Source organism: Sceloporus occidentalis, unplaced genomic scaffold, assembly GCF_023333645.1.
Source record: "Sceloporus occidentalis isolate IW3139 unplaced genomic scaffold, rSceOcc1.0.p SCAF_191, whole genome shotgun sequence".
In the NCBI taxonomy this organism is placed as follows: domain Eukaryota; kingdom Metazoa; phylum Chordata; class Lepidosauria; order Squamata; family Phrynosomatidae; genus Sceloporus; species Sceloporus occidentalis.
Window position 1 is genome coordinate 1032832 of NW_028317171.1, and position 141060 is coordinate 1173891.

At 42.3% G+C, this 141060-nt stretch overlaps 1 protein-coding gene across 1 annotated transcript; it reads left to right on the forward strand.

The window, feature by feature from the left end:
- Positions 1-68106: 68106 nt before the first annotated feature.
- Positions 68107-121459, forward strand: TFPI (tissue factor pathway inhibitor). The gene is made up of 11 exons (XM_089502044.1): positions 68107-68134; positions 87690-87812; positions 93262-93372; positions 100163-100363; positions 103971-104009; positions 105510-105686; positions 107866-107949; positions 109213-109296; positions 110615-110707; positions 119636-119818; positions 120143-121459. Exons 2-11 carry the CDS (start codon positions 87695-87697, stop codon positions 120241-120243), a joined length of 1191 nt encoding a protein of 396 aa, XP_089358170.1. The 5' UTR covers positions 68107-68134; positions 87690-87694; the 3' UTR covers positions 120244-121459.
- Positions 121460-141060: the final 19601 nt, after the last annotated feature.

Sequence of the window (141060 nt, forward strand, 5' to 3'; positions counted from 1 at the left end):
CTCGAGTTGAGTCCTGGACCACACCCAGTCTGGAAAATGGAGATTTCAGAGGGAGTGTAACCCCATCCAACATGGTCAATAAAATAAATAAATAAATAAATAAATAAATAAATAAAATTTTGCATAGAAATATCCTGTGTGTGTGTGTGTGTGTGTGTGTGTGCAGATAATGCTGCCAATTTTGCACAGAATACGTTCTGGACTGTGAAGATTTTCATCGGTCTAGGATTCGTCATCAATCCAAAGCAACTGTTGTTTGATTTTTTAAAAAATTGATATTTTTAAACATTCTTTCCATCCCCTCTCTGGGGCTTATAGAAAGCTTAACCCCAGTCCACTTGGAGATTGTTGTTTTTTTTTGTCCCCAAGTCTCACACCTCTGCTGCCAGGGCACATGCCACAAACAGGCTCATGAGAAACAATCCTGGTGCTGAAAATGGCATAATAAACCCAAGTGCTTGCACACACAAGCAGCCCTCTCAGTCTCTTTCCTCACTTGTTCATGCTTTTTATGGAGTCATGAAAAAAATAAAAGTGGATATTTGTCCAGTCTTCAGGCTCTTCTGGGAACATACCTGTCCTGGGAAAAGGTCTAGTTTCAAAACCAACATCAAAATAAGGAATGCCAGGAAAGCTCACAGGCATTTCTGGCATTCCATGATATGTAATAATTCCTCTGCTTTCTTGGGATGGTGGTTTTTCTATTGCTAGTGTACCTTTATACCATTGGTCTAAAGCCCTGTGCTTCCATGTACTTGGAAATAGAAGGTGGGAAAGCCTTGATGGGCCAAGCTACTGTACATGATCCTTATGCTTCCCAGTCTTGCTTTCAACAAACTATAGTATAAACTAGCAATAGCAAGTACATTTCTATACCGCTTACTGAGGTACTATATGGGCTAAAGCAGATGGGCAGGAAGGAGCAACTAGAAGCCACTCCCAGCCCAGTTGCTCTGGGGCTGTGGTGAACACACAATGCATCCCTGAGGATGCTCCTACTGTGACCTCAAATAGGAGTGGAAAAGATCTGCTCCTTTTGCAGTTGATTTTGGGCCAACTTACGTGGCCCCGGGGCAAAGTCCAGGCATTCTGGAGGCATACGTCATGTAAACACCACATTCCCAGAATGGCTATAAGCAGCCCTCATCTGCCCCTCTGTTTCAGGCCTATGAAATAATTAGATTAGATCCTCAACTGTAAAGGTATATTATTAAATACAAATGTCAGAATCATCCATGGCATTTTACATTTTTATGTATGTTTGTGATAGCTGGACAGTGAAGAAAGCCAACAGGAAATGCCTTCAACTCATTTGAAATGTAGCATCCAAATAGGCTATTGAGCAAATCAAGCTTGAACTCTCACTAGAAGCCAAGATCATTAAACTCAGACTGTTACTTTGGACATGTCATGAGATAGCAAATGAGATAGCATCACTCCCACTAATCAAAAAGTCCCAGAGCTTAGATTTTGCTATCAAAGTTGTGCCATACCACTGATGTACAGAGAAATGTTTCCTTTGGATTGTAAACCACTAATCTCTTTCTGCTCCATGTATCCTCAGTTTCAAATGTTGTTTATTCACAGGGAGGGAATTATTGTGTGAGAATCACAAGCTTAACATCTCTTTGGGCATGCAGAAACAGCTCCGTGCATCTTTGAATCCCAGTTATAGTTCTTAATGGGTGATCCAACGTCCCCATGTTTTTACTGTAAAATTTTACTGATTCCAGTCTTATACTGGAGCTCCACCTTTAGGCCATCAGTGACATAACTATTCACCCATTTACCTGAACATTGATTAAAATGGGAATTCTAGTGCATACCAGTGGTCATGACTGAACATTTACCTTTTTACTACTCAAAGCATCCAAGTTCTCTCCTCTTAGAGCTGGGTCAAAGAGCATGTGCAGTAAGTAATCTTTGGAATAAAATGCAGCTTGGGAATGGTTTAATGCACGTATTTCTAAACTTTAACCTGGCAAGTTGTGAAATGATACAATTGTACTGAAATTATCTTTGCTTACTGGAAATTTACACACATGTAGACACACACACACACACACACACACACACACACACACACCTTGAAGAAATGTGACCAACTCAAATTATAAACTCCACTATAGAAATCCACAGCTTCAAATGCCAAATATCAATTTAATTCAGTGTTTCAGGCTAATATTGGAGTGTTCTATCTGTACTGAGAATCTGCAAAGGCAATTATAGCTCTTTTTTCACCATAGCATACAACATTTTATCCACTACAGTCTCAGGAGCCCTGTAATAATGAGTTCACTGCTCAAGGAGTGTGTTGTATAAGAGTGAAGATTTTGAAAAGAGAAAAATAAATATAAATATAAATATATATTTTGCTGAGTGTAATTGAAAAGCATTTTGCAAGTCCATTGTTAATTTAGGTCAAACAAAACTATGCAAAAATATTTGCTATTTAAAATTGAAACATCATAAAATTGGATAATTGCTGATAAGGAAATAAGGGCCAATTGCATTGGTGGAATGTCACCCTCACCTATAAAATATCAAATATTTTGCCTGGAGAATAATCTTCATATCTGCCTGGAATTTCATGTTGTTCCTGAATATCACCTGATTTCAGGATTGCCATTCCACACACCCTTGCCACATTTTTCTAGGCCTCTCTGAACACTTCAAATGTTCTTTCAGAATCCCTCAGATGAAAAGCAAAAACTGGGGATGAAAGCTGGTGGCAAGTGAAGATAACGGTGTGCTTATATGAGCATTTTCTTTGATCAAGCATCAGACGAAACAGTCATGTGCTGAACCAACCTGTGATCAGAGAATGGGGCTGTCCCAGTGTGCCCCTCTATTTATGCACACACACATTGCACACACTGGTATGCCCATCCAGGCGGACAGTGAAGTCTGCAGTGAGAAGACCTTTTTGTATATACCTGTATATGCAAAGCAGTGATGGCTAGCAGCGTCCACATTTTTACCCAAAAAAGTGAGTGATGTTGGGGTCCCCACCCAAATGCCAGCATCTCCTTGAAATCTGGGGAAATTTTAACTCAGAGGAGGCCTGTGACAGGGGAGTAACTGCAGAAATCTTTTCACCTATGTATACAAGTAATAACTGCAAAAAGAGCTCCAGTTTTCAGTAAATAAAGTGTTTTATTTCAAATTGTGTAAGAATGTTTACAGAGTTGCAAGAACCAAGACAACCCTAGGCATCATACCAGGCTATTAGAAAGAAAGGATTGAAATATTGGATAGAAAGAATTCATGGTTTGAAGGGGGCAATAATTACCACTCCTGAAAAGAAGTCTGTGGAATACACAGAGTGGCTCAGACCAAATCTAAGGGTTACACAGAGTGGGACCTGGTCTGTAAACAAAGTGATTAGGGTTATGGTGAATGTATACCCAATTTCATATCCTAGAGGAGAGTGTTGTTTGATATTTGGTGTGACAAAGGCTTCAATGTCTGTCCCAAGGGACTGACAAAAGGGTCGGAAATGGCTAATGGTTTTCATTCTGGAGTGACAATGACATTAGATTAGATTTGAAACAATCATTTGTGATCAGGAAGGAAGGTGGATATAGAAACATCAGCAGAAGGTGAGATAAAGAGTATGGTCACTGATTGCTTTACAATTGCCTCTTTTGCTTTTATTGCAAGAGAAAATGTTCTACGACCAGCTTGTCTCATTGTTTGTGAATATTTGCCAACAGTTGGATATATACTTGTTAGAGGAATGATTTCAATATTATTGAAGAGTCAGAAGTGACAGAGAGGATTTGTATCTGGTCTCCTGCAGCACCACAAGTAGCAGGACTAGTGTTGTCACATCTCAGAGTGCCATGTTTTAAAATATTCATTTAGAAATATTTAATTTAATTTATATTAATTTATATTCCACCTTTCTCTCAGCACATGATTCAAAGTGATGTACAATGTATTTACAAACACAATACATTTTTTCAAAACCTTAGTGGAAGAGCTGAAACACTATTAAATTAAAATTCAGTTTAAAAAAAAGAAGTTAAAATGGCATTCTGAAGACATTTAAACCATAATAAAATAACAACACTATGCCATTCCCTTAAAAGTTCTGTCTGCTGCAACATATAAAAATGCCAAATGCTTCCTTAAAGAGAAAGATCTGTACCAGCTGGGGGAAAGACAGCAAGGAGGGGGACATATTTAGATTGTTATATCGCTACAAATGTCATATTCACTAGAAATATGAAAGAAAAGGCAAATTTTTCCTCTATACCCCTGATATACATTAACACAATGGATTTATGGTTTTCTGGATCTCCAAGCAGGAAGACACATCTCAGGATGAGTAATGCTGGAAGATAACATTTTTAGTGCTAGTATACTTCTTTACTTAACTACTTAATAAGTAGTATTAATACATTTGAATGAAAATACACTGTTTATTACTATTTTTTTCACTATTCATCCCCACAGAGAATTTGACTTCCCTACACATCTGCACTCCAGCAGGGATGTAGCCAGGATTTTGGGAAGGGGGGAGTCCAGACTAAGTGCCACCATTTTACATGCTTCAGTGAACCTTTGCCTTACATGAGGGATCCATTAATAGCCCCACTGCTCCCTCTTTTCAGCCTTGCCCCATCTAAGCATCCAAGTAAAAATCCATAGAGGCCCAAACCAAAGATGTTTGTAACGGGAGGATGAAAATCCCTCAAGTCTTCTTCTTGTTTCCTGTAGTAAAATACAGTATTAACAGATAAAATAACCAACAATTTGCTGCCCTCTCATAATACTTATGCTGCCTGAGACCAAATGGTAATTCTAGCCCTGCTTAAACCAACCACTCCTCTCCCAGGGTGCATGGGTGCATGCTTTGGGGATGAGCAAATCCATCAGTTTTGCTTTCTCTCACATTTAGGTGTTATAAATTCTGACCAAACATCAATAGAAACTAAATGATCAATCATACATAATATGCTCATGCATGGACATGCCAGAATAGTGAGAATTCAATACTGGGTTCTTCATATGACTAAAGTTAAAAGATTTTGAATCTATGAAATATACAGTGGGTTCTTGGAATCCATTGGCATTTGATTCCAGGACCCCCTGTAATACCAAAATCTATAGATGCTCAAATCCCATTAAATAAAATGACAAAGTAAAATGCTATCTCATATAAAATGGTAAAATCAATGGAGGGCCAACTGTACTATATCATTCCTAACACAAATATGAAACAAATATGGCAGCTTATTGGGAAAAATATTGTTCTAGTTCTTGTGATTCCTTTCTAAAATTTCTTCAATAATTGAGCCCTACAAATAAATATCAATTCCAGAGCTTAGGCTAACCAAAAAGAAATACAAGGCAGAGATGGATGTGATGCTATGCATTAGGTAATAAGTGAATTGTGACACCATTCTGGCAGGTTCTTATATGAACCCTGCTATTGTAATGATTAATTTTCTGGCTGATGCTTATGGTGGTGCTTGGAACAGTAGCATAAATCCTTCCTTCTCTTGTTCTTGCCTGCAAGAATGAAAAGCTGGCTCAATTTTCTGTCAATCTTGAGAGAATTTTGGCAAATGCCAAAAAGATTGGGGGAATGACAAATATGCAAATTGCACACATTGAACAGCTCAACAACAATAGCTGCTGTTTTGTTGCATGGACTTTCTAAAATTAGAAACATTGGGTGGGCTGGTTGCATTTTTCAACCAGTTTGTCTCTACTTGGTGTGGGTGGGTATGTGCAGATGCACATGTGTGCACTTTGTTTCAGGAGGGGGAGGATACATCAGTCAGGTTCTCCCTGGTCAACAGGCTAACAGATCAATTTTCCTCTCCCATGGCATCATTGGGGTGGTGCAGTAGTGCTGATAGAGAATTCCAGACATTGTTTCATTCTTGTGCTGCAGGGGAGAGACATTATGTGAGGTTTACCTTAAAAAAAGTAAAGGGGGACCTTTGACAAGGTTGTCAAGCCATGTCCAACTGTAGGGGGTGGTGTTCATCTCAGTTACTAAGCCAAAGCATTGTCAAAAAATGACTCCGTGATCATGTGGTCAGCATGACTGCATGGAACACTGTTACCTCCCCAGCAAAGTGGTACCTTTTTATCTACTTGTACTTTTACATTTTTTTTTTTTAAGTGCTAGGTTATCAGAAGCTGGGGCTAGTGACAGGTGCTCACACCATCACATGACACTTGGGCCTTGAACGGCCAACTTTCCAAACTTGCAGTCATCAGAGTCAGCGTCTTAACCACTCAGCCACCACTTTCTTTTAGGGCTTACCTAACCCATCAAGTATTCATTTCATTTCACTTCATTCAAGCTGCTTATTTACCACCTCTTGACCAACCAGGATTCCCAATACAATGCACAATTGAGAAAAAAGCCCTTTAAAAAGAAAAGAATAACTAAAAACCCATTGAAAATTGTCTCATTTTTTTAAACAACAGTTTTAAAACCAGAAAACAGATTGAAAAACAGCCAAAGCAGGGATGTCTGGTTTCAAGAGTTGAAGGCCATGTGAAGCAGTACACTACAGACTGCTATAAACTCAGAAGGGATGGAGCCAGCTTTACTTCCTTTGGGTTGGAGCTCCACCGCTAGAGTGCTGCTACAGAGAATGCCTTGTCTTGTGAACCCACTGGACTAGGCTCACAGGGTCTCTGCTGCTGATCTTACATGTCAAGCTGGATCATTTGGGAGAAAGCAGATATTCCAACTCAAAATCATTGTATTTTTATTATTTTTACTCACATCCATTACTTGAAAGCATAACTGTATTGTGTGATATACTCAGATTAGAAATCATGCTATGGAACAGTTTTTCTATTTTGTGACTGTCTGACACACACACACACACACCAGTGCTTTTCACACTGAAATGTGCAATGCCAGAAGAATGTGAAGAACTGGTTCTTTTACTTTGGTTCTTGTGTACAGGAAAACGTAAAATTACCTTAGTGGGCATTTGCTAAAAACTCACAAAATGAAAGGACAAGACCCATTAAAAAGAAGCTGGGGTTTATTCTCATCCCATCATTTCTACCTCTATTTCCTTGACTGGTGTGAAAACTCTAAGTTTTCCATGTGCTGCATCTGGTGGAAAGAAGTGTGTGTGATTGGTTTGGAAAGTTTACTGTCACTATTTTCCAGAGCACCATTTTAAATCTTTTGTTGCCTCTTGCCCTCTGTCTCTCCTAATTCATTAACAGTGCTGACCCTGGATAATCTCACACCTGGAGGACAATGTCAAAATGACAGCCAGTCTTTTGCTTATTTTATTTATCATATTCTGGGAATACAAAGGGCAGGATAGCATTGACTCTTTAGAATCTGTTGCCAAAGACAACTGTTCCACATCACTTCATGAAGAGGTCAGGCTGCTCTTTAATTAGGAAGTTAAGCTGCCAATTCATTTTCCTGTGTGATCATTTTCAACTATTCGCACAGGCAGTTTTGACATTTGTTAGATGTTTTGTGATCCTGCTCAGATTTAGTAGTGACCATTGTGACTCAAAGTGACCTAAGGGGAGCTTAAAAATAAGCAACTGGGCTCTCCCAGCCACACCAGGCCCTCTGAGGAGGTATCATCTACCCTGCTCTCAGATGGCAATGGGAAGAAGTGGTCTTGTGGCAGCAGCAACTTGGAAATGTGATTCACTACCATTGCAGTTTTCATTACTCATTGCTCAATGTCAAAGTTTTGATTGCAGTGTTTCCCAAACTTTTGTCCTCCATGTGTTTTGGACTTCCGTTCCCAGAAACTCCAGCCAGCTAAACCAATAGTCAGGAATTCTGGGGGCTGAAGACCATGACATATGGAAAACCATAATTTGGGAATCACTGGTTTAGGGGTTTGGATTATATTTCCCAGAATTTCAGGCTGGAGGATTCTGCAGGTTAGAGGGTTTTGGGGTTTTGTTTTTGTTTTGTTTGTTTTTTTAAAAAGAAGGATGCTATCTATTTTTCTTATTTCTTTTCTCCTTCTTTCCTTTCTTTTTGTAGAAATATTTGGCGGAAAAGGCTTGCTTCCCCCCATAAGTCATGATATCAAAACATAAGAAAATTCGTAGCATTTTGGGTTCAATTCAGACACCTAACACTTGTCTTCAGATATAACTAAGACCTGTGTCTACAACTGCAATAGGGATGAACTAATTAAAATCAGTTACATTAGAAACTGATTTAGACATTTTCTAAAAAGGGCAGATTCATTAAGTTTATTTTCAGTTTGATTGAATTAAGTTAGACTTTCTGTATTCATTGCTTAATACTGAAATTAATTAATCAGTTGATATTGATAGTACATTATTAATGAAATGAAATAAATACTTTGTCACATATGACTGAAATGAAATAAATTAAGTGATATACCCCCACATTTTATGTGTTCTAACTGATATTTTAATAGCTGCAAATGGCTTTAGGGATCTTTGTTTATTTTTTATCAGGATTAGAGAATGATCCTTCAGTTAATTCCAAGGTTAAATGCATTAATCAGTAACAAGAATAGCTTGAAAGATGGTGATCTTTTTTGCAGCCAGGTAGTCCTCCTGTGTTCTACACATGGTACTACACAAGGGCAGCTTGTCTATATCAGGAAACTGAATTTGGCAGCTCTTAACCAAGGAACTTTTAGGAGATCCAACTGGGAATAAATAAACTAAAAAATAGGGAGAGTAACAGGATGAAATTATAAGAAACGAGTGTAGGAAGAAAGCAAAGGAAGCATCTTTGGTGGGGTGGGTAGGAAAAGGCATTTCAAAAATTCATTTAGTTGTTGTGGTGGTTATTAGCTGCCCTCGAGTCAGTTCCAACTCATGGTGATTCTGTCAATGAAACATCTCCAAGAATCCCCATCTTCCACTGCCTTGCCCAGAACCAATGCCTTGTCCATAACAACCCTGATTGAATCTATCCGTCTGGTTTGTGGTTTTCCTCTCTTTCTTCTACCCTCTACATTTCCTAGCATTATTGTTTTTTCTAGTGATCCATGCCTTCTCATGATGTGGCCAAAGTACGATAGGCTCAACTTGATCATCTTAGCTTCCAAGGGGAATCCTGGTCTGATCTGTTCAAGAACCAATTTGTTTGTTTTCTTGGCTGTCCATGGTACCCTTCTCCAGCAGCACATTTCAAATGTTTGATTTTCTTTCTGTCTGCTTCTTTCAGTATCCACCTCTCACATCCGTACATGGTAACTGGGAATGCAATGGCCTGAATGATTCTGACTTTAGCACTCAGTTGTATGTCTTAACTTTTCAGTAGCTTTTCCAGTTCTTTCACAGCTGCCCTTCCCATTACTAGTTTTCTTCTTATTTCTTGACTGCAGTCTCCATTCTGGTCAATGATTGATCCTAGATATGGGAATTCTTTAACTATTTCAATTTCCTCATTGTCTAGACTGAATTTGTGAATTCTTTCTGTGGTCATTATTTTTGTTTTCTTTGGCCTGGGACAGACTGCCCAAAAAGGGCGGCCTGACAGTGGCCATTTTTCCTCAGGAGGGAATCTGCAGCCACCAAACTGCATAGCTTCACTCCGGAGGAAAAAGAACCCGCAAAAAGCAGGTTCTTTTTCTGCCGCGCCAGTTATGTCCGAGTGCACCAATGGCTCACTTGTGACGTAAGTAGTGCGGCGCGACATGTGGATGCTATGCGCCCATTATGTCATAATGGCAGGACCCGTGTACGCAGGGTGCCGCCATTATGGCACCACCAGTATGTGCTACGGTTAGGGACCGTGAGGTTGCTGCATGGTCCCTAACCCTAGCTACGCTGCCGCCACGCCACAAAAGGCCTGTCTGTTCCACGCCTTTATATTCCACATCAGACCTGCCTTTGCATTTTCACCTTTGACCCTTCTTATTAACTGTTCCAATTCTTGAATGTCTTCTGCTAATATTATGGCATCGTCCACATATCGTAGGTTGTTAATGTTGCTTCCTCATATTTTAATTCCTCTTTTTTCTGATTCTACTTCTGCTTTCCTTAAGATGTTTTCAACATTTAAGTTAAACAATATAATTGTTACCTTCTCCCAAAACCTCAAAAGTGGGATGGGATGTATATGGAAGGAGAAATCATGAGTGGCATTTTTCAGCATCCTCCAGGCAAAGCGGTCAGTAAAGTCTTCTAACTTAAACCTAAAAAGAAAATCAGAATCAATTTATTTGTTATTTCCCCCTTCAAATTTAAATGTATTTTATTTTTATTTTTTTAAAAACTATTCAGTAAACTCATTTCCCATTAATTTTCCTACCTCTGGTCTGCTGTCATTTTAATGATCCCTGCCATCTAGGTTTTCCAAAACACCACATCACAGCACAGTTTCTACAAGGCCACAAGAACAGTGACATTTAATTAACAAACACTGATCCAGTGCTAACAAGTTCTGATACCTACATTTTCTCTGGAGTTACAAACAGAAATCTCTGTGTACTCATTCTGTGAACATTGCAGTTTCCTAATGTCATTGAGGGCTAATGAAATGAAATTCTGCCAGGTCGCTTCTTCTTCACATCAGACTGTAATTGACTTCTGATTAACATTTTACCTGCCCTTTCAAGATCCCGGAAATTCAATGAGTTTTGTGAATTTTAATGGAGAGAATGTTGTTGTTGTTGCTTTTCCTTTGTTTTCCTAGAATAATGTAGGTGATAGGAAAACAAAGAATATGTTTTATAAAACACAACAGAGTGCAGGATGATAATGATAAGATAGATGAAGGTATGATGATGGTATTGGGGGGGGGGCGTGATTATGATGAACTTAGTTCTATTAGCAATCCTTCTTGCAAGGTGATTTTGTGAAGCCATGGCATTTCATAAGAATAAAAAAATCATAGACGTGATCACCTTTGTGTATATTAACAAAGTCATCATTACAGGGGAGGAAGAGTTTTGGCAGCAACTCAACCGCCTCCTTGCTGTGCTCACCTTGACTGCAGGCTGCCTTCACATCCTTTCTTTAGCAAAGAAGGATACAGTCCAGATAAAATAGACAAGAGGAGCTGATACGATTGCAGATGTGAAAAGCCTCCCTTCTAAACTGAGATTTAAAAGATATGACTGCTTAGCCCAGAGAGGAGATGAATAAGAGATAATCTGACAGTGGCAGATGAAATAACTAATAATATAGAGAAGGTTATTTGGGAGTACTTATCCTTTCCTTTAGCCCAAGAGATGTACAGAAATACGCAAAAGCAGAGAAGAGAAACATCTTTTAATGACTTCGAAGGCAGCAGAAATGGCCATCTTTCACAGGCCAACAACAAAGGCTTGTTTCTTTATTCTGTCAGGTGATTTTTAATCACAGATATTGCATTTCAAGAGTTAGCAGTCCTAAAATCTGGGAAAGAGTGCACAAAAGGAGGTCTGGTCCTATCAGTCAGCAGAATGGAGCACCTGCCACTGGTAACATGTGGTTGCCATAAAAGGCCAGGAAATGGCAAGTTTGGCCCAATACAGACGAGCAAAAAGCGCCATCCTGGGGCCGAAATTAGGGCTTGGGAGAACAGAACAACCTCACACTCTTGAGCCCTACTGTGCCATAATGGCTCGCCCCCATCTACATGGGGGCCGCCATGATGACATACGCATGGCGTAGCATCCAAATGGTACAGCGTGGCACAGATGTCTTCATTGCATGCAAGGATGCCAATGGCACCGCGCACATATCCTAAGAAGAACTCACCAGGACCAGGATCTTTTTAGGGCTCTCAGAGGCCATGGCATTTGGTTGCTACGGCTTCTGTGTGGGGCAGAAAGTGGCGGTGTCTTGGCATTCCTTTCTGCCCATCTGTATTCCCCCCTACTTACTTTGTGTTGGGTTATGTTCTAACTGTCAGGGTTGGGAACTGATGCTTGTAGGATTTTCAGCCATGTGAGACAAAAGGCTCAGGCCAATTTGAAAAGAGGCTATGCAGCAGCAAGAAGCAAAGTTGGAACACAGTACCAGTCCAGTGTCCAATAGAGCAGAGTCAGGGGGCAAGCAAAAGGTCCAGGATTCCAGAGAGCAGGTCAGCCAGTCAATTCCAGGGTCAAGGGTTCCAGGTCAGTTCATAGTTCAGGAGACAAGGTTTCAGGCAATGAAGTAAAGAGAGCCAGGGCAAGATGCTTCCACCAGGGAACGCAGGCTCTGACAAGGAAGCTCGGCGTCTCACAGCTGTTTATATTGGCCCAGTGCTTAATCACACCTGCATAATGATTACTGAGAGTTTCTTATATAACCTCTGGAATTGGTTATACTGTAACCGATAGTTTACAATTGTAAGCAAATTGCCCCCCATCAAGCTAGGTACTCATTTTAGTGACCTCAGAAGGTTACAAGGCTGAGCTGACCCTGAGCCCCTGGCTGGGATTGAACTCACAGCTTTGTGGTTTGTAAATGAGTGGCTGCAGTACTTGCATTTAACCACTGTGCCACAGGGGCTCCTTCTCATGGACCCTATAGCTAGGTTGACAAAGTGAACTAAGCTAACAAGATTCTTGGCCAAATCTCAGATTCTGGGGAGTCTGAAAAAGTGATTTCAGCTCACCAGGCAGCTGCTAGGAGGAGGCAGGCAACTCAAGTTCTTGGTTCCAGTAGATCTCAGCCCAGAATGGATTGTTATGAATCCTCTAAAACAAGGAACAACTTCTATAAAACAAAGGAATTTTGTTTTCTACAGCAAAGGAACATTTTCAAACAAAAGATGGTCAACCTGGACCTGAAAAATATTGAGTTAACCAAATGGCTCAGACAAGCAACCACATTACAGAAGTGTTAGCTTACTTGCTAATTAGCTTACTTGCTGTTCACCGCTATGATCTTTGGAATAGCGGTATATAAATAAAACAAATTATTAATTATTATTATTAAGTCAATCACCCTTGCCTTAAAGATGACATTTCCTATCAGTGTCATCTCTTGTCTGTAATGCATTGTTTGTTCTATGATAGCTTATGCTACAACTTCTTTTGCATAGCTAGTCTCAAAGGTGCTACAAAATCACTTTGTATGCTCGTTTTTAATACAGGCCGAGTATCGCTTATCCAAGATGCTTCAGACCAGACGTGTTCTGTATTTTAGATATTTTTCAGACTTTGGAATACCTGTATTTATATATACATACATAATGAGATACCTTGGCAATGGCACCCAAATCTAAACACAAAATTCATTTATGAAATTCTCCTGCATCTGAACTCAGCAATAGCTATAGTGACTGCCCTTTTGCTAACCTGGAGAGGATTGTTTCATACCTGCCTGTTATAGAAATGTTAATGATGGGGAGCCTCTCAGGAAAAAAAAAATGGTGGTAATCCTAATTCAGCACTAGAATATTTGAATTCAAAGGGCTTAAAACATAAACTTGTAAGAGTTAAACTAGCCACATTATCATACTATACTGTTATAGTACTATATTACACTTTAACAGCCATGACAAGATCGTCCAGACTCCTGGGATTTGAAGTTTGGGGGGGGGGGCATTTAGAATCTTCAGCCAGCGAGTACTTGGGCCTCACCAAACTACACACCCCAGAATGCCATTGCAGTTAAAGGAGAATATAGTGAAGTGTTTCTTACTCTTCTTAATAATAATAATAATAATAATAATAATAATAATAATAATGTTTATTTATATACCTCTTTTCCAAATTAGATCAAAGCGGTATATTAATTTCAGATTCATAGCCAAGCAAAAGCTCAGCTTCAGATAGGGGGTCATGTTTCACTCAAGCCCTATGCAGACCAGCCATTAAGGATGGCTGGGGGCAGAGTTGGGGCATGGTGTCCACATGACACATGCCCTGACTCCTCCCCTAGGGCACCATGATGCTGCACACTGCTTCACACAGCATATGGCATCACGATGCCTCTCTGGCACTATGTCCACATGATGCATTGCCAAACGAGTGCCTTAAAGCCGCGGCGCCACAGCTATTGTGACCTTTCCAGGGCATAAAAAGGAGCCACTAGAAAGACCAAATCGGAGCCATGGCATGCAGTTGCCATGGCCCCTATCTGGCTGTAAAAGGTTTTAGCTTTCTCTTCGAAAGGATGCTGGTGCCTCACAAACCTACAAAGCCCAAGATTCTGTAGGATGGAATCATGAGAGTTAAAGTGGTGTCAAACTCTATTATTTCTACAGTGTAGATGCACCCTTATTTCATGAGGAAAGACAATGGAGGTACAGGCAAACAATAGCACCTTTCTCATGCCTTACTATATGACATCATAGTTCTTCAGTTCTCATCCCACAGGAGATGGTAATAAAAGCAAACCTTTTTTTCCCTTACCTGGAAAAATCCATTTTACAAAAGACTTGCTTTTACAACAGTCTCCCATGAGAAGATAAGTTCCTAACAATACAATGAGAAAAGAAAAACACACACACCTGTGTCCAGCAGAGAGCTGTCATCAAGCCAAAGCAATGCTCCCCCTCCATCCAGTCTGAAGCTCGCAACCCTTAGATTTCGGTCCCCAGAGGCTTAGCAACTTTGCATGTGAGAATGTATTTTCATTTAAGTCACAAAAAAGTGTTCTTTCCCTCCAGCCTTAGTTGGCCCATTCTCATTTAATGGCCTCTTCTCTAGACTACACTTCAGTTTGTTGAGTCTTACCTGTCTCCTATCATATCTGTGCTCAGGAATTAATTTACTGACTGAAGTGATGTGCCTGAATTTGATGGGGGGGGGGGGGGGGATAGAGATGCTTTTCATCATTATATTGATTTGGGCTGCAAATTGCCCTGTTTAGGATTTTAAAAGGTTGATGATTGTAAAAACTGAACATTTATCTTAATTGCATTGCTATCATTCATACACTATTATCCATCAGTGAAAATTGCAGATGAGTTTTTAATGCAATAAAAAAGCCGCAAATCCATTTTTATTTGTTCTGTCTATTATGGTGCTATTTTTCAAGCTTTCTCCATGCATATATTTTCTTAATCTATTGGAAAAAATAGGATACGTTCACTAAGCCATTGCATAAACCTACCAGTGCTGATGTGCTCATGATATAATGGGCCATGCTAAATGGCTAGCAATTTTGATTGTAATACAATACCTAAATTACTAATAAGCTGTTAAATGAACTCATAACTATAGCACTATTCTGACATTATCTCCCTCCTTTGTGCAAGTAGAAATATGTGAAGAAGACAGCAGAGGCAAGGCCCACTCCATCACCATGTCCTTATTGCTTGTACCCACGACAGTCCACAAGAGAGGATTTCTCCTAACCAAGATTATAAATTGCAGAGCTTGGAGACTCAGCTTGGTGGGATGGTTTGAACACTGTACTAAGACCTGGGGGTTCACGTTCTTGCTGGATTCAAGCCCTCACTGAACCATGAATATCACCAGATGATTTTTCTTTTTGGATTTTATCACACAAGCCCTATTGAGGCAAATTAGTGAAAACCCAAATATACCAGTTTGGTGAGCAGCCATTATCAGACATTTTCACAATTATGCAACTGGGGCTGCTTCTGCCATTCCAACTCCCCCTTAAACTCACCTTCCTGCCCTGTGCCCTACCTAGCATGTCCTTCGTTTTATTTTATTTCTTCTTTCTTTCTTTCTTTTCTTTTCTTTTCTTTTCTTTTCTTTTCTTTTCTTTTTTTTACTGTTTTGTACACAATTCTAGCAATGTGATTTAAGTTGAAAAGAAAAGAAGTGAATCAGGCTTCTTGGGAATAGCAAGCGGAAAGGGGGGACTGTGGGAGAGGAGGAAACTGTGACACCATGTGACTACCAATCCCGCAACTGCCACACCAGCAGTATTTCACACTTGAGAAGTCCAATGACTGCCATGCAGCTGGAAGCTATTGATGGGTTTTCCCCATCAGTGAAAAGAGATGCCCTAAGTTAACCACACTTGGCAATCACAGCAGTTATGTGTCAGAGGTGATGTCATGTGATAAATATTGCCAAAGGGGGTATTTTGTAGCTATAATCGTGATATAAAAACCATATGTAGTAATCTATTTTCTTTCCACCTGATCTGTCTCGCAGGAAGAGAAGAGTCTTCAACAGATTAGAGAAAATGCATGAAATGTAACTAGTAAATAAATAAATAAATAAAATAGGCAAGATTCCCTATCAATTCAGTGCTTAACCTCTCCATGTAGTGGAGAACAACTGGAGAAATGGGTATCAACATTCTCACCTCAAAGAGAGGTGTATAGAATAGTATAGAAAAACAAAAACCAGTTAACCTTCTGGTATAGTGAGCTCATGAATGTGTTTAGTGCAGCTTCATATGAATGGATTTTATACTTCAATATATATGCACAGGCAAAAGAAAGGAACCTCAGAACTTTTAATACAGTTCTGCATCATACGTGGGTGTGATATGCTGAAAGCCACACTGGAAAAAGCGGTGCTATGTGCAGGAAAGAGCAATGGCACGTGTACCGCATGCTGCCATGCACCACCACGGGCACGGGCCCCATTATTTAATAAATGGCTGTTGAAGTTACCTGCTGTGTAGACCTGTTTCCCATATTCAAAATTGGTGGGTCTCTGAATTTAAAAAGACAATCAAATACACTGTGAGATAAGAACCAAAAACAATAAAATAACTGTAGATTTATTACCAAACAAATTTAAAGTAACAGAAGAGAAATTCACAGAATCTATTGTCTTAATTTAAAAGTAATGCGAAATATGTTTACATTCAGAGTTCTGTGAAATCCACTCAAGATCAGCCTTGGTGTGATGAGAATCTTGACTTTAGCCTAAGAAGAGTAAGAGCTTCTTCCTTAAAAAAAAGTCTGCCAGACAATTGCTATTAAGTTCATATAATTTCCTGTCTGACCAAAATATCTTTAACATCTGCCAGTAATATTGTTGCATACATTCCATGCTTTCATCCAGATACCTTCCCTTGAAGTTTAATAAGCCTGCATTTTCAAGAAGGTGGGTATGTCCTATGGTCAGTGGCCCACTGCCTTTAATATTGAGAGGTTCATACGCATTGCTGTCTTCTAGAGGCATTATCTTTGGCATCATTTTCATATGCGTCGGCCCTCTGCTTTTCTTTCTTCTTTGATAACCTTCTCACATTTTATATATAACAAACACAATAATACTCCAAAGTTTCACTTACTTTCTCTGGGATCTGTTGCCCTGAATCTGCTAAGTATTATTCTGTTTCTTCTTTATATGTGCATGACTCCCTGGCTTTCTTCCTATTCACATCCGTCGATATATATTTTCTTTTCCTTGGCTTGTTGAATTTTAGTACTGTACTCGTTGTGAAGGGATGGACTGGGCCAGTCTGGGTAAAACAAGTCAATAGCAGCTCATAGAATGCTGTGAAAGAGGACCCATGCAGGAAAAGGTTATAACCTAGAGCCTTGGCTGTAAAAGACTTGGGTCCAAAACAGACTGCAGACATAAAGAGACCGCTTTAACTGCCCTGGCTCAGTACTAGGGAACTGTGGTTTTGTAAGACATCCCACAAGCAGCTCTCTACCATTATCAGGAAAAGGCAGCAGTGAGATTTACTGCACAATCACCTGCAGCCCCTTTAGATTCTACCTTACTTTCACCACAACAGAGAGATTTTCAGCCATCCCCCATCTTAAATGAAATGGTTTCTGGGCCCTTCCAAAACTGTACTTATTGCTGGTGCCTTGTCACCACCACCCAGCTCCACCAGGGCTAGCCTGGAAGAAGAGACTCCTCCCTCCATAACTGTCATCTTCCGGCCTATGAGGGAGTTGACCAAGCAGGCTCAGCTCCACCAGGGCTAGCTTGGAAGAAGAGACTCCTCCCTCCATAACTGCCATCTTCCGGCCTATGAGGGAGTTGACCAGGCAGGCCCCCAGCTCCATCAGGGCTAGCCTGGAAGAAGCGACTCCTCCCTCCACAACTGTCATCTTCCGGCCTATGAAGGAGTTGACCAAGCAGGCTCAGCTCCACCAGGGCTAGCTTGGAAGAAGAGACTCCTCCCTCCATAACTGTCATCTTCCGGCCTATGAGGGAGTTGAGCAGGCAGGCCCCAGCTCCATCAGGGCTAGTCTGGAAGAAGAGACTCCTCTCTCCATAACTGTCATCTTCCGGCTTATGAGGGAGTTGACCAGGCAGGCCCCAGCTCCACCAGGGCTAGCCTGCAGAAGAGCTCTCCCTCCAGTCCATCTGCCTTGGTCCAGGCCTCAGAGGGAGAGAAGAATGCTGGACCTGATCTCCTCTCCCCTCACCATTCCCTTCTCCTTTGGTGTCGTGTCTTTTTAGATTGTAAGCCTGAGGGCAGGGAACCATCTATTATCCCCTCTGTTGTAAACCGCTCGGATTCCCAGTGATTGGGCGGTATATAAATAAATCCTATTGTTGTTGTTGTTGTTGTTGTTGTTGTTCTTTCTGCCATAGGGAAAGAATGAGCTAGAGTTTTGCTCCTTCACAACCAGCCTTAATTAGATTTCTTAGAGCAATGTCTCAGCCCTCCCTACAAATGACAAATCCTGCCACCTGAAAAGTAACAAAATAATTCCTGGGCCCCGAGAACTAAAAATGCACACCAGGCATGGCAGTGTTCATATTTTCTTGCCTCCATATTCTGTCAAAGCAGTAAGATCACACTCCTAATCATAATTTCCACCCTAACTATCCTAGCCCCAGAAAACCATCATTATCCTCTAAAGCAATGCTTCTTAGGAAACCTGATGTGGGTAGCTGGCATATTTTTTTTCTAGTGTGACAAGGACTAGTATTCTGTTTGCACCCATTGGCTGCAAGTGTTTGGTTTTTTCCTGGAAACTTGTCAGGAACCAGCACTGATTCAGAAGACCATCACAGGACTAGCACTGGTGTGAGAGGATTCATCTCCTCTTCAAATGATGCCCAAGATCCCAGTGCATAGCAACATCTTCCATCTGAGCCCCCCACCAACATGGCCATTTCCTAAGGAGATGGGAGATAAGCATTCAGCTATCTTCCTGTAGCTGGGAGCACAGCAACAGGCATCCACAGAGATCTCTGGTTTTCCTCCTTAGGTCTCTGTGGATGGTGTCAGTGCTGTGCATCAAACTATACAAAGATAGCTGAGCATTTGTTTGTGCCACACACACCCCTGCTTCTCACCTACTAGGGAATGGACTGCAGTTGTGAAAAGGTATTAGAGTTTGGTCATTGCCGGCTGTTAGATAATTCTGATCTCCACAACCATTAATGTTAATTTACTAATTAATGGTAAAACCAATCAATGTGTATTATAACAACATTTGCCTCATTTGTTCTCAGATGAGTTGATTAAAGTTACAAGGACATGAAAAGTTGCACCCATCAATCTTCAGACAAAGAGAGGTAAGAATTAGTTCTGCAGCATTCCTCAAAACCAATCTAGTTTAATCTTCCTAATCGAGCTTTGTATTTGTTCCACTTGCTAAACGCTCAATTATTTAAAGGCAGAGTTCTTGTTTAGCGGGAGAAAATGATTTCCCTGCATTTTTCTTTGGATGATTTTAATCATCTCTACCAATATATAATTTTGCCCTAGGCAAAATTTGTGTGTACATTGAAATGGAAAAGAATGGCAACCATTTTATCTGAGGATAACTTGGTTATTTGAATGATGGTGGTTTCAAGTAGACTAAATGCCTATCCAGTTATTATATACTCAGGTAAGATATTCGTGTATAGTTGGGGGACCAAGTTCATTGCTTATGCAAACAATTCTGTGTGAAAAGCTGTAGGTGTATGAGCTCTGTTTAGGAATTCTGTTGAATATAAATGGAGGGACTTTTAATTCTTTACAAATCCTGAAAAGGGTTGTAAACTTTTCTGTGAACAGAAGAACATGAGAGACACCAGTACTCTGAAGGTGTCTAGAACGACCACATTACAAGCCAGATTGCAACTTGCTCAAATTCCCTCTTCCACAAAACTATCAAGGATACAAGTACCATGCCCTCTTCCCCACCCCCACCCCATGATCACATTAAGAGTGCCCTGAGGAGATATCTGTCCAGTGCCCATGTTTCAAGGAGTCTAAGATTGTATCCATATAGTTGGGAATATGTGTGCGTGCCCTTTTAAGTCACTTGTTGACTTATGGTGACCCCATGTCTTTCATAGGTTTTCTTAAGCAAGGAATACTCAGAGCTGGTTTTGCCAATTCCTTCCCCTGAAATATAGTTTACTTGGCATCCCTTGGTAGTCTCTCATCCAAATACTAACCAGGACTGATTCTGCTTAGTTTCCAATATCAGATGAGATGATGCCTTTACTTGGCAGTAAGTACCATTTAAGTCAATGAAGGTTAGTTCTAAACAGACATATTATAGCTTATGTCACAGATTATCTGGCCCTTTTATGCTCTTATAAGGAATGATGGGTGGAAGAAAAGAGTTTCAGATTTATAACATGAGGCATTAAAAATACCATTGTAAGTCATGACCTTTAGTACTAAAGTGTTACAGAAATATTTTAAATTGGATGTTGTTATTTCCTAATCAAAATCTTTGGGGCTTGTCTTGTCTGGAAGTGGCAGTCATGATTCTTGTTTGATCCATGCTACCTTTCAGGTGAGCTGACCTGCTGAGGCTCTTGTGCACCTGTCAGTCCCAGGCATTGATCAATACTTTTTGTAGAGCTAATCCTTTCTGTTTGATGTTGTTTTGACACACTCTTTTCTCTTTTACATTTTCTCAACTTCTTGAGAAACACAGACAAAATATCAAACCTTCTTCATCCATCTGACATTCTAAAGTATTTAGCATCTTTGACAACTTTATTACCTGGCCACAGATACCTTTTAGAATTTCCTGAGGGCACATGTGAAACTCATGCTGCCTATGGTAGAAACAGGTTATTCTTCATGAATGAGTATTGACTGCAATGGAGTAGATCTAAAAATTGGGAAGATTATCATTGTTATTGTTGTTGCTGTTGCCATCATCATCATCTCTCAAGGATGTTTTCTTTCTGGAGACCAAACAAGGAACAGATAAATTGAATAAACTGGGCTCCGCATCTCTACACAAATTCAAATTGCTCTTCTGCTTCCTTCCCTTGTGTAAAGGGTCTTTATGAATCAGTTGCATATGAAACCAAAATTCAACAAGCAGAGCATTCCTATTATTCTTTTAGCTCTTCTCTTCCTCTGAAGGTCAGCACAGTAAAACAAGTTTAGTGTTGGATTTGGATTCTGGGAATCCATGGATAATCTTGGGCAAGTCACATCCCCTCAACTTTAGAAGAAGGCAGTAAAATAACTTTGGTGTTGTTAACTGCCTTCAGGTCAACCTGAATCCATGGCAGCTCTATAAATAAGAGACCTCTAAGTCAATCTGTCTTCAACTGCCCTGCTCACCTCTTCCAAATTTATGGCTGTGGCTTCTCTGATTGAATCCATCCATCTGGCATGCAGTCTTCCTCTTTTCCTATTGCCCTCAGTGTCACCAAGCATCATCATATGTTCTAGTGAGTCCTTCTTTCTCACGATACGCCCAAAACATGACTATCTCAGTTTAGTCATATTTTTCCCTAGGGAGAGTTCAGGCCTGATGTGTTCTAGGATCTGTTTTTTAATTGCTGAAGTATCTTATTTTGTTTTGTTTTTGTTTGTTTGTTTGTTTACAGCCCACATTATTCACAGAATTCTTCTCCAGCACCACATCTCAACTAAGTTGATTTTCTTCCTCTCAGTTTTCTTCACTGCCCAGATTTAATATCAGTGATATATTTTTACATTACAGGATCTTACCTAGTTCCTTCATAGTTGCCCTTCCAAGTCCAAGTCTTCACATGAATAAATATTGCCAAGAAAACCCCAGCATGGGGTTGAAGGAACATAACAATAAGAACTTTCTCTCTATGTGTGTGCATGCCTAGAATAGACAGGGTATTTCTTTTTTAAAGGAAGTGAAGCTTTCTCTTTTTGCATTTCTGGGTGAAATTCTGGGTGGCAAGATTTTTTTTAATAATGGAAAAGGTACTAGAGATCAAAAGTTGCAAAATTTGCTATTTGGATCCAATGAAAGGACATCCTGTTCATGCTCTTATATTGTGTGCATACAACATATGATATGGGGGAAGTAAAGTACATTGCTTCTGAACAAATGCAGAATACAGTTCCTTCCTAGCCGTAGTCATCACAACCCCAAGACATTAAATGTTCAGAAATCTGATATCCTAGGCTTGTCTCATAATAGCACCTTCTTTGAGTTTGTGTGCTTTTCTGCTTCAAAAGTAATGAACAGTAGCACAGCCAGGAGTTAGGCAGAAAGAAAAAGAAAAAGCCTCTGGTTGTGTCTTTGTGGAACAGTTTCTTAGAATTTCTTCAAACTATAGGAATATGGAGAAATCCCACCCACCCACCTCACATTTTGCAAATATTATTGGGGCACAAAAAATGGCTTATTTGGAATGTCACAAGGATAAATGTGACTCATGTAGTAGATACACATAGAAATCACTATGGATCAATGATGGATGGTTGCTCCCATATCAATTGAATGGTGCATCCGCTCTGGACTTTATTCCCAACTTTAAAAATCCTACTCAAGGCATTGAATTTATCTTTGGAATAAGGATAGCTCATTTAAAGTTTGAACTAATGCTGAGACGGGAGCAACAAGCTGACATTACTGTGGATTGACCAAGAACGAGAACAATCACATCCTGTGAGGAATGAGGTGAAGAATGTGGCTTCCTCAAATAGCATTTCTCCATACTTCCACAATGGCACCCTTTCTGCTTTGTGGAAGTTTAAGTGCTCTGCTGGTACATGGAGTAAAATGTGTCTTTTGAAGCAATGTATTTGCTTTCTCTTCTTCCAGTGCATCAACATTGACATCTAGTGACAAGTGAAAAAATACTTGTGTGTCTGAACTTCAGCTTTCGGATATGCCATTGAATCCATGTAACTAATATGCTACATCATTCTTCCCCAAAAGTGAGAGAACACAACAGAAAAACAGATTTTTCCCCATTAAATCAGTTTCTGTTCATTTGGTTCATGCATGCATGAGTATCAGTCAGTTTCTATATTATTTTATTACTGCATAGTTGTTCTTACGTATACTTTTAGTTATAACGTTACATCAATAGCTTTATTATTTTATACAATATCATAAACCAAATATAGGTATCTGCCTAAAATGTTCTTTGCAGATTTGATGGGGGGGGGGTATAAAGAAAGGGCACCAAATTGATAGCTGTTTGATTTATTGGCATTGTATCTTTACTGTCAGGTAGCAGAAGAAATGCTTACGAACTTTTCTGCCTCAGGTTTTGAAATAATTTTTGTTAGTAGACATTCTGACTTGATGTGTGTGTGTATGGACATGGGTGTTATAGAGTTGGCCCTCTGTACCCACGGATTCTGTACCCATGGTTAGAAAATATTCACACAAAAACATTCCAAAAAGTAAACTCTGATTTTGATGTTTTATATGTTGTTGTTGCTGCCCTTGAGCCAGCCCTGACTCATGGCGACCTTTGGGATGAGACATCTCCACAAACCCCTGTCCTCCACTGCTCTGGTCAGCTCCTGAAGATTCAGAGCTGTGATCTCCCTAATTGAGTCTATCCATCTAGCAATGGGGTCTTCCTCTCTTTCAACTTCCCCCCACCTTTCCTAGCATTATTGTCTTTTCTAATGAATCATGCCTTCTCGTCACATTTTTTCCCCAGGTTTTCCTAAAAGATTTGCATTGTTGGATATGTGACTAACCAATGCAAATAGATAAATTAGGATAAAAGTCTGCATGCCTTGAACATGTTTTGAATATATCCACACCATCAAATCCATCTTCATTGACAGTGCTGACATGTGTGAGTAATAGAATTCACAGAGATCCACGGAGATGTGGTTCCAATAATAATAATAATAATAATAATAATAATAATAAACAAATGGTATGAACAACAAAACCAGAATGCATGAGTAAGGTTATTCACATAGTCATGGGAAGAAAAAAAAAACCAACAACTTCTGAATGACCCCGAAATGGGAGTTAAGAAAGTATTTTTGGCAAGCACCTAATCTGTAATATAGCTAGCCTCTGCTCTCACTGGCCACATATCTTGATTGTTTGCTATGGAAGCTCTTTAGGCATCATTTTCACTTGCTGCCCCTCACATTTACAGCGCTATAGAAATAAACTATAATAATAATAAAGGTGGGTCCACACTAGGAAAATAAATAAATAAATCTATACTCACCTCAGTTTTGGTGCTTTAGGAGCACACAGTATACAACCATTTTCACAGTGAAAGCACTTATTTTAGGCTGTAATGTAAATTAGATTAAAAAAATCACTTTTTACTTCACAGTTTAAGGAAAACCTGGATGTTTTACACATGAGCCCTGTTCCCTAATGTGGGTCTGGGTGGAATTGGAGTGATGTTGTATGGTGTGGGACAGAGGACAGGACGTGTTTGTGGATTATTACCTAGGTCCAGAAAGAGTTACTTAGGTTTCAAAGGAAAGACATCACTCTTAAAAGTAGAAAACTCCTTTTTCCCCCCTGTTATTTTTTGAAATAGGAATGTTTTGAAAAAAATGGATGGTGCTGAATACAGCCCAGAGGCCACATTTTGACCACCATTGTCTATGATGTGTAGGTAAACCCCCTCCTTCTCAAAGCTGGTTGGGATCCTTTATTCTGTTTGTGACCTTAGATATGTGGTGAGGCCTTAGATCTGTTTGAAACTGAATGGTGATGCTTCAGACACTGGGCAATGTGCATAATAGCTATTGAGAAGATGTGATAGTTCTGAGTGCCCTTAAGTCATTTCTGACTTCTAGCAACCCTAAGGGAAACATATCAGAGGGGGTTTGCTTTTGTCATCCTCTGAGGCTGAGAGAGTGTGACTTGCCCAAGTTCACCCAATAGGTTTCTGTGTTTGAACTGAAATTTGAACCCTGGTCTCCAAAGTCATAGTCCAAAGCTTTAAAAATACTCGCTATACCACACTGCCTGTTATCCCACAGAAATCAGTTGAGCTTACTACAAAATAATGATGGGGCTATATCCAGCATCCCAGAGAAAAGTTGCTCTCAGAAGTTATTTCCTCACTTTCTCAACTAAATCTACAGTTTTCATCCCTCAAGTCATCCTGATCTACTGAGATATATTTACAGTAGCAGCAGAGATATTTTCAAATGCAATAAATCTTTACTGAGGACGCTTACTATGTTTACTAATACAGAAACATTTCACATAAAGGTAAAACACCATGAAGATACAGTCTTTAAAGGATTTCATCTGCTTAATTGTTTCCATCCTGTGCCAACACCAGGGACATTCTTTGAAGTAAATGGAGTGATTTTAAGGAGCCATTAAGAAAATGGGTCACTTTAAAGAAGCTATTTCATGGAATCTAGCAATTTAGATAAAGCACTAGTGAGAGCCAAGGTACTTAAATAATTGTATTCCCTGTACTCATTTTTAAGGTTACACTGTGATCCTCCTGTTATCAAGGTAAAGGGCCACTAACTTGGCCAAAGACCTATCTCATTCAGAATTCTGTTTAGAGATGATTGTCTGGAGACTTCCGGCCAAGATGGCGAGAATAGCAGAGCGGGATCTGTGAGCGGGATCCTAGCCGGACCAGCTGTGAAAGGGTAGGACGGAGGATATCTCTCTAAGCTCCTACAAAAACCCCCGTCGTTACTCGGGGCACAGACGGGTCCCCAAAGATCTGCAAACAAGTCTGCATTCCCGAGGTGGTGGTTGTTGGAGAGAGGGAAGCGGCTTGAGATCGCGGACGGACCGCAGTCACAGCTGGCGCTCCAAGAACGGAGCAAATTCCTGCCTTGCCGGGTTTTAGAGGACACTTCGGAGTAAATTTCATAAGAAGATCAAAGTAAGCTTGACAAACACTTTTCTTTTCATCTTTGTGGACCTGTGTTGGTCTTTGTCGCTCCTTTTTTTTTTTCCGCTGGGGTCTTTAAAACAGGCTCCGCGGCAGCGATCCTCCTTTGTTTGGAGGACTGGCAAAGGGCCATGCTGGCTGCTTACAATTAAAGGACATTCTCTTAGGCATGAGAACTCTGCTTGGTAAAGCAACGGCTAATCTAAGAGGATTATCTCCTTTAAAAGCATGAACTTGAAGGAGTACTATTTATGTTAGATTGGATGTGAATTAATTTAATTTAATTTAAAACCGGTGGTTATAGAGCCAACGGCGCTGGAATCAACTGGAGGATAAAGCAAAAACGGACTAAAGACTTAAGGACTAAGATTTAAAGAATATTAAGACTGAATTTAGGCTTGGATTTAGTAAAAGCACAGAATAAATAAATAAAGAAGATAAACTTGGAGAACTGAACTTTTATCTCTTCTTGGAGTTATAGGAATTAGTCGGGATTCAAAGGATTGGGACTCAAAGGATTGAAAGCTACATTTCACAACCAACTTAAGAACAGTTTTTTTTTTCTTTTTTTCTCTTCTTTTTTTTTGTGGGTATTTCGTGGTTGTTGTTGACACTGCTGGATATTATTATCTCCTTCTACCTTTCTCCTTTTTTCATCTCTGAGAACTGGTTGAAATATATATCCACAAGCAATCTATCTTTTGAATAAAGAAGGAAAAATAATAACAACAATATAAACAACAATATAACATAAACAACAATAATCAAAGGAGCAGCAGTACAAGAAAGAATTCGTCGGATCTGAGGACAGGGGACGAGCCTACGTCGATATTGTGGAATAAGAACTATATAACAATCACCAAATGACATATAGTAACACAACTGCTGTTTCTAAGTGGCCTCCATTTCTGTGAATGTTCTTCTTTTTTTTTTTTTTTTTCCTTCTCTCCCTCTCCAAGCTGGGGCTTGGTTTGATACATATTGTTTCAAGAATATGTTATGAGGAATAGTTACATTAAGTTACATTAAGTTATATTAAGTGGAATAGTAAAAGAGTATAGTGGGCTTGTATCAATTTAAATTACTAGTTTAAGATACATGAGTTATTGATGCAGGTGTTTTGATACCATGTAAATTTTTGGTTCAATTAGTAAAGATATCTCATTGCAAAGAAACTGTGCAAGGCAAAGGCTATCTAACTAGGTATATGGGAGCTTTCTGGGAGCGTTAATCTTGTGAAGTTTATTGGTAACAGCTGGCCAAATTGGTGTACTGGAAGATTGTGCCATTCTAATTAGACACCTGGCTTGAAATTCCCTCCCTGGGTTTTTTTTTTCTCTTTTTCCTTTCTCCTCCCCTATTCTCCCTTTTTTTTCTTTTCTCTTTTCTTTCCTTCTTCTTCTTTACTTTCCTTCACTCTCTTTTCTTCTCCCCTACATTTTTTTTATTCTCTTTTCTTTCTTCTTTTTTTTTCTCCTTCCCTCCTTTTCCTTTTTTTTTTTTTTTTCCTTGAAATAGCAAAATCGTTAATTGGAGGGAGAAGGATAAAAAAAGGGAAGAGGAAAGAGAAAAAAAAAGCAGTTAATAGAATTGAAATGTCGATACTAACTAGGAATGCAGCTCAGAGGTTACAAATAACAAGTCAGACTATGAACAGAAGACCATCTTTGGAAATGAAAACATCAGACTCTAACTCTAAAATTTTAGAAGCAATTGAAAGAATGGAGAAGAATTTCAAACAAGAATTAGTAAGATCTAGAGAAGACATTAGAAAAGACTTCAAAAGGGAGATTGATGAACTAAAATCAACAATACAGACACTGAGGGACGATTTGAAAGAAGCTCACAGTAAGATTGGGACGTTAGAAAATAGAACTGAAGATCTAGAAAGAAGAACCAAAATAATAGAGACGATACAGAAAAATGATGGAGAGGAAGATCTAAAGAGGGAATCTAAAGCCAGGAAAAAATGCCTTAAAATCAGGGGACTGGAAGAAAATGCTAACGAGGATATTTACGAGATTGTGATACAATTCTTGACAGAATTAACGGGCATCCCGTTGGAAGTGATAGATCTAGAGACGGACAAAATATTTCGTGTGAACTCGGCTATTGCAAGGAAAAAACATCTACCCAGAGACATTGTGGTTTATATGACTCGTGAAAGAATGTGTGAAAGAATTATGGAGGCGAGCTACGGGAAACAACTAAAGATAAATGACTCGGAGATAAAAATATTTAAGGATGTCCCGGCTATTGTTCTTAGGAGGAGAAAAGATTATCAATTTCTGGCGCGTTATTTGCAAGCAAAGAATATAAGATTTCGATGGGACTCAACGGAAGGTATGATTGTTACATGGAATGAAAAAACATTTAAGATAGACTCAGTAGAAAAAGCAAAGAAATTGTTTGACAATATGAAGAGGCATGAAGAAGAAGAGGAGAAAGGGCGGAGAAAGGAACAAAAAAATCCAAAGAATAACGTAAACAAACAGGGTGAAGAAAACAAAATGGAAGTGACAGAAGACAAGAAGAATACAGATGAAGTGGATGAAGAAGAGGGGGAAAATCAGAGCGGTGCAGCAGGAGGGTTGAGTGTCTCTGTTGAAGAGGATCTGGAATTAATTGGAGTGAACAAATTTTGGGAATCATCAATCGGTTCGTACGCTGAAGAATTGTATATAGGCTAAATAACTATGACCACACTATTATCTTGGAATGTATGCGGACTAAACTCACCTCATAAAAGAAGGCAGATTTTTCATATACTAGAAAAAGAGAAAGTGCAGATTTGTGGTATTCAGGAAACACACATTAGAAAAAAAGATGTGAAATATTTGACCAATCATAAATTAGGCCAACTGTTTGCTTCAGCTCAAAGTAAAAAAAAAAGTGGTGTAGCGATTTATATCTCCAATCAGATTCAAGCTAAAGAAATTATTAATGATGAGGGAGGAAGATATGTAGGGGTTGAAATTCAAATAGATGGGAAATGTATTTTCTTATTGAATGTGTATGGACCTCTTGAAAACAAAGCTAACTTTTATAAGGAACTTACAAATAAATTAACTCAATTGGAATATGAAAATTATATATGCTTTGGGGATTGGAACGGGGTAATAAACCCATTTGTGGACAGGGAATCAATCCAAAAGAAATCAATAAAAAAAAATCAGGGCAAACTACCTCTCTCCTTCTTTAAGATGTCTGAACTATTGACTTTAATTGACCCATGGAGACTATTGAATGGAACATCAAGGGAATATACATATTTTTCAGAAGTGCATAAATCCAACTCTAGAATAGACTTTTTTTTGGTATCAACAGGAGTAATGAGTGATGTACTAGAAACAGAGATAAGGGCAAAAAAACTTTCAGATCATAACCCAATAACATTGAAACTCAAGAGGGAAAAGAAAAAAAGATCCTGGAGACTTAATGAATTTCTATTAAGCAACGAAAAAATAGTCACGCAAGCAAAGGAGTATTTAAGAAACTACTGTGCAGAGAATCTAGATAAAGGTACAAACACCCAAATAGTATGGGAAGCATCTAAGGCTGTGATGCGTGGGTTTTTTATTCAGAAAAACATAGAATGGAATAAGGAAAAAAGACAAAAATATGAATTTATTAACCAACAAATCCGAATGAAAGAAATAGAACTAAGCAAGGACCTCACAAACAGTAAAATTTTAGAACAAATCAAATTTCTGAGGAACCAGTTGGGAGAAGAAATAACAGAACAAATTGGGAAAAAATTACAAAGATTGAAACAAAAAGAATTTGAAGGGGGAAATAAATCTGGGAAATTATTAGCATATAAATTGAGGAAGGAACGGGAAAAAAAAATGATCCTGAAAATGAAAGATGGAAAAGAAATAGTAACAAATTCAAAGAGGATTCAAAGGATATTTATAAATTTTTTTAATAAATTATATCATGAGAAGGAAGGAAATAAAAATTGGGAGAAAAAGTGCGAAAATTATTTACAAAATCACGGTTTAAACATTCTAACTACTCAGCAGAAAGAATTGTTAAACTCTAATATTACAATGATGGAAATTTTGGAAGGAATTAAAGAAATGAAACAAGGGAAAGCTCCTGGACCAGACGGATTTACAGCAGTCTATTATAAAAAATTACAGGAAGAACTATCTAATTTGATCTATATAACTTTTAATGATGTAAAGAATAATGGAATTCCGGAATCTTGGTCAAATGCTTTCATAACTTTACTGCCTAAACCAGATAAAGATCCGATGGAACCTCAAAATTATAGGCCCATATCTTTGTTGAATTTAGATTATAAACTTTTTACATCAATATTGGCAAAACGATTAAGAAAAATTTTACAAGATTGTATAAAAGATGACCAAACTGGATTTTTACCCAATAGGCACATGAGACAAAATTTAAGAACAATGATAGATCTGGTGGAATATTATGAAAAAAACCCAAGCACAAAAGCAGCAATTTTATTTTTGGATATCGAGAAAGCATTTGATTCAGTTAATTGGAATTTTATGTTTAAATTACTGGAAATTATAGACGTGGGTCATATTTTTTTAAAATGGATCAAGGCAATATATTTCAAGCAATCAGCCCAAATTATAATTAATGGGGAATTATCAGAATATTGTAAAATTATGAAAGGAACAAGACAGGGGTGTCCTCTTTCTCCTTTATTATTTATTTTATGTATGGAAGTACTCCTTAACAAAATTCGTAATAACAAAGAAATTCGAGGAACAAAGATAAAAAATATAGAATATAAATTACGAGCATATGCGGACGATCTGGCTTTAACAGTAGAAGAACCTAGAGAAAGCATACAAAAAATAATGATGGAGATGGAGGAATTTGGGAAGTTCGCGGGGCTAAAGGTAAATAAAACAAAATCTAATTTTTTGTCAATAAATATGTCCAAAATAGAAATAGAAAAAATACAGAAGGAGATAGGATGTTTACATAATAAAAAGATAAAATATTTGGGAATAATATTAACAGGGAAGAACTCAGAATTATTTGATAACAATTATGAATCAACATGGAAAAGAATTAGGGAAGATCTTCAAAAGTGGAAAACTCTTAATTTATCTTTGATGGGTAGAATCTCAGCAATTAAAATGTCTGTATTACCCAAATTAAATTTTTTATTTCAAAATATCCCAATTATACAAAATGATAGAATATTTAAACCGTGGGAAACAGAACTCTCAAAATTTATATGGGGAGGGAAGAAACCAAGAATAAAATGGAAAGTGATGAAAGATTCGAAAAATAGAGGTGGTCTTGGTGTCCCAGATCTTAAATTATATTATTTTGCGTGTGCTTTTGTATGGGTCATAGATTGGATTTCTCTTGCAGATAAGAAAATGCTGAATTTGGAAGGTTTTAACAAAATATTTGGATGGCACGGGTATCTAGTTTATAATAGAATAAATACAAATAAACAATTTGAAAACCATATTATTAGGAAATCATTATTGTTAGTATGGGAAAAAATCAAAGCCAAATTCTACACTAAGATCCCAATTTGGATATCACCCCAAGAGGCATGGAAAATTGAGGTAGTTTCAAACGAAGGTAACCCATTAAGATATTCAGATTTACTAAAATGGAATGACCAAGAACCTGAGATGCGGTCAGTAGAAGAACTACGGGAAAAGAATTATTTGTGTTCTTGGTTCCCTTATAGACAACTTAAAGAGAGGTTAAAAATAGACCTAAAAGATAAAGGAATCTCAAATTTGGAAAATGAATTAGATAACATTATTTTCAAACCAAACAAATCGAAAATATCTAAATTATATTCGTTATTTTTAGAAAGAGAATTACAGGAGGAGGTTATAAAAGAATCTACAATAAAATGGGCAAGAAATATAGGGCATTCTTTGAATTTGGGAAGTTGGGAAAGGCTTTGGGGTAATGATATTAAATTTACCGCCTCAATGGATATAAAAGAAAATATATTTAAAATGACACATCGCTGGTACATGTCACCTAGTAAACTGGCAAAAATGAATAAAAAAGGGAAGGGTAATTGTTGGAAATGTAATAAAAGGATTGGATCATTATATCATATGTGGTGGACTTGTACCAAAGTAAATAAATATTGGAAGGTAGTACATAATTCAATTCAGAAAATCATTGGTATACAAATTCAATTTAAACCAGAATTATTCTTACTAAGTATTTTGGAAAGTAAAGAAGAAAGGAAACATTTGAAGATCATATTGTATCTGACAGCTGCAGCAAGAATTGTATACGCAAAAATGTGGAAAAATAAAGAAACACCCTCAATAGATGATTGGTTGAAAAAAGCCACAGAAATGATGGAGCTGGATAAATTAACAAATATAATAAGAGGAAACGGAGGGGAAAAAATAAACAACGATTGGAATAATTTTAAAAGTTTCTGTGAAAAATATTGGTCATAAGTACAGACATCTTAATGAAGCAAAGAGTTATAAAATATACAGAAATTAAGAACTGAAAATGAGAACACAATAAGGTATAGTAATTCTCATAAATTAGAAAGGATGGGGAAAATATATATATATATATATATATATATATATATATATATATATATATATATATATACACACACATACATACACACTATTATTTTGTAGCAGTCATAATATTTTTTTTTTTTAAGGAATATCCTTTCTTTGAGGGGCCTACTGATTTATAGCCGGTACATCAGATATTATACTTAGTATCTCACATCTCAACTAAGATAAGTTCACATATTGATTAATCTCAGATCAACTAAAACGTAAAACAGAAGCCATTAATGCATTGGTCCATATGGAATGATTATACTTATATGTATATACAAAGACAATTTATACGTAAACTGAAACACAGGACAGATAATGCGAAGAAGCAGATGATAGAGACTGCTATAAGTAAAGAAATACTCTGGAGAAGAAGCTCAAAAAACTGTCAAGCGAAAATAATATAGATGGGATAGGGGGAAGGAGGGGTTTTTCTCTTTTATTAAATATACACCTTTGTTGTTGGGGATAACGACACTCTTCTTGTATACAGCTTTCGTTATTTGCTCTTCTGTATATAATATGATATATAAGATTTGTGAGGATATATAATGACGAATAACTGGATTGTAATTTTCAATGTATGTTCAATAAAGAATTTGTGGTGGGAAAAAAAAAAAACAGAATTCTGTTTAGAGAGAGGCCAACCACATACCTAAGGAAAACCCACAACTGAACAAACACAATGGAAATGACAAAGCATACAGTACATACATATTCCCCCCACCCCCATCTTAACAGATGCAACACACAAATAAAGACATCACTTCCTACAGTCCCGTTGGGTATAGGATCTAGGAATGAATTCTGAACTACTCAAAAGATTGGTGAAGTTTCAAGGTTTGTATCCCATGCTAGGTATGTAGCCACATGTATGCTGGATGTAATTCCATCCCCTTTCTGCCACCTCAAAATGCCCTAAGAGCACCTTATCCTGGCTTTCAAGAGGACACTTAAGTAAAAAGTAGAGAAAGTGAAAAATAATAACCATAATGGGTTTACATAAATTCAACCTAGATAGTGAGGAAAACAAACTAGTTAAAGATTTCCTATACCTTGGATCAAACACTGATCAGAATGGAGACTGCCGTCAAGAAATTAGAAGATTAGGAATGGGAAGGGCAACTATGAAGGAACTAGATAAAATTCTAAAGTGTAAAGATATCTATCTGAATACTAAAGTCAGAATTGTCCAAGCTTTGTATTTCCCAGCAACATGTACAAATGTGAGACATGGACAGTGAAGAAAGTGGATAGGAAGAAAATGAACTCATTTCAGATATGGTGCTGGAGAAGAGCGCTGAGGGTACTGTGGATGGCCAAAAAGACAAAAAAATGGGTCCTGGAACAAATCAAGCCTGAACTCTCCCTGGAAATCAAGATGACTGCCATATATACTCATCTATAAGTTGAAAACATTATGTCCAAAAATTGACCCCAAAATCCCAGGTCAATTTATTTATGGGTCAGTAAGGTAATGCAATAATAGCTCTTTCAGATTTCCCCATATCATTGGGAGAGCAGTTTCTTTCTCTCTTGAGCCAAACAGAAAGAGTCCTGGGTGATTGATGCGGTTAAACAAAGTTCCTCTCTCGCCACTGACTGGGGAGTGAAGACTGAAATGCTGAAGCAAAAAGCATCAATTAGAGTCCCTCTTACCACATGCACACATACACACACTGAAGGAGCTTCCATGTTTTATGCTCCATTTATCCATGGGTCATGGAAAAATCCATAATTCTGGCCCCCAAACCTGCCCTCGACTTATACGTGAGTTCGACTTTTGGCCAGTATATATGATACATTGAGGCTGGCATACTTGGCCACATCTTGAAAAGGCACAATTCATTAGAAAAGACAATGCTGGGAGAGAAAGACTGCATACCAGATTCAACTAGGGAGGTCGCTGGCCTGAACCTGCAGGATCTGAGCAGAGAAGGTGAGAACAGGGAGTCATAGAGATGTCTCATTCACAGGGTTGCAATAAGTCGAAGATGACTCGAAGGCTGCCAATAACAAGATAGAAGATAATCTCTCTATTCAGTTTTATTACATTTGTCTGAATTTCTCTGGATTTACTTCTTCGTCTTATTTGGGAGACTTTGGCGGGATTATTTTTTCTCCACAAAAAGCTGAGTATTTTTTTAAAAAATTACAATTAATTGTGCATTTATTTACTTATTTTTCCTAATTTTCCCCCAAGTATGTTTGTGCATATTTTTCAGTTCTACCTATTTCAGGCTGTGTATATTGTTTTCTTTATCAATGTTTTCTCTAAAATGCTATGTAATTATTAAAGATATAGAAACTGATGAGGCAAAGTGGAATGTGCAAAGACACTATTAAGAATAACAAATCCAATAAAATTCTTTATCATCCAGAGTCCACGCACAAGGTAATACATATTAGTCTCTTTCTGTGCTTTGCACGTTTAGGAGTTTTAAGGACCAGAACCTGGAAAACTTAACCACAGCCAGTATAACCAGTTGCGGTCCAAAATAGGAATGGTGTACCCTCTTTGTACGGTATCTTCTCTGGGGCATTTGTGGTCCCATTTCTAAAATGTGTCTGAGCTGCACTTCTGGAAAATTGTCAGCTAGCCTGTGCTGGTGTTTTGAGTCTTAGAATGACAGAAAGAATTAGAAAAGTCTCTAACACGTTGTTATTCAAAGTACCAGATACTGCAGTGCACATATCTGAATTTCCCTACTGTAAATTTCTGTCTTCCCTTCCAGTCTCTTAAAGGGATTTTGCTGCCCAATACAGACCCATCCTAATGAAGAAAAATTCAGGGAAATAAAATATTCAAATGAACAAAATGTGAGCTTTCTTATCCTAGCCAGCTACTGTGTAGAAAAAGGCAATGCCTTGCCATGCAGATTTTAACACTTAATATGTGGTACCGTTGGCCCTCCATATACACAGATTTTTATCCACAGATTGGACAACTCATGCTTCAATATATATATATATATTCCCCAAAACAAACCTTGATTTTACCATTTTATATAAAGACAACATGTTACTATGTCATTGCATTTAATAGGACTTGAGCCTCCACAGATTTTGGTATCCACGTGGGAATGTTTTTGTTGTGTGCCTTCAAGTCTTTTCTAACCCATGGAGACCATTAGGTGAACCTATCATGCTTTTCCTTTCAAGATTTGTTTAGAGGAGATTTGGCTTTTCCTTCCTCTGAGACTGAGATCATGTGACTTGCCCAAGGTCACTCAATGGATTTCATGGCTCAGTAGGGAATTGAACCTTGATCTTCAGAGGTGTAATCCAACACTCAAACCCCTGTGCTACACTGGCTCTTCTGGAACCAAACTGCAGTGGACACCAAGGACCCAGAGTATTCTATAAGAGTTTAAAATCTTTATTTTCCATTTCAGGCCTTCGGGAAAACTAGAATTCTTTAAAGTCCCAGTTTATGAAAAATGAAGCAAACTGTGGCCCTGGTATATTTACAAAAAAGCAAACCAGCATGCTGAGTTTGGACATCACAATAAACAAACTATAGACAGAAAGTTTGTTATGTGTTGAGTCAGTGGTTGTGCAGAACACCCCTGAAGGGGCAGCCTGCAGCCGCCTCCATCTTTGCCAGATCGGGGCCATGGAAACTGCATGCTATGGCCCTAATCTGGCCTTTCCGTGGCGTAAAAAGGAGCCACAAAAAGCATCCCAGAAAGGGCACCATAGCCACCAGTGCCACAGCTTTACACCGCTCCTTTAGTGCTGTGTCATCTAGTGCCAGAGGAGTACAGTGATGCTGCACACCATGTGGTGCAGAGCCCTGCGTCACGCCGGCCTGGGGGCAGAGTCATGGCGTACGTCATGTAGATGCACATTTAGGCAAAGTGTTCCAGCCTTATCCCTAGCTAGCCCCCTTTTAACAAATTCTGGTTTACTATTGCATTCAAACAATTCAATCAATAAAACTCAGTAACATTGTGGCACTGATGCAAAATGTTCAAACAGCTTTGTTAGAAATGCTGTAGAATGTTATTTCCTTCAGTTACTCTTATTTAAGGCTAATCTGATCATACTAGTGCCACCCCTTCTGAAGACAGATTAGGGCCGCAGCAACCAGACGCTGTGGCCCCAATCTTCCTTGAAGCTGGCCAAAAAGGAGCAGCAAAGAGCTGCTCTTTTTCGGCCAGCAAAAAGCTGACTTTTCACATCCCACCACGGCCAGAAGCCAGCTTTAAGACATTCTAGCAGCATGTGGTGTATAAATGCAGTGCGGCCAAAGAACCTTGAAGCCACCCATGTGTAAATGGCCAGAGCAACTTCAGGATGTGTGGTATATAAACACTGCACTCCAAAGCCACCTGGACGGTGGTGCAAAAGAGCCATCTGTTTCAGTCCCTGGTGCTTTCTTCTCTTTAGCTGTCACCTAGCAGTAGCCAATTAATCTGGCTGAAAGCACTTGGAGAAATGGGAAGTCCATTCAATGGACTCTTCTGACTAACTGGCTCCATCAGTCCCCCACCTTACTTCCAGCTGGTCATTATAACAACTTCATTTAAGAACTTAGGGCACTAGTACCTAAATTGGCTTATTTTCCTTTTTCTTTGTCCAAGGCTGAATCTGCACTGAAGAATTAGTGCAGTTAGACACTGCTTTAACTGTGATAGCTTAATGCTGTGGAATTTTGGGATTTGTAGTTTTGTGAGACCTTTAGCCTTCTCTGTCAGAGAGCTCTGGTTCCACAACAAACTTCAAATCCCAAGGTTCTATAGGATGAAGCCATGCTAGTTAAAGTGGTGTCCAACTGAATTAATTCTGCAATGTGGTAGCATCCTCTCTTCCCTTTTGGGTTATATCATTTGGATGGCAAGCCTGAAGAAAGGCTTTTTGCTTCCTTATGTAATCTTCTGGGAATCTCGTCACTGGAATGGTAGGGAAGATGTTCTAACTTTAGAAATTAATAAAACATAACAAAATATTATGCACAGATGCCAGTGTAAATACCTAGTGACTTTTCCAGGGTGTCCATGCTGGCTCAAGGATGTTGGGAGCTGTAGTCCACAAAATATAATTTTACCAAACTCCGAGTACACGTGCCAATAAAAAGAAACACATCTACTAAAACTCCAGAATAATGGCAGTACAATATTGCTGATTTAATTACATTTTAATTCACATAGTTATTAGGGTCAAACTTCTATGTAATATTGCGAAGACAGAAATCAGGATTTGTCTGAAGCAGTATTTGCTATATCTTTAAGTGAACTAAAGAATTGTGACAATAAAAGCTGACAGTAGAGGGCCACAAAAGATAACAAATGTCTTTGTTGGAAGACAGAAATACAAAATGCTGGAAGCAAGCGACACTTAACTTTGCAGTAGTACCCAACATACTGGTCTTCCATACTGAAATTCCCATCTCATGGTTGTTTTTACTTCCAGCAGTATCCCAGACTCAATTTTACTTCTCAGTCACATACCCAAATACTTCCCACCATCCATGTATAAAAAGAAACCAGGATTGTAATTTCAAAGAAAGAGCAATGTGTAGAGAAAGGATTAAGCACTCCCAGGTATGTGTTCAAATGTAGTCTGTTGAGGTTTTGTCATATTGTACTACAAAGTACAAATGATGCACCGCAGAAACATCATGACGCCACCCACCATCTGGGCAGGGGGCGGCATGGTGCCAGTTCGGGGACGGAGTCAAGGTGGGCGGTCACCATGCCCCCACTCCACTCCAATGCCAGTGTTTCTTGCCGGTCTGTACAACCCCTTTGTAGCATTTGAGCTCAGTGGGTGGAAATCTGCAAGAAATTTTATAACATAACTGAAGAACTGATTGCAAAAAGAAAGGCCATTATTGTTTTGGTCCAACTGATAAAAGATCAAGCAATGATTTATTTGGACCAAATGGCATTCTCTCACATGTTCTTAAAAACTCAAATGTAAAACTGACTAAAATATATGACATCAATTACAATAAAATTCCAGGTTTATTTACTCAGATGTTGTCTTATTGAATTCTATAGCATTGCAGCCTAATATATCCTTCTTAGTGTGTGTGTGTGTGTGTGTGAGAGAGAGAGAGAGAGAGAGAGAGAGAGAGAGAGAGAGAGCTCTACCACACCGTATAAAATAATTCTTTCTGCATGCCTGTGTCTTTGGTGGAATGACAGTTTCAGCACAATGAAGGGTTAATACAGTTAGGAAGTACTTAGGCTTGCTAAACACATACATCCTTCAACATAAAAGGTTGTGTGGTTTTATGGCCAACAAATATGTGTGTGTGTTTTAATATGCTAGGGTTTTGTGTGGGTTTGGTTTTTTGTTTTGTTTTGTTTGGCACACTAATCCTGAATTACTGTATAGCCCAACAGCAAGCCTTTCATCCAAGCTGGGGATCTTGCTCTCCCCTACAGAGATCTGAAAGGATGCCATATAGCCTCTGCCTTTCATTCTACACTTGAGGTCCCCAAAAGGAATTCACTCTTTGTTTTTCTTTTTATCAGTCTTCACAGTTCCTTGCTCCTCCTGGCATCCCCCATGAAATATCTGTATATAGTCAAAATAAATAATTCACTCAATGCTGTGATCCTGTGGAGATTTTTATTTCATCTCCCAATGCCTGCCTGAAATCAAGGTATGAAATGTTTCAGGTTCCCAGGGTTTCTGCTTATTCAGGCTTAAAACACATCTTGTATTTTATTTCTTTTAATCCCTTCACCTTTTCTTTTTCAGATTTATTCTGTGTGTCCAAGCTCTATTATTCCCTTTGTGACTTTGCAAGACAGTTGTGTGGGGTGTGGGCAGAAACCAATTAGCATCTGGACAAATGTTCTCAACTAAAATAAGGGGATCTTTTTTATTCTTGGGAAATGGTACTGTCATTTTATACTCTCCTGCTGCCTCGGGTAAGTAAGGGTGAGGAAGAAAATTTTGCAACTTAAAATTGAAGCACTTCTTTGATATTGGTCCAAAACACACTGCAGAAATAATCCAGTTTGACACCACCTTGATTGCCATGTTATGCCCAAGTTTGTAAAGGGCAACCTGTTTATCCTGAGAGCATGTAGTGAAAATCTCCCTCTCCATGGACTTATTCACAGCAGGGCTGACACAGACAGTGAGACACCAAATTTGGTTTTAAACACTATGCATGTAACATTTATTGAATCGCAAAAGTAACACAAACATTGATTATCAAGAGCTCTTTCACTCACATATTCAAACAATACTCACACAACTTCCGCCGAACATTGATCAGGTGTTCTCGAAGGTTGGGGATGACACCGTTGCCGCAGGTGATGCCAACAAAATGGAGATGAAAGTCCAGGGTCTTTATACTTTTTCTTCTCTTTTTCTTCTCTCTGGCTTTTGGCTGCTGAAGTCTTGCAATATTGCAGCCCATTACTCAACTTCCTCTTTTGGGAGGACAGACAGGTTGTTCAGCTCAGTCCGTGTTCAAAGCAACTCGTTCTGTTCAAATTTCTCCATTGTCCTGTCTGTTCCTCATCATGGCGACTCGGGAGATAAGGTTCTTCCCGGTCATGGTTCGTCACACCTGGATGGCACCCCGCTTCAGCTTCCAAGTTTTCAGACTTTCCTCGCCTCGGTTGCCAAATACCTTCGTCATATCAATGCTTTGCTCGGACCCATCTTGTTTGGTCCTTTAGCTATGTTTAAAGCACAATTCCTTGGTTCTTCAGCTCTGGGTTTAAGTCAGAACTCACTCATTCGTCTTACAGCCATGGCTCAGTGCTATGGAATTCTGGGAATGCTACAGTGGGACCTCGGTATCCATGGGCTTGCCATCTGAAGATTTAAGCTTCCGCAGACAGAAAGCCCCCATTGTCCCCAATGGCAGTGTGTGCACACAGCTGCGCAACCATTAGGGACAATAGGACTTCAGGTAATTCCCTGTTGTTTTGAAGTCCCGTTGTCCTCAATGGCAGTACAGCCACATGCATGCACTACCATTGAGGACAATGGGACTTGAGTCCCCACATTTTTGGTATCCATGGGGAGGAGGTTCAGAACAGATCTCCCGGGGATACAGAGATACCACTGTAGTTTGTTGCAGAACAAGAATTATTTGACAAAAAGGCTAAAGGTCTCACAAAATTACAGTTCCCACAATTCCTAGCATTGGGCTAGGACAGTTAAAGTGTTCTCAAAATAGATTATTTCTGCAGTGTGTTTTGGACCATTGTTCAGCTTTCATTACATCATCACAATACTATGCCATTTAAAAAAAGTAATGGGGTTTGATCACACTAATAGTGTTTGCTGTTACAGTGGACCCTTGTTATCCACTGGTGTTTGGTTTCAGAAACCTCCGTGAATAACAGAATCTGTGTATGCTCAGGTCCCATTAAATACAATGGCATAGCAAAATGGTGTCCCTTATATAAAATGGGAAAATCAAGGTTTGATACTTGAAATTTATACTTTTTTTGAATATTTCCAAGCCATGTATGCTTGAATCCGTGTATAAAAAATTAGTGTATAAGGAGGGCCAACTGTAGTATCTTTGACTCTACCTCTTCCATCCTCTCCTGACCCGCCACCTTTTTCACTGTGTGTTTAAAAACTTGAAAGTAATGCATTGCAGGCAAATTACAAATACAAATACAAAATTGTGGTAGGAAAGAAATCCCTTTTCCCAGCACTGCTCACAGCACTAAGGAAAGTCAGTATGTCTTTCCCCAACAGTGAGTTCCTCCTTCCCTCAAAATGTCTCTCCCTTTTTAAAAGACTTACTACAGTACTGGAGGGAGAAATAACAAGGTCTTATTTTTTTTAGTGGGTTCATAAGGTATTAATTGTGTTTAGTATTTTAACATACTGTAAAGCGCCTCTAACCTTGAGGAGAGGAGGGAAAGAAATAAAATTTATTACTATTATTATTATTATTATTATTATTATTATTATTGTCATCACCATTGCCACCACCATCTCTGTTCACTGGAATCTGCTAATCCAGATGTGGACATCCTATCATCCAATGGTCCAGAGATTTTTCATTCCTCTGCTATGAGGCTGAACAACACCGGCACAGTGTCGGGAATGAAATCTCATATCAGTTCCAATTTTTCACAGTTAAAACCAGGAAAACACATGACATTTGTTTACATCTGTTGATATATTAAGCACCTCTACCATCTTATCTCACTCACTCCTTCCCACCCTTCCTTGGTATTCACTGCAATCACCCGTTATGTTCTGGCTCCTTCTGAAACAAATTCCTGGAAGAACCGCCCTCTTTAGCCTTCCCATAGTGCCTTGCGCCCCCCTGACCCAGAATTCCCGCCCCCAGACCCAGAAGTCCCACCCTCATTCTGGGAAATTTGGGGGCATTTCGGGAAGCCAATCAGGGAATTTGCTTTGAGGGTGATTGGCAACACTGTTCAATCCGCAGAAGATTCAGGTCCTCCTCTCTGCAGCATGCCCAGAGTGTCCTCCATTTATTCTGTCCTGTTCCCACTGTCCTCCCTTTTTGGACCATAGCTAAGAAATAGGAATTTTAATTTGGTAATGTCTCCATTTTTCTTCTTGGCTAAGAAGCATGGATTTACATTTCTAGGAGTGTTTTTTGGCTTCTCCTTAGTCATGTCCTCCGTTATATAGGGACATTATATAAATGGCTAAATTATCATCATCATCATCATCATCATCATCATCATATATTTATATTTTCCCGCCTCTCCCAGATAGATCGAGGCAGGATTCCAATCTAAAACTTACATACAAATCCATAAATAAAATACAATAACAGTGATAAATCAATTAAAAACTAACACATCGTCACATAGAATCATAGGATTGGAAGAGACCACAAGGGGCATCCAGTCCAACCCCATTCTGCCATGCAGGAGGTCTCAACCAAAGCATCCCTGACAGATGGCCATCCAACCTCTGCTTAAAGACCTCCAAGGAAGGAGACTCCACTACACTCCGAGGGAGTATGTTCCACTGTCAAACAGCCCTTACTGTCAGGAAGTTCTTCCTAATGATGAAGTGAAATCTCTTTTCCTGTAGCTAGCATCCATTGCTCCGGATCCTAGTCTCTGGAACAGCAGAAAACAAGCTTGCTCCCTCATCAATATGACATCCCTTCAAGTATTTAAACAAGGCTATCATATCACCTCTTAACCTTCTCTTCTCCAGGGACCTTACCACACAGGGATTTTTTGAGCGCGGAAGTAGGGTCAGTTCGCATTGGCTGATGCATATTGCATTGGTGTTCCACACCTGTGAGCTCAGAATACGCATTGACCAATGCGATATAATGTGAATACGCTTTGGCCAATGCGTATTCACGGCTGGGTTCCGAGCTGAAGGCAGTCGGCTCCTCCGTTTGGCGAGTGCGCAAAATTAGTGGATCGGCTGGATCCGTATTGATGGCCAGTGCGAAACCTCTGCTGCTTTGGCTGGTGCGTACATCCAATCCGCTGGTTCTCCTGAAGACCACCGGTTACAAATTTCCCATGATGCTGCACTGGAATTTCCCCATCTCCTTCCGTTGGCCCTTTCCCCTTTCAGGACAACCGCCGGGGCTGGGGAGCGATTTTTCCACTGAACGAGATAAAGCAGAAACCTTTTGTGTCGGGGCGGGGGGATGTAAATGTATGTGTGTGTGTGTGTGTGTGTGTGTGTATATATATGCGTCTGTGTGTATATGTATATGTATACACACACACACAAACACACACAGACAGCTGTGTGTGTACACATATAAATATGGCTTCACAGTTTTGGCAGTACCACACTGTGTATATGTGTGTATATCTATGTGTGTGTGTGTATGTGTGTGTGTGTGTGTGTGTATAGATACACACACACACACACACACACACACATATATATAAACACTCAAGCAGACAGATGTGTGTGTACACATATAAATACCGCATCACACTATATGTGTGTATATCTATATGTATGTGTGTGTGTGCATATATATATATATATATATATATATATATATATATATAAAACACTCATACAGACACGTGTGTGTACACATAAAAAAGGCATCTCACTTTTATATATAAGTATGTATGTATATATATAAGTATGCATGTATGTATTTATGTGTGTGCATATATATATATATATACACACACACACACACACACACACACACACACACACATATATATATATACAGATGGTGCATACCCCTTTCGTAAGTGGCTAAAGGCAGCAATTCCCGCGATATTACGCGCTAAACAGTGACCTCATTCTTCACCCCCGGAACTTAAAAATGTTGCCCCTGTTCAGAGCCCTAGAGAGCATGCGCAAAGCTGCCGATGCACATCGGCCAATACACATTGTATTGGACTGGTGTGGTTATCCAATCTGCACTTGCCTCACTTTGCCTGAATACGCATTGGCCGATGCGCAAAACCTCGATCCGGAAGGCCGCCCAGGTGTTAATGAACGATGCGATATGACGCGAATACGAATCGGCAAAGCGTATTCAGAGAGCGCAAGTGTGAATGAACGATGCGATATGACATGAATACGCATCGGGAAATGAGAACTGACCCTACTTCTGTGCCCTGTGTGGTCCCCAGTTCCCTACGTCATTCCTCATAAGGCATGGTTTCCAGACCCTTCACCATTTTAGTCACCCTCCTTTGGACACGCTCCAGTTTCTCGGCATCCTTTTGACTTGTGGTGCCCAGAACTGGACACAGTATTCCAGGTGGGGCCTGACCAGAGTAGAACAGAGTGGCACAATTACTTCCCTTGATCTAGACACTATATTTCTATTTGCAGCCTAAAATCGCATTGGCCTTTTTAGCTGTCGCATCGCACTGTTGACTCATGTTCAACTTGTGGTCTACTTGGACTCCTATATCCCTTTAGCACTTAGGACTTTATCACACACCGACCTATGTGCTTCCATCCCAAAAATGGTCAAATGCTGGCATCCCACAAAAGCAAGCCCTGTTGCTATTGGTTATGACACACAGAGCACAACAAGGGGTTAAAAGCACAAGTGGGTCCAATGTGGATTTGGGTATCAAAAGGAGACAAACAAATCTCCATTGCCAGCATAGAAATACCTTTTCTGAGTATGCTCAAAACTGTCATTTCCACAAATGCCCCCCCCCCCCACATTCTCTAAGTAGGGGAGGGGATACCGGGTGGGATCTTCTTTGCCACAGAAGCCCCAAAAGGTGTTTTCCTTTGCAAACTCCAAAACCAGACAGACAAACAAGAGAGAGAGAAAGGAGGGAGCTGGGTCCATTTCTCCCTCCTCTCCAGGGGGACTTCCAAAATGCCCTCTCTCTGCCTTCTTCCAGCAGCTCTTCCCTTAATTAGAGACTGCCAAGAGGAAGGAAAATGCAGTCGGCGAGAGAAAGAGGGGAGTGTGTTTGTATGTGTGTCTCTTTAAGAGATGAGAGCATTCTCCCTCTTTGGCACAGCAAGGCACCCTAGGAAACGAAGTCGTCCAAGCCTTGCTTGCCACACAGCTGGCATGACGCGAAGGGACTCAATTTGCAAGCAAAATGGACACGTAAATCCGGTAATTTTGCAAATTTGCTCATTTCTTTATTCCCCTCCCATTCTCTCTCTCTCCCGACTGAGTGCAGCGTTGTGTGATAAGCAGCTGCAAAGTTGTCTTTAAAGCCCTGAATGACCCTGCATTGGGGCCACTTTAACCCTCCAATTTCCCTCGTGTGATAACCCTCCTTGTGCATCTGCAGTTCCTGGGAAAGGTCTTTGGGCAGGTCATGGGCCAGAGGCAAGGATGATGAGGGTTGCAGGGGATTCTGGCTACAGGTGGAGCCTCCCGCCCTCACCTTGCCACTTTCCCCCCATAAACATTCCCAGCATCCCTCATTTCAGGGTGTATGCGGCCTGTGAGAGTGGTGGGGGATGATGGGGGTTGCAATCCAACCAGGTCTCCAAGGGATTCCGGTTTCAGAGGAAGCCACTGTCCCCCATCATCTTGCCACCTTCCCCCATAAACATTCCCAGCATCCCTCCTTTGCAGTTTTACTCTGGCTCTGAGGGCGGTGGAGGTGCTGGGGATGATGGGATTTGCAGTACAACCGGGTCTGGGTACAGATGATGAAGCCCACCCCCAAATTGGGGGCCTGCCTCATGGAGATGCATCTAATCTCCTTCTCCAGCCTCCAAAATGTTGAGTTGCATGTACAGGTGCTGGGATCTCCAATCGAAAGAGTGGGAAAAGAAGGCTGAGCACAGAGGAAGCCAATCTCCACTGGCATCTTTGCCTCCCTGACACTTTGGATTATATATCCAGGGTATGATGGGATTTGCAATCCAACCACAGAGGATTCCGGGTATTGCTATTTCCCCCTGTTTCTCTGTTTTCTGCAGGGAGGTCCTGGGCGATGACTCTTAGTGGCCTGTCCTGATGGTCTTCAGTGGCCTCCCAGCCCAGTGCCTAACCCTCCCTTTCTCCCCAGAATCCCCTCCACCGAGGAGACGAGGAAGGATGCAAGAAAGGTAAGGGCCAGAGGGAGGGGCATCCATGGATGACCCCTGAGGATGACCTCTCCCTCTCTCTGGCCCCCTTCCCAGCCATGACAGCCCTCTGGGGCGAAGGCAGGCCCTGGCAGCAGCAGCAGGAGATGAAGGATCTCCAGAAGGAGAAGCAGGCCCAGCCAGCGCAGCAGCAATGCTGAGCGCATCCTCCTTGGGGTCATAGAATGGACACTGCACTGCCAGCTCTGCCTCTTGGTCCTCTTCACCATCGCTTCACAGAGGAGAGATGGTTAGGCTCCCCCTGGTCCTCGGCTTCTCTATGGCACCCCCTCCTGGGTGGTGCGACCGTGTGCTGGTGGGGCCTGTGCGGCAGAAGATGGCTTCTTTGACCCTGGCCTGTCTGGCTGAGGCTTTTTCTGGGGGGGGGGGGGTGGAAGGTGGCCCAAGGAGCTTCTGGCTGAGTGGGGGGGAGAGAGGCTCCCTTGGCAAGGCAAAGAGTGGGTTCCCCCCTTCGTTATCAAGATGGTGGCTCCCAGAGCCCTGTAGTGCACCATCACCACAGTATCCAAACTGGTAGCCGCCATCTGTCCCTACAAGATGGCATCAGCCAGCAGGGGTTCCTTTTGTGATTCTAATATGCCCCTGCCTCTAGGAACTCCTGGGAGGAGGGAGCAACCTAATTCTCAGGGGAATCTCACCTTCTCCCCTGGGAAATAAAGGGTTTTGAGGCCTCACAAGGAGGCTTATTATGGGATACCCCACTATTATATTTGGAGGGGAAACCGTGCCCCCCTATGAAACCTCTGGAAGTATGAGCTGCCATTCAGGAGCATGTTCAAGACGCCTGCCCTTCAAGACAAGAGAAGCAAGGCCCAGGAAAAGACATGGCAACCCTCTGCCCAAGAGAAGCCTACCCTTGTTTTCCTTTGCAAAGGTTCTATCTGTGGTCTGGAACCTTGACTCCATTCTGCAACCCAACTGTTGGTGGTTAACTGCTGCTGGCCACAGTGCCAGGGGCTTCCTCAGAGTGAGTGAGCGAAGAGAAGCGGTCAAGCGGATGGCAGCGGGGGGGGGGGGGGTCTGGCCAGCGCCAGACCCCCCCCCCCCAAAGCATCTCTGCTCCCCCCCAGGACCGAAAGCCCCTCACTTCCCCCTGCGCCCCAAAGTACACCATCTCCTACTGCTGGCGGATAGTCCCAAGAATTCAAATCCCATCTCAGCCAAGGAAGGACAGAAGAGAGAACTGCATGTCCCAGCAGCCCCCACCCACCATCCTCTTGCTGCCACTGCTGGTTAGTCGGCTGGACTCCTAAACGCCTGCTTCCTCCCCTTCCTCCCCTTCCTCCTCTTTCCTTAACCTCCTTCCTCCCTTCCCCTCCTTCTTCCCCTTCCTTTTCTTTCCCTCTATCCTCCCCTTCCTTCCTTTTCCCTCTTCCCTTCCCCTCCTTCCTTTTCCCTCTTCCCTTCCCCTACTTCCCTTTTCCTCTTCCCTTCCCCTACTTCCCTTTTCCTCTTCCCTTCCCTTCCTTTCCCCCTTTCCTCCCCTCTCTCCCTCTCTGCCTTCCTTCCTTCCTTCCTTCCTTCCTTCCTTCCTTCCTTCCTCTTTCTTTCTTTCTTTCTTTCTTTCTTTCTTTCTCTCCCTTCCTTCTTTTCTTCCTCCCTCCCTCCCTCGCTCCCTCCCTCCCTTCAATCCTTCTCCTTTCCTTTTCCTTCCTTCCTTCCTTCCTTCCTTCCTTCCTTCCTTCCTTCCTTCCTTCCTCTTTCTTTCTTTCATTCCCTCCTCCCTTCTTGATTTCTCTCCCTTATTTCCTTCTTTCCTTCATTCCTTCCTCCCTCCCTCCCTTCAATCCTTCTTTCCTTTTCCTTCCTTCCTTCCTTCATTCCTTCCCTCCTCCCTTCTCGATTTCTCTCCCTTATTTCCTTCTTTCCTTCATTCCTTCCCCCCCTCTTCAATCCTTCTCCCTCCCTCCCTCCCTCCCTCCCTCCCTTCCTTCCTTCCTTCCTTCCTTACTTTGTTTTATAATTTTTTTTCTTCTTCATTGTTTTTTCATAATTTTTTTATTACACAGTACATAGTGCAATTTGTACAATCGACATTTTGTAATATGCTTTTCTCTCCCTGCCCCCTCTCAAAACAGCATTTGAGGGAAATACATGCCAATCAAGTTAACAATCATTATCAGAGATGTGGAAAATATCATTAATTATCTTTTTATCTTCCACTTTCTTAATCACAATTTACCATTTATCTTTCCACAGACATGCCTCCAAACAGACGGCTTGCTTTCCCCTGGCTTGAAGGGAGCTCCACGGAGCTCTGTTCAGGCCAAGGGAAACCAGGACTTCCTCGGGAGAGAAAGGGGCCAAGCCCCGCCGGAGCTTCCCTTCTCTCCCGAGGGAGCCTGAGGACTCCCTCCGGAGAGAAGGGGCCAAGCCCAGTCGGCGCCTCCCTTCTCTCCCAAGGGGGTCCCAGGACTCCCTCCGGAGAGAAGGGGCCATGCCCTGCCGAGGCTTCCCTTCTCTCCCCAGGGAGCCCGAGGACTCCCTCCGGAAAGAAGGGGCCAGGCCCAGTCGGTGCCTCCCTTCTCTCCCAAGGGAGTCCCAGGACTCTCTCCGGAGAGAAGGGGCCAAGCCCAGCCGGCACTTCCCTTGTCTCCCGAGGGAGTCCGAGGTGAGGGCTGGGTGCAACCCTTCCCTTCCCGGCTTCATTTTCCTGAGCCAGCGCTGAGGAAAACGAAGCCAAGGAGGTGAGGGCTAGGCGTAACCCTTCCCTTCCTGGCTTCATTCTCCTCAGCCAGCAGGAAGTGCACGCACTCCCCGCTGGCTGAGGAGTACGAAGCCGAGGAGGTGACGGCTGGGCTCAATCCTCCCCTTCCTGGCTTCGTTCTCCTCAGCCAGCGCCAAGGAGAACGAAGCCGAGGATGTGAGCGCTGGGCCCAGTCCTCCCCTGCCTGGCTTCGTTCTCCTCAGCCAGCACCGAGGAGGTGGGGTCTGGGCCCAATCCTCCCCTTCCCGGCTTCATTCTCCATAGCCTGCACCGAGGAGAACAAAGCCGAGGAGGCGCGGGCTGGGCCCTGTCCTCCCCTTCCCGGCTTGCATCTCCTCAGCCTGCGCGGGCTGAGATGATGCAAGCCGCAGAGGAGTGAAGGAGGAGGGGAAGGATGGCAACGGACTTTTGTCTCCAATGGTGGAGCGTGTGCGCACATGCGCAAACGCGCCATCATTGGGGACCATCTGGATTATCTGACATAGTTGGCTATCCGTCTATAAACCGGCCCGTTTATGTCGGATAATCAAGACTCTATTGTAATATGTATTCTTTTATATATTTAAACAAATAAGACTTATTCCAGTTCAGTTTCTTTTTCCATTCAAAAGTAATCACTGCATGGGCAGCTTTTAGAAATCTCTATCCCTATTATTATATTTATCTGTTTCTTAACCTGTGTCCAAAATTCTTGAACAAATGGCCATTCCCACCACATATGTATGTAAAGTCCCTTAACACCATATCCATGCCAACATTTTGATTGAAATTTATCATTTATCAAGGCTAATTGATGTGGCGTCCTGTACCATTTTCAAATAATTTTCATTTGTTGTTCTTTTACATTTGTATTTTTAATAATAATAATTTCATACAGCCAAATTTTAATTTTGTCTGAATCAATAAATCTTTGTCCCAGTTCACTGTCAGTCCCTCTACCATTTTAAACTGGGTTGTTAACATAATCTTATAAATTTTCCCTATTAATCCTTTTCCCCTTTCTATTTTTTATTATTTCTTCTAGCAATTCATTTTAATTAAAATATTCAATTGTATTTCATCTAATAATTTTATTATCCCTTTTATTTGAATCCAATATTGATTTCCAATTAATATAGTTAATTTTTCTTTCTGTATTCATGCCCCTGTTGAATCATATAAGCCTCCAATTATTTTAAATCCCTTAATCTTTAATTTTTTAAATATCTTTCCAAAATATTCACGGTTACTTTTATTCAAATATTCGATTGGTAACCATTTCCAGTTTTTTATACCCAGTTTTTTACTCCACTTCCCCTATATTTTATATTTCACCATCCTTGGACCAAATATTTTCTCTTTTTCTTTCTTTCCCCATGTTTTTCCCCTGGAAGATAGAGACATACTCCATTTGATTGCTCTGTCTTTCTAATTTCACCCACTTTATATTTCTTTCCCTCCCTCCCTCATTTCTTCCTTTCTCCTTCCTTCCTTGGACCTTATCACACTGGGGTTTTTTAGCTCAGAACTAGGGTGAGTTCGAATTGAGTGATGCGAATTCACGTTAGAACGTTCATGTATTTTCACACCTGGTAGCTTTCAATGGGAGCCCCTTCCATGGGGCTTCCGAACTGAATCCAGCTGGCTCCTCATTTTGGCGAGTGTGCTAAATAAGTGGATTGACAAGATTCGCATTGATGGTCAGTTCGAACTCACTGCGGATTGGTCTGGTGTGGAATTCCAATCTGCTGATGCTCTTGAACACCATCGCAAGACCCTCGGGTTGCAAATCTCCCATGATGCCCTGCTGGCATTTTGCCCCGTTTTCTTCCAGTGGCCCTTTCCACTTTCAGGGCAACCCTCTCTCTCTCCTTCCCTCCCTCCCTGCCCCCCCCCCTCTCTCTCTCTCTCACACACACACACACACTCACATATATACATACACATCAGTCAGGTCAGGGGGTGATGGGATAGATCGCTGGGGCCAGGATTGGGAGGCAGAAGCAGTCACGGGGGTGATGGGATAGATCATTGGGGCCAGGATCGGGAGGCAGAGGCAGTCAGGGGGTGATGGGATAGGTCACTGGGGCCAGGGGATGATGGGTTAGGTGGCAGAAGGGGCGAGATGGGGATGCAGGAGCAGTCAGGGGATGATGGGTTAGGTGTCAGGGTGAAGGAAGGGAGCAGATCAAGGTATAGGAGGATGCAGGGGATGATGTGACAAGAGGATAGATATAAATTTATTTATTTATTTATTTATTTAGGTATTTATATCCCGCCCTTCAGCCCTAATGGCTCTCAGGGTGGCTTACAATTATTGTTTTTAATCAGACAGTTCCTTGCCCTCAGGCTTACAATCTAAAAGACACGAAACAAAAGGAGAAGGAAATGGTGGAGGGAAAGGGGATGAGGTCCAGTGGTTCTTCTCTCCCTCTGAGGCCTGGACCAAGGCAGATGGATTGGAGGGAGGGCTTCTTCCAGGCTAGTCCTGATGGAGTAAATAAATAAATAAATATAAATCGAAGGGAGGAAGAAAGGTGCAGCTGTCATTCCCTTGAAAGTGGAGGGGAAATAGAAGGGAGGAAGAAAGATGCAGCTGTCATTCCCGTAAAAGTGGAGCCAGGCTCCCTTCTTCACCCCGGAAGTGCAATGGTTCAGGAAGCCTTCAGGGCCCCACTGAACATGTGCAAGGGTCCCAATTCGAATCATTGAATCCCCATGGTATGCACCGATGTGGAAATACAATGTGCACTCACTCCGCTTTGCCTGAATCCGCATCACGTGACTTCCTTGGATTCGATTCCCCCTCAGTTCGGAAGGGCAACGGAACAGCAACCAGGTGTGATAAAACAGCCATGTTATAACGTCAATTCAGATCACTCAATTCGCACTCACCCTTGATCTTAGCTCCAATAACCTCAGTGTGATAAGGTCCCTTGTCTCTTTCTTTCTTTCCTTCTCCCTCCCTCCCTCCTTTTTTCCTTCCTTTTTCTTTCTTTCTTTCATTCTGTCCTTTCCCCTTCCTTCCTTCCTTCCTTCCTTCCTTCCTTCCTTCCTTCCTAACTTACTTATCTCTCTCTTTCTTTCTTTCTTTCTTTCTTTCTTTCTTTCTTTCTCTCCTTCCTTCCTTCCTCCTTTCTTTCCTCCTCTTCCTTTCTTTCCTGGCTCCCCTCTTTCATTTTTCCTTCTTTCCCTCCTTTCCTCTCTCCCTGCTTTCATTTAGCCCTCCTTCGCTCCCATTCCCTCTCTTGCTTCCTTCTTTCTTTCCCTTTGTCTTCCATCATTTGTTCCTTCTTTCCTTCCTTCCTGCTTCTTTCTTTTCTTCCTTCCTTCCTTTCCTTCTTTCCTTCCTTCTTTTGTTCCTTCCATTCCTCTTTCTTTCTTTCTTTCTTTCTTTCTTTCCTCCCTCCCTTCCTTCTTTTGTTTCCTCTTTCCTTTCCTCTTTCTTTCCTTCCTTCCTTCCTTCCTTCCTTCCTTCCTTCCTTCCTCCCTTCTTTCCCTTTTCTTTATCTCCTTTCTTCTTCTCCTTCCCCTCTTCCTTCCCTTCCTTCCTTCCTTCCCTTACCTCCTTCCTCTTCCCCTCCTTCCTTCCCCTCCTTCCTTCCCCTCCTTCCTTCCCCTCTTTCCTTCCCCTCCTTCCTTCCCCTTCCCCTCTCACCTCCCCTTCCCCCTTCCCCTCCTCCCTTCCCTTCTTCCCATTTTTCCTTCCTTTCCCTCCCTCCCTCCCTCCCTCTCCCGCTCCCCATGAAAGCCAGTCCCATAAAATGGAGCATAAAGCCACCCAGGACACCACCAAACCGGCAGCAGCAGGGAGAATGCCGGCAAAAGCTTGAGCCCTCAACACACACACGACCATTTCCCCGCTGAGCGAGACAGAAGAGAGAGTGTGCATGGCGTAGTGTACAAAGTCCAGCCCTGCCACAACATTGCCAGCGTGGCGGCAGCAGAGAGAACGCCAGCGGAGACTTGAGGCCTCACGACGCACCAACCGTTCCCCACAGAGCGAGGTGGAAGCAGGAGTGCGCCTGGCTGAGAGCAGAAAGCCCAGTCCTGCCACAACCTTGCCAGCGCGGTGGCAGCAAGGTGAATGCCAGCGGAGGCTTGAGGCCTCATGACACACCATCCTTTCCCCGCTGAGCGAGGCAGAAAAGAGAGCGTGCCTGGCGGAGGGTAAAAAGCCCAGCCCTGCCACAACATTGCCAGCATGGTGGCAGCAGGGGGAACGCCAGCGGAGGCTTGAGGCCTCACCACACCCCAACCGTTTCCCACAGAGCTGGCTGGAAGCAGAAGTGAGCCAGAGGCAGCGTGGGTCCTTCAAACTCAGCCGGAGACTACAAAAACCCTCCACCAACACCTGCTCTGAGAAGAAGCCGGCAGCAGAGGAAGAGTTCTGGCGTTTGGCCTTGGGCACGCCTGAGCTCTCCTCCTCCTCACCCCAGCCCTCGGAGCCAGAGGCAACGTGGGTCCTCCAAACTCAGCCGGAGACTGCAAAAACCCTCCACCAACACCTGCTCTGAGAAGAAGCCAGCAGCAGAGGAAGAGGTCTGGCGTTTGGCCTTGGGCACGCCTGAGCTCTCCTCCTCCTCACCCCAGCCCTCGGAGCCAGAGGCAGCGTGGGTCCTCCAAACTGAGCCGGAGACTGCAAAAACCCTCCACCAACACCTGCTCTGAGAAGAAGCCGGCAGCAGAGGAAGAGTTCTGGCGTTTGGCCTTGGGCACGCCTGAGCTCTCCTCCTCCTCACCCCAGCCCCCAGAGCCAGAGGCAGCATGGGTCCTCCAAACTGAGCCGGAGACTGCAAAAACCCTCCACCAACACCTGCTCTGAGAAGAAGCCGGCAGCAGAGGAAGAGTTCTGGCGTTTGGCCTTGGGCACGCCTGAGCTCTCCTCCTCCTCACCCCAGCCCTCGGAGCCAGAGGCAGCGTGGGTCCTCCAAACTCAGCCGGAGACTGCAAAAACCCTCCACCAACACCTGCTCTGAGAAGAAGCCGGCAGCAGAGGAAGAGTTCTGGCGTTTGGCCTTGGGCACGCCTGAGCTCTCCTCCTCCTCACCCCAGCCCTCGGAGCCAGAGGCAGCGTGGGTCCTCCAAACTCAGCCGGAGACTGCAAAAACCCTCCACCAACACCTGCTCTGAGAAGAAGCCGGCAGCAGAGGAAGAGTTCTGGCGTTTGGCCTTGGGCACGCCTGAGCTCTCCTCCTCCTCACCCCAGCCCTCGGAGCCAGAGGCAGCGTGGGTCCTCCAAACTCAGCCGGAGACTGCAAAAACCCTCCACCCACACCTGCTCTGAGAAGAAGCCGGCAGCAGAGGAAGAGTTCTGGCGTTTGGCCTTGGGCACGCCTGAGCTCTCCTCCTCCTCACCCCAGCCCTTGGAGCCAGAGGCAGCGTGGGTCCTTCAAACTCAGCTGGAGACTGCAAAAACCCTCCACCAACACCTGCTCTGAGAAGAAGCCGGCAGCAGAGGAAGAGTTCTGGCGTTTGGCCTTGGGCACGCCTGAGCTCTCCTCCTCCTCACCCCAGCCCTCGGAGCCAGAGGCAGAGTGGGTCCTCCAAACTCAGCCGGAGACTACAAAAACCCTCCACCAACACCTGCTCTGAGAAGAAGCCGGCAGCAGAGGAAGAGTTCTGGCGTTTGGCCTTGGGCACGCCTGAGCTCTCCTCCTCCTCACCCCAGCCCTCGGAGCCAGAGGCAGCGTGGGTCCTCCAAACTCAGCCGGAGACTGCAAAAACCCTCCACCAACACCTGCTCTGAGAAGAAGCCGGCAGCAGAGGAAGAGTTCTGGCGTTTGGCCTTGGGCACGCCTGAGCTCTCCTCCTCCTCACCCCAGCCCTCGGAGCCAGAGGCAGCGTGGGTCCTCCAAACTCAGCCGGAGACTGCAAAAACCCTCCACCAACACCTGCTCTGAGAAGAAGCCGGCAGCAGAGGAAGAGTTCTGGCGTTTGGCCTTGGGCACGCCTGAGCTCTCCTCCTCCTCACCCCAGCCCTCGGAGCCAGAGGCAGCGTGGGTCCTCCAAACTCAGCCGGAGACTGCAAAAACCCTCCACCAACACCTGCTCTGAGAAGAAGCCGGCAGCAGAGGAAGAGTTCTGGCGTTTGGCCTTGGGCACGCCTGAGCTCTCCTCCTCCTCACCCCAGCCCTCGGAGCCAGAGGCAGCGTGGGTCCTCCAAACTCAGCCGGAGACTGCAAAAACCCTCCACCAACACCTGCTCTGAGAAGAAGCCGGCAGCAGAGGAAGAGTTCTGGCGTTTGGCCTTGGGCACGCCTGAGCTCTCCTCCTCCTCACCCCAGCCCTCGGAGCCAGAGGCAGCGTGGGTCCTCCAAACTGAGCCGGAGACTGCAAAAACCCTCCACCAACACCTGCTCTGAGAAGAAGCCGGCAGCAGAGGAAGAGTTCTGGCATTTGGCCTTGAGCACGCCTGAGCCCTCCTCCTCCTCACCCCAGCCCTCGGAGCCAGAGGCAGCGTGGGTCCTCCAAACTCAGCCGGAGACTGCAAAAACCCTCCACCCACACCTGCTCTGAGAAGAAGCCGGCAGCAGAGGAAGAGTTCTGGCGTTTGGCCTTGGGCACGCCTGAGCTCTCCTCCTCCTCACCCCAGCCCTCGGAGCCAGAGGCAGCGTGGGTCCTCCAAACTCAGCCGGAGACTGCAAAAACCCTCCACCCACACCTGCTCTGAGAAGAAGCCGACAGCAGAGGAAGAGTTCTGGCGTTTGGCCTTGGGCACGCCTGAGCTCTCCTCCTCCTCACCCCAGCCCTCGGAGCCAGAGGCAGCGTGGGTCCTCCAAACTCAGCCGAAGACTGCAAAAACCCTCCACCAACACCTGCTCTGAGAAGAAGCCGGCAGCAGAGGAAGAGTTCTGGCATTTGGCCTTGAGCACGCCTGAGCTCTCCTCCTCCTCACCCCAGCCCTCGGAGCCAGAGGCAGCGTGGGTCCTTCAAACTCAGCCGGAGACTGCAAAAACCCTCCACCAACACCTGCTCTGAGAAGAAGCCGGCAGCAGAGGAAGAGTTCTGGCGTTTGGCCTTGGGCACGCCTGAGCTCTCCTCCTCCTCACCCCAGCCCTCGAAGCCAGAGGCAGCGTGGGTCCTCCAAACTCAGCCGGAGACTGCAAAAACCCTCCACCAACACCTGCTCTGAGAAGAAGCCGGCAGCAGAGGAAGAGTTCTGGCGTTTGGCCTTGGGCACGCCTGAGCTCTCCTCCTCCTCACCCCAGCCCTCAGAGCCAGAGGCAGCATGGGTCCTCCAAACTGAGCCGGAGACTGCAAAAACCCTCCACCAACACCTGCTCTGAGAAGAAGCCGGCAGCAGAGGAAGAGTTCTGGCGTTTGGCCTTGGGCACGCCTGAGCTCTCCTCCTCCTCACCCCAGCCCTCGGAGCCAGAGGCAGCGTGGGTCCTCCAAACTCAGCCGGAGACTGCAAAAACCCTCCACCAACACCTGCTCTGAGAAGAAGCCGGCAGCAGAGGAAGAGTTCTGGCGTTTGGCCTTGGGCACGCCTGAGCTCTCCTCCTCCTCACCCCAGCCCTCGGAGCCAGAGGCAGCGTGGGTCCTCCAAACTCAGCCGGAGACTGCAAAAACCCTCCACCAACACCTGCTCTGAGAAGAAGCCGGCAGCAGAGGAAGAGTTCTGGCGTTTGGCCTTGGGCACGCCTGAGCTCTCCTCCTCCTCACCCCAGCCCTCGGAGCCAGAGGCAGCGTGGGTCCTCCAAACTCAGCCGGAGACTGCAAAAACCCTCCACCCACACCTGCTCTGAGAAGAAGCCGGCAGCAGAGGAAGAGTTCTGGCGTTTGGCCTTGGGCACGCCTGAGCTCTCCTCCTCCTCACCCCAGCCCTCGGAGCCAGAGGCAGCGTGGGTCCTTCAAACTCAGCTGGAGACTGCAAAAACCCTCCACCAACACCTGCTCTGAGAAGAAGCCGGCAGCAGAGGAAGAGTTCTGGCGTTTGGCCTTGGGCACGCCTGAGCTCTCCTCCTCCTCACCCCAGCCCTCGGAGCCAGAGGCAGAGTGGGTCCTCCAAACTCAGCCGGAGACTACAAAAACCCTCCACCAACACCTGCTCTGAGAAGAAGCCGGCAGCAGAGGAAGAGTTCTGGCGTTTGGCCTTGGGCACGCCTGAGCTCTCCTCCTCCTCACCCCAGCCCTCGGAGCCAGAGGCAGCGTGGGTCCTCCAAACTCAGCCGGAGACTGCAAAAACCCTCCACCAACACCTGCTCTGAGAAGAAGCCGGCAGCAGAGGAAGAGTTCTGGCGTTTGGCCTTGGGCACGCCTGAGCTCTCCTCCTCCTCACCCCAGCCCTCGGAGCCAGAGGCAGCGTGGGTCCTCCAAACTCAGCCGGAGACTGCAAAAACCGTCCACCAACACCTGCTCTGAGAAGAAGCCGGCAGCAGAGGAAGAGTTCTGGCGTTTGGCCTTGGGCACGCCTGAGCTCTCCTCCTCCTCACCCCAGCCCTCGGAGCCAGAGGCAGCGTGGGTCCTCCAAACTCAGCCGGAGACTGCAAAAACCCTCCACCAACACCTGCTCTGAGAAGAAGCCGGCAGCAGAGGAAGAGTTCTGGCGTTTGGCCTTGGGCACGCCTGAGCTCTCCTCCTCCTCACCCCAGCCCTCGGAGCCAGAGGCAGCGTGGGTCCTCCAAACTCAGCCGGAGACTGCAAAAACCCTCCACCAACACCTGCTCTGAGAAGAAGCCGGCAGCAGAGGAAGAGTTCTGGCGTTTGGCCTTGGGCACGCCTGAGCTCTCCTCCTCCTCACCCCAGCCCTCGGAGCCAGAGGCAGCGTGGGTCCTCCAAACTGAGCCGGAGACTGCAAAAACCCTCCACCAACACCTGCTCTGAGAAGAAGCCGGCAGCAGAGGAAGAGTTCTGGCATTTGGCCTTGGGCACGCCTGAGCTCTCCTCCTCCTCACCCCAGCCCTCGGAGCCAGAGGCAGCGTGGGTCCTTCAAACTCAGCCGGAGACTGCAAAAACCCTCCACCAACACCTGCTCTGAGAAGAAGCCGGCAGCAGAGGAAGAGTTCTGGCGTTTGGCCTTGGGCACGCCTGAGCTCTCCTCCTCCTCACCCCAGCCCTCGGAGCCAGAGGCAGAGTGGGTCCTCCAAACTCAGCCGGAGACTACAAAAACCCTCCACCAACACCTGCTCTGAGAAGAAGCCGGCAGCAGAGGAAGAGTTCTGGTTTTTGGCCTTGGGCACGCCTGAGCTCTCCTCCTCCTCACCCCAGCCCTCGGAGCCAGAGGCAGAGTGGGTCCTCCAAACTCAGCCGGAGACTGCAAAAACCCTCCACCAACACCTGCTCTGAGAAGAAGCCAGCAGCAGAGGAAGAGTTCTGGCGTTTGGCCTTGGGCACGCCTGAGCTCTCCTCCTCCTCACCCCAGCCCTCGGAGCCAGAGGCAGCGTGGGTCCTCCAAACTGAGCCGGAGACTGCAAAAACCCTCCACCAACACCTGCTCTGAGAAGAAGCCGGCAGCAGAGGAAGAGTTCTGGCGTTTGGCCTTGGGCACGCCTGAGCCCTCCTCCTCCTCACCCCAGCCCTCGGAGCCAGAGGCAGCGTGGGTCCTTCAAACTCAGCCGGAGACTGCAAAAACCCTCCACCAACACCTGCTCTGAGAAGAAGCCGGCAGCAGAGGAAGAGTTCTGGCGTTTGGCCTTGGGCACGCCTGAGCTCTCCTCCTCCTCACCCCAGCCCTCGGAGCCAGAGGCAGCGTGGGTCCTTCAAACTCAGCCGGAGACTGCAAAAACCCTCCACCAACACCTGCTCTGAGAAGAAGCCGGCAGCAGAGGAAGAGTTCTGGCATTTGGCCTTGGGCACGCCTGAGCTCTCCTCCTCCTCACCCCAGCCCTCGGAGCCAGAGGCAGAGTGGGTCCTCCAAACTCAGCCGGAGACTACAAAAACCCTCCACCAACACCTGCTCTGAGAAGAAGCCGGCAGCAGAGGAAGAGTTCTGGTGTTTGGCCTTGGGCACGCCTGAGCTCTCCTCCTCCTCACCCCAGCCCTCGGAGCCAGAGGCAGAGTGGGTCCTCCAAACTCAGCCGGAGACTGCAAAAACCCTCCACCCACACCTGCTCTGAGAAGAAGCCGGCAGCAGAGGAAGAGTTCTGGCGTTTGGCCTTGGGCACGCCTGAGCTCTCCTCCTCCTCACCCCAGCCCTCGGAGCCAGAGGCAGCGTGGGTCCTCCAAACTCAGCCGGAGACTGCAAAAACCCTCCACCAACACCTGCTCTGAGAAGAAGCCGGCAGCAGAGGAAGAGTTCTGGCGTTTGGCCTTGGGCACGCCTGAGCTCTCCTCCTCCTCACCCCAGCCCTCGGAGCCAGAGGCAGCGTGGGTCCTTCAAACTCAGCCGGAGACTGCAAAAACCCTCCACCAACACCTGCTCTGAGAAGAAGCCGGCAGCAGAGGAAGAGTTCTGGCGTTTGGCCTTGGGCACGCCTGAGCTCTCCTCCTCCTCACCCCAGCCCTCGGAGCCAGAGGCAGCGTGGGTCCTTCAAACTCAGCCGGAGACTGCAAAAACCCTCCACCAACACCTGCTCTGAGAAGAAGCCGGCAGCAGAGGAAGAGTTCTGGCATTTGGCCTTGGGCACGCCTGAGCTCTCCTCCTCCTCACCCCAGCCCTCGGAGCCAGAGGCAGAGTGGGTCCTCCAAACTCAGCCGGAGACTGCAAAAACCCTCCACCAACACCTGCTCTGAGAAGAAGCCGGCAGCAGAGGAAGAGTTCTGGCGTTTGGCCTTGGGCACGCCTGAGCTCTCCTCCTCCTCACCCCAGGCCTCGGAGCCAGAGGCAGCGTGGGTCCTCCAAACTCAGCCGGAGACTGCAAAAACCCTCCACCAACACCTGCTCTGAGAAGAAGCCGGCAGCAGAGGAAGAGTTCTGGCGTTTGGCCTTGGGCACGCCTGAGCTCTCCTCCTCCTCACCCCAGCCCTCGGAGCCAGAGGCAGCGTGGGTCCTCCAAACTCAGCCGGAGACTGCAAAAACCCTCCACCAACACCTGCTCTGAGAAGAAGCCGGCAGCAGAGGAAGAGTTCTGGCGTTTGGCCTTGGGCACGCCTGAGCTCTCCTCCTCCTCACCACAGCCCTCGGAGCCAGAGGCAGCGTGGGTCCTCCAAACTCAGCCGGAGACTGCAAAAACCCTCCACCCACACCTGCTCTGAGAAGAAGCCGACAGCAGAGGAAGAGTTCTGGCGTTTGGCCTTGGGCACGCCTGAGCTCTCCTCCTCCTCACCCCAGCCCTCGGAGCCAGAGGCAGCGTGGGTCCTCCAAACTCAGCCGGAGACTGCAAAAACCCTCCACCAACACCTGCTCTGAGAAGAAGCCGGCAGCAGAGGAAGAGTTCTGGCATTTGGCCTTGAGCACGCCTGAGCTCTCCTCCTCCTCACCCCAGCCCTCGGAGCCAGAGGCAGCGTGGGTCCTTCAAACTCAGCCGGAGACTGCAAAAACCCTCCACCAACACCTGCTCTGAGAAGAAGCCGGCAGCAGAGGAAGAGTTCTGGCGTTTGGCCTTGGGCACGCCTGAGCTCTCCTCCTCCTCACCCCAGCCCTCGGAGCCAGAGGCAGCGTGGGTCCTCCAAACTCAGCCGGAGACTGCAAAAACCCTCCACCAACACCTGCTCTGAGAAGAAGCCGGCAGCAGAGGAAGAGTTCTGGCGTTTGGCCTTGGGCACGCCTGAGCTCTCCTCCTCCTCACCCCAGCCCTCGGAGCCAGAGGCAGCGTGGGTCCTCCAAACTCAGCCGGAGACTGCAAAAACCCTCCACCCACACCTGCTCTGAGAAGAAGCCGGCAGCAGAGGAAGAGTTCTGGCGTTTGGCCTTGGGCACGCCTGAGCTCTCCTCCTCCTCACCCCAGCCCTCGGAGCCAGAGGCAGAGTGGGTCCTCCAAACTCAGCCGGAGACTACAAAAACCCTCCACCAACACCTGCTCTGAGAAGAAGCCGGCAGCAGAGGAAGAGTTCTGGCGTTTGGCCTTGGGCACACCTGAGCTCTCCTCCTCCTCACCCCAGCCCTCGGAGCCAGAGGCAGCGTGGGTCCTTCAAACTCAGCCGGAGACTGCAAAAACCCTCCACCAACACCTGCTCTGAGAAGAAGCCGGCAGCAGAGGAAGAGTTCTGGCATTTGGCCTTGGGCACGCCTGAGCTCTCCTCCTCCTCACCCCAGCCCTCGGAGCCAGAGGCAGAGTGGGTCCTCCAAACTCAGCCGGAGACTGCAAAAACCCTCCACCAACACCTGCTCTGAGAAGAAGCCGGCAGCAGAGGAAGAGTTCTGGCGTTTGGCCTTGGGCACGCCTGAGCTCTCCTCCTCCTCACCCCAGCCCTCGGAGCCAGAGGCAGCGTGGGTCCTCCAAACTCAGCCGGAGACTGCAAAAACCCTCCACCAACACCTGCTCTGAGAAGAAGCCGGCAGCAGAGGAAGAGTTCTGGCGTTTGGCCTTGGGCACGCCTGAGCTCTCCTCCTCCTCACCCCAGCCCTCGGAGCCAGAGGCAGCGTGGGTCCTCCAAACTCAGCCGGAGACTGCAAAAACCCTCCACCAACCCCTGCTCTGAGAAGAAGCCGGCAGCAGAGGAAGAGTTCTGGCGTTTGGCCTTGGGCACGCCTGAGCTCTCCTCCTCCTCACCCCAGCCCTCGGAGCCAGAGGCAGCGTGGGTCCTCCAAACTCAGCCGGAGACTGCAAAAACCCTCCACCAACACCTGCTCTGAGAAGAAGCCGGCAGCAGAGGAAGAGTTCTGGCGTTTGGCCTTGGGCACGCCTGAGCTCTCCTCCTCCTCACCCCAGCCCTCGGAGCCAGAGGCAGAGTGGGTCCTCCAAACTCAGCCGGAGACTGCAAAAACCCTCCACCAACACCTGCTCTGAGAAGAAGCCGGCAGCAGAGGAAGAGTTCTGGCGTTTGGCCTTGGGCACGCCTGAGCTCTCCTCCTCCTCACCCCAGCCCTCGGAGCCAGAGGCAGCGTGGGTCCTCCAAACTGAGCCGGAGACTGCAAAAACCCTCCACCAACACCTGCTCTGAGAAGAAGCCGGCAGCAGAGGAAGAGTTCTGGCGTTTGGCCTTGGGCACGCCTGAGCTCTCCTCCTCCTCACCCCAGCCCTCAGAGCCAGAGGCAGCGTGGGTCCTCCAAACTCAGCCGGAGACTGCAAAAACCCTCCACCAACACCTGCTCTGAGAAGAAGCCGGCAGCAGAGGAAGAGTTCTGGCGTTTGGCCTTGGGCACGCCTGAGCTCTCCTCCTCCTCACCCCAGCCCTCGGAGCCAGAGGCAGCGTAGGTCCTCCAAACTCAGCCGGAGACTGCAAAAACCCTCCACCAACACCTGCTCTGAGAAGAAGCCGGCAGCAGAGGAAGAGTTCTGGCGTTTGGCCTTGGGCACGCCTGAGCTCTCCTCCTCCTCACCCCAGCCCTCGGAGCCAGAGGCAGCGTGGGTCCTCCAAACTCAGCCGGAGACTGCAAAAACCCTCCACCAACACCTGCTCTGAGAAGAAGCCGGCAGCAGAGGAAGAGTTCTGGCGTTTGGCCTTGGGCACGCCTGAGCTCTCCTCCTCCTCACCCCAGCCCTCAGAGCCAGAGGCAGCGTGGGTCCTCCAAACTGAGCCGGAGACTGCAAAAACCCTCCACCAACACCTGCTCTGAGAAGAAGCCGGCAGCAGAGGAAGAGTTCTGGCATTTGGCCTTGGGCACGCCTGAGCTCTCCTCCTCCTCACCCCAGCCCTCGGAGCCAGAGGCAGCGTGGGTCCTCCAAACTCAGCCGGAGACTGCAAAAACCCTCCACCAACACCTGCTCTGAGAAGAAGCCGGCAGCAGAGGAAGAGTTCTGGCGTTTGGCATTGGGCACACCTGAGCTCTCCTCCTCCTCACCCCAGCCCTCGGAGCCAGAGGCAGCGTGGGTCCTCCAAACTCAGCCGGAGACTGCAAAAACCCTCCACCAACACCTGCTCTGAGAAGAAGCCGGCAGCAGAGGAAGAGTTCTGGCATTTGGCCTTGGGCACGCCTGAGCTCTCCTCCTCCTCACCCCAGCCCTCGGAGCCAGAGGCAGCGTGGGTCCTCCAAACTCAGCCGGAGACTGCAAAAACCCTCCACCAACACCTGCTCTGAGAAGAAGCCGGCAGCAGAGGAAGAGTTCTGGCATTTGGCCTTGGGCACACCTGAGCTCTCCTCCTCCTCACCCCAGCCCTCGGTGCCAGAGGCAGCGTGGGTTTTTCCCCCCTCCCCCCTCTTAAAATTATTTTACCTCTTTTAAGTCATTCATGCTTTTAGCAAGGTTTTTGTATAAAGGGTATTATACATGATTATTGTTGTTGGACCTACTTGATCATACCTGAATCTTTTTAACTTATAAAATCATTTTACTAGATACATTTTTACGAAACCAAATTGATAGAGGCTCTTCTTGTTCCTTGAGCAAATATAGCTTGTCTTATTTTTTATCTGGTGGAAGATGCCATCATTTAACAGCAATGCAAACAGTTAGACAGTTGTCACATTACAAAATATGTTTTCCCCCGCCGTTCTCATTTTGACCGCAGGAAGTCACTAGTTGGACATATTGGTAATACGTTTCAGAAACATTTTGGGAAGGTCTATAATTTCTTCATTGAAACATATTGATAAAGAATGTCTGCCCTCCAAATGGTTAAGAAGCTCTCCATTTTTCTATACGCATACACACACGTTAGTTTTGTTTTACAGCCTAAACCAGATTTGCTTGTTTTCTACATTCAAAATAACTAACCATTCATGATATTATTCATGACCCTCCACAATGGGCATATGATCACACAGAGAAGTGTGCTGTCTAGGGGATTAATATGCTTTTTAAAAAGTGTGCCTAATGGTAGAATTGGCCACAAGGCTGCACAGGCAAATCATAAACTACTCAGAGAAGCAGGCCTTTAGCAATGGAGACTCCACGTGGCTCTCAAACCTCCTTAGAAAGAAGGCCAGTTCCAGGAAGGTTGCACAAACACTGCAATGTTGCTACTGAAAGGGGATGCGTTTTTGTGAATTCCCAACTTAAACACTTATCAAGTCCTTGCAGCATGCCCATCTCCAGAAATGCCCATTCCTTGCTGAATTTATTCCCCCTACATTGCAAAGCCCACCCAAAAAACTTACCAGCATACTTCCCTGAACCTTTCTTTTTTCATCTCATATTGGATCTGACTGGATTAATAGAACAGCTTCCACTAAACACATTCTATGATTTTTACTCTTTAGATAAATATGCAGGGAAGGAACAGAGAAGAAGAGAAGCTTTTCTCCTAGTATTTTGTATCTGAATGAGGACCAAACTACATGTTCCATTAAATACATACTGATTTTTAATGTATTTTTCTTGTTTCTGAGGATGGGGAGTAGATTACATATACAGTGGTACCCCGGGTTACGAAAATAATCCGTTCCGCCGCCGCTTTCGTAACCCGAAAGGCTTCGTAAGCCGAAAAACCCATAGGCGCTAATGGGGAAAAGCCGCGATTTGGTGCGAAATAGCGCCGAAAAGCACCAAAAGTTTTTTCGTAACCCGAAAAAACTTTCGTAACGCGGAACAGTTTTTTTAAATATATTTTTTTCGTAACCCGGAAATTTCGTAAGGCGGCGCATTCGTATCCCGGGGTACCACTGTATTCAATTTGAGACCACAGTGCACAAGGAGAGTGCATTGATTACCCTTTCCTTTATCAGCTCATCAAAAATCGGCATTGCCCTTTCCATGACAAATATCCAAATACCCTTTGATGATTTCTATAGGGCTTCGGGATTTCGAGAGATTTAATCCTCTTTTGTACAGTGTTGTCCTGATCTTCATCCACAAGCAGCTTTACTGGACAAAGTCTAGTCTGGTCCTGGGTCAAGGATGTGAAGAACTATTCAAAATTACTCATTTCATGCTGAGACACCTTGTCAATAAATTAAGAACCCCTTAGAAATTTCTTATCTCCAGCTTGAGAGCAAAAATATGACACTTCTATATATTTGTTCCTCAGGATTTTGGCAGTTTGCACAAGATATCTCTGAAACAAACTAGCCTATTTTCTGTTTGTAAAGCAAAGCACATAGAGTGACCAGTACATGATAGGCTTATTGATCAAAATAGTTGCAGGCAACCCACACAGTTCTTTTAAAAATGCAAAAGAGAATTGTAACTTTGGAACTAAGTGCTTTGTGTCAGTACGGGCTTTCAACTATCTCGAGCTGCATCCGCAATGCAAAAATAATCCAGTTTGACACCACTTTAACTGCCTTGGCTGAATGCTATGGAATTCTGGGAACCATAGTTTGTTGTGGCACCAGAGTGCTCTGACAGAGAAGGTTGAATGTCTCACAAAACTACAATTCCCAGAATCTCATAGAATTGAGCCATGGCAGTTAAAGCAGTGTCAAACGGGATTATTTTTGCAATGCAGACACAGCCTTTAGGCCCTTCTTCAGGTGAACTGATGGAGTTGCAAGCACAGCCACAGGTATGTTAGAGTTACAAACTTGTGAGTGACAACGACAGCGTATAATAGAGAGATGGAAAGTATTCCAAGTCCATGCAACAAGGCAGCAGCAATTATTCATGAGGTTTTTGTGTATGTGCCCCCACACATGTCCAAACATTCTTACAAGTGTGAATACTCTCACCAACAATGCACAAAAATATATCCATGATGAAGGTGGAGAGAAAAATGCTGAGTTTTCTTGTTCTTATGAGCAATCCTGAGACAAGTGTGGATCTGCATTTCTTATTCACTCATAAGAACTAATGTTGGGATGCATGCACATGCTTTTAGAGAGCTTAGAAGTAGAAAATCAGAACTGAAGAGCTTCAAATAAGTAAGCAAGTAAGTAAGTTTAATATTGTCATTTCAAATTATATCATAAAACATTAGGAATACATAGTAGTTAAAACATCAACTTCAAAAATAATTATAGGTTAAAAATGGGAGCACATAGTTGTTGTTTTTAATACACACACACACACACACACACACACAAAATCTAAAATGTCTACTAGAATTTGGTCAAAGATTTATCAGGTACAGCTCTCTTTTTAATTTTAAGAACTAACAGAAGTAAAAACAGTCACTTGGTAAAAAACACACAGGATCACATCTGCCAGTTAATGGTTGATGCACTCCCTTTCAGACCCTGAGGATTTTAACAATAATCTGGCTCAGAAATGTTACTGTATGTTATTGCTTCCTCATGTTACTGTAGAAAGGACACCATAAAACATAATGTGTAACACAGGATCTTCCTCTTCAAGTACATGCGCATATATATATATATATATATGCAAGTTGGGTGAGAATTTCATTTCAGCTTGGCTTTCATATGAATTCACCAAACGTCACACATTTTTTCATATTTGGAAAAAAAAAGCAATTAAGATAAAACTGGTGTGAATGTAGGAGAAAATGAAATAAGCAAATTTCATCCATCCAGTTTTTGAGTGCTTAGCTCTTAAAAATAGAGGTTGAATTTTTATATTCAGCATATTTATATTGCTGAATTAGGATTGCTACCTTTTTTTGTTTGTTTGTTTCAGAGGATTCTTCATCTTTAACACCTTAATGACTGGAAGGTGAAAGATGGTTCTCTCTATAATAAGAACAGCAATGCCAACAGAAAATGCAAGTACCAGTGCAAAAGGAGTGTTTATTTTCATTTTTGTCTTGGAGCTTATACTAACATTTGCTCATCGTGTTTTGGGGCAGAAGTTCATAAGTTCTGCAAGCGGGTTTTCCCATTCTCAGGGTATGCTTTAGCAGTATAGCTATTTTTGGAAGACATCCCCAACATCCTCTTGAAAAAGCAAAACAGGAAGAGTAAAATACAAGCTGTCCCTGTTAAACCAGAGATGGTCGGAATTCACGGAATCCGACAACAGGCAACCCAAGTCTGAACATGCTGTCATGCAATGTTTAGCATGGGACTAAAGATCTGTTTTATATTAACTCTTTGAGACACAAATTGGTAAAGAGGGAGTCAGACAGTGTCTGTGAATGCAGCAGAGCCTTTGTTCATCCTGCTTCCCATATGTGAGAGATCTGCTATTATGCTAGAATGCTTGTAGGGATCTTCTAAACACAGGAAGGGTCACTGTGCTTTCAACAGGAAACAGCTGACCCTTTGGAATCCTGGAGTCACTCCGGAGCAAGAAGGGGAAAACCTCAGAGCTGAATAACCACATCAGGCTCTTGCAGTTCTACCAACAGCTCAAGTGGGAGGAACAGATTATCTCTGCTTCTTGCTTTTTGGCCCCAAGGCCCTACCTTCTGGAACTGGAAGGCGAAGAAGTAAACAGAACACTCCTTCAGGAATTATCTCATTCCTTTTTGGAAAGCAGTTTAGCCCTGCAAACTGTGAGTATCTGGGAACAGTCAATCTATTTCAAAGTGTTTCTTAGGCTGGAGAAGTATTTCTTTTCCCTGGGTGGATGACAGAAATTTGGTTGTGGATCTTGTTATTGTGATTGGATCACCATGTATTAGGTGCTTGATTTAAGGGTACAATAGTATGTCTGTATTTCTAGACTCATTAAATTCTGGCACATCTTAGAATACAAGTTTAGGATTGTATTTATAAGTGAATGTATGCACACAAAGAAAGCTGTTAGGGAAAGGCAGGCATTGAACTCTGGAGTGCTTGAGGAATAAAGTAATAATCATGATTGGGAATGTGGTTGTGTAAGTGCAGCAAAATCCTAACTGTTGTGCCTCTGAATTCTATTAGGGTCCCCTAGTCCTATGTAAGTGTGAATAGGTATAAGTCTTAATCAAGTTGTGGCATGCTGTGGTCAGCTCTTGAAAAGAAAAGGTTGTCAAAGGTGGCAGCATCTATAGTGCAGAATGAATGCAATTTGACACCACTTCAACTGACATAGCTCAATGCTATGGAACTGAAACTGATTTTAAAAAACATTTATATTCTGTTTTGAATAAATTGTAAGATGTATGAGCATGCCTTTTTGTTAGCCAAAGATCTAGAGGCTTTTCACTTACTTAGACTGGCATAAAATGAATAGACTTCTTCTTACAAAGGTATTTCAGTATACAGGAACACTTTAGTAAACGTGCAGAAGGTTCCAAAATCTCAAATAATTTTCTCTTACAAAATCTTTGAAGTCTATATTCTGTGACAAAACTTTCAGATGACCCATTTATCAGATTAAAACCTCTGGAGTAGTCACTCTGTACAGCTTCAATTAAAATATTGCCACTGGAAGGCTGGCTTTAGCACATTTATATCACCTCGAAAACACTTTAATTGCCATATCTCCATGCTATAGATCCCTGTGGTTTTGTAATTTTTGTGAGATCCCTAGAGTAATCTGCAGCACTAGAGCTCTGATTACCAGAGTGCACTGCAAATGCCAGGATTCCATAGGATGGAGGCAAAACAGTTATTGTCAAATTGCTTAATTCTTCAGTGCCTCAAACTGAGGCAGCTGCCTAAGACAACAGATGCTAGGAGACAGGAAGAATCAGGAAAGGGATGGACCTTTGTGTGTCACATGGCCTGTTTTGTTCATCCTAAGGTAGCCGACTGTCTTCTATTGCAGTGAGGATGGTATCTTGTTGCAACTTCTGTTGTACGAATTCAAGTAAGATTCTGTCACTAGTTGTCTTGGCTTCTGTATGTGGATTTTAAAATAGGGGGTGGCATCTTGTCCTTCTTTTCCAGCATCTAGTTTACTTGAGCTGGCCTTGATCCTGTGGCTTGCTCCTCATGGTTTTATACACGAGCCAAATCAAATTACATAGAAGGAATCTGTAATAAGTTTTTTCTGTCACTTTAACAGCTATACTGTTACCAGGCAACTTATGAAGCTTGTGTGTGTGGCTGGGTCACCATGACTTGAAACTCAGGGAAGGTATTTCATTTTATTTTTTCATCTGGCCTCTACTCCTGTACTTGCATTGAGCTTCTATTTTCTCTCCACCAAATGGGACAGTACCAGTTGTTCCAATGGCCCGGGACAGACTGCCTCAAGAGGGTGGGCTGGCAGCAGTTTATTTCCCTCCGGAGGGACGCCGGAGCAGCCAAACTGCCCAGCATCCATCCGCCCCCAAAAGAACCCATTGGCGCACTTGTGATGTAAGTGACATGCAGCGATGTGTGGATGCTGCACGTTGCTTACGTAAAGATGGCAGCTCCCGTGTGGATGGGAGGCCACCATCAGGACACTGCCTGCATGTACTAGGGTTAGGGACCGTGCAGTTGGCGCGGCCCATGACTCTAGTATCGCTGAAGCCATGCCCCTTTCAGCTCATCTGTCTCGGGCCATAATTATCTGAATTCCTCTGACATAGAGGTTTATCGCATTGAGCGTTCTCATCGCATTCCCATCGGGTTCCAGGGGATGACATTTTTGGGAACTCTTTAGAAACAGGGAATGCTTGGTGGCGGCGGCAGCGTTCCCTGTGCGGTAAACTAGCGTTCTGGGCCCCATCGGGTTCCCATCACGCTCTGTGCGTGGCCCCGCTCGTGCCCATTGTAACGCATCAGGGAACTTTTATCCCCGGTGCGATAAACCTCATATGCTGCCACTTTGGCTGTCTTTAGCTGTAGCACTAAGCAATTGCTTCTAGAAGTCTTTAGAACCTGACTCTGCATTGTGGGAGATGCAGTTGTATTGACATACTGCATTGACCCTTGTTCTTGTTTTCATATTCTACTATTTGTATATTGCATTTTTTAGATGTGTTTGGTTAAATTTCAAGGAAGTGTGTAATCTGATGCAAAGAGGCCAGGGTGGGGGTGTTGAAGGATTGACATGTCAGGAAAGAAAGAGAAACAGTATATATAAAATGTGTTTGCGTACAAGCATCTGTGTATCATTTGCTTCAATCCTTTCCTCATCCACCAGGATCTAAGTTCCTCTGCCAAGCTTCCCTCCAGTCTGTTGGTGCTGCTATTGGGTGGTCAGGCTTGCCATATGCAGACTTGAGCTCATGCAGGCAACAAGCCCGGGGGGACAAAATGGTGCGTGTGCACCTGGTGATGTGGAAGCATGCTGCCATTGCAATCAATGGAACTTGAGGTCCTGTATTCTTTTCTCATATGTGGGGGATCTGGAATGGATCCCCGCATATACAAAGGGCCCACTGTACCATCCCTGGCTTGGTTGTGAATGAAGCAATAGCAATAGCAAATACATTTCTATACCACTTACCACTGGCCCGGGGAAGGAAATTTTTCCACCTGTCCTTAACATCTCAGGTGGATGCGACGGTCAGGAGCACTTGTTACCAGCTTCGGCTGATATGCCAGCTGCGACCCTACCTGAGCCGGGGGGACCTTGAAATGGTGGTACATGCTCTGGTAACCTCTCGGTTGGATTTCTGTAATGCGCTCTACATGGGGCAACCCTTGTACCAAACCCAGAAGCTTCAATTAGTACAGAATATGGCAGCAAGGTTGGTTACTGGATGCTCCAGGACCACCCATATAACACCAGTTTTGCAAGATCTAGATTGGCTGCCTGTTCGCTTCCGGGCGCAATACAAGGTGTTGGTTATTACCTATAAAGCCCTAAATGGCTTGGGCCCAGGATACTTGGAGGACCGCCTCTCCCCATACAGTCCGCCTCGCACTCTCAGATTGGGTGGAAAACATTTATTAAGAGTTCCTAAAGCAAGATATACTTCATCTCGCAGGGCATTTTCCATCTCAGCCCCACAGCTTTGGAACTCCCTGCCCAACGAGCTCCGCTTTGTCACCTCCCTAGATGTATTCAAGAGGAATTTGAAGACCTTCCTATTCCGCCAGGCTTTTCCCCATGTGCCTTAATGCTATCTGTTATCTCCCCTTGATGATGTATACTGTTCAATTCAGCTATTTGTTATGGTTTTAATGTTTTGTATGATAATTGGTTTTAGATGTTGTATAGTTTTTAATTGGTATGGGTGGTTGGTTTGCACATAGTTGGGGATATATGTTGTTTGTAATTGTTGTTTGTTGTATTTCTTTTTGTTGGAAACTGCTATGATCTACACAGGAATAGTGGTATATAAATAAATAATATTATATATTATTTGACCACTCCCTAAGCAGTTTACAAAGTGTAAGCTAATTGCCCCCAATGAACTATGTACTCATTTCAGCGACCTACAGAAGGATGCAAGGCTGAGTCAACCCTGAGCCCCTTGTGGTTTGTGAGTGAGTGAGTGGCTGCAGTACAGGCATTTGACCACTGCACCACCAGGGCTCCAAGGAGGCCAACCTGCTCTGCATTACAGGCTGTGACCCCTCCAAGAGAGGCTCATAGTGGAGCTTAGTTTTATCAAGGATATAGAAGGCATTTTCCTTCAAAAAAAATATTAGAAAGCACAAACATATCAGGAGAGGGAGGTGTTCTTGGGACTGGTCCTTTGTAATCTACACCTGTGTAAAGGTTAGGTGATGAAGTGGAAGCCTAATTCCACCCCCCACCCCCCTTTACTGCCACTTTTGTATTTTAATTCACCCACCTTTTCCTTTTGGTTCTAATTGGAGGACATTGTTTTCAACAGGAGGGGAAAATAAGCCTGTTCTCTGGACATGTTTGGGGAAACAAGGGGCTTTGGATCTAGTGGATGCAAAACTTCCCCTGATTCTTAGAGGCTCAATTAACATGCTGCTGTTGTTACTGTTTTGTTTTGTTTTGGATTTTCTGTTTTGTTTTTTGCCCCTATCAGGACTGTAGCAGTCATGGTTAAGTAGCCATGGTGCCAGAGCTTTCCACCTTCAGTCAGTGGGGAAATGCCACAGCCAAACTCCCTGCCTGTCTGTGCGCTTTCTTTCCACCTGCAGAGGGTGACAACCAAAGTCATGTGTAGGAATAATGGAAAGTATTAAGGCAATACTGTGTGCAGTTGTTCAACAAGAATTAAACTGTTAGAGCAGTAAGGGTGACTTCACTGGACTAAAAAATAATATGTACAGTCAGCTCCCCACTTCCATGGGCTTGCTTTCCATAGATTGGTGCATCCATGGATGGTCCTGTCCATATCTCCCCAATGGTGGCACATGTACATGTCCATGTCAGTGCAGACACATGTACATCACACCATCATTGGAAATAATGAGAGTTGAGGTCCCATGGATTTGGCTATCTGTGTGTGTGTGTTTTGGAACGGAACCCTTGAGGATATGAAGAGTTGACTGTATTTACAGTCAGCCCTCCACATTTGTGGATTTGATTATTCACAGGTTTGATTAATATGTCTCTCTAGGAATTTCTAGGTCCAGCAGAGCAACTCTATGGTCAACACCCACCAGATGTTTCACTAAAGGACCTAGAGATTGCTAGAGAGAACTCTTCTCTAGGCATTTGGAGGTTTTCCAAGGCAATTATATGGTTAGCTTCTGGTAGATGTTGATCAAAGTTGTGTTGGAGGACTTAGAGATTCCTAGAAAGTTGTTTTCTCTGGTTTTTTTTTATTATTTGCAGATTTTCCACATTCACAGGAGTCCTGCCCTCTTAACCCCAGCAAATGTAGAGAGCCCATTGTATTTTGAATACTGTAACATATTTAATTGGACTGCATAGAATGCAATAACTTTAAACATACTGGCTGGAATCCTGTTGGGGATTTATGTTTGCATGAGTACCATAGTTATGGTGCTATGCAGTGAATCCCATCCTGATCTCCCCAGTCGCACTCAGCAGATGCTGTGATCAATGTACGGTAGCTCTCTTGCTGCTAACTGCAGGTATCACCCCTCCATTAGTACTTTTCATTGCAATAGCCAATAGCAGGGCCCCTGTTGTAATTCATGCTTGTGCCAGTGGCAGCTCATGTGAGGGGAGGGTGGGATTGCCCATCAGCTGCTTCCCAATCAACAGGGGAACAGACCCCTATTGATTGCAGCAGTGGAGATGGGAGGATTTTCACAATCCCTACATAGCTTCCAAATTACTCAGTCAGTATTGCCAGCAGTTGTGCTGGTTGGGGAGTTATGGGAGTTGTAATCCAAAACTTAACTCTTTCAAGCTCTATTACTATGGGCCTAAACAGACAGGCCAAAATAAAGCTGCTTCGGATCTCTTTGGAGGTATGCTGTTTAAATGATGCTTGTGTCCTAAGAGGCTGGAAGCTGCTCCAAAGCTACGCTCCAGTCCTAAGCACTGGAGCGCAGCTTTGGCACAGCTTCTGGCCTCTTAAAATGCATGTATCAATTAAACAACAAAGTGAGCCGAAGCAGCCTTATTTTGGCCTATCTGTTTGGGCCCTATGTTACCAGTATTAGGATTCTGACTTTTCTGTCCTGACTCCCTACTCATTCTACATTCCCTTGTACTATTATCACCTTACCAAAAGGGGGGGAAAAGACCACAGAACTGGCTCAGTAGGAGGTGTTCCCAGTTGAAATAATTAACTTCTTTTGGCCTTGGCAATAAGAAGGGTGCATGACATTAATAATGTACATAGCATGACTTACAAGAGCTGAGATAACAAAAAGGAAGTAAGGCATAAAAGAGAGTCACAAAGTATGATTCAGTGCTCCGGAAATTGGTCATAAGCCTCCAGCAAAGCATATGTAAAGATATAAAGTATTTCCTTAATATCTTATGGCCAGAGGTTAATGGAGAGAGGGTCAGAAGTCAACACGTCATGAAGAAAAGTGGATGGGCTATGTGACACCAATATGGTGCCTAAAAGGATGATGTAATGGCACTATGTTAAAATGGATATTGCAGACATCTCTAGTGATATGCAAATCTCTATGAGGGGAAATCTTATAGAACCTAAGAAATTAGGTCTTATAATAACCAGCTCCAATTCAGATAAACAAAATGTTGAAAAAGACTTTTGTCTAGAAATCTTGAAGAGCCACTGTCAGTCAATGAACATGGTAATGATGTAATGAAATAATGACATATGGACATAATAAGCTGACTCAGTATAGGACATTTGCCTGTGTTTCAGTGAGGAGCACTGCAAAAATAATGACCGTGCAGGTTCTAAATAAATTCATCTTAGACAATGAAGAATTTGAAAGAGTAAAAAAAACCCACCCAAACAAACATATTTTAGATCAAACATTGATCAGAACAGAGACTGCAACCAAGAAATCAGAAGAAGATTAGAGATGGGTAGGTAGGGCAGCAATGTAATAACTAGGAAAGATGCTAAGGAGACATACAAATAAGCACTGAGATTTGATCCATACAAGTCATTGTATTCCCCATCACCTTGTATGGAGGTGACAACCGGACAGTAAAGAAAGCACAGAAGAAGAAAATCAATGCATTTGAGATGTGGTACTGGAGAAGAATGCTGAGGATACTATGGACAAAAAGACAAACAAATGGGTCCTTGAACAGATTAAGCCTGAATTCTCCCTAGAAGCCAAGATGGCCAAATTCAGATTGTGATACTTTGGTCACATTGTGAAAAAGCATGACTCTTTTGAAAAGACAATAATGCTAGGAAAGAGAGGAAGGTCCTAGCAATAATGCTAGGAAAAAGAGATTACAAGCACGAATTTGCAGGACCTGAGCAGAGCAGTGGAAGACAGAGGGTCTTGGAGATGTCTCATCTACAGGGTCACCATGAGTCTGGGTCAACTCTAGGGCAGTTAACTACAGCAATAAGGACAATGTATGTTCAAACCAAGCACAATAAATTTGTCCCAAAGCCACCTCCAGCGTGAAATGTGTCACTTACTTCTCAGGTTTGGAAGCAAAGCTCCCTCTTGAATCGTCCTATTAAAACCTGTTTGATTATTATACCATCTTCAGTAATTGTTTGGGCTACATTAGACTGAACATGTTTCTTTCTTTTTAAAAAAAATCTGGAGAAAAATATGGGCACAAAATATTTGTTTTTAGAATTCAAATATTGGTTCCAAGAGCAAATGGAAACTCCCTGAAGGATGTGGCTAAGCTTTTTAAAGTCAATGTGAGTTCAGTCTAATGTTTAACCAATGCGAGCCAGTGATTAATTACTAACCAAAAACAGAGCTTTAAAATGAAGCTTTTCTTCAGCTTTTTCCCACAGATAGATAAAGTGGTGTTGATGCCATGTCTGTGTGAATGGATTATCTCAGATCAACTCCAGATTTTTTTTAAAAGGTCATATGTCTTTTTCACATCTCTTAAAATACAGTCTTTTCTGTTTTGTTCATTCAGCCTGTTTCATTCATTCAGCTATATAGGGTCATTTCCTTCCATTAAACAGAATGAAGCAGCTACCTCAAATAGATGTTTGATGGTAACAGCAAGGTGTTGGAGGAGAGAGCTGCAGACCATTTTACTTGCCCTGTGCCTTGAAGCATGCCTTCTCGTTTCTGGTATAGTTGAAGATGCTCATGTTGAACATTTCATTTACCAGTTTAATAAGCTTTTGTACTAGGGATCTAAAGAATAATCACAAATGTTTTGTTTTGTTTAGCTCTAATGGGGTATTTTGCAATGGAGGACTTTTTTTTAGGGGGGGTGCTTGTTTCTGAAAAAAAGAAACACCTTTTGGGGGGATGGGGAGAAACCACATTTTCCCACAGAAAATAGAATATTTTGTGTGACTCCCCATGTTTTAGGCAGACAAATATGCTTTGTGAAAAATGGGGGAGGGAGGGATGCACACATGGTTTTGCAAAAATGAAGTGAAGCATGAAAAATCATCACAAGTATGTCTTTTCAAGTTGCACATTGTGCATTAGATGTTTTGGTGCACCCTGTACTTTGCATTGTGGCTGTGCATCATGTATTGTTTATTGAGCAATGGCACCTAGTCATTGACAGGTATTACATAATCTTGCTATTCTGCATGGGGTTGCATTATGCTCACATAACCACATGTGGATATTTACACTACACTGAGGGGATGTTGCACTGCAGCCATTGCATGCAAATGTGTCCTTTCTGCCACATTTCTTGGTGATGCATAGGCATCCTACATATTTTCCTTGCTACAAGGAAAGCCCCAGGTAGTTGGGCAATAGATCCTAATGAATGAACTATGAATTGCAAAACATCAGAATCTTGATTATTTTTCACAAATTAAAGAAGCAATGGATGATCAAAATGCATTGACACACTGAAGCAAAGCAAGTGATAGAGAAAGAGAATGTGTGAGTGTGTGTGTGTGTGTGTGTGAGGGAGAGAGAGAGAGAGAGAGAGAAAGAGAAAGAGAGAGAGAGATAACAAACTTATTTAAGGTAAGATTGAACAAAGTGTCTTCTAAGCATGATGTATGCTCCCCACGTCAAATGAAATGCCTAACTCAACAAAACTGTTTTCCCCATACTTCTGGAGGCCTCTAGTAGCATGAGTATATATGAGTAATGAGTATAAGTATAGGGGAAATTGTAGGGCCCCTCCAAGCCCAATCTCCACCCTTTCAAATTCAAAGTTATTTGAATTTTCAATTTTAGTTTAAATTTTGAGGGCATTTCCTACAATGGATGCTGGAAGCAAAAATTTGGACCCCAAATCCACTAAAATTGTCTGCCCCTGTTTTGAGAGATATTATTCAAGGAAATGATAGAGCAGACCTATGTGGGATAATACCTAATGAAGAGACATTTCCCATTGTTCCTGGTGAGTGACTGCTGAATCCTTTCCTCTGAACTGTCTGAACTATATTTAGTATCCAGTGACTTGGACAAAAAATAGACAGCAACTAGAGGCAGAGGAAAGCTTCCAAGGTCTATGTTCAGTGAAAGGAAAGTATGCCTCATGAGGCCAAGAACAGGACAGTGTTCTTTCTGTTTACAGAAGCTGACTATACTGGGCATAATCCATTGTGCAGGTCCTGTATTAGAATGCATTGAAATTTTGCATTGTGTGGCTTTTTAAAAAAATGATTACCACTAAAGTCATCACCATACAAAGACTGACTTGTCATTTACTGAAATCATAAAAAGTCTCTCTTTTTTGTTTGCTACAAAGTGGAACACTAGTCATACAATTCTATTCCTAATCTTTTTTACTTCTGTTTGTCCTTTTATCATATCCTTTGCTTTGTGCTGGAGCCACAGTTGTGACTCATTCAAAGTGACAGCAAAGGAAATGAAAGAGAAATTGGGGGGGGGGGGGGGCACAATTCAGTATCATCCAGTGACATTTGTTAAGGCTGTTGGTTACTTGTTCTCATGAACATGGAGTCTTTTCTTTTGCTTTTCATTCTATCCAACAAGAAAAAGGCACATACGCACACTTAAGGAATAATAGCTTTTGAAGTCTAGCTACTATAGAAAATATACTTTTTAAAAAGCAGCATAAAAGAAGAAAGATCTACAAGCTTGGCACTTCTAGATGTCAGAGGAACATTCTCAATACAGGTTGCTAAGGCAGAACTCAAAGGTTGATGTATTTTTTTTTTTTATTTCATTTCTCTCCTGAAAATTTCTGGGCATATTTCTAGCAAATACAAGTGTGGAAGCAATGAACTAAGAATAGCCTCTTTGACTGAACTAAGGCAAACAGGTCAAAAGGACCATTATTCCTTTACACATTTAATAGAAAGGCCTGAAGGGCACGTGCAAGTGGTTTTGGCTGAATCAGCCCACAAACAATCTTCAGTTCAGTTCTGAAATCTCAGTGGTACAAAGCACTTGATCACATGAATCTTTGCAAATTCATTCACTAAAGTAGGATGCACAGCTATGATGACCCTCCAGATATTGTTGGACTATGACTCCCTTAATACACATCCCAGGTGGGTAATGTTCAGGGACCCTGGGAGTTGTAGGCCAATGACATATATGCTCCTACGAACTGTTTGTACTAACTGGTGCTGCCACTGGTTAGCAACTGGATCAGGGTATTTTAAAAAACTTTTGAGCATATTAATTACTGACTATACAGAACTACCTCATTTGTTCTTGTTTTGCTCCCCTGAATTTGCTGAAGTCAATTATTTTACATATGTTTTGTGCAATTATGTTATCCCATGTCTCATTCTACAGTTTCAGCATGTTACCTAAGACAAGAGGAAAGTTCAGAGCAATTAACCCCAAGACTGCATACTTCCCGGTTTCTTTTTTCTAAGGTGGTGCAACAGTTTGGGAATCGGAAATTGGGAAAGTGAGTGAGAAAGATAAAAGAAGTTTCAGTACTGGCTTGTGTCTAATTATAAACTCAGTCCCGCTCCCCATTCCTCTTCCAAACAATGTGATACATTTTAAGTGAAAAAGGGATATTGTGCAATTTTCAGGGGAAGAATTGATTTCCTTTTTTAAAATGAACCAATTTATTCTTGAAATCCAATTACCTGTCATTGCTATTGGATCGACTGCACTAATGTGCATCTTGATCTTATTCTTCGTGGTGTCTAAATGGGTTTCCATTGAGTGCAACTTAATTTTTTTAAAAAAGATGTGAAGCTAATAATGATCTCTTAAAATGCTCCAATAGTCACAATCTGAAACCTCCCAGGGAATAGTTTGCTTTGTATGTTTAGTATATGATCAAGTGTTACACAGTCATTAAAATTGTAGCATTATTAGCTAGCTATACATATTTCTACTCCTAATTAGAGTCATCAAAATATTCCTTTCCCTCCCACGCATTTATTCTGACATTTCAGCGGACTCAGTTTATTCTTAAAATCACATCTTGGATATTTATAGAATGAAAGGTAGTCATACATAGTAGTCATCCAGCATATTACTGATTTCAAGCTATTTAGCAATATGGTCAAGACAATGGATCAGATCATTTATTTGTCACTCACATTTCTTCAAGAGCAATAAAATTAAAGGACCTTCAGTAAAACAGTGGGCAGATGAACATAAGTTAAGAAAGGGAGGGAGGACAGTATAAAATGGTATAAAACAGAAGAAAATGTTCATAACTCTTTCCAAGACATACTTGCCATTTTGGACTATACTTTTATATTAATGTTCATCTAAAGTAGGAGTGGGCAAAGTGTGGCCTGTGGCCTGCTTTTGCCCTTGTTGTTGTTGTTGTTAACTGCCCTCAAGTCGATTTCAGCCCATTTTGACTCTGTGGATGAGACATCTCCAAGACTCCCTGTCCCCCACTGCTCTGCTTAGTTCCTGAAAACTCATAGCTGTGACCTCCTCAATATATCCATCCATCCATCTAGCATGCAGCCTTCCTCTTTTTCTACTTCCCCCCATCTTTCCTAGCATTATTGTTTTTTCCAATGAGTTGTGCCTTCTTATGATGTGTCTGAATTACAACATCCTCAGTTTAGTCATCTTGGCTTCCAGGGACAGTTCTGGCTTGATGTAATCTAGGATCCATTTGTGTGTTTATTTGGCTGTCCAGTGCATCCTCAGCATTTTTCTCCAGCACCATATTTCAAATGAATTGATTTTCTTCCTATATCCTTTGTTAACTATCCAGGTCTCACACCCGTATATGGTAATAGGGAAAACAATGGCGTGTATGATTCTGACTTTTTTGTTTCTGTATATCTTTGCATCTTATAAACTTTTCTAATGTGTCCTTTGGGACCACCAAATGTAGCCGCAGAAGCCCCCCCCCCCCTATCTCCAAAGTCCCTCAAAGCCTATAGACTACTTTTATTTTTTAAATAATATATTTTAGTGATAGATTAACACAAACATGTTTGAAATAGCATGTCACTACAACTCACAAACCCTAATATTCTCCTATTATTATTTTTAAAAAGGCCAATTTTCCACTGATTTTTGCCCCAGAGCCACCCAAAATATAACCAAATTTGCTTCTATTGACCCTCAAATGTTCTCTCACACCTCTTGAAAACCTAAAATAAATCTTTAAAAATTGACCCAACTATGGCCAAAATAGTATCTGGAAATGATGTGACATCACTTTGGGCATGTTCAAATAGTCTAATGTAGCCCAGCAAACGGCCAAACAGTGGAAAAAATCTCTCCTTGTCCCCTGCATTGTTGCCCATTCCTGATTTAAAGTAATATAAAATGGATACATCACACAGGGAGAATAATGTTCAACTTTGATCAACTCAAATTATTATTCTCTCCCCAGAAGGTTGTAAGATTGCATGGATCAGGCACATACACGCCTTTGTGTGGGCCACTTGCTTGATGTGTGTGCATGGGCGATGTCACTCCTCAACCACATAAATTATGCTGCTTCCTGGTAAACATCTGAACCAGGTCTCAAACTCACTAAGGCATATATTCAAAATAAAGTTCCCTGCAAGTGAAGTTTGACATGTTTCTGCCTGGCATGAGAAGTGTGCAAGTGTAGATGAGAGTGGCAAAAGGCCAAAGGATGTTATCAGTGGGTACTTAGCTCCTGGGGATGAATAAACCAGCATCACATTCAGGATGAGCAACTGCTCGGGAAGCATCTGATGGATGAATGTATTACTGCTTCCTCTTCTCATCTCCTTACCAGATAATGTGCGCTCCACCAACCTGCTCATGTGCCAAAAGCACACTCCTATATTGGACAGAAGGGCAGGAGGTCCTCTCAGACAGAAGCATGGGCACCAGCCATTGACCATTATCCTGGTGGATGTACAAACATGTGGGACATGCAGAGGAATTTGGATATAGCTTTGATTACAGTATATGCAACAAATGAACACTTTTCTTAGTCTTGTATGCCTGTACCCCAAGCTTTAGTTATGATTCCCACTAAGGATGAAAAAACTATACTTAAATGTTTGAATCCCAGATGAAATCCGGGTTTCCCAAGTGTAAGGAAAAGATTATTCATGAAAAGAAGCGGGCAGTCTGCCGCTGCCGCCATTAGCTGCGCCAAGAAGCCCCAGCGGCCAAACCGCTAGGCTTCTCGGCGCAGCTAAAAAGAAGTGCCGAAGTGGTGCCATGAGGCACAAGGTGCACACTTGCGGCAACACTTCTGCCGTGCGACGTCCGGACGCTGTGTGTCCAAGACATAAAGATGGCGGTGCCCGTGTGGACGGGCGCTGCCATTTACTAGGGACAGGGCCAGTTAGGAAGGTAAGACCCTTCCTAACCCTAGCACGCCCCTTCCTAAACCTAGTACGCGCAGAGCGCATACTAAATGACTGTCTGTAACGCGCCTTAGATGGACAAGAATCTTTGTCATTTGGGAATTATTCTGTGCAGGAACGTATGCAGATCTTTTGCATAGAAAACATCGTTGTCTTCACAGAAATGTTATTTTTATGCCCAGAAAGTTTGCTGCCCAGAAAGTGTGATTTTTTACAAAGAAAACAACAACTCACCCCACACACACATAACACATGCATTTTTCACAAAACAAATTCTGGACTGTGAATACTGTGTTTAGTATATGATAAAGGAGGGAGAGATGCAGGCCCAGCTCTATCAGGCCTGGCCTAGATTAAGAAGCTGAGCCCTCCCTCCAGTCCATCTGCCTTGGTCCTGGCCTCAGAGGGAGAAAAGACCTGCTGGACCTGATCCCCTTCCCCACCACCATTTCCTTCTCCTTTTGTGTCATGTCTTTTTAGATTGTAAGCCTGAGGGCAGGGAACCGTCTAATTAATAATAATAATAATAATAATAATAATAATAATAATAATAATTGTAAGCTGCTCTGAGAGCCTTTAAAGGCTAAATATTGTAAATAAATACATAAATAAATAAAGTGTTACACCATCATTTAAAAAATGTTACATTACTGGCTAGCTATATGTATCTCCACAGTCCAGAATTCACAGTCCAGAATTTGTTTTTGTACAGTTTTTGAAGACTTTCTTGCACCAAGGATCAAAACGGTCAAATTTTTGATGTGGCCCATGGGGGGGGGGGGGGCATATTGGCATGCCTAATTTGCACATGCATCTTGTGGGCAGAAATGCCTTATCAAATCATTTTATTAATTTCCTCTAGTCATCTATAACGAAATTCAGTCAAACGCATTGAGCCATATCACATGCTTGGGGCTTACTCAATGATACTGTTGCTCTCCTGTTATTCTCCCATTTGAAATCATCTTGTAAGCTTTTTTTGGGGGGGGGAGATGCAAAAAATCTGTTAATGAACAAATTTCCACACATACTATGTTTCGATTTGCAGTCCAAAAGTGAAATTCTGCTTTAATGGTGATTTTTGGGTGGTCAGTGGTGGAACTGCTGTGGGTTGGGAAATGTGATCGGGAAGAATGAAGAAAAAACATTTAAATCTTTTAAATGTTATTTACTCTGTAAAAGTAAAGTTTGATAAATGACCACTCCCCCCTCAGGCTTGTCAGAACCCGTAACCTTGTTCACTACCCCCATGCCTCCTTTTCCTTCTCTGCAGCTAGACTACTACAATGCCATGGTGGTCTACCCTGATTTTTTTTTGGGGGGGGGGGGCAGACAGACACACACACGCACACATATAGAGAGAGATGTAATGGGAAAGAGACCTTTTTAAAGGTAAGACTGCTTGCATTTTATATTTCTGAGAAGAGGGGATCTATGTGTGTTAAATAGAAAAAGGGCCAATACTTGGTGACAAACAGGAACTGGTGGCTTTTTAGTGAAAACAAAGGTTGCAATGCCAGGACGATTATTACAAATTAGTAGTTGGAAGAGTCTTGCTTTCATTACACCTTGAAAAGGTGTTATTTAGCAAGAGAAGAGCCTAATGCAATAAGGCATATGGCAGCTGATCAGTGAAAATTTAGCTCCACTTTGGGGGTTTTGAGCAGTATTTCCCAGAATTTTCAATGCTCAAGTGGGAGAGACAGATTTACTCATGCTGACTCATATTTTAACTTGTGTGTCAAGAATACTGTCATTGAAATCCCCATCTATAGATATGTGGATGCCTTCAGGTCGCCTGTCAACTTATGGCAACCCCGTCAAGTTCATAAGGTTTGCTTAGGCAAGAGATACTCAGGTGGTTTTGCCAGTTTCTTCCTCTGAAATACAGTCCACTGCACTGCGTATTCATTGGCCATCTCTCATCCAAGTACAAACCAATACTAAGCTGACTCTGCTTAGTTCCATGACCAGATATAATCTGCTGCCTTAAGGGTATTCAGGCAGTGCCCCTCTAAACATGAGACTTCACTGAAAGTGTGAAATTGATTTCTTATCCTTTTTTGGGAAGAGCAGCAGGGGTTTGATACAAGTCTGGAGATCATCTGAGCGCTTTAGAAAATGATTGGGAATGCATCCCAAAGATATATGCACTTGTGGCACCATCAACACAAGACATAATATGAAAACAAAACAATTAAACCCATCCCAACCAGCTACAAGACTTCATCTATGACCTAGTTTTTGCATTAAATGACAGGGAAGTGGCTTAGCAGCACTTAATACATGAATCTATTTTAATTTGAAGTTTCCTACTATAATGCCAGCTGTGACATGATGCTGGCCTCCCTCAGAATAATAATTATAATCATAATCATAATTTTTATTATTGGTCTTGTTTTCCTGAGTGTATTTTGTATTGTATTGTGGTTTTTATTCTTTGCTGTAATCCCACCTGGATCTGCAGGGAGAGGCTGGAAATACAAATTATTATTATCATTATTATTATTATTATTTGTATTTCCAGCCTCTCCCTGCAGATCCAGGTGGGATTACAGCAAAGAATAAAAACCACAATACAATACAAAGTACACTCAGGAAAACACCACCAACAAAGAAATCCTAGCAAGACTGCAGCGTTTGGGGAGAGGCTTGGAACACTAGCAGTTGGAGCTGCCCCAGCTTTTGCATGGAATAATCAGCCTCCCTAGATAAGTCAGATGGCAAACATCCCATGCCCACTGGAAGCATTGTTGATTACCCACTCTATGAGAGACATTGAAGCTAACTCAGAGACTCTGCCCTGTTCTTGAATCCAGACAACTCTTCTGCATCCTATCAGTTTTGTTTCCCCAGTTTCGGATTGATACCTTGGTTCTATATTTCTGGATTTCTAATCAACTACAGTCAGCCCTCCATATTTGCAGCTTTGACTTTTTCAGATATGATTATTTGTGGATTTGATTAATGTGTTCTTTCTAGGAATCTCTAGGTCCTCCAGCATGAATCTGCCAGAAGCTGACCTGGAGTCATCTGGAGAAAACAATTCTCTAAACATTTGTATGTCCTCCAGTGCAATTCTGTGGTCAACCTCTGCTGGGTGGTGGTCATAGAGTTGTGTTGAAGGACCTAGCACAGGGCTGCACAACATATGGCCCAGGGGCTGCATGTGGCCCACCAAAGGATTTTGGGTGGCCCGTGAAGATGTGGAACAATTTCAAGACTCCTCTGCTACTCGGCCTTCTCCTGAGAAGGACATGTGGAGAGGAAGAAGGGCAAACACTCACCCTGCAAGGCTCCTCTACTGCTCTCCTTTCTCCTGAGGAGAGTGCCAGGCAGAGGAGGATGAGAATGGAATTAATATTAATAATATGTATTCTTTACTAATTAATATTAATTAAGTAATATTTTATTAAAACCTATCTGTGGCATGAAGAATTTTAGCCTGTTTTAATTTTGGCCCCTTCCTACTGCCAAGTTGTGCAGGTCTGACCCAGCGGTTCCTAGAAAGGTGTTTTCTCAGGTTAAAAAAGTGTGGTTTTTAATGCGGTTTTTTCCCCATTTTCACAAGGGTCCTGTGCCCTTAATCTCAGTGAATATGGAGGGCCCACTGTACACAACTTCTCATTTCCCCAAGTGAATTATGAAAAATGGAAATAACACCAGCCAGTGACTTCTATAGGCAAATTAACAGGACAGACGTGTTTGTCAATAGCAACACTCACCATTTCTTAAGAAATTCGACACTCAGCAACAATACCTGGAAAGGAGTGGAATAACTGCACACCAAAAAACAAAACCTTTTGTAATCTTTCCGATACTTCCTCTCAAAAAGAAATTGGGAAGTGTCAAATGGCATTCTGATGGCTTTCCCTTACCATCATTCCTGCCCAGGGCTTGCTATTCATAGATTTCAAGGCCTGTGCTGGAAATGATGCAGGCGACAGATACAAAAAACAGTCCTGAACTACTTTTAAAAGTAATTTTAGAAACAAGACAATGAACTCAGACAGTCAACTTGGTGAGAACAGTTGAATGCAGGACAATACTGGAAACTGCAACATGTTACATTTGTATCATGGGAGTTTACCGCACAGTCCCCAGGGACGGTCCCGGCGCGAGATGAAAAGGGGTGGGATGGGAATAGAATGGGGGCCATCACACATTTGATTGCACACCAGAACAATGCCGGTGCTGCTGGAAGTTCCCATTGTGTTCCTGATCCAGCCCAGAGGTGGCAATTTTCAGGAACATTTCTGAACAGTTCCTGAAAATCCCCTCCTCTGGGATGGATCAGCAATGGAATGGGAACTTCTGGCAGTATCAGCAGCATTCCGGCATGTGATCAAATGCATGATAGCCCCCATTCTGTTCCCATCCCACTCCCTTTCATCCTGCGTCGGGAGCATCTCTGGGCTGTGCTCTAAACTCCCTCGTTACACTGCTTTTACTGCTACATCATTCTATTTAAAGCAGTTCCTGAGCCTCAAGCTTTTCTCTGGGGTTTGTTTCAACCCATTTTAACTGTATACAACTTCTCATTTCCCCAAGTGAATTATGGAAAATGAAAATAACACCAGCCAGTGATTCTATAGACAAATTAACAGGGCAGATATCTATTAACAGGTAGGTGTCTGTCAGTATCCATCAGAATGTGTTGTTAGCGTTGCTAAGCATTCATATTTCTAATGCACTTTAGGCTGCCATCCTATTTGATCAGTCAGTGTTGGGGTAGAATGCTTTGTTTGCAGTAGCTTGTTGATATGGGTTTGTTTGTTTTTTAAATACAGTTATTTGCCTTAAAATGCATTGAATGAGACCTGTAACAAAATGGTATAGTGTGGGATGCTTCTCGCTTTTTGTCCCATTCCCAGCCCATTTTGTTTAGGAAGATTCACTTCTTGGGTGTTCTCTGTGTATGTGTCTGTGTAAAAAGTGCACAGGAGGAAAGTCTGCAAATTCTTGTGTTTCCTCAATCTTCCTAGTACCACTCTCTTGTACACAGGTGGATTTATTTTGAATATAAATATACATGACATCAACCAAAATTGGAGCAATGGAACAAAATGCAACAATACTGCCAATAAGAAGATAATAAAGTTTGTAATGTAGTAGGTGTGTGTGCTTTGAAGTGAAATAAATTTCCACTGAAATTTCCTCAGTAGAAGAAATACCTTGGTTGACTAAACTGTGTTGCATCCTAATGTAATACATATGTACAAACAGATGAATAATAATAATAATAATAACTTTATTACGGCCAATTGGCCAGCACGAAACAGATGAAAAACACTGTGTGCTTTCACTTAGTGTGGAAAAATCATAAAGCAGATTTTAAGAGTAGTTTATGGAGCCCAGTGGCATCACTAGGGATGTGTGTAAGGGTTCAGACCACACCAGGTGACACCTTAAGTGGGGCTGACACTACTGCTCCTCAAACACCTACCATTGGTCAGAAAGTCTGTGGCATTCACCTCCTTCCCTTTAATATGCTTTAAGCGATGGTGGGAGTGGGATGAATCTCAGTGGGAGGAGAAAGGAGGGCCTCCAAAATTATTTTAAATTAAATTTTCAAATGTCAAAATTTGACATTTTTAAAAAATAATAATAAAAATGTTGATTTTTTTTGGAAAAATTATTCTTTTAGAAATTTCTGTAGAAAAATCACATTTTAACCCAATCTTCACTATGTATATGTAAATATATTTAGATTGTGCATATAATATTGCAATTTGAAGGTACAATTTTAATTTTGTGAATTGTTTATGTCACAACTATTAGCATTACATCCAGTGGTATATGGGAAGTATGGTTTAGGAGTAACACTAGTGCAAAAAAGCATGACTAAGGATTCTGTATGGTGTGAAATGGGAGGAGGTCAATGGGGGGGGGGGTGACACTATGAGTTACCACACCAGATGACACCAACCCTAGGGATGTCACTGATGGAGCCTGCTTCCACTGTGATGGTATTACTTTTGGCCACTGTAAACACTCTAAAAGTGCACTGTTAAGTACTACTAAATCCTATGCTTCAGGTTATGCGATTTATTTATTTATTACAATGGAACATACCATCTCTGTTTTATGGTTTGTTAGCTGTAATAAAGGCTTGACTGACTGATTGACATATAACCTCTTTGGCCACTTTGAACAGCAAGGCCCAGGTTGTTCGTGGTATCATCTTGCACGCTGTGTGTAATACTATATCTCACACCCACATTTTAATACTACCTATGCCTTCTTGGACTTTGCTTTCTGAGCCTGCTTGCTGGACTTTAGAAAAGATTTACCCACCCCAAATGCAGTGAAACTCAGCTGAGCTGGCACTTCTACTCCAGCCTTACGTGTGTGATTGATTTAGTTGGACATACATAACTTTACCATTTTTTCAAATGTATAACTCTTTTTAACACAGACTAATGAGTAAGCTCATTTACTAATTCAGGATACACACACACACTTGTATAACACAAATAATTCATGTGCTAGAGCTCCAATGAATTAGGCCATATATAGGGGAGGGAGGGAGAAATCTAGAGTCAGTAATCAAATCAAAAATTCAAAAAAGGGTTAAGCATGTCCAGTGTTAATCAAATGTGTTTTGCTAATTAAATTTATGCTAATACATTTCCATTTACTTTGTCTTCATTTACCTAGTTGCCTTTAAAATAAATCTTGCAACCACTTTTCAACATAGCCAATGGCAAGCCTTTAACTCGCCTCTAAAAACAGTAAGATTTTCTGTTGTCAGGACAAGTTTCACAAAGTTTTGTGCTAACCACCTCCCTTAATAGATGTCTCCTGTCCGGATCTCCTTTTCAGAGAACCTGTCCAGTAACTCATTCTTTCTTTTCTCCTGCCTTTTTTTATTGCAATAGGTAGACTCTCCTGGGACACTTTGGTAGGGGATACAATGGTGGAGCTGTCTGTGTTTATTTTTAATCTTGGTTCCATCCATCTAAGACAGTTGTGTCACTCTCTCTAATGCTAGAGCTGCTTCTGGAACATTATCATGTCACCTTCAGATTGCAAAATGTTCTGCCAAATATATTTATGTAAAATTAATATTGCTGCAACACTCCAAAGAGGAAGATGATCATAGTGGAACAGAAATATTTATCAACTATATAACACATTTTAGAGAATGAAGATCTTTGTGCCCTTACTTTTTCTCCCTGATGTGAGATCATTTAGGCTAAACGTAGAGTCAGTTACTTATTCAAACACCTCTTATACATTTTTTTTTTACTCTTGCTTGCTTAGGAAATATGAGGAGAATAAGAATAGATGTGTTACTGGCTGCCAATTTATATCTTCTGGCCAGTGTTGTTCCTTCTCATACAACTGAAATATCAGAGGATGGGGAAGAATATGAAGATGATGTAGGTAAGCAGTCTGACTTATTCATTTCCATAAACTACAATACATTGGAAGAAATATATCTCTATTGAACTGATCATGGTGTGTGCAAAAGAGGACACCACTGAATTTTTAAAAATTACCTTTGAGTGTGTCTTTTGCTTTTGTCAATTTGCTTTTGGTCTGTCTCAGTTTTGTGTGTTTCCTTGGTCATTATATCCTATCCTCCCTTAATCTGTATTTTTAATCTCCACAAAATTATAGTTTGTTATGTACATAAATGCATATTTTGAATGTCATTTCTCACAATATGTGTGTACAGGACCTCAAGGCATGTAGACTTATGATATGACAACCCCATGGATTTCATAGGATTTTCTTAGGCAAGGAATACACAGAGTTGGTTTGCCATTGCCTTCCTCTGAAATACAGTCTGACAGCAGCTGGTATTCCTTGATCCCATCCAATTACTAACCCGGGCTTATACTGCTTAACTTCCAAGATCAGGTGGGATCAGATGTCTTCCACTTCTTTAAGCCCTTTCTCACAAAATACACATTAAAATGTATTTTACCTTTAAAATATGTGCTTTTCATTTTTTAAAAAAATTGAAAATTTAAGACATGATACATATATACATACATACATATAATGGACATACAACACATAACCATATATACTTATAGTCTTCTGTTTCTTTCCATCTACAAACTTCTGTATAGCAGTAGATGTGGATACTCCAGGTCTAGGTGAGAACATTGTCTCCTCTGCAAGAGGAGATTGAAAAAAATATTGTCCCACAATGGGTAATGGTGCTCCCAGGACTTGGGGGCAGGGGTTTGTACTGGGAATTTTGCCACATTTTCAAATATGTTTTGTTCCACCCCACCCTCAGCACATTCAAAAGGTCTGTGTGTGATCAGATGTAGTCTTTTGAAAAACATTGGCCTGAATCAGAAAGGCAGCTGTGGTGTCTTCCGGTACATGACGCACACCCCAGATCATCCAGAAGCCACTCCAGGGATGTGCTTGAGATGCCTAAGGCAGCCCAAAACCAAACCCATAAGGAGCAGATCTTTTTTGCTCTTTTTGAGACCACAGCAGGAGTCACCCTTGGGGCTGTGACATGTATTTGCCACAGCCCCTGGGCAACTGGGCTGGGAACGGCTGCTGGTCCCTCCTTCCTGCCCATCCATTTTGCAGGACTGTGTTAGAGGAAAAAGTGATCTATACAGCTCCCCAAAAAAGTGTGCAAGATGCACTCCAAAACATGGTAAAGTAGTCAGTAGTTGTGTATTGTTTCCCATTTGAAACACAACTTCTCCCCTTCAATTTTTGGGAGTACAGTAGGCATGGCGATCCTTGTGGCTCACAGAAACAGTCTTGGAAAGCTTAATGTGGCCAGCAAATTGCAGTTGACCCACCCATGGACAAGGGAGATCCCCAAGTCTATGGAGACCTTTACATTGTTTTGGGGTGACCTCATCTATTTTCCAAAGTGATTGGCTTGTACTTAATCATGTACTTTTACATGATTAAATCCTTCCTTTCCCCCAGTGTTGTGTCCATACCTTTCCTTCTCCACACTTTATCGTCACAACAGTCCTGTGAGGTGGGTTAAGCTTAGAGAGAGTGACTGACAGAAAGCCACACAGAAAGTTCTGTGGCTTTAGAGACAAAACTTATATAGGTTGATAATCCCTTATTCGAAATTCTGAAATTTGAAATACTTCAAAATCCAAAATTGTCCACATGGATGACTGCGATAGTGATACCTTTGCTTTCAGATGATTCTGTGTACAAAAAAGTCATTTCATGTTCATACTTATTTATAATACTATGTATAAAATCACCTACAGGCTATGTATATAAGATGTATGTGAAGCATAAACGAATTTCATGTTTAGAATTAGATCCTATTTCCAAGATATCTCATTGTGTACATGAAAATATTCCAAAATAAAAAAAAAAACCCAAAATACTGCTGGTCCCAAGCAGTCTCGATAAGCGAGACTTGAGTAGTATACATACATATATACATATTACAACATAACAACATGAACACACATTATTTTGTTTGGTGCAAAGAGAACATTGATATATTGCAACTTTTATCCTTCTGGCCACATTTCTCAAAGAAAATGAGTCACAGTTGTTAAAAGTCCCACTTTCTTGTAAATGTGAAAGTCTATGTAATATTAGCAGCATAGTCTGAAGATTCAGTTTGTCTAGCAGGAAAAGCTTTTTGAACAGTGTGTGGGTGGGTAAATGGCTGTGTGGCAAGTTGTCAAATCAAGCTGACGGAGAGGATAAGGAAGAAACCCATTTTCTCAAAATGGGACAAGCTGTTTTGCCTTGATAATGTTCATCAACAAAAGAATTTCAAAAAGCTCTACAATTCTGGCAGTACAGTATCAGTATAAATAGGAGACAACAGAAGAATAACCCACAGAAAGGAATAATGACTTTGTCCTATTTCAAACCAATCTTTCACAACTGGGGATGCGGGTAATTTTAAACTGTACTGCAGTTATATTCTGGAAAGAGTGTGGTTTTGTCAGGTAAAGAAATTTGAAACATAACAACATATATGTAGTGGAATTTAAAGACATAGCCATGTTAATCTGAGAATCAGTATGCGGAGGGATCCGCAGTATCTTTGGATGAAAGAGAGACATTAGTAGCATGACCTTTCCAAGACATGAATCTACTTCCCCATGCATCTGAGGAATTAGACTGAAGTCTATGAAAAGCTACCAACCTTTGTCTTTCACTTAGTCTCAAAGGTGCTACAAGAATATATATGTGGTTTATTTTGTTAAACATTATCTGAACAGAGGGAAGGGGTGATGCAACTTTTTGTGACAGCTGCAGTCTGGTTCCACACCTCTATGGTAAATACCAGCACCATGCTCCCTTTGTATTATATTTTATTATCTAATTTTTGTAGGGTGCAATTTGGTCTTCTCTCTGTGTACTTTTTTAATGGTTTTTCCCATACTCTAAAAAGCAACTGAACAATGTGTGGTTGGTAATCCATACATTTCTCACCTCGTGATATATTTTGTAAAAGGACAATATGGGTATATGCAGAAAAATCCACTAAGGAAAGTGTGCATAATTGTAAAATGTGCACAAAACACCATACTGAATGGGTATATGTAAAAACATATGCATATTTGAAAAAAATGCACTATATATATACACACACACGCACACGCACACACATTTTTGCATGGGAGACAACAGCATGTTTAAATGGGAACAAAATGGACTTGGTAGGGGGGGAAAGGGAGAATTCTCCTTTTTTTTATATAGTTGTTTACAGCCATGTTTGGAATGAGTCATGGATTTTAAGGAAGTAAATATGGCTTGGCTTGGCCTGAGTTCCTGTGTAAGAACATTACATGACTTGGGAGCCATGGTAAATAAAATGAACTGCTTTCATTACTTTACACATCCTTGGATAAAATAATAATAATAATAATAATAATAATAATAATAATAATAATAATAATAATAATATGAATATGAATACAAACATACTATGAAGAACCAATTCTTGATGTGTCTCCTGCAGGGTGTTTCAGCACTGTATGTGCATTAATACAAAACAAGGGCATGTTCTACATATGCTACAAATCCAGAGCAAGAACATCCTGTCTTTTTAAAGATCTATTGTAGCCAACACTAAAGTAAAAATGTTCAGAAACAATTCCTTTCACAGTTTCAAAAGAAAATTGGGATATCACAGACTAAGCTACGTAGAAATCAATGGGAAGAGCTACCCATGAGCTACCCAAGCTACCCTTGGAGATAATTAGTTAAATTTAACTAACTATGTGTTAATTTGTTTCCCCTTTCTTCCCCCAGCATGTCTTAAGATGTGTATTTGAAAAGGGCTTAATGATTTAATGTTTCCTAACAGAGCTCAGATCTTGGGAATGACTAATTACATTTAACTCATTATGTGCTAATTCATTTCCTCTTTTCTCAAGTGGTGTGAACTGACATTAATTAAAGCTTTTCCCAAGTTGACAAGATGTGTTGCACTGCAAATCCCACTAACCCTAGCCATCAATCAGATTTTGGGATTTGTAGCTTAACATATCTGAAAAGTACCATGTTGACTAAGGCATTTTAAAATCTACAAAAAGAGCACTTTTGAAGGAGCCAATAACAAAGTATGTTCCTGCGGGCAACAGTGACAAACATGTATGTCATTCTCTGTTAATTCCACAGTTTCATGAAAAATAATTCAGTGAATGACTTAATTATCAATTGACGCCAAAATAAAATTTCCACGTTCCCACTGTTAACAGCATCAAACTGATTTCTGCTTTCCTGTCGCTGACAAATTAATTTTTAAACCTAAGGTTCCAAGCACAAGTCATGAAATAAGACACCTGGATTTTAGCTAAGGGGTGAATCAGACAGCCTGCCAGGAATGACCAGAGGCTCTGGCCACAATTGGGACACAATCGCACTGGGACCGTGGAAACCACATGGCCCGCTTCCAAAGTGGACCACCACTGTGGTCCCAGGTTGGCTGCTGCCATAAGTAGCATTTGTGTGTGTGTTTGCACCTTTTTTATTTTACTCAAAGGACCAGATTGCAGTCTCGGAGTGGCTTCCATCCACTTTGGATGCATGTGTTGTTTGAACACCACACCCCCAAAGCAGCTGGAAGCCACTTTATTTGGCCCATGCATTTCGGGCCTCAGTCTGTCTGAATCTAGCCTATTGGGCCAAATTTACTCTGCTGATACAGAGTGGCACTCTCTCCTCACTGCTGTGCAGCATTCAAATCACAGATACTCTTACCTAATCTGGCTAATCTGGATGTATATTGTTCATCCAAAAAATTGTCAATCGGTTATGAAAAGACTAAGGTTGTAGTTTTCACATGTAGAACTAAGAAGCACAACTGTCACATAAGACAAAAACAAGATAGAACAGGTGACCTTGTATCATTACTTAAGTATATTATTTGCTGCTTCCAGCTCATGTCAGGGCCCCAAAACTCAAGACTGAGCAACTCTCAAGTGTAATTCTTAAATTTTGGTATGACAGGAGGCATGCGTGTATCCCCAAATGTTGTATGGACCTGAGATTTGGGATTTCAAGTTGTTGCAGGTTTGGATGGCATCAAAAACAAAATTCTAAGAACAGTTTTGGGAACTCCAAGATACACCCCAGTACAGTACCTGAGGCTGGAAACAGGATCACAATCCTGGGTTATTATGATCTATCTGTTAATCTTCTATTTCTGGTTAAGACAGAAGGGAATGGCAGAAAATCATCTAATAAATTGTCTTCAGGAACAATAGACTGGTCTTACAGTAATAAATAATGGTGGCAGCATCCATGCTTTTGTTCATTAGTTTTGGTTTCTTTGACAGGAGGGGTAGTTTAATTTAATTGCTCTATCAACCACTTATTACAAAGCAATGATTCCTAAACTCTGGTCCTCCAGGTGTTTTGGACTTCAGCTCCCAGAAGCCTCAGTCATCTTGGCCAATGGTGTGGTCTGAAGTGGGGCAGGAACAGAGGGTTCTGGAGCTTCCCGGAATATCCAGAGCAACAGGTATATTATTTTAAACTATTTTAAGGCTTTAATGCTTCATTTCATTGTCTGGACTGCTCCCACTAGGACTGGGGTTTCGGACATGCATCGTCCAAATAGGACAATGCCAGACTGGGGGGTAAACAGGCCTTTTGGCCCAGGCAGACAAATCTGTACTCTTCCCCAGTGTCATTCATGCAAAGGCACTGTTTGAATGGAGGCATTGAGAAAGGGAAGAGAACCTGCCTTGGCTGCTGCTGATAATGTGCTACAACAGGGAATGGGGGAGCAATAACAACCTGTCCAAATACCACTCATGCACTGTCACCACCATTTATAACAGAAAGTGTGCCCCCATCCTGGACATTTTAAAAAAGAATATTGAAAAATTTTGCCCAGTCATGTCAGAAAATAAAACATTCCTCCTCCCTTTCTCGCAGCACCTACTGACATTTGTAGAGAGAATTGGGGGGCCGAGGCAAAAAGTTCAACTCAAATAATTAACATGCAATGCCTGGGAACACTTCTCTGAACAGTATAGTCTTTAGCTCAGCTTTGAAGTAAGGAAGCAAAGAATCTCTCCATGTCATTTTAACCCTGTTGCCATTCACATCTTCCATCTTATTGATTTAAAATCAATTAATTTCCAGGAATGTTACAGCCTGATCAATAGCATAGTCATACTACTGAAGATGTGTGTCCTGTTTACCTCTATTGAGGGCTGCACAGCAGGGGAATATACAAAGGAAAAGTCCAGAGTCCAGTCCAAAGGTCACACAATGTCAGTCAGACAGCCACAGCAAAGGGCAGAGGCAAGAGCATAGTCACAAGGCAAGTCCAGATGTCAGATAACTAGAGTCATGAATCAAAAAGCAAGGAACAGCAAGGCTGGTTATCAGCTGCCAAGAACATCTGCAGATGGAGGTGTTTTAAAAGGCCTCTGCTTCTCTCAGCTGAAACCTATTAGCTCTCTTCTTGACTTCTAGCCTGGAAGAAGGCCTCAAAGACTCCTTGACCTATATTTGCTCCTAGCACCTGCAGCCTAGAGACCATAGGCGGGATACAGACAGGCAAAAAGGGGTGTATTCATGACGTCATGAAGGTAGAGCCTTCAGATGGGCCTTACCTGAATGCCGCCATGAACACGCCCCCCGCACGCCCCAAGCGGGAAGAAGCGGCATTAAAAAGGTTCTGCTTTTCTCCGCTTCTTTTCCGTTTGATGCGCAGCTGCGCAGCTCTGTCTGTAAGCTGCTGCACCGGTACGCCAGAATTGCTACGCCGCTAATTTAAGTTGCCCATTTAAAAGCTCCGTGTCTGCTGCGTCGCATAATGAGTCAGGGTCCTGGAACATGCGCAGTTTGCAGTCAGGCTTTAATTGCAGCGTCAGCTGCCATGCAGGTGTGGAAGCTGCAGCACAGCTGCAGCACATTTTAAGACTCGTAACCCTAACCCTAACCCTAACCCTAACCCTAGAGCAACATGTACGCATGCGCTGCTTGGAAAGTTTGGACTTTAAAGTGAACCCCTACACACATTCCTGTGCCATTTTCACCTAACAATAAAAAACCCCTAAAACTTTAAATATTTACATATGTACAAGGGAGGTGATGGGGGATGGCAGGGGGACAGCGGTGGCAGCGGAGACAGCTGTGGCTGTGCATTGCAGATTCAGCAAGAGTGCGGGGACCAAAGGAGAGGAGGCATCTATGATGCTGGTGACACTGGCAAAGTGCAAGCGGACAAGGATGCCAACACCAGCTGATCACCAGCTGGCAGGAGACCACCATTGTTCTTGGGCAGAGCAGGGGGAAAAGTTTTAAAGGGGCTTGGGCACTTTAAATGTGCCCATAGGCTTTCTGCCGCCGCTGCTTAGCGCTGCAGCTGCGCAGCTGCGCATCCGCCAGCCGGCAAAGGAAAAAAAAAAAGCCCCGTTTTTGGCCGCCCGTGAGGAAGCTGCCTCTCTCTTTGCAGCATCCTCCGAGGCGGCGGTTTGGAAACTGCGGGTCTGAAACGGACCCAGGTGAGGCATCTTCACTGCCCCCCATGTGGAAGCCCCATCTCCTGAGCCACGCCCCCGGGGCAGGCGGTCTGGAGGCTCCGTATTCAGCAGAATACACCTCCAAGACGTCTTCCCCTGCCTGTCTGTATCCCGCCATAGAATCTGTTTCTCCCTCTGCAGCTTCCTGAGCCTCCTCTGAGACTGCCTGATCCAGGCAGCCCCAGATCTGCCGCTGTCTCAGCCTCCTCCATGTCTTCAGAGACTGAGTCCTCTGTGCCTCTAAGTCAGGCCCAGGGCAGTCCATGACAACATGGATCATTGTGGCTCTTAAAAAAAGAACCGCTAAGGGGTCCATTGCCAAAAACACCAGTTTAAGTGGTTTTTTCTGATGCTCTGCCAAACTGCTCCGAGTTCAATCAGGGCAAAGAGGGCTAATCAACTTACCAGGCTGGCCGAGTTGCTGGGAGGAGGTAAACTGCTTGGCCAAAAAGTGGCACGGCCCTGGTAGGGCCCAGCAGGTCAGGGGAGCGAGGGGATGGAACTTCCTCCCCCGGTGAAATTCTCACAGAAGAGAAATTCCTTGTGTATGCATTACTGCATGCATTACTTAACAATTTTGATTCAACACACTGAGAGGGGAATAGAAAGTCCCATCTCCACCTTTTCATCTTTCTATGGAAATCAGTGAATTTGAAGAAAGAGAAAAATGTTAAAATCCTCTATGCAAACAAAATAATGGAAAATAAAGATTCTTTCTTACATCTTTTTGTAAATGTAAGCTACTCTTCTTAATACTTAACACTTTGCTCATGAGGAAAACCACAACAGATGTGGTGGGGCTAGGCACTTCCTTCTTTATGTGCTGAAAACAAAAAGGGTAAGGATTGGCTAAATAGGATTAAGGTGTCTGGTATGTCCTTTCTTAAGAGGCGTTTTTGAAAAGGATGTTGGACCTGTCACACAATATAAGAAACAGTAAATAAAGAAAATCCAATTGTGTATACATTTCAGTGGACCATAAAAAAGAATTTGAGAACAAGTTTGTACATAGTTAATTCATAAAAGTTTGCACAATATTTTTGTTAACTGCTTTGGATTTTTCATTCAAAGCTCATCAGCTAAATCATCTTTTGACTTCATTCCAAGCTCATATGAATGACCAAGGGGCAATTATGATGTAAAATAGTTGACTTGACAAAACCTAACATGGCTGGCTTCCATGACTCCAAATTCTTGGTATCCATACAACATTTCTCATGTCAGGATAGGGCAACTTCAATCAGTTTTGTACAGTTCGCCACAAGCACAAATCAGCCAAGCTACTGTGTGAGACAAATCCATGCAGCTAGCTGTGATAAACCACTCAGGACTGATTCACAATAGGACTAACTGATCTATGTCCTGTAGCACCACTTGGACCTCTGGAAAGTCTAGGATGGGGGCAGGGAGAGAATGTTCCCTTGTGAAACAATTTATAATTGATTAAAAAGGCTTTCAATAAACTATCAAATCACAAAATTAAAAAATAGTGCCTAGATTAAAAGCAAAACTAAATTTGGCCTTGCTAGTTGTTTCTGTGAAAAGCTTTTGATATTTTGACAACAAAAACTGCCACCACAGCTTCTTATTAAGGATGATTACAAGACTTTTTGTCATTTTTCTGCTGGGATGGTGGTGTTGAATCATTTCCCCCTCCCCCCAAAAAGTACCAAAACCAGTTTATTCTGTCAGAACTTCACTACAAAATCAGTTTATAAACCAGTTAATTTTGTGAAAGGCTATGCTATTTTTGCCCAAGTCCAAGATATAAATCAATAAGACCTTGTCTGCACAGGCCAAATCAAGTGTCATCTGTCCATCCTCTCAGAAGAGACACCGGGAATCACATGGCCCAAATCCTGCTTCTCACCTCACCTGTTGCTTTGAATCATTCTGGAAAATCTGGAGCCTTCAGTTTTGACGACAAGCAACTATTAGAAACTTGTTCTGGTCTGCCACATGACAAGTCCACTGAGCCACCCAGAATGAATCTTCCTGGAAAATCTAGAGCCTTTAATTTTGATGACAAGCAGCTATTTGAAACACGTCTTGCTCTGCCACATGGCAAGTCCACCACTGTCACCAGTCACTTGTTCTGAGGTCAGAACAAGGCACCCAGCCATTTGAGTGCTTCATTTTGACCTCAGAGAAAAGCAACCATGCTGGGTTGCTCAGTGGAACGTGTGTGATCAGCTTGTGCATCACTGGATCAGAGGGCCTTTACAATATGGGAGGGTTGGGGCAACTATGGGGATAAGATATCCTGGGCTTCCCTATACCAGTGCAAGCAGGACCTTAGTGAAGGGGCCTAGGGCTTACATACAAATGCATTCCATAAAAAGAAGACTATAACTCTATGATGACTAGGGAACACAGGTGTCTTTTGGTCCAAGCGTGAGGGAATTCTTTATCCCACCACTTGATGAAGTCCCCCCGCCAACTCTCCCCATATGTACCATGGACTGCCTACTCACTGATTGAATTTGTATTATTATTTTTATTATTATTATTATTATTATTATTATTATTACGGTATTTATACCCCGCCCTTCAGTCCTAAAGGCTATTAGAGCGGCTTACAATTATTATTTTTAATAAGTCCGTTCCCTGCCCTGAGGCTTACAATCTAAAAAGACACGACAGAAAAGGAGAAGGGAATGGTGATGGGGAAAGAAATCAGGTCCAGCAGTTCCTCTCTCCCTCAGAGGCCTGGACCAAGGCAGATGGACTAGAGGGAGGGCTCTGCTTCTTAAGGATAGGCCTGATGGAGTTGGGGCTATCTTTTCACGCCCTTCCAGGCTGGATGATGACAGATGCAATGGTGGGGGGGGGGGTCTTCCTCTTAAGTATGCCTTCAAGTCATTCCCAACTAATGGCAACCCTAAGGTGAACCTATCATGGGGTTTTCTTGGCAAGTTTTGTTCAGAGGAGGTTTGCCATTCCCTTCCCCTGAGGCTGAGAGCAAGTGACTTGCCCAAGGTCACCCAGTGGGTTTCAGGCCGAGCTGGGCCATGGAACCTATACCATCCCAGTATACTATGGACAGTGTTTTGGAATATAAAACAGTTAACCTCTGAAAGACTAGAGAGCTCTCTCACCCTAAAAACAATGGAAATTGTGTCTGTGCCTCTCTATGCATATTCCCATGTAATATTCTTTCCTAGAATTTCCATTCATGAAGTTTCTTAACAATTCAAAGCAACGCCTTCTTTTAAACTGCCCTTCCACATCAATCCAATGCTGTTTAAAGCATGCGCACGCACACACACACGCACGCCTTGGTTTTTACTGAATGGAAAAGTAAGGAATACGCATTTTCTCATCCTCAGCAAATAAGGGTGTCTTGACTCATCCAGATTTTTCACATTTAGGAGTTTTGTTGCCAAAAAAAGAAAAAAGTGAAAAAAATGTTTTTGTCCAAATAAAAACAAGGTTTATGCGAAAACCATTTTTGTGTGTGGAAAAGGGAAGTCTTGAGACGTGAAACAGTTAAAACAAACAAACAAGCAAAACCTCTAGCGGTGATGGTGATTTTTTTGAAAGTCCTCTTTCTTATGTTGGAGATTAAACTAAACAAAGATGCATAGTCCTGGTTAAGACGTGACATAACTCACTAGTATTTGGTAAAGCAGAAGGAAGTAGGAAAAGAGGAAAAACCACATTACAGGTAGATAGATTCAGTCAGGAAAGCCATGGCTTTCCTGAAGTTGCAAACCTAAGCAGGACTGTTGATGACAGAGTGTCTTGGTGGTCTCTCAGAGGTCTCCCATAAATCAAAGGAAACCAGTCAAACAACACTATAAGTCAAATCAAACTTGACAACAAATAATAACAATTGGAAGCAGTTTGCAGGCTATAGGCTTCCAATTATTAAAATGGCACAATGTGATACTTGTGTGTGATGCTTAGTAATTTAATTGATTCCTTGATGTATTATTTACAAGGGCAATGCTGCCCTCTAGAGAACATTTGCACAGATCAAAATTCAAAGCTGATACGTGGTCATTTGCCTTATTTCTATGCTCTTGCAAGAAATGGAGGTAGTTTTCTGGAGTGTAAATAATTTGCATAGTTGCCTACATGAGATAAAACAGACACATCCTGAATTCTACACTACACTGAATTTGCAGGACCTAAGCAGAGCAGTGGAGGATAGAGGGTCTTCAAGATATCTCATCCACTGTGTCACTGTGAGTCGGGGTCAACTCGGGGGCAGTTAACAAGAGCAAACATTCCCGTTTCTCAGCTCCAAGGAACCAATAGTTCAATCTTAGTCAAATAGAAACAGGGTTTTACCTTTGGACTCCATGGTGAATATTCCTTTATGTACACTTAAGGAACTGTGTATTTCCATTGAGAAACTCCCTCACTGTGTAGCCTTTACATACCACATTCTGATTATTTTTCAAATAGCTAGGGATCCTATACAAGCCATCTATTCCCAGTGCAAACTGGATCTGGAGTGACCCAGATTCAAGTCCTCACACAGCTCTGAAACAAACCAGCTGGTATCCCTGTCTGCTTCAGATACATCTCTCAAGCTGGCCTACCTCAGTAGGCTGATGTGAGAATAATATACAGAAGAAGAGTGCCACATGTGCTGGTTTAATGTCTCTGGAGAAAAGGAAGAATTTAAATGTAATTAATAAAACAAGTTACACAGGCTGATCCAGGAGTTGCCTATCATTTGAAGGCACATTGGCAAATTCCTTTCAAATGATAAATATTTTCCAGAGATCAGTACACACAGTGTTTTAATTTGTTGTCCTCCAGGTCTTCTTTTGACCCCACTGAAACTTGCCACATCAATCTGTGCCATGAAAGCTGATCACGGTCCATGCAAAGCATTACACGACCGGTATCATTTCAACATTAAGACTCGTCAATGTGAACTCTTTAACTATGGTGGATGTCAAGGCAATGAAAACAACTTCCTAACTCTACAAGAATGCCAGGAAAAGTGTATCGTACCAGGTCAGTACATTCCTTTCTCAATTTCTTAACCTCCTTAAAAAGAAAAAAAGGTATGTCCAGTATGGGCTAGGATTAATGCTAGGGTTAGGGTTACAGTTAGGGTTAGGGTGTGGGTTAGGGTTGAAAGACCTCCAAAAACAGAAATACTAGCACTGTCGGAGACAATTGATTTCACTAAGGGTTGGGTCAGGGTTTGGGTTAGGATTAGGGTCAAGACTAGGGCTAGGATTGGGGTTAGGGTTACGGTTAGGGCTAGGGCTAGGGTTAGGGCTAGGCTTAGGGTTATGGTTATGGTCAGGGCTAGGGCTCAGTTTGGAAAAGGGTTAAGGTTAGGGTTAGAACTATGGCTAGGGCTAGACCCTAACCCTATCAATTCCTAACAAAAACATTTTCACCTATCAGCACAAGACCTATTTTTAAATGAAATTGATTGTCTTAGACAGTGCTAGTGTTTGTGTTTTGGACGACTTTCAACCCTAACCCTAACCCTAGCCCTAGCCCTAGCCCTTCCCCTAACCCCAACCCTCACCCTACCCTTAGCTCTAACCCTTAACATAACCCTCACCCTAATCCTAACTCCAACAAAAACATTTTCACCTATCAGCGCAAGACCTATTTCTTAGTGAAATCAATTGTCTTCGACAGTGCTACTGTTTCTGTTTTTGGAGGACTTTCAACCCTATTCCTAACCCTAACGCTAAGCCTAGCCATTGCCCTAACCCTAAACTTAATCCTAAACCTAACCCTGACTCTAACCCTAACGCTATCCCCAACCCAAGCCCTGGCCCTAACCCTAACCCTAACAAAAATGTTTTCAACTATCAGCACAACACCTATTTCTTAGTGAAATCAATTGTTTTCGATAGTGCTAGAGTTTATGTTTTTGGAGGTCTTTCAACCCTAACCCTAGCCAAATCCCTAACCCTAACCTGTCAGCACAAGAGCGATTTCTTAGTGAAATTGATTGTTTTTGACAGTGTTAGTGTTTTTGTTTTTGGAGGTCTTTCAACCTTAATCCTACACCTAACCCTAACAAAATCATTTTCACCTATCAGCTCATGACCCTTTTCTTATTGAAATTGATTCTCTAATTCTAAAACTCAGGAAACTACAAATGCAAGATTGTGATCCATGGTAGTGAAAGTGATATCAGACTGCTATAATTGTGAAGTGTGGCTACACTCATTGATTTACCAGTTTGTATGCTGAGACTATTCAAAAACCCTTTCTTTTGCTTCCAAAGTACTTAAACTTTTATATTCATCTCTGATCATATAAACAAGTGTGCCTTGATACAAGTAAACAGTGGTTATCATATGACTGGTGGTAATAAAAATTAAATTGGGCAGAAGGAAGCTAATGGGAAATATTGTTTGTGCATAAAGAAAAAACTGAACTCTGCAGGGATTTGATTATTCCAGAGTTTCCAGCAGGAAAAAAAAACATGATCAGATTGGCTGCTGATTAAGGAGGTCCACAAAAAAAAAAAATACAATCTTGCTTACTCAGACAGAACTAATGGAAACAGTCCTGCACTTCATGGGGAAATTGTTTGTTGCTGCTAAAGGTATGACTAAAAAGCTCATGTATTTGCATGGTGGTGTTGTAGAGGTAAACCCACTCAGAGTTCCCAGGCTTGTGTAATGAGACAGAGGGTGTTAAGCATGTGTGGCTGTTATTCAGACTGCAAGGGCCTAACTACACATGTAATTAACAATGTGTAGGCCTGGGAGAAATGATAGTTATCAAGTGTGCTACAGAGGAAATATAAGTCTCCCTACACACAAGTTTAATGTCCATGAAAATCCTCTAACCCTCCTCCCCACACAACATTTATCATTAGTATAAAATCTATTATACCCATAGCATTATACAAAATTCCTACAGAAATGATGGTGTTACATTGACTGTATTATGAATTCTGCAACTGGGGGGAAATATGCTGTAATAATGGTTTCTTTGAGGGTGAGTATAATTATGAGAATGTATGCATTCATGATGTAAATTCTCCATTTTCCCACTTCCATAACAATATCAAGGTATTTCTTCCTGTAGTGTCAAAACATTCAAAACATTTTTTTCTTGCAAGGAGTGGAAAACTCTAAAAACTGTACATTTTTAGAAAGCTCACACAGCGTTACCCAGAACTGTGCAAATTTCTGACGAATTGCACAGTTGTAGGTCTTCTTCCTGCTGTGACTATTTCAGTTTGCACAACCTTTTGAGAAAGAGGGACAAGAGACCATATGAATGGATGGCTAGATACTAGGAATTAATAAATAAGGTCATATGGCATACTGCAGTTTAGGAACTGGTCTTGCTTGATAGAAGGGCAAAGGCATGAAACAAAAATCAGTATCAATCTTTTTTGATCCTCTAGTTCAGGAGTTCCAAGCCTGGGATGCCCAGAGTCCCAAGGGGTGCAAGATGGAATTTCAGGGTGTGCTACAAAGAGTTGCTTGTGTTCTTAAGTGATGAATCACAAAGCAATTAATTTTTCTAAACAAATTAAAATTTAATTGCCCAATTTAGATTGGAATTTTGTGCACTGAGTTAAAAGTTTCTTTTTTTAAAGTTGAGTTTATTCACCTGTAGTAAGTCACTGATTCCTTGTCATCCTTGCTCATTTGTTTCATCCCTAACAAAGTTGCTTCTGTCCTGTTGCCCCCCCCCCTCCTCCTCACCCACCCTTTCTGGGGCTGGTTTTTTGGCATGACTTTCTCCCTGGCCTCTCTGGACACAGTCTATACACCCCATCTTTCTTAACTTGCCTGTCTATTCTGATATCCCAATTCCTTCTCTTTCCTACCAAGGCTGATCCTCTCATGCTGCCCCTGCCTCTCTTTCTCAGCTGCCTACCAGGAATCAGATGAAATTTCATCATCATCATCTGCACTGATATTTTATGAAGGCTTAATCTGAGTTTCCACTAGAACCCTAAGAAGCGAAACCTGTTTAGCCAACAAAGATAAAACAGTCTCAAGCTTTGCCAACATGAGTTATTTATTTTAAATTTCCCCCAGGCTCATGTTTACATGATGAAGGCCAAACCTCTGAATCAGGCATTGACTGTCTTCACAATGTCCACACCTGATTTGGGATTTCCTCCCCTTCATCCATATTTAAAAACCTTTGCTTTTGCTCCAGGTTTTTGCCTCTCTCTGAAGTAATAATGAGCATCTGCCTTCCCACAGAGTCCTTGCAAGCCACTCAGCATTGATGCTGCAGGTGCGAGTTGTTGTGTGGTCAAAATGTCCTCATTTTGTCCAGGATCGATAACATGGCTAGGTACTTCATTGTGACCCCAGTGCTGGCACCAGGCAACAAACAGGAATCATGTAGGAAGGCAGCCACCACTGTCAGTGGAAAGAGAAGAGAGGTAATGGGAAAATTTGGGGCCAAAATATTCTAGGGGCAACATGGAATAATCTGGCTAGTGACGACGTGTCTTTATCTCTGTCTATCAAACTGTCTGTTTGCCTGCCTGCCTACCTACCTGTTGTATGTGTGCAGTTTTGAAATTAAAGATAGTCAGTTCCCACAATATGACCCTTGCCGCAGCATTTCCATTTTCAGTTCTACTTTATTTTATTTGTTTCAATTGCAGATTTGCCAGAGAAGAAAAAAAGATCAAGATTTAAGAAAGGTAATTCACTGTTCTATTTCTGGATGTTTTGATTTCCCAGGAAAATGTGGCTGGGCTAGTTGTGATAAGCAATTCATCCAATGTTTCCAGTAGAACTGCAGTCAGCAGAAGAGGAATTGATTGATATTAATTTCTAGGAATTGTCCTAAAATGAAAGAATAGGAGAAAGAATAAGCTGAATCCAAATGTTAGATCCAACTTGAATAAATCTGAATTTGGTAGCTCAGTACTAGAGATGTTAACCTTTGCTTATTTGACTCCCAAACATGAGAGTGACAGAGTTCTCTCCCTGCTGGTGAGATTACAATTTTCTTTCATATGTTAGGATTTTACTGAAAAATATTTGGACAAAACAATTGTTTTTAAAGGGAAAACATATGTTTTATGAATATAAATACTTGTGCACAAAAATGTTTGGATTTTTTTTTGGGGGGGGGGAGGGTTTTGGGTGCAAAACAGCAGTAAAATGAGGAGGAAAATGCCTTTTCCACTCTAAAGGATGAACAGTCTTGCAACAGATGAGTTTTTCTATGGTGATCTTGATTTGTCAATACACTCATTCTCATCAAGGACAACAAAATACTCTTTATGTCTGTAGTCAACAGAATACAGTCCACCCTCCCCATATGGGGGGATCCATTCAGGACCCTCCCGTGTATGGGGTAAAGAGTGTATGCTCAAGCCCCATAGAAAATAATGGGATGCGTGCTGGTGGTGGCACACGGTGCAAGTACACACCCCATTATTTCTGCCAGGGCTTGCCTTCTGTGTAAGCTCGAAGCTGTGGAAGGTAAGCCCACCTACAAGGAGGGCCGACTGTATTCTTTAAATTGCTAGTCAATAATTAAACATTACAATCCTAGTCAATATGATCCTAATCAATCAGAATACAGCATTATACTCTATCAATACAGAATATTGTTTATGTTCCTAGTTAATACTTAAGATCTACAATAGACTAACATCAGTTTATTTCCCCACACCATTTTCTTGTTTTCAGAATGGAATTAATATAATGGCCATTTCCAATGCTTACTTCTGAATTCTGAGCTATTGCATAAGTGTGTTTAAAGATGCTATTAGTATTAGTATTAGTACTAATGAAATAAAAACTAAGCCTCTAAACCGAGCCCACAGAACCTCTGACCCTCCACCAGCCATATATTCCAGCTTTCCAGGAATCTGAGTAACCAACACAATTTTGTGTAAGCCTCAACACAAAACTTATTATTTGTGAGATTATTAATAGACTGCATTCAAATTAACGTGATGCATTTGGGATACATGAAGTTTTTTGTCACATTAAAACTGGAACACCGAACAACTGCTTAAATCTGTGCCACTTAAATAAGTAAGATTGAAAGTGGTTAAATTTGGTTGATTCAAACCCACTGTGGTTAAACAAGGTAATTCCATCAGCCAATTAATGGGTATCAGTAAGAACAGTTGTGAGGAAATGTGACGTAACTTCCTTTTCTCTGAAACAATCCTCATTCCCAGAAAAGCCTTCTTATTGTCTTCTGGAGAATGACCCAGGAATCTGCCGTGGACTGATTACTAGATATTTCTACAACCAAGAGTCAAAGATTTGTGAACAATTTCTGTATGGTGGTTGTCTGGGAAACCAAAACAACTTTCGGTCTTTGGAAGAATGCCAAGATACCTGCCAAGAAATTAGTAAGTGATCTTTTTCTTTTGTTGCCAATTGTCCTCTTGGTTCCAGAGGCATAAGCCAGGAGCGGAAACCTGTGGTCCCTTAGACATTGGCAGAGAACAGCTTCCATCATTCCTGACCATTGCCCATGTTAACTTGAGCAGTTGGGATCTTGATTTTAACAACATCTGGCAGACCATATTTCCCATCCTGGTAAATGATATCACTTGAAATAGTGCTGCAGTGGGACCTTGGTATCTGTAGACTTGCCATCAACAGATTTGAGCATCCATGGATGGCAAGCCTGCATTGTACCCAATGGCAGCGCATGCATGCAGCCGCACTGCCATTCGGGACAATTGGACTGAAGCACCCCCTCCCTCCCTCCTCCTCTGAGGCTTCTGCCCCGGTTTGGCTTTGAGAACGGAAGCTGGAACCTGTCAGCCAGACAGGTCTCAGAATCTCAGTCTCCACCACCACCACCCGCCGCAAAGCCCAGCACCCAGGATGCGGTCTAGGCCCTGAGACCCAAGCCCCAATGCTAGCTCTGGCTCCCTCTGGCTGACAAGGCTCCAGCCTCCACCTCCACATCACCCCCAAAGCCATGCTGGAGCCCTATCAACCAGGGGGAGCCAATGACAGTGTGGGGGCCAGGGCTTGGGTCTCAGAGCCTGGAGGCTCCGTTCTGGGTGCTGGGCCCAGCAGGGGGCTCCAAGACTCAGCTCCAGCCACCTCCAGCTGACAGGGTTCCAGCCTCCACCCTGGAGGCCAAGCCTGGAGCAGAAACCTCAGAGGGAAAGGAAGGAAGGAGGGGAGGGAGGGAGGGAGGGAGGACTTCAGTTCCATTTTCTCTAATGGCAGTGCCACATTGCCATTAAGGACAATGGGACTTGAGCATCTGTGGATTTTGATATCCATGGAGGGGCGGGGGGTCCAGAACAGATTCCATGTGGATACTGAGGGCCAATTGTATATATCTGATTGTCTTTTTCCCCTAGAAGACTGTTCTATTCCTACAGCACCTATATAAGTACTCTATGAAGGCCTTCATAACCCTTCATGGGTGTAACTATGGGGAGAAGTGAGGAGATTGTCTTCCAAAACTAAGAATTCTGCCTTCTCTGACATTTTCCTTCAGTTGCTACATTTCTAGCATTGTAGGGAGTGAAACAGTGAGAACTGTTCACACCTAGAACTCATCTATTTGCTGTGTTTTCATTCCCCTTGTTCCTTTTCCTGCCCTGTTTATTTGGATGCCCAAATATGTGTTTCTAAAAATTAGCCTTGGAGAAAAAGCCAGGGAAAAAAGCCTGACGTTTTACATTTTCATTGACAAAACTATGTGAACAACATTACAGCAAATACTATATTGATGGATCTAAGGTGGGAATAAAATACTGCTTTTGTAAAATATAATTGAAATATAAATAAAACTCCAAATAATATCTTAAGCTTGATTGTTTTCAAGGTGGCCATTACACTAACACCAGGCTGTGATCTCTTACAGAAGGCCCATTTTCACCCTTTTGCGATCATATACAGTACTTTGATTTCTGCTTGAAAGAAAATACCGCTGACACACAGCATTGCACAGCCTATTATAACTTGTTGGCTTTTTGTGTTTGCTGACAGTTGTTGCACGCAACTGACTGCAATTATTCCACTGGTTTAAAAATGGATATAAAGCAGCACAAAAAGAGCATTTAAAACATCAACTTTAATGGTGCCAATACAACTTTTGGACAACTTTAATGGTGCCAATACAAAGAATTGTTTTTTCCCTGGGACTTGAATGTCTACTGAAAATGCATACTTGGCAGAGACAATTAATCTAAGAGGGACTGGAAATTCATTTTTTAAAAAAAAAATAAATGCTTTTCCTAAAGCAAAGATTTTGGCTATACTTAAAAGGATAGTTTTGCTTCCTGGATGTTTTTTAAGAGTGCAGTACTTTTTGTTTTGCATACACACCAATTTTACTAAAGTGTGTGTGTGTGGGGGGGGGGGGATAAGGACTCCAGGGAACTGAGGAATAAAGATGGAGCTACATTCAGCCCAGTATGCAACCTATAGTCTTCTCATTTCCTATCCCTGTTGTAAAAGAATGCATCTCTAGTCTATTACGTATATTGATTGCTCTTTTCTCTGCCTATTTAATTAAATTTTTATAATGTCTTTATTCATTTTCCCCTTTCTTTTTAGACCCTTTATTTAATTCATTGCAAACAGAGGATGACAGCAGGGTGTTTACCACAGCAGACTACAGCACACCAATAGATCGGCCTGGTATGCACTGAAAGCATATTGCTGGCATGAGAATTAGGGAAAATTCTGCATTTCTCTTTATTTCCTCTAAAGTTCAGATTCATAAGAGATTTTAGGAAAATTCTTGTTGTTGTGTGCCTTCAAGTCATTTCAGACTGATGGTGACCCTAAGGCAAACCCATCATGAGGTTTTCTTGGTAAGGTTTGTTTAGAGGAGGGTTGCCATTGCCTTCCCCTGAGGCTGAGAGCATGTGATTTGCCCAGGGTCACCCAGTGGGTTTCATGGCTGAGCTGGGAATCAAACCCTGGTCTCCAGAGTTGTAGTGCAACATTCCAAGCACTACGCCATGCTGGATCAGGAAAGACTGTATCTGTTCACATTTTGAGTGGTGAACTTCATGTCTGAATTTTAACTTACTTTCCCCACACTTTCTCTTAATTCCAAACACATCTAAAAAGCCAGCATCTCAGGGAGAGTTGGTAGGATACAATTTTATGTGGTTCATTGTTTGTTTGTTTGTTTTGGCTTATTTGTTGATAAGAATCTCCCAAAATTTGCAAACATTTTCATATAGTGATAGTGAAAATGCACAATTATAACAATTTAAAAAGAGCAGATAAAAAAATGAACATATTTACCCAGAGATAATTCAGATCTTAGCTCTTAGGTACTTGGGTTTGAACCCCTACAGATTCATATAAAGTCATGGTGCTGAATTGCAGTTGTCCTCTGTGTTATCTCGGAGATTGCTCAGCTTTAAATACATCATGCCAGAGAAATACAGTGCAGTCTTTTGTAAGGTGTTCCTATTCAGTCCAGCCATTACAGATGGCTAGCCTTCTTATTTTCTTCATTTTGAGGGGGACCTCCCTAAAATGCTCCAAAAGCCCAATTTTGAAAGGAAAAAAAAACCTAGACTATGACATTTTGTTATTTTGGTTCATCCAAAGCACACTGTTGTGACCAACTGGAAGGTGCCTCCCTACTTTGTGCTGGAGATTTTGCAGCCCTTACAGATGTTGCTGGATTGCAATTCATATGAGCCCTAGCTAGCATAGCCAATGCTGAGATATGATAGAAGTTTGCAGTCCAGTAAAGTCTGAAGGCTTGCATTTCTCATACCTCTACCCTATGTATCTGCAACATTTGCATTTTTCTACTAGCCTAACATTGAATATAACCCATCATAAGAAAATGGTTAGAAATAATGTACTATTAAGGTATTTCAGTCATTTTTCCCTACAATCTTCACAATTATTGTATAATTATTTCTTTCCTTTCAGTCTCTCCAGACAATTCATTGCAGACAGAAGATGCCAGTGTGCCCTTTAGGGCAGTGGACAACAGCACTCCAGCTGTCCAACAAGGTATTAAAATGTAGTGTTGTGTATGAATTGTTTAATGTCTGAAATTTTCCTCATTCTCTTGGAAGTTCTTGTTCCTATTAGTTCATAAGTAGGACTGTACCATTTCACATTTCAATCGAGGAGCTATATGTTTCCCCATAGTTACAGATGCTCAGGAATGAGGATTATGCTTGCCACCTCTTTTTTTCTCAGAGGCTCCACATCTTTAACATATACACACACAACATAGTCCTCTCCATATTGAAAAAAGCTATACCTATTTAGTTTGAATAATAGAGAAAATCAGCATGCGCTTTGTTGATTACAGCAAAGCATTCAGCTGCAGAGATCATGAAAAGCTATGGCTTGTTCTGATTGTCCTGGGCCTGTACTGAACAAGAGGCTGCAGTCAGAAGTGAATACATACAGTACAAACAGAATTGTTCTCAGTCAGTAAAGGAGTCAGGCAAGGCTGCATTCTATCATCCTTTTTATTCAAACTATAAGCAAAAAATTCATATGCAGAACAGGCTTAGACTCAGAGGCAAGAGAAGTTGGAAGGAAAAACATTAACAACCTAAGATATGCAAACGACACAACACTACTAGCAGAAACCAACAAAGACCTGGATCAATTACTGGAGGTGTCAAGGAGGAAATGTTGAACATTAATGCTGAACATTAAACAAACAAAAATAATGACCACATAAGAACTACATAGAATCATAGAATCCTTGAAAACTGCTGTGGAGTGATGTTGGGGAGACTATTTGCAGATCAGTATTTATTCTGCAAAGAAAAATCACACATTTTTGTGTAGAAAATAGTATTTTATTGTTTTCTTTTCAGGAAACTTGTTTTCTGTGCAAAATTTTAAAAAATCTATGTTGAAAATGCCATTTCCCACATACTCAAAAAGTCTGTTTTTCCAGAATAACTCCTGAACTGCAAAGATTCTCATTCATTCTTGATTCTCATCAGAATTTCCTAACATTTGGGAACTCCCTTTTATGTCTGGGATTTTAATATTTGCCAATATCTTTCCATTCTACCCCATTTACCAGTGATTAGCAACCTCCATGACTCACTGGAGATCCACGGCTTTCTGTGCCAGTGGGAGATATTAAATGCCTCCTTCTGCAATGTCCAAAAAAGTCATATAATGCCACTCACAGAGAGTATGCCAACAATAGGTTTCTGACCCTTACATTTACATTCAATAGTAAAAAGAGGGTTCAAAATGATGTGCTGCTGTTTTATTAATTATATGTCAGTCACTGTTTCCATTTCCAATTGCAACCAAGTTTTAAAACCTTTTTTATTGTTCTTTTTCCCCCCAGTGCCTTTGGTGCCTTCAGCCAATACTTTGCAAGCACAAGATGACACCATGCTCCTTAGAGTAATAAGCAATAGCACTCCAGTTGTTAAGCAAGGTGTGTATTAAATTTTACAGTTCAATAAGCATTAGGAATACTTCTGTAATGTTCCTAATCTGTACTTCCACCTGAAATTCCACTTTCATCTGTGTTATTCCTGAGGAAAAAACAACACATTCCATTTTTCATTTATGAATTTCATAAAAAGGGCTGTGATCCCAGCAGCTTGCTTCCAATTTCAGTCCTTTAATATGCTTCTATTTCCTATAAATTACCAAGATCTGCATGCCATATACCTCCAAAATCATTGTGTGAGTTGTATCAAGAGTCTTCTGTCTGGTATTTTAGCAGAGGTCAGGATCAGTCATGCACACCAGTAAAACACCAGATGTTAAAAAATACTTTTATGCATAAAATCACATCAAGATCACTTTGAAGGAATAAGTTAGGGTTGTTGCAGATTTTCACAGAAAAAGAGAACAAAAAGTGTATGTATGGGGAAAGAAGCCCATAGTTTTCAGGTAAACTGGTGGAAATTTTTAAACAGAAAAGGAGGCTTATATAGTTACTTAATTAAGTATACCTGGCAAAGTAGGTCAGCAAGCATTTATGATTGTGGCAATACTGTCAAAATTATAGTAGCAACCATGAATCTAAAACAATTACCATTCATTTACTATGTAGTCACAATTTTGATACTATTGTCATGATTGTAATTTCTCCCCTTCCCCTATTTTACAAGGCATCTGGTGAATGGGAGAAAGAGGTCTATTATGCTGGTGATCAGACCATGGAGGAATGATGCTTCTGCCAGGTTTTGGGAGGTCAGGACAGGAGAGATTATTTAGTCTATTCTAAGTTGCTAATAGAAAATACAGACCATTATTTTTCACCAACACAAAATGGCAGCAGAACTTACAATGATTTTGGAGGACATCTTGCCTCACAATGCCTTTCTCCTCATGTGCATTATTGTGGGGAAAATTGATGTCTTCCCCAGTAAGACAGAAATAATGCTAAAAATGCACTAAGAAGGACATTCTGCTGGGACACACAATTTAGCCTCAAAAAGAAAAACAGATAGATAGATGGTATAGATGGGGGAAGCCTTTGCTGATTTGATTTTTAAAAATCTTAGCAGGCCATTAGTAGCTCAATTATTCTTTCTTAACTTTTTGATCTTGGAGCTTATTATCTTTATCAGGATAATTTGATGGGTTGTTTTTTTTAGGGGGGATACAGACAGGTGGCTCCATGCCACCCATTTTTGCCCCTTGTCAGCACCGCATGAACTGCACTGCATGGCACCGAAGCACCCCCTAAAAAGAAGCCACCTAGAGCGGCTTCTTTTTATGGGTGCCATAATGGTGCTCACGTGCCCTGACACCGCCGCCTCTGGCAAGTGCTGTTTGAATGCATGGATGCCCGCGCGTCATCGTCACACACCCCATGTGGGCAGGGTCATGGCAAGATGGCGCACTGGCACCACTATTAAGGCTAAACGCATATGGACACCCAGTCCTAACGAACCTTTAAATCAGCCCCAGCATGGCGCTTTTGCCCATCTGTATCAGGCCTTAGACTCATCAGTCAAATTATCACACAACCACATTTTCATAGGAAGTTATTAACCACATTTATTCTCAGATCTTTACTAATTTGTAACCTCAGAGTTATAATTTCAGAATGTCCTGCAAATATTCTCTGTGGGTCTTTTTCACTGTATTGGAGACTGAGCCTTTCTTATTTATTTATTTATTTATTTATTTATTTGTGATTCACAGTTGTATGGGAGGGAGAAAGGAACAGCTGGAAAAAGACGGATCAGGTTCATCATGTTTTTCTCCTGGCATTCTTCACTTGCATACACATGTGTTTCTGGGGACTAACAGATACTGTGTGGATTGTGCACACTGGCTGGAAAACGTGGAATGTGTGTGCAAGCAGTTCATGGAGATTTCCTTAATGAAATTTATTAACTGGAAAGTGTTATGTGACAACCCAGTATTGCAATAAATCTGTCTGTATTAAAAATAAGAAATCTAAATAGGATGATTGGAATTATAACGGTGTTCAAAATAAATCAATTTAGTAATGGAATAAAAGAATTTATCTTGAAAACATTTGAGTGGCATTGTGACAAATCAGTACTTACTTTTCATGTGCCATTTTTGAAAGGGTCACATTTCTAATACTGGTGTTTTAACATTATAGAAACTAACTGTATGTATGTGCTGACACTTCAGCATTAAGTTTTTGCCTTTTGGTGGATACATATTGTGATCTGGATTTTGAAACACACAACCAAAAGATAGGCATACACAACCAGTATCCAGTGTGAGAAAACACAATGGCTTGAATCCTATTATTAGTCACAACTAGATTAGACCCATTTTGTTGTGGTTAACTGCATTTGAGTCATTCCTGACTCATGGTGACTCTGTGGATGAGAAATCTCCAAGTCCCCCTGTCCTTTACTTCTCTGCTTAATTCTTTTAGATTTGTGCCCATGACCTCCCTAATTGAGTCTGTCTATCTAGCATGCAGTCTCCCTCTCTTTCTACTGAGGAGCCCTGGTGGTGCAGTGGTTAAATGCCTATAGTGCGCCCACTCACTCACAAACCACAAATTCTTCATTGTCTAGGTTGAATTTGTGTAGTTCCTCTGTAGGCATTATTATTGTTTTCTTTATGTTCAACATTAAGCCTGCCTTCGTACTTTCTTTACCTTTCTCAGTAATTGTTCCAAATCTGAGATGATTTCCTCTAGTAGTGTGGTGTCATCTGCATATCTTAAATTGCTGATGTTCCTTCCTCCTATCCTCACTCCTCCTTCTTCTGAGTCTAAACCTGCTCTTCTTATGAGATTGTGAGTATACAGGTTGAATAAATAGGGTGATAGAATGAAGCCTTGCCTGACCCCTTTGCCAATTGAGAACCATTCTGTGTCTTCATATTCTGTTCTGACAGTAGGTTCTTGTCCTAAGACCCACTTACTCAGTGGGATTTATGTACATGTTGACATCCTTCTGCAATAGATTAAATAAATTACCTCCAGTTGGGAATAACCAATACAGTTCAAGTCGATATCTGTAGTACAGGTGTATTCAGATGCTCCTCCCTTTGCACCAGTCAGATACAATAAACACAACTGTTCCAAGCCAGGAACAACACTGTACCTGCCTACCAAATAGTTATTAAAGATGAATAGCATCTTAGGAAAAATGTATCAATTATTATTCATTGTTGTCACAATTGAAAACAAAGGAATTGTTTGTTAAAAATGAAGGAATTGCTTGTTAAAATAGGGCAGGGGTTAGGTAATTCCTGCATGAATTTCCAGTGCCATTTTTGTGGCTCCTGGAACCCACAATCCTTTCCCTGCCATTGTTTAAATGGAAAAGCCCGCTACAGTATTTAAATCACCTCAAGACATGTTGGTTTGCTCCCCTCAGTGCTGATTTCCAAATCCCTCAAAGGCAAGAAAGTCTGAAGAATGGTTGAAAATAAAGCCAGAAATGATGTCATAACATTTATTGTTTCATTTTGGAGCAATATGTGGCCCACTGGGGGTCTGTTATGGAACAGCTCCCACCTGTGATACAGTTCCCCAGTCCTTAAGTACAACTACATTTATTTATGTATATAAACATGAATCTGCAAGAGGATATGAATACATACAGGGTGAGTCTCCCATATGGAAAATGCTTGGACCAGAAATGTTTGGGATTTAGGATATTTTTTTAGATTTTGGAATATTTGCATATGCATAATGAGATCTCTTGGAGATGGGACTCAAGTCTAAACATGGAAAGTATTTATCTTTTGTATACAGCTTATAAACATAGTGTGAAGATAATTTTATCCATAATATTTTAAATATGTTTGTGCATAAAACCAAATTTGTGGATCATTGGAAAGCAAAGGTGTTACTATTTCAGCTATCTATGTGGACATTTTTGGATTTTGTAGTATTTCATATTTTGGAATTCCAGATACAAGATATTCAGCCTGTATAAATGTTTAGGTACTCTAACATATAAAATAGGCAACTGACCTACTATTTCTAACAGGTGAGCTGACCTTGGTCACAGGAGCAAGATGGTGGTCTTGTCACTCCTCCCTCACATTCAACCGGTTTTGATGTAGAGAGAGATCTGTATTGCTTCCCCATGGGGGCTTCAGACCTTGAAAGGATGAACTGGGTTGATATAAAAGGATTTTTTTTTTCAAATCCGAAGGACCTGTTGCCTGCGAGTAGCAAACTAGGCAATTATTACAAAGGAGTCTCTGTGTCCACCAGTCCTATTACCGACTGCATTACCTGTATACTTAGGACGTTATCAGACAAGGGAAATTGGAAGTATAATCCAATGGCAATCCAAACACAATGATGTGGTTTAATGTTATTGTGTGATAGACTATCACACACAATTTTGGGCAATGGGAAGTCAGTCCGAACGTAATCATGGGGTTTCATGTTATTGCGTGAGAGGTTATCACACACAGTTTCGGGCAATGGCAAGCTATTTTTGGGCAATGGGAAGTCAGTTCGAATGCAATTCGAATTCACGTAAATTCGCTGAACTAGCGAATTCATGTGAATGCGTTCTGGCCCCATTTTCTTTTCATTCAAAATTAAGAGGAATTCCTCCTGTGTGATAAACTCCTTAGCTACCATCTGCGTGCAACCAGAGTAACTTAACAGATTCAACCAGAATGACAAGTTGAAGCCTTTCTCACCCTAACTGACCTGTTCATTAAGGACAGAATAGATAAAAAAAAATAGATCTGGCTAAGATCAGGCCAACAATGTATACTCAGTCATGAAGTGAAAAACAATGAATGAAGGAGGGACTTCCGGTAAGATGGCGGGGTGATGGCCACAACCCGCGGTAGCAGGCAGAGAAGCGGCACCATTTGTGGGGATTAAAAGAAAGGAACAACACTCCCCCGGTAAAAAGTCAGTAAAGATTATTTTTTAAAAAAAGAAAAACAATGGATGGGGAGAGGGGGAGAGAACTAAAAAGGGAAAAAGGAATTGGCTGGGCTTGGCTAGAATTCATTAAAAAAAGACCCTTGCCCAACTTGCTGTGCAGCTATGTGTCCAGGCTGCTAGGCTTGAGAGCCTCCCCTTGCCCCCCTCTTCTTCTATCAGCTTGAATTGCTGTTCCCGCTGCTACTTTTCTCCTCCTCCTCCTTCCTTCTTCTCTGTCTTCTATGCCCAATCTACATATTACCAACTCCCATCAAGACATACCCCTCTAGCTTTACAATCTAGTGAAAGTGTCTTAATTATTTTTTTTATACAGATGTGTCTGTTGAGATTGTAACAAAGCCAAATTATTCAGCATCCTTTTTACCCTTCAGTTTTGGATATATGATGATAGAGTGAAAACATATTCCCATTAAATTATGCCAAATATTTGCAGGTAGGGGAGAAGCCAAACGTTATGAAATTTTCCTCTTTTTAAAAAAATACTAGGTTATGGGTTTTTTGTCCTCTCTCTCTCTCTCTCTCTCTCTCAGCAGTAAAAAGGCTTGTGCTGTTCTGAATTGAAAATTGGGAGCCATGTTACATTGTGATGTGGTTGCACAGTTTTGTTGATGTTCATTTTGTGAATGTGGGAGTGAGTGGGTGTGTACCCATTCTCCATAATGAATCCTACTGAACAATTCTGGCAAGTTACCTGAAGTTTGCAGGTTTTTCAAGTAATGTGGACCAGAGTTTGTGTAACTGTGGCTGATTTCAAGTGTACCAAAACCCCATTCACATTCTAGTGCTATGATTCTACTTTAATTGTCTTGGCAACATCCCATGAAATCCTGAAATTAGCAGGTAAGTTAATGGCCTTTAGAATTCTCAGCCAGGGAGCTGTTTTGGTTTAAAGAAATCTAGGGTATAAACCTAATACAGTGCGCCCGCATTATACGCGGGTGCACTTTATGCAGTCTTGAGCTTATGCACTCAAGCCATGGGGCGCAAGGGGCAGCATGTCCCATTCAAATGAATGGGCACGCGTGCCCATGGCACCTTGCGCACCGCCGCACACAAGCCCCATTGTTTCCAATGGGGCTCGAACATAGGCGGAATTCGCCTTATGCAGCAGGGTCCAGAACAGATCCCCTGCGTAAGGCAAGGGCAGACTGTACAACCCAGAACAGGAAAGCATATACAACCAATTGCCTATGGACAAAAGTTTGGACTGTGAAGGCAAGAGGATCAGAAGACCCTCCATGGACTCAGAAATCTGCTGAAGCTGCTGCTCCTCCTCCTCCCCCTCCTCCGTTGTCTTTGATTTTCCTACCTGAAATGCCACAACTTTGAACCTCATCATGGACACTGGGATAGGACCAATCAGAAAATTACTCCTAAACACCAATAGTTGTTTTCAGTATTTGAACTGCAGGAGTAATAGAAGCATGGCAGTCTTCCAGAATAAATGTTACAGCCATTACCTGAATGTGGCAGAGCCAGTACATTGCAGATATAACCATTCACTTATTTTGTTCTTGCATGCTAGAATGAAACAGGTCAAAATGTTTTCTCCCCACTGCACAAAGTTGCAAAGGGTTTTATTTCACATTTTGATCATTTATTTATTTGCATTTTTGAAGGCTTTTGAGCAAACTTGTTTTTGCATAGAATACAATGTTTTATGCAAAATATAACATTTTCACAGGAAAAAACAATGAAAAAATTCTGATTTTTTTTCCGCCTTCATACAAGGGCAAATAGAAAAAGAATAAATATCGCAACACTTGCATTTCTTCAGCTTTTCTTTGAAATGTCTCTTCTTGTTGAAGATGAAAAAATGATGGGGTTTTTTATATTCATAGTATACATAGATAGACCATTGTGCCAGTATGTGAGATGTAGTTCTTTTTAGCTGAATAAGCAATTCTGTCTGCGGTTCTTAAGGTGAACTACTATTCAAGGAAAAGGGAGTGTTTATTCCACTCTTATCCATAAGTGACACCTTACCAGATCAGGTAGATTGATTCATTTCTAGTCATCTGCCCTTTCAGACCAGCTATTTGTTCATTGGTATTCCTCATCACCCAGACCATAGTATTTCTGATTTCTGTGTATGGTTGTGAAAGCTGGACAGTGAAGACAGCTGACATGGGGGGGAAAATCAACTCATTTGAAAAGTGGTGCTGGAAAAGAGTTCTACATATACCATGGACTGCCAAAAAGACAAATAAATGAGTCATAAGGCAAACCAAGCCTGAACTCTCACTAGAAGTGACAATCACCAAACTGAAAGTGTTGTACTTTGGTCATATGAGATGACATGGCTCACTGGAAAACGCAAGACTTGGTAAAGTAGGAAGCAGCAGGAAAAGAGGGAGACTGCAGTCCAGGTGGAATGACTCATTCAAGGAAGCTGCAGCACTGAGTCTACAAGACCTCAGCAGGGTAGTTGATAACTGAGGTTCTTGGAGGTCCCTCTTGCATTAATAAAACTGTTCTACTGCCCTACAAACTTTATCTTGTCTCATTTTGGAATCTAAGCAGAATTGGGCTGGTTATGAAGGATGTCCAAGTATGCAGGGGGGAAAAAATCTTATCTCAGATTCCAAAGAGCCACTGCCTGTCAGAGTTGTCAGTTACGGGTTAGACAGACTGATGAGATGACTCAGGATAAGGCTTCTTCCTATCTGATAATCTGTTTCACACAGCAAAATGTCTTGAGGTCAGACCTGGACTGTACATTACAAAATTTGTCATTTTAAGCTTTCTTACTGCATTTGCTAAAGTCTAGAACCCCCCCCCCCCTTTTCTTTTTTTTTACCAGACTGGAGTAAGCATAAAGACATTAGACCTCAAGCACTGAGTGGAATTTACTGAATCCATCTTAACATGATATTTAAATGTAAACCATTTTCCATCCCCCCCTCCTCAGATCAATTCTTTATCACAAGATTTTTTTTATTTTTCATGTATGTCAGTTTTGTAATGTCTTCATATTTCATTTCCTCACACTCCTCTCTCAAAAATCCCTTGCAGTCCTATATTATGTGATAATTACAGCATTTAGTCATAATTAGTAACGGTACATTTGAGCATCTTAAGACATAACTACATGGGGGGGGGGGGCAAGTCTGTCTGTTTCTGCTCTGTGTCATTTTGGTATGGGGTTACAGTCGCAGTTACACATGAAAAAGATATAAATGCCTGAATTCTGTTACTGGTCCTGACTGAGTAGAGTAAAGTCATTCAGTCAATGGCATTTACCTATGTGCTGATTTACCATTCAACAATTCATTGAGTGTGTCTACTCTAGTTGGCATTAACCAATAGGAGTCCAATGATATAAAGTTTTTCTGGACTCCAAACAATTGCACCAAAAGCTTATGCTAGATTTTTCCCCCTCAGTTTTAAAGGTCCTTCAAGATTCATTCATGTTGTTGACTAACAGCTATGTCTTTGCACACTACTACAGTTGTGGTTAAGCTTAGGGTTTCATGCACGCTTTTTCTATATAATGAAACCAGTGTCTATGCTGATTCCCTTCTTCACACCTCAATATATTCAATTCATAAATAGCCTAAACATGTCACTTCTGTTTAACAGCTTCTTAGTTCACCAAAAAAGCCATAGGAGGGTTATTGTTTGTTTGTTTGTTTGTGTCACAGCATATTAATTGGCTGGGACAAAGGAAACAATTATTCCAGTGTGGACAAAAGTAATAATGCTCTTGGAACCTTCCTGTGTTTTTGGTTCTGGCATATCATTATTATTATTATTATTATTATTAAGCAATTTAGGGATTTTTAATAGTTTTTTGTGGGATTTTTGGGTCATGTGGCCGTGTTCTAGAAGAATTGAATAAACTCTTCTAGAACATGGCCACATAGCTTGAAAAACCCACAAAAAGCTATGAATACTGGCCATGAAAGCCTTCGGCTTCACACTACATATTTTTATCTGGACAAAGAGCAGCAGCTGTTTTAAATCATATTTTCTCCATCTCTTTAGAGCAAGACCGTCTTCCTTCCCTCTGTATCATGCGTATGGACAGAGGTCTTTGCAGAGCCCAAGAAAAAAGATTCTTCTACAATTACACTATTGGAAAGTGCCGTCCATTCAGCTACACTGGATGTGGTGGGAATGAAAATAACTTTACCACTAGAAAGTCTTGCTTGCAGATGTGTAAGAAAGGTAAGAAACATACTGTGCCAGAGACGAGCCTCTTTTTTATGACCACTGACTACAACTGTTTCTTTCCTGCAAAGACAGGCAGTCAATGGCTCAGGAATCAGCAGCGGTCCAGGGACCACCATTTTGAGTAACATGGATCTATATGGTACTCCCGTGAACATGATGTTTTAGAAAGAATGGGTAGGGGGCAAGGTTTGGCCCCCAAATGCTTTCAGTGTATAGGTAGACTAGAGACCACAAAAGAAGGGAAAGGGGAAATGGAGGCAGGGGAAACCGGAAATAATGTGATATATGATTTAGTCTCCCTGTATTGTTCCCTCCCAGGTTTCATTCAAGGACAAAAAGGCATCATGAAAATCCGTCGGAAAAGAAAGAAACAACGAGTGAAGCTGGTTGATGAACACTTCGTCATTGAACGGATATAGCTTCAATTCCTTTATTAAATTAGTCTGATAATTTCCTATTTTGTAACATTGATATCAACATTGTTTGTATTATCTGCCTTATTTAACAACAACAACAACTTATTTAACTGTTGTTGCCTTATTTAACAGTTTCCGTACACATTACTTATCCATATGTTATACTGCTTTTTTGTGCCCTCCTTGTCATTATAAATTTTATAGAAAGCCCACGCAGAGCTATTTACTGTTAAACTGATATTCTGATCCTATTCCATCTTAGGCCCAAAACAGAAGAGCCAGTTAAAGTGACTTTTGGCTGCACTAGGAGTGTGGCGTTTAGATGACGCAAGCCCCCAAAGTGGCCAGAAGCTGCGCTGGGGGAACACTGAGGCAAAAGCCAGCCTTTTCAGGAGCAGGTTAAATCCACTCCAGTCAGCAGCAGCCCATTTGGAACCACAGCAGCAGCCCACTTTGAGAGTTCAGTTCAGTTAACTGTGAATGAAATTATATTATAGGGATTCAATGCTTTGCTACATTTCTCCTTAAAGGAAGAAATTAGTAATTTAGGCAATTTTCTACCTACTGTGAGAAAATCATACAGTTTTTGACGTATTGTTGACTTATTCTGTGAAAAGTTCAGACATGATTGTTTAATACAGGAAACAACTTTTTCTGTGCATAAAATAACGTTTTGATGCATAAATCTGTTTTCTGCATGAAAAAGGCTATCTCTTGGGCAGAAAAGACTATTTTCTGCAAATTAGTCACATGGAAAATTTGCACAGAATCATTTATGAACTATGAGGAGCCATTCTCAACACATGAAAAAAAAAACATTTTTGACAGTTTTTAAAAAATTCTAATGTTCTTTCCATCCCTGCTATATCCCTGCTATATTATTAGTTTATATGTGGATGGAAGAAAGCAAATGGATAAGAATGGAAAACTGGGAAGAGCAGGAGTGCATTACTACCTTGGACATTATTAAACAATATTACATGAGAACTGTTCCAATAGTTTACCTCCACTGGATTGTTCTGCTGCCTCCTGTAGTCCTTTGTGCAGCCTCCAAAACATGCTGCAGGAGGTGGAAAACCCTCTGCAACAGGTTTTGGTGACACAGAAGTCTGCAACAAGAAAAGAAAGGGAAGAAAATCCTAATTCTGCTTGGATAAAGAAATACACGACTGGATTGTGACCGGCATCAAAACTTGGATCTACAGTTGCACCTGTAATTCTCCACCCTATTCAAAATTCCTCCACCAGTTCAGGAGTTTCGAGAGAGGGAACACTGATAAACACAACTTAACAACAGTAACAACCAAGTGAAATCAAAGGGATCAAAGAACATTCTTCATACAAGGAAAAGATTGTGTGTTGTGTTATTGTTTAGGCCAAAAAAAGAGAGAGACTTAATAATGAAGAGGATCTGGCAGAGGTTTCCTAAAGTATGGATTATAAAATTATACTACTGTACTTATACTTTTATAAAATTGTGAAAATATTGTTTAGTTTGTTTCTTCTTTGTTTCCATTTCTGCAAATCTAATTTTAGTAGAAGCTTGTAAATGTATTGATTTAGAATTTTTTCTGATGTATACTGAATTAAAGTGAATTAACAGACAGGCATGAAATCTAAGATACCAATTTACAATACTATCATACAAAAATTGAGTAGAGGACACAATATCCTGATGTTTCATTGTTTTCATTGACCAAGCTACAAACCTCATAATGTCTCTGGGACTGGAGGTAATAAATAGCTATCACAAATTACAGTCACTGATAACTTACTTACCAGAATTAGTTATGTTAATAGCCATCTCTATGTCATCTGGGAGGAAATTCCACGGTTTATGGATTGTAATGAAATGCTCCTGTTTATTTGTCCAGATAATCTGTCGAAACTGATGCCATTTTTAGTGAGCTGCATTGATCCACTTGTACACCGGACTGACTATCTAGCTATCTTTATATTTTTATTTGTATGATTTTGCTTAATAGAATTTACCTATTATCATTCATTGTTTGGAAAAGGGGAGATGGGCAAAAACAAAGATACAGAAAATATGAAAGAAGAAAAAGGAAGAAGAAAAGAAGGAAGAAAAAAGAAGAAATTTTAAGGAAAAGTCAAAAAGCAAAGTAATAACATGAATGCAGCTGTTTTCCCCACATGTAATTCATGAAGCTATGTCAGATTGTTTGAAATTTGGTGTTGTTGTGTTTTTTTTGCAATATACCATAAAATACATTTTTTGTGATCTGCCAATTTTAGAAGACTCAAAATCCAAGTGCTGATAGCGTAGGTGTCCTTGGGTTACCAGTTTTGTAAGGATTCAACCTTCAGTGTGGCCCTAGTAAACCACTTCCTTGTTTATTCTTCAAAGCTCCAGAGAGGGGTATATGACCCACCAAGACACATACATTTGCTAAACACATTCCTTTTTCCTTTTGATGTCATGTTGGGCAGAAATGCCTCTCAATGTTGTCATGCAGTTTATAGGATGAGACGGTGGGAGATCATGTTTATTCAATCCTAACTCTCACTCACTCTGGGGTGAAGCAGCAAAGATACAAAAGAAGGAAGCCCCCCCCCCCCATGGTTATTCTGTCTCCCCATATGAAATTTCACTAAAGTCCTCAAATTCCTATTGTATCAGTCACTTGAACCCTCAGCTTCTAGATTATAACTTATTTATCCAAAGAGGGTCAACGTTGATGCATCATACCAATGAAATATGAGCACAGATAAGAAGTACAAGACATAAAGGTGCAGACTATCCTATGATGCAGGAGCATAGTTTAATTCACAAGAGGACATGACAGGCAAAGAGGCAAATGAACTGGTACTCTGGGAACTAGAGTGGCTGAATGAGACCTTACCTAGCCCAGACAGATAGGAATGCAAATGGTCTGTCTGCAAGACGGAGGTAGCACTTGCCCTGTTTATTGTCATTTGAAAATGTCTAATTTTGACAAGGTAACCCCACAGTGATAGTGATAATTTTCTTTTTTGTCTCCTTTTCCCTCTCTCTAAAGCTGATTTGTCATGACCTGTTATATATCAAAATATTCCCCCTTTCCCATGTCTGGGTCTGCTTCTCCAATGAAAAATCCTAAATACACTTTTTGAAAAAATCACATTTTAACAAACACAGTAGGAAATGTTGAATGGCAAGGCCTCAGCAACAGACCAACACAGAGATTAACATGTAAATCACTTCCCCTCAACCAAGGGTCACACAGTATCCCACTCACTCCCATGCCAATATTCTCTTCAGATGCCAGCCAGAGATGCTGGTGAAACGTCAGGAATAAACAAACTCTTCCAGAACAAGGGAATGTAGGCTGAGCTATTATTCACATTATTCAATACGTTATTATAATCTATTTTCTTGTACCTTAGTATCCCATAAAACAGGATTTTAAAAGTACAAGAAAATAGATTATAATGGCGGGATACAGATGGGCAAAAAGGGGTGTGTTCATGACGTCATGAAGGTAGAGCCTTCAGACGGCCCTTACCTGAATGCCGCCATGAACACGCCGCCCGCACGCCCCAAGCGGGAAGAAGCGGCATTAAAAAGGTGCTGCTTTTCTCCGCTTCTTTTCTGTTTGATGCGCAGCTGCGCAGCTCCATCTGTAAGCTGCTGCACCGGTACGCCAGAATTGCTACGCCGCTAATTTAAGTTGCCCATTTAAAAGCTCCGTGTCTGCTGCGTCGCATAATGAGTCAGGGTCCTGGAACATGAGCAGTTTGCAGTCAGGCTTTAATTGCAGCGTCAGTTGCCATGCAGGTGTGGAAGCTGCAGCACAGCTGCAGCGCATTTTAAGACTCGTAACCCTAACCCTAGAGCAACATGTACGCATGCGCTGCTAGAATTGGGGAAAGTTTGGAATGTAAAGTGAACCCCTACACACATTCCTGTGCCATATTCACCTAACAATAAAAAACCCTAAAACTTTAAATATTTACATATGTACAAGGGAGGTGATGGGGGATGGCAGAAGGACAGCGGTGGCAGCGGCGACAGCTGTGGCTGTGCATTGCAGATTCAGCAAGAGCGCGGGAACCAAAGGAGAGGAGGCATCCATGATGCTGGTGACATTGGCAACGTGCAAGCGGATAAGGATGCCAACACCAGCTGATCACCAGCTGGCAGGAGACCACTATTGTTCTTGGGCAGGGCGAGGGAAAAAGTTTTAAAGGGGCTTGGGCGCTTTAAATGTGCACATAAGCTTTCTGCCGCCGCTGCTGAGCGCCGCAGCTGCGCAGCTGCGCATCCGCCAGCCGGCAAAAGGAAAAAAAAGCCCCGTTTTTGGCCGCCCGTGAGGAAGCTGCCTCTCTCTTTGCAGCGTTCTCTGAGGCGGCGGTTTGGAAACTGCGGGTCAGAAACGGCCCCAGGTGAGGCGTCTTCACTGCCCCCCATGTGGAAGCCCCATCACCTGAGCCGCTCTGTATTCAGCAGAATACACCTCCAAGACGTCTTCCCCTGCCCGTCTGTATCCCGCCATTAACATACTGAATAATGTGAACAATAGCTTGGCCTACATTCCCTTTATTTTTAAGGGAATAGGAGAGCATTGAAAGATGTGTGCTAGGATGTTCGGAATGTTTCCACTGTTCATTTATCTCCCCATGATGTCTTATTTGCTAGGGTGATGCTACCCTCTGGTGGACATGTCTGCTCATCTGTGCATCTACTTTGATAAAATGCCTTTATTAGGTGATCCATATTAGTAAAATAAATAAGAATAAATTCATTGTTCACACAGGCTCATTTGATTTCAGTTACTCCTAAGAAATATATCTATATGTTCTAGGTATAAAACATAATCCATGCCATTCCTAGCAAGCAACATCCTTAATGGAAGCAGCAAATGCTAAATCATACCTTGCAGTTTCAGTAGCATTAGCAGCTGGCATTTTGTAGAATACAAATTCTGCATATTATTTTGTGGAATACAAGAGAAAAGTCTCCTTCCCTTAGAAACATACTATCTAAAATCTAAAAGGTGGTGATGAGGGAGAGCTAGGAGCTCAACAAGGAATTTACTCATGGAGGATGATACCCAGTACCTTTCCTATAAGATCAATTACTTGCCAGGCTTCTAGTGCTTTCTTCCCCTAGTTTCAAAGCTGCAAGAATAGTCTTAAGAGATACTTAAACCTTTCATCTGAAGGATTCTGTGGATTCTTTATAATGGCATCATGTGGGTGCTACATATGGAGCAAGATGGATGAAAGATGAAACTTTTCTAACAGTTAAGGGCACCTTTCTCAAAGTGAAAGGTGACAGAAAGATAATAGCAAGAAAATCAACTCCTTTTCGGTGTGCTGCTGGAAAAGAGGTCTACACATACTGTGGACTTCTAAAAAAGACAAATATATGGGTCCTAGAGCAAATCAAGCCTGAACTTGCCCCAAAAGCAAAGATAATTAAACTGAAACTTATATTTTGAAGAACCCATGACTCACTAGCTAAGATAATAATGCTTGGTAAAGTAGAAGGCAGTAGGAAAAGAAGAAAACTGCATACCAGATGGATAGACACAACCAGAGAAGCCATGACTCTGAGCCTGCAAGAGGTGAGTAGCACTATTGATGACAGGATGACTTGGAGGTCTCTCATTCACTGGGTCACCGTAAGTCAAAGTTGACTTAACAGCAGTTGACAACAAAAGGGATAGGTGAGAAAATAATTAATTTTGAAATTAATTTTGAAATTAAAATGATCAATTCACAACTTCCACATGAACATGGGAACATTCGTGGATGAAATCTTCAATTTCAAAGGTCAGAGTTTTTTTTTTTTAAAAAAACTGGATACTGAAACAGGTACACTAAAAATCTATACATTTAATACACACACAGAGAGAGCTTTTTTTTCCATTGAAAATTTATATTAATACCTGGACATTTAATAAAACCCCGAAACAATGACCACAGAAGATCTACAAGAATTCACTCTGGACAATGAGAAAATTGAAAAAGTCAAAAAATTCCCATACCTTAATTCAAATATTGATCAAAATAGAGAGTGCAGTCAAGAAATCAGAGGAAGACTAGGATTGGAAAGGGCAGCTATGAAAGAACTAGACAGGAACATAAAGCTTAATGACATAACTAAAGTGTATTCCCCATCACTGTGTACCAGCGTGAGAGTTGGACAGCTTAAATAGCTGATTGGAAGAAAGTCAAGTCATGTGAGATGTGGTGCTGGAGAAAATTATTGAGAATACTGAAAATGGCCAAGAAGACAAACAAATGGGTTCTAGAAGAGATCAAGGTGGAAGACACCTTTATTTTGAAGGAGTACTCCCTCAAGGAGTGAAAGCCATCTGATCATAAAAGCACATTATTCACTTCAAATATATATCCTGCATTTTCTATGTTTTATTTTACTTGTTTGATATTATGATGCCACATCTCAGGTTCTTACCACAGAATTAAACAACAGCATGTTCAGCTTTCCCCCACCCTCCCCTATTCCATACTTTCTTTTGGTGGTTTGCAATTTAGTCATCTTGAAGCCAAGATTATAAAATTGAGGCTATCATACTTTGGCCACATCATAGGGAAAAATGAATCATTAGAAAAGACAACGATGCAAGGACAGTTGGAAGGCAGTAGAAGTAGGAAGATCATGTCAGTGCAACTGCTGGGGTCCAACAACCACTGTCAGCAACTCAAACGAGTCCTGGGGTTAAATCAGACCTTTGTAGCAGAGCTTGCAATTTTAGAAGCAGAAGCGTGGCTCCAAAGTCAATTGGGATAACAGCAACTGGATGTCTTTCAGGAACTGAAGCAATGCAGGAACCTCCGGGGACACTCAGCAAAGCGATGCAAGACTTCTACTTATAAACCACCAGAGAAGCAAAGTCTCCCGAAGTGCTCTTTATTCACAGTGCTATAATACAAATACAGATCTCCAAAACTCCAAACCATACCAAACCAACTCCTACTACAAACCCACAAGCTATCACTTGCAACCCCTGGGTTTATATAGACTCCAGACCATGTGGTCTCCCAAACCCAGTGGGTTCCTGTGTGTAACCATGGAGATTATCGCACTGCGTTCTGAGACCGTTCTCATCACGTGATGAGAACGGAACGCATTTGAGTATACCGCACGTATGTGTTCCAATCGGGTTCTCAGAACGCTTAAATGTGTTCCAAATGTGTTCCAGGAGGGTACAGATATGAATGTGTTCCCAGAGAGCTGAAACGGGATGAGAACGTTCCAACAGAAGTGTGTGCGATATTCTTATGTGTTCTCAAATCCGTTCTCTCATTCCTCCGTCTCCTGATTGGCTGAAAGAATGACAGGCAGGGAGGGAGGCAGGCAGGCGAGCGACTGCAGTGAGGGAAGGGGTGTGTGTGTGAGGGGGGAAAGAAGGAGGGAGGGAAGGGAGGAAAGTTGGGACAAGTGAGAGAAGAGGAAAGAAGGGAAAGAGAGAGAAAGAGAGAGGGAAACAGGGGGGGCAGAGCAGAGAGCAAGAGGGAGAGGGTCTGGCTGCTTCTGCGGGGGCCTCTAGTGTCATGTCCAGCGGGGCTCCTGTGCTGGCAGCCTGCAGGAGGCAAGGATGGCACGGATGCCCAGGACCTTCTCCTCCTTCCCTCCAGGAAGGAACCCACAAAAGCTCCTCTGTTTGGAGCAACACACAAAAGCAAGCAAACAACTCCCAGAATTCCATAGCAAAGAGCCAGACAAGAATTAAAGCGGGGAGGGAAGCTCACAGGCCCCACCTGGAATATTGTGTCCAGTTCTGGGCACCACAATTCAAAAAGGAGCGTGTCCAAAGGAGGGCGACTAAAATGGTGAAAGGTCTGGAAACCATGCCCTACAAGGAACGACTTAGGGAGCTGGGGATGTTTAGCCTGGAGAAGAGAAGATTAAGAGGTGATATGATAGCCCTGTTTAAATATTTGAAGGGATGTCATATTGATGAGGGAGCAAGCTTGTTTTCTGCTGCTCCAGAGACTAGGACCCGGAGCAATGGATGCAAGCTCCAGGAAAAGAGATCCCACTTCAATATTAGGAGGAACTTCCTGAGAGTAAGGGCTGTTCGACAGTGGAACACACTCTTTCCTCAGAGTGTAGTGGAGTCTCCTTCCTTGGAGGTCTTTAAGCAGAGGCTGGATGGCCATCTGTTGGGGATGCTTTGATTGTGATTTCCTGCATGGCAGAATGGGGTTGGACTGGATGGCCCTTGTGGTCTCTTCCAACTCTGTGATTCTATGATTCTATGAAGGCACACATTACATGCGCACACACACAGGAGGCAAAAGGCTGACAAGCAGCCAAAATGGGGAATTGGGATGACAGCAGAGGACTCTTCTTTTCTAACCGGTTTAAAGAGCTGCTATGGCTGCCGGGGCTCTGCCCTTGGCCCAGTCCCCTCCCTGGCAACTTGCTTTTCTTCGGCTTGAAGAGACCTGCATGGAGCTCCTCCTTCTTCCCAGCCTTGCAAAGGAGGTTTGGGATGTAACTTGCATCCCCATTTCTCTTTCTCCCTGCCTTCCTCCCGATCCCTCCTTCTTCCCTCCCTTCCCTCCCTCCTCCTTTCCCCCCTCTCTCTCTCACACACACCCCTTCCCTCACTGCAGTCGCTCACCTGCCTGCTTCAATGCCTCCCTGCCTGTCATTCTTTCAGCCAATCAGGAGACGGAGGCGGCCTTGGTGGAATATGTTCTCGGAACGGTTTCAGGAATCGCTGTGCGGTAAAATGCAGTTCTGATCACGTTTTGATCACGTTCTAGTTTACTAATGCAGTAATATCTGTTCCAGGAACGTTCTCATCACGTGATGATAGGAACGGTCTCAGAACGCAGTGCGATAATCTCCCATGACAAGTGTCCCCTGTGCAATACAGCCAGGTGGTTTCATCATCCATGGCCACATGCACCTAGACACTAAAGTGTCCTTGAGCCAGTGAGCATCAGCTGTGCTAATCAACCTTGTCCTTCTGCTGAATGCTCATGGCCAAACACACACACATCAAGCATTTCCCTGTGTGCTGTGTTTTAACCCTTCAAATCCCTGACAGATCGTATACCAGATGATTGGACTCAATCAGTGAACACACGGGCCTGGACTTGTAGGACCTGAGCTGAGAGGATGAGAACGGGGGACTTGGAGATGTCTCACTCACAGGGTAACCATGAGTCAAAGCTGACTTGGGGGCAATTGAAAACAACAAATATACAACTGGACACTGAAAGCACACATATTTCCATGAAAGAAAAAAGAGTTTGTGTTCTGAAACAAGTTGGAACAAGTTCATCAGTGGAAAACTGAAAAATGAGTGAGGCCAAACTTGACAGGGAAAAAACTTTAAAAGTTATGCTTTAAGAAAACTTTTGAGGGAGGGCTGTGTGTGTGTGTGTGTGTGTGTGTGTGTGTGTGATTTATTGCAAACATGAGAGATATAAGAATGTCAAAACAATATAAACATTATAGTGAAAGCAAGGGTAGGAGGAGAAATTTGGTTTCTTTATTTGTCAGCATGCCATTTGCACTATACTTAAGTTCATCTTGGATTTGAGTTTCAGCTGAAATATCAGATCCTGTTATCCCTTCTCATTTCACTCCTCTTCTCTGAAACAGTTCAAAGTCCCTGGTTATAGTGCAGCTGTTGATAAAATCACATGAGTATGCCCCTTTCAGCCTGATCATATGTGAACCCTAGAAGAATGAAAAGGAAATATAGAAGAGCATGGCTACAGAGAAACAAACACTGTACTTACCCTGCGTGGGGGTGAAGGTTTGACCAAATTCACAGTGAAATTTTATTATTTACAAAGACAGTTCACATGTCTAAACTGGAAGGTAAAAATGTGGATTGAGATTTAAGGACTGGTCACAGGCTGAAATTACTGTATAAATTCACAAAATTTCATCAGTGATATCTTTATTGGCCAACCAAAATGTACAATATAAGAGTTGCAAGCTTTCGAAGCTCCATGGGTTTCTTCATCAGGCAAGATGTTACAAACCAAACAGGAGGGGGAAAAATGGAGATGTTAGACAGATGCCTGCATGTTGTTCCAGTCCTTAATAAAGATGGTATGCTGGAGAGGATATCTTTTGAAGGCAGGCTCCTCCTCTTACTGGCCATGAGGCAAGAGAGAGGTCTTCAAAGTCCAGGAAATTTAAAGTCCATTTGTATCTCAACAGGGACCTCTCTTTTGTAATCGACTATGTCTGATATTGGATGCAGAAGCTTTGTAGAATTCCAAGGCCAGTGTTCAAAGGCCTGGTTCACACTTTTCTCTATGTCAAAAGAGGATGTTAATGGAACCTGTGAATGCATCTTGCTTCTGTGTAGCCCTTTCCATCTAATATCCCCAGATAAAACAGAGACTTGAGAGACAAAACAATAAAGGGAGACAAAAAAAAAAAGCTAATCCTTTGATTCAAGGCATGCCTACCTTGTATCTTAAACCTAACGTTTGGGCCTCCATTGGCAGCAGTAAATGGATGCTGAGTTGGAAATCACCATATATACATGACTATAAGCCACCCACACGGTTGTGTGTGTGCATGCCATGTGGGCGTCACAGCACCCACACGTCCTGCACAGAAAGAAGCATCGTAAGGGCTGTGTCGTAAGATGTTCCAAAAAGGGATCCTTTTTTGGTCCACAGCATTGCCACACGGTTTGGTTGCTGCAGCAACACTGTGGATGAAAAATGGGCGCCTACCGACTGCCCTGAAAGCTTTCTACTGAGTCCTAAATTCAAAGTAATTTCAAGACAGTTGTCTTGTTCACTATACTTGGAATGCCTGAGTTTTAGTGCTTTCTCTCCTTTAGTGATTCCTATCTGGCAATGACTTCTTTAGTCATGGGATTTTTATTTGTTGTGTCTTCAGAATTCACTCCAATGTTAAGAATCATCATTCTATGCTCTTTTTGACATTTTGAAGAGATATTTTAAAATGATAAGGAATGTTGCAGCACCTTTTTGACTAACTGGTTTATATTTTAGTATGAGCTTCCATGGATATAAACTCACTTCTTTGGATCCAGTACAAAGTGATATCTCAGGTTTCCAGGTCTTAAAGGTTCTGCTAAAATCCTTTTCCCTCATCCACCTCACTTCCTCATTTTTATGCTACCAGAGACTATCATGGCTACATCTTTAAAAGACAGACATTGTATTGCATGCATTCTCCCTTTCACCCATTCCATATTTTTCTCTCTGTCTATCTTCCACAACTTCATACTTTACCTTGTAAGGTGGCCACCGCTGCCTGGAAACAGATAAACCACACTGTTCCATAAAATACAAGTCCAAAAATAACTCCAAAAATATTTAAACAACAGTAGCTTAAAATCAGCTCAATTCCACTGGCCTGCAAAATCTCTCTTAAGAGCAGAAGAAACAAACATAGCTTAACAGCAATTCTGAAGTCCTGAACTGTCCCTTCTTACTCTTTTTATTTGTACTTTTATCATCCACCATAGGTGGCCCTTGGTCAGAGGAAGGGTGACCTCACCTTGAAATATTTGAGTTAAGGTGCTCCTCTACTCAGATTCCCATCTTCCATCTTTCTTGCTTATTCATAATTACAGTTTGGGAGACTATCTATCCTTCTCCTCTTCCTCACAAGCAAATTGTGCTTACTATGCAATATTCCTCCCTCATTTTATTAGGACGGGGATAGCAGGTGTCCAGATGTCATCTTCCCTTTGTAACTTTCCAGTGTTCTCCCATCACTTTTCCTGTCTTTTTCTCTATCCCATAGAAAATCTGTTAAGGAGGAAAAGAGAATTACCCTGCAAGTGTTTTGATAGGAAAAACTGTCTGAAAAACAGTTAGTCCCTAGTGTATTCCTCCTTTTAGAAAATGGCACCACCAAAGAATCTGTTTTCTGTGTCTCTAGAGTGTCAGCAGTTTGAGGGCTTGTCTACACCAGACAGAATACTCCAGGCTGCTCCCAGAGTATTCTGGCCCCAGAACTACCCTGGATTTCACCCATTAGCTCTGCAATCTATAGCAACACCAGGTGTACACATGGGTCTACTGTACCACTCAGCACTGCCCTTAGCATGAGTTGCTCCCTTTGGAGCCAGAATGAGGCACCCAGCATCAACCACATGGCTAGGTGCCTTGTTGTGACCTCAAAGGGAGCAACTTGTGCCAGCCATGGGCGCCACAGCGAGACATGTAAACACTTGCCCAATGTCACTATGGAGTGCTCTGAAAAATACAGAGCAAAAAGTGAGGTTTTTGATACTGATTTAGCCAGAGATAGGATGGATTTAGTGTGGACTGGCCTTGCCTTGTGAAGACAATCTGCGCTCAAACTAGGAATTTGGCTCTGTGTCATGTAGACATGTTGTAGTGGGGGCAGGGGAAACCAATTGAATTGGCCCATGTAGATGTGCCCTGAGTCACTGCACAGTGAAAGAAGTCTTGCAATGTCTAAAAACAACCTGAGGCAAGATATTACCTGAGAGATGCAAGTTGGTCATCACTAGTCTACTTATTATTGCTTAACTCTTAGATTATGCTGTGGAGAAACAGAATTACCATTGCCCCTCCACATTTGTGGCTTTGACCTTTGTGGTTTTGATTATTTGAAGTTTTGATTAATATGTTCTCTTTAAGAATCTCTAGGTTCTCCAGTGCAACTCTGCCAGAAGTTGACCATACAGTTGTTCTGGATAACCTAGAAATTCCTAGAGAAAACACTTCTCCAGGCATTTGGAAGTCTTATCAATTTCTGGCAGATGTTCACTACAGAGTTGCACTGGAGGACCTGGAGATTCCTAGAGAAGTGTCCTCTTAGGTAAAAAGAATAGCATTTTCTTATCTGAGGATTCTCCACATTCATGGGAGTCCTTAACCTCAGCGAATGTGGAGGGACAATTGTATAAACTTCAGATTAGAAATTTCATATAGGAGAGATGCCTTGAAATAACAAGTTCAGATACATCACATTTCGTGCTGAGCCACTGTGAGGACTACATAGTCATTTGGTCTGATCCAGAATCACTCTTATGAGCTTCTTGTAAGAGCTGCAGATTTTGTGTGTGCGTGTGGAAATTTCTACTTACATCCCGACATTGCCACCATTTCTCTGAGACAATTTCATCACTGTTTCTAAATGTGGAAGTCTTTACAATTAACCCACCAAATGTAAAGGCTTCCTAGTGTTCTCTGCAAACACATATTGAGGAGGGAGCTAACTTGTTTTCTGCTGCTCCAGAGACTAGGACCTGGAGCAGTGGATGCAAGCTACAGGAAAAGAGATTCCACCTCAACATTAGGAGGAACTTCCTGACAGTAAGGGCTCTTCAACAGTGGAACACACTCCCTCCTTCCTTAGAGGTCTTTAAACAGAGGCTGGATGCCCATCTGTCGGGGATGCTTAGATTTAGATTTCCTGCATGGCAGGGGGTTGGACTGGATGGCCCCTGTGGTCTCTTCCAACTCTAGGATTCTATTATTATCTCATTGGGGATAAGTCACTTTAAATTGAATGTGCTAATCTCCTCAGTGTGAGGGCTTTCTCTGATTCCCACATCTGCTACATGTTAAGGGCTTCCCCATGTAGTCAGTCTAAATGCCTTCAAGGTTCCTATGATATTTATACTACTTTTATTCCCCAGCTGGACTCCACCCTTCCACCTTCAATGCTGCCACCAGAAACACCTTGTTAGAAACCAAGCTCTAAGTATGATCGTGATTTCAGAGGTCAAAAGTGTATAAAAACAAAGACTTTACAGTACTTAAATATGAAACAGCAGATTATTTCTATAGAATTTTAAAAAGCCACATTCTCTCAAGCTAAATCAAACCATTACAAATCATTCACTTCAAACATATTTATTTCAATTGAAACATAGTCCAACTCAACCCCATCTGAAACACATTTCTTTAAATAAAAGGGGGGGGGGGCACAACATTTGATTGACTTGATAAATAACCTGTACTCAGGACAAAAGGCTAATGTTAGGCCAGAATATGGAGAAACAGAGTGGCTTCCAGTTGGTGAGGAGGTCAGGCAAGGATGCATTTTATCACCCTATCTGTTTAACTTGTATGCTAGACATATACGTAAAAGAGGATTAGACTCAGAGGAAAGAAACATGCAAATTGAAGGAAGGAACATCAGTAATTTCAAATGTGCAGATGACACCATACAACTAGCAGAAAATAGCAAAGACTCGGAACAGTTTCTAAAGTCAAAGAAGAAAGTGCAAATGCAGTTTTACAGTTGAACATTAAGAAAATAAAAATAATAATCACACATCATATCCATAACTTTAAACTAGACAATGAAGACATTGAAACGGGTCATGATTTTCCATACTTTATCTGAGGTATTGGAATGAAGACTCCAGTCAAGAAAGTAGAAGACCTGGACTTTGAGAGGCAGCTATGAAGCAACTATTTCATAGACAAGATCTTGAAATGCAAAGATATATCACTGAATGCTAACGTTAGGATACTCCATGCCATATTTCCCATTTCTATGTATGGTTGTGAAAGCTGGACAGTAAAGAAAGCAGATAGGAAGAAAATTAACACATTTGAAATGTGGTGCTGGAAGAGAGTTCTATGGATATTGTGGACTTTTAAAATGGGCCCTAGAGCAAATCAAGCCTGAACTCTTCCTAGAAGTCAAGGTGACTAACTTGAGACTGTTGTAGTTTGGTCATATCTTGAGAAGATATGACTCCCTAGAAAAGACAATAATGCCTGGTAGAACACAGTAGGGAAAAAAAGCAGGACAGCATTATAGATGGATATGGTTAAGGAATCTATGGTCCTGAGTCTGCAAGAGCTCAGGAGGTTAGTTGATGACAAGGTGACTTGGAGGTGTCTCATTCATAGTGTCACCATAAGTCAAAGTCAGCTTGACATCAGTTAACAACAAACATTTGCAACCATCAGTGCACATTTTGAGTAGGAATCTGCTCAGTATATCAATAGACTATTTCCAAATCAATGTTCCACAGAAATCTCTTGGGGTTAATTTTTTGCAGATGATGCACCTGCTTGGCAGTCTTTCCATGGAGACCTGAGCTTTTGCTTTTTAGTTTCCACAACGATAACACCAATTCCTTTGCTGAGCTCAGCTGTTGCACTTAATCATCCGCAGTCTGCAATGTTTACCCGTTTTATGGAAACAGATTTGAATATCAGCAGGAGGCGGTTGCTCAAATGGACAATAGCCACATTTGTTCAAAGTCATAATCCCAAAGGACCTTAGTCATCATAAACCTCCCACGGTCCAGTTCCATACTGATTTCAACTTCATCCGCTTATATTTCATCACATTTATAACTGAAGGCTCCAGTGTCAACAAATGTGTCTCAAATGTTAAGTTTAAAGTTGTTATAGTAATTGTTATACAGTCCAACTATATTGTAGGAGAAAGAGATGGAGGGGTGAAGAGCAGCTGCTTTCAAGATAAATTTCTAACACCTACCTCTACAGGGTTTGTTTCCTTAATTCCAGTCTCTCAGTACATTTAATTTTGAACAGCTTCTTTCTTGATTCTTCTCACCAGCAACCTGATTATCAAAGTACCATTAGTGGAGAAAGATGGTAGTAGTTAGCAAGAACTCCTGGGACTTAGCAAGCAGTGAGACTACCTGCAGAACCATGAGGATAATTGAGAGATTCTCCTTTCTGACCAAGTAAATGAAGAGATAACAAGATTTTCAAATGTTACTATCGTTTATGACATATTATTGACTCAAGTTTACAGCAACCCTATCCTATGGATTTCATAGTAAGATCTATTCAGCAGAAATTTGTCATTACCATCGTTTGAGTCTCAGTACAACTTGTCCAAGGTCACCCAGTGAGTTTCCATGACTGAGTGGCCAACATGCAGACCCTATTGGCTCCTAATCTCATGTGACATGTTAACATAGGCAAAGACAAAATGAAGAAAATAATTAAGGAGACGCTCAACACTTTTTTTTCTTGTTAACAGGTATCTTTTTCCATGCTAGAGACTGCTTTGTAAACCCAACTGTCAGAAGATGCTCTGAAGGGCAATTGCAGAAGATGCTGTGTGCCTGATTGCTCTTTGTGGAGATGCTGGTAGCAGCAATAGTGACAGTGCTTCTCTTAGTGGTGAAACTGACAGAAGCCTGAATGATTTAAGATATTAAAGTAAAGCCTACCAATTGCATGAGCATATGCTTCAAGATTTCACAGATGAAAACTGAGTAGCATGTGGCCAAGCAACATCAGAGTATAGTCAAGATGGTAAAAGTGGTTAATGAGCGGGAGCATAAAATCTGGGACATGCTGCAGCCATTTGCTTTTACCTGAGCCTATTGGGAAGGGCATGAGAACCAGCATAAAGTAGTGGTTTGAGTGTTGAACTAGGATACTGGGAGATCAGAGTTCAAATCCCCATTCAGCCATGGAAACCCACTGGGTGACCTTGGGCATGTCACAATCTCTCAGCCTCAGAGGGAGGCAAAGGCCACCCCACTCTGAACATATTCTGCCAAGAACCCCTGTGATAGGTTTCCCTTAGAGGCACTGTAAGTCAGAAATGTCATGCAGCAACCACAATGGGGAAGGGCAAGAATTTGCTACCTTCTTTCATCTCCCCCTTGCTGACTTTTGTACTTCATGCTTCTTTTGCACTTTAAAAGATGCCCATACAACCTGGCTTTAAGGATCTCTGAAGATAGAGAGTCCATAACCTTCGAGCAATTCTCAGCATTCTCTGAAGATACCAGCCACAGATGCTGGTGAAACGTCAGGAATAAACTCTTCTAGAACATGTCCACATAGCCCAAAAAACCCACAAAAAACTTTGAACAATTGACCGCACTGTCTCACAGCTTTAATGTTTTTTTAAAAGTTCTTCCTAATTTTTATGCAGAGTCTCTTTTCTTATAATTTGAACCCAGTGGTACATATTCTAGTCTTTGGAGCAACATAAATCAAGTTTCCTTCCTCTTTACATGACATTTTTTCAGATATTTAAAGATAGCTGTCATGTAAACTCTCAATGTCCTCTTCACAAAGCCAGGCTGGTAGAGCTGGGCAATGAGAGTCCAGGCTCCCAGCTGTCTGGGAACATCAAGGACTATAAATCCCATCTGACTGTACGTAGTTAAGAACATATACTAGCTAGTGGTGTTAGGTCCTTTGATTATTTTACTGGCTTGCTGAAGTGACTGTATTCTGGAACTTACATTTCTCTGCCTGTAGGAAGGGGTCTTGCATGTAGTGATATCCTCTGCTCTAGAATTCTTTAGCTAGAATAAAGCTTTTCTTTCAAGTACCTTGCCTCTCTCACAGTACTTCTTCACATTCCTTGACTTGGCTAGATCTTTCCTAAGTTGGCAAGGGGAAAGGAACTCTATAAATCACTTAGTCCTGATGTGTTGCTAAGGCCCAGTACACATGGGTGCTTTGTGGCATGGCGGTGGCAATATTAGGGTTTGGGAGCGCACAGCCACCGCAAGCTCCTGAATCCTAATACGTACAGGTGCCGGCATCATGATGGCTTCCCATCCACATGGGGGCTGCCATGATGCCACTGTTGCCATACAGCAACCAGACATCGCTGACAGGAAGTGGTGTCATGGAGGCACCCATTCCTGCTTCCGACGTCGAAAAAAAGAAGCCGCTCTAGGCTCTTTTTTGCAGCGCGTCTATGCTGCTTGTTTCTGACATAGCTCCAAGGCTGTTAGGCCTAGACACCTGATTAAGTAGTCCCTGGGAGGAAGTATGACAGATTGATTTTTGTCACACAACTCACTCTCTGATGTCAGAAGATTCAGACTCAGAGGAGTCAAAATTCCAGCTCCTGATTATGATGGTGGCCTCTCTGAGTCCAAAGAACTGGGGAGTGAGGGAGTAGGGGAGCCCTACTACCCAGAAGAAGATGGGAGATACTGAGGACATATTACCATCCTTGAAGATCCTCAGATATAAGGAGACAGTATGCAAATCCCAGCAGCTGTTAACTAGGAGAAGCTGATTCATCAAGCACCTGGTGTTTTGAGACAGCTGTCTCTAAATTTCCCAGCAGGTCCCTGGTTACTTGATGCAAATACTCTGGTAGTACTCTTCATAGTGTTTTCTTGATCTTGCACTAGCTATGATTGATAATTTTGTTTTACTCCTAGCTGGTTTCATTTATATGGACTACAGACTTGCTGGGATGTGGTGTCTTAGTGGTTAAGATGCCAATTCTGATGATCAGAAAATTGGCAGTTTGAGCCCCTGGTGCTGTATGATGGGGTGAGCTCCTGTCACTAGTCCCAGCTTCGGCCAATCTAGCTGTTCAAAAGCATGCAAATGCAAGTAGATAAATAGGTACCCAGTGGGAAGGTAACAGCATTTGGTGCAATCATGCTGGCCACATGACCACCAGCTTAGAAACAGAGATGAGCTCTGCCCACTACAATCAGTTATGACTAGACCTTCATGTCAATGGACTACCTTTACCTTTTATCTTTACTGACTTTCTGTAATGATTTCTGGACTGGCTGACAACCAGACTCTTGTTTCTCCTTCCATCTTGCTGGACTGGGCTGGATGACTGACCTGGACATTATTAACTATCAAACAGCTCTTGCACTCCAACTTCCTGATTCCCTGAGTACATGATAATTTAATTTAAACTGAGTAATTTGTAACCTGCAGTACTAAAGTCAGTCACTAGGGGGAAGAGCCCTGGTGAGCAGAATGCAGGATTTGACAAAGAAAGACTAATAAATCTCTGGTCAGGAATAATTATATCATGAATATAAATTAGGGAGGATAGATATCTTGGGCTATGTGCCATCTCCCAATTATTCTCCATGGTTCTTTAGATTCATTACTGTCCAATTCTGGTTCACCTACTATCATATATATAGTGCTCAACATGTATCTAGACAACAAGAAAACAGTGTCATGGTACAAAGTTTAATAGCAAATAACATGGACTTTCTTATTTACAACATTTGCCTCAAAAATAAGGAGCCTCCAAGAAATGGAAGCCTTGCAGTTTGGTCCAAATGTTTGCAACTGGTTTTGATTGAGAATGGGGAAGTAAGCTTCAAAAACCTTAGTCAGGGATATCACTAGGGGAGGCATGGGGGGTGCAAACCACACCAGGTGACACCATAGAAGGGGATGAATACATGGTGGTGTAGTCTCTTCCCATCTGGGCCAAGACCTCCCTGGCTGCCCCCTTCCACCAGCCAGGGTGCTTCTCTGTCCATTGGCTGCAGCCATTGGTGGGGATGGCATGCTGCTACTACCTGGCAGCCCCTTCTGGGTTTGGCAAAGCTGCTGGCCAGGCTGGGAAAGAGGGTTGCCAGCAGCAGTGGGAGAAGTGGTGGCCACAGAATCCTTCCCTCCCATAAAAAGAAAGGGGTTGCCCCTGCCTTACCTACTTGGCTAGCAACCCTGTGAGACCCAGGGGCCATTCAGACTACCTTTTGTTCTGATTTGTAACCCGGATTAAAAGTTGGAAGTTCCCATTGGCACCGGTTTAAACACATCAAAATTAGTGGCTTTCACACTCAATCCAGGGCTAATCCCCCTTGGAGCGGTTTTTCTGGAAGTGGATTATTTCCCATTTCTTTTAGACAAACCCGTTTCTTTTCTGCTGCCGGCAAATGTGAACTTGGCCCCGGTCATGATTGGGTCAGGTTCAGGGGGGGATTTAGGTCAGAGGCAGGGCAGAGGGTGGAACATGTCTCCCCTCTCACAGGGAGCTTTCTCTCTCTCTCTCTCTCTTTTGTATTTTTATGTTTGACAGATTATGTGAATGCTTGTTCTACAGGTTGATACATATTGATAGAATGTGTATTGCTTGTGCTACATTTCCCTTTCGTTTGCTTGCTGCCGGCATGGCAGGTCACTTTGCAAGTGGCATTTTCTTAAAATTATTTTTTTGCGTGTAATGTGTGAATGCTACAATGCGAATGTTACAAATGTTTCCCTTTCAGTTTGGCAAACTGATACAATGTGTGAATGCTTGTGCTACGTGTGTGTATGTAAGGAGAGGTGGCATTCTGGGGTGGCAGAGATGGCATTCAGGTGGCCTCCCCTGCAAATGACATTTGCTATTATTATTGTTGTTGTTGTTGTTATCATTATTATTATTATGACAGATTATGCAAATGCTTTGGACTGGAAGGGAAGGGAAGAGGTTCCAAAGAGGAGGAAATGCTGGGCTGGAAACGAAGGGGAATCTAGAGGCTGGCATTCAGAGGGAAGGCTGTAGAAACACATGACTTTGGGGGAGTCACACTCTCTCAGCCTCAGGGGGAAGGCAATGGCAAATCTCCTCGGAACCAATTTTGCCAAGAAAACCCCAGGATGGGGTCGTTTTAGGGTGGTCATAATCTGTAATGACCCAAATACATACAACACACATACACACACCTGGAGGTTTTTAAATTTGACAAGTTGACAGAATATGCGCACACTGCCTCCAGTTTTTTTAAAAAGGAGGGGGGAAAGCACCCATTCTGTTGGCCAATGGCTGTAGGACACATCACCTTTGACAAAAGCGGAAGTGAATTTGATTGACAACAAAGGAGGCTCCATTTTAAAGCAGTACCGCAAATGTGAACTTCAGAGGGGCAAATTGCCCTGATCAAGGCAAAGGGTAGTGGGCACTTGTAAAAGGGCTGATTCGGTATGGGTACAACCGGATCTACCCAGTTCTATCCAGAGCAAATGGGCTAGTGAGAATGGGGCTCCAGAAGGATAGCAGCAGCTGGATGGCAGTGGCACTTCAACCCAACCATGACAGAGGTGGCCTGATTGGCAGAGGAAAGTGGCTGGCAGTGTGCCAGGCAGCCTGTGAGTGACATCATGAGTTGCCACACTTGGGTAACA

Excerpts from the sequence above, each read along its gene's own strand:
- TFPI (XM_089502044.1), top strand. The coding sequence starts at position 87,695 with ATGAGGAGAATAAGAATAGATGTGTTACTGGCTGCCAATTTATATCTT. Across the intron at positions 100,364-103,970 it reads GGAAAAGTGTATCGTACCAG|ATTTGCCAGAGAAGAAAAAA; the intron begins GTCAGTACATTC and ends TTTCAATTGCAG. Across the intron at positions 119,819-120,142 it reads CTTGCAGATGTGTAAGAAAG|GTTTCATTCAAGGACAAAAA; the intron begins GTAAGAAACATA and ends GTTCCCTCCCAG.